This window comes from Dryobates pubescens, chromosome 29 (assembly GCF_014839835.1).
Source record: "Dryobates pubescens isolate bDryPub1 chromosome 29, bDryPub1.pri, whole genome shotgun sequence".
In the NCBI taxonomy this organism is placed as follows: Eukaryota; Metazoa; Chordata; class Aves; order Piciformes; family Picidae; genus Dryobates; species Dryobates pubescens.
Window position 1 is genome coordinate 1,019,938 of NC_071640.1, and position 108,429 is coordinate 1,128,366.

Here is a 108,429-nt window from a genome sequence, read left to right on the forward strand (position 1 = left end):
CTTTGCTGCCTGGCCACGAGGGGTCAATGCTGCTCTTTGCTCCTTCTGCTGGTGGTTTGCCAAGCCCAGAGCTCGGTGCTGCAGCAGGGCTCCAGCGAGGGCATCGCAGGCAGGTCCTGCAGCCCATCAAGCACAGCTTGGCCAGCCAGCAGCTGACAAGAGATGAGGTTGGCAAACTCGAGAGGGAGAAGCTTCCTGAGCCCTTCCAAAGGTGTCAGAGGGGCAGCAGCCAGCTGTTGAGTGGGGCTCAGTCCCTGGGACTTTTCACTCTCTTGACAAACGTTGAGGGCCACCAGTGCTCATCCATCTGGAAAGCAACTGGATGTGCTGCTGGGGTCAGGGGTTCCAGATGGAGAGCTTTCAAGTATCACTGTGCAGTCATGAGCCACAGTATGGCAAACAACTAAGGAGTCAGGCAGGGTCTGGGGGAGGCTCTGGCATTCTGGGGAGCTGGGGTCCCTTTTCCCATAGGCAAGTCTGAATAGCAGTGGGGGTGGGCTAAGTGAAAAATGCCTTTGAAGACTGCTTTGGGTGGGAAGGGACCTTTAAAGCTCATCCAGTCCAACCCCCTGCAGCCAGCAGGGACATCCCCAGCTGCAGCAGGCTGCTCAGAGCCCCAACCAACCTGCCCTGGGATGTTTCCAGGGATGAGGCATCTCCCACCTCTCTGGGCACCCTGGGCTGGTGTTTCACTACCCTCAGTGTAAAAAAATTCTTCCTTCCCTCCAGTCTAAATCTCCCTCTTTGAGTCTAACCCACCTCCCACTTGTCCTGGCCCAACAGACCCTGCTAAAAACATTGTCCCCACCTTTTCTGGGGGTGTAAGGAAGGACTCCAGCAAAGGCAGTCTCCTCTTGAAACAGCCTGTGGGGTTTTGCTAGGCCTCTTTTAAGCAGGAAGGGTGAAGGGGAAGGCACAGTGGCTTCTCTGGGGTAAGAACACCACCACAGCTGAAAAGCAGGGTGGGGGAAAAAAAACCCCTCAAACTAGTGTTAATTTTGATATGGGGAACTAAAATGCTCAGGTAGGCACTAAACCAGCTTAGGCCAGCCTGGGTTGGGGTGTGGTTTTGGTCAGCAGTGTCTGCCAGCATGGAGCCTGTTTGTTGCATGGTTTAGTTGATTAGGTGGTGGTGGATGATAGGTTGGACAGGATGATCTTGAAGGTCTCTTCCAACCTGGTCTGGTCTGGTCTGGTCTGGTCTATTCTGTTCTGTTCTGTTCTATTCTATTCTATCCCATCTGCAGCACCTGCCTGTGCTGCTTGCTGCAGGGTTCCCACACGGCACAGAGCCGCTGGAGAGCGCAGCTCCTCCTGGCTGGCGAGCAGAGGATCCCTCATCTGGAGGGAGAATTTCCCTCTTCCTCGGTGGCAGTGTTTGATTCATGGACTCCTAAGGAAGCGTGGCAAGCCCTCCCTTTGCTCCCAGCAATAAGCAGTGGGATTTTAAATCTGTGCTAATGGGTTATTAATCCAATTACTGCTGCTGCTCCTCGCTGCTGCTCGCTCCGCGCTCGCGCCGCGCACTTCGGGCAGGTTATTAATAGAGAGCTCTGGGCGGGCTCGGGAAGATGCTGAAAGCCCAGCGAGGCTGCAGGCAGGCCTGAAATGCTCCTCTCGGGTTCCTGAGGGCTGCTAATGGATGTGCTGAGGGTTATTGTTTGGTGAAGAGGTTGAAGCTTTAGTAGATCGTGAGGGAGGGAAACGTAGTATTGTAGTATCATAGAATCAGTCAGGGTTGGAAGGGGCCACAAGGATCAGCCAGTTCCAACCCCCCTGCCATGGGCAGGGACACCCCACACTAGATCAGCCTGGCCACAGCCTCATCCAGCCTGGGCTTAAACACACTATTTTACAGCATTGCATGGAAACTGCAGAGGCTTGGATAGGAGTTTTTGGTCTAGGTCTGTGGTGACAGGTTGGACTCGATGATCTTTGAGGTCTCTTTCAACCTTAGTGATACCCCCAGGCCTGGGGCCTCAACCACCTCCCTGGACAACCCATGCCAGGGCTTCACCACTCTCATGGGGAAGAACTTCCTCCCCACCTCCAGCTTCATTCCATTCCCCCTAGTCCTATCACTACCTGAGATCCTGAGAAGTCCCTCCCCAGCCTTCTTGTAGCCCCCTTCAGATACTGGAAGGCCACAATGAGGTCACCTCAGAGCCTTCTCTTCTCCAGACTGAAGAGCCCCAACATCACAGCAGCTTTTTCCTTGGGTGGAACAACCCACAGGGCATTGCAGAATGCCAGCTTGGAAGGGACCCCAAGGAGCAGCTGCTCCAAGCTGCTGCAATCCACTGGATTGAAGGCAAACAGCAACTCACTCTTGAAGTGTCTTTGAGGGCATGCATGGGATGGACCCAAGCGAAACAGTTTGTAGGGGGTTAACAATTCATTCTGCACTCACACCATCCTCTCCTTTCTGAGCTCACTGGGCAGCTTCAGTCTGTTAGCATGACACAGACAGGGGTAGGGGACAGAAAATACAACACCCTTCAGGAAGGAAAAGAGGGCAGAGACCTTGCCCTGATGTTTGGGAATGAGCAGCTGGCCCATCTGCCTCTGCACAGCCCCACAGGCACTGCTCTGGGAAACGCTTTGGAGCCGCTGCTGAGTGGAAGGAGGTGAGGCTGGGGGCTGCTGAGTGGAAGGAGGTGAGGCTGGGGGCTGCTGAGTGGAAGGAGGTGAGGCTGGGGGCTGCTGAGTGGAAGGAGGTGAGGCTGGGGGCTGCTGAGTGGAAGCAGGCTGGGGATGGCTGGCAAAGAACCTGCCCCACTTTGTTGCTTACACAGCAACAGAATTAACCACAGACTGGTTTGGGTTGGAAGGGGCCCCTACGGTCATCCAGCTCCAAGCCCCCCTGCCACAGACAGGGACCCCTCCTACCAGCCCAGGTTGCTCAAGGCCTCATCCAACCTGGCCTTGAACACCTCCAGGGAGGAGGCAGCCACAGCCTCCCTGGAAAACCTGTTCCAGCGTCTCCCCGCCCAGTACCTGCCTGCAGGAGCAGCCTGGCCCAGCAGCAGCGGAGGATCTCGTGGTGCTGCTGTTGGAAGATGAGCAGTGTGCATCTGCTGGGGACCTTGACTGTGGCACAGGAGCCGTGGAGCATGTTTGGATTTGCCACAAGGGAGGAGTCAGGACAAACAAGCTGCTCTGTGTCCAGATGGTTACCCTGAGCAGGAGGCTGCTGCACAGAATGGCATTTGTGTGTTCTCTGGTCCTGTGAGGGGGAGCAACCACAGACCTTTGACCAAAGCACCCTGACCTCAAGCTGCTGCCTCAAGCCTCTTCTATTCCCAAGGTGAACTGCAGAACCTACGAGAAACTGTCTCCAGAGTCGCTGTCTGTGCTCTTTAGCTCAGGGCACCACACTGCTGGCTGAAACCTTTCTGGGGGGTTGTTCATCTTTGTACCAAATGCTGCATGGAAGTAGCTCAATGAAATATTTACAGTGGCATCCACTGGCCTCTGTGGCTGGTTTGGGTCTCAAGCTTTGGCTATGCTCTGAGCACTCATGAGGATCCACAGTCCTTTGTGCCAGCAGGGTGACTGATGCCCGACGGTGGAGAAGCTGAAGGGCAGACCCAGAAAGGATCTCTCCTCCCTTGCCCAGGGTCTGGGGCTGGCCAGGGACACCATGTGTGGTGTCTCTAGCTGTCTTGAGGGCCAGCGAGCCCTTGTCTTCAGCTCAAGAGGGAACCAGCCTGGGTGGCCCTTGCACAGGTGTAAGGAGCCCCAAGCTGAGCTCTCTGGGCCCTTGGCTCGCTCTTGCCAGTGCTGCGACAGCAGCAAACCCCTCTTCCACCTGCCAGCTCCACCATCTCCCCTTCAGTTCCCCTCATCTTCCCTTCCCTGCTCTCTCCATCTCCTCTCCCCCCGGGCCCCTCCGTGCCCCCTCCCGGCTTGACCCCGCAACACCTCTGTGCCCCTCGGCCTCACGCTGCCCCCCAGCCCTGCTCGGTCCCTGCTCCCCCTCCCCGGAGGCCTAACCCCTGGGAGGCGCTCAGGGTCGCGGCTGCCCTCAGGGCGCCTTTGCCCCGGGCCGGTCCCCGTCATGGCGGCGGGCGCGGGGCCGGGGCGGGCAGCGGCGGGGCCGGGGCTGGCGGGGGCGGGGGCGGCGGAGGGGGAGGGGCCGGAAGGGGCTGTGCCGCCCGCCCCGCCGGCCGGGGACGGGGCCGTGCCGCGCCGGGGGTTCCGGGAGCTCGCTCGCCGCCCGCGGCCGCCCCCCGCCTCTCTCGCCGCGCAGCGCGGGTGCCCCCGGCGGCAGCCCCCGGGCTACCCCGCGGCCTGCGCTCCCGCCGGGGCTCTCCCGGGGCGTGCCCTGCCGCCCCAAGCCCGGCCCCCTGCGCGCGTCCTGCCGGGCCGGGCTCGGCCCCGCCGCCGCTCGCCCGGGCCTGCCCCGCGGGGATGCGGCCGCCCCGCTCCCCTCCTCCTCGCCTCTGCTGCCTGCCGTGCCGGAACCGGCCCCCCGGAGCGCGGCCCGGGCCTCGCACCCCAGCCCCGGCAGCGGGCTCCGCCTGAGGCGGGCGGCGGGACGGCCACCTGCGCCGGCACGGCGGCTCCAGCGTTGTGGCTTCGACGCCAGCATGGCTGCCCCGGCCCGGCCGGGCTGGCTCAGCGTGCGGCGGAGCTAGCGGCGGGGCGGCCGGCCCCGGGCTTGCGATGCAAGCGGGCGAGGCTTGAGGCCCCCCGGCCCCTTCCCTCGCCCCCGGCGGCGTGTGGAGCCTGCCCGGACCCCAGAGCCTCGCCTTCCGAGCTGCCATGGTTCCGCTGTGCTTCGTCCTGCTGGACCGCAGCCGTACTTGAAGCCAAATACGTGGCTCTTTGGCCTTTGCTAACCCAATGCTATGCAAAAGAAAAGGAGGAAAAAAAAGAGGAAACCTTGACCCTGGTCGCGGTGGGAATGGCTGTTCCCTGCCCGGGGTGAGCCCACGTGTGGTTTCTTGCAGGTGAGACGAACTAATTCTCCTTCACCCGGTGGAAGACAAACTGCGTGTGGCAGCCTGGGACTTGGGTAGCGCTTGGTCGTTACTGAGCGGTTGGGACTTTTACTCGTTTTGGGTTTATTTTATTGCCTAAAGTCACCCGAGGAGCCTCGTCGCCGTCGTCAGGAGTGTCGGAGGAACCTGTGCTTGTCTTAATTCTTCACCTCAAGTGACTTTATCTCGCAGCAGCCTTGCCCGCCTGAAGGACGTGCTCCTCCAAAGCTCCTGCTCAGCCTGGAAGATCAGGGACCACAGGCTTCATCCGACACTTCTCGTCCTGGGAAAGGCTGCCCAGAGTTGCTTTATGGGGCAGCAGCCTGGAAAAGTTCTTGGGGACCAAAGGAGGCCAAGTCTGCCTGCCCTGCACTTCATCAAGGGAGCAGGGAAGAAGGAGTCATCGAGGCATGGAGGCCCGCACTGCAATGTCTTCGTGGAGCACGGTAAGAGGTCTCTGTTGGCGCTTTTGGCGGGTGGGTGTGCTGAGCTGGACGCAGTGTGGGTTTGCTCAAGGGGTCGGCACGGGTATTGCTTCCTGGGAGTCCTCTTCCCCTCTTGCTGCTTAGCGCAGATCTGTGATTGTTGAAGAAGAAAATGGTTAGCTTGGGTCCAATCGCTTGGAGCCTGGGCAGAGGTTGTTGTACAACTGGATGCAAACTACGAGGAAGTGACTTCAATGTGGCACAAGTTTCTGATTTCACCTTTGGATGTGTGAAGTTTAAAGCCTTGGAAAGTGTTTCACCCGTTCTGAGTGGTCTTGTTTCACACCTGATGGTGATGCTCTGGTCAGGGACAAGTGTTCCTCAATTGTCTTTACCAAAGGGGCTCTGTGGAAAAAAACCTCAAGAGGCTTCATTTGGAGAGTTTGTGGATGCTGCTGTTGGGAAAAGTGGTTGGAATAAACCAGTTTCCTGTTAATTGGCTTAGTGCATTTACAGCACTTTTGGTTAGTGGTTTCTCCTGGCTGGTTAAACCTTCATCTCCTGCTGTGCTGGATTGAAGTGCTTGAGGCTAAAAGTGGCCAAGTCAGGGGTACAGCAGCCCTGTCACTTGCTGGTCGTCTGCAAATTAAGAGGGGACTGAGAATCCCAGGGAAGAAGGCAGATGAAAAGCTGAGCGGGACTCGGAGGTAGGGTTTGGAGCAGCTGAGCGGGACTCGGAGGTAGGCTTGGAGCAGCTGAGTGGGACTCGGAGGTAGGCTTGGAGCAGCTGAGCGGGACTCGGAGGTAGGCTTGGAGCAGCTGAGTGGGACTCGGAGGTAGGCTTGGAGCAGCTGAGCGGGACTCGGAGGTAGGGTTTGGAGCAGCTGAGCGGGACTCGGAGGTAGGCTTGGAGGCCGTTTCAAACGTTGTGGTTTCTTTCTTTCTCTGGAAGATAAAGCCCCAAGGAGCTGTGAACTGCAGACTGCAGCATTGCATTGTTTTTGCTGAAACTTTCTGGAGCAATCCTTGCTTTTGCTGAGTGCTTTGTGAGACTTCTGATCTTCCTGGAGAAGGCATCCTGCTGGCCACTGCCCGTGGCTGCAGAGTGGGGCTCTGAGGGAGCTGCCTCAACAGTTTTGTCCTCTCGAGGAAGTTTGTTTGTGAACAAAAGCTCCATCAGTGATTTCCCTGTAACTAGAAGCTGCAATGTTTGCTGCCTCTGAGGGCACAGAATAGCTGGTGGAGGAGTTTTGGTTCAGTTTCATTGGAGCTGGGCTGGCTTTCAGGCTTCCCCTCTGTTTCTAGCAGGGCCCAAGGAACTCTGTGCCGCGCTCAGCAGAGCCCCAGAGCCTGTGTGCCTGTTGCTGTGCTGCAGGAGTGTTTCGAGTTCCACCCATGTTACTTGTTTTCATTTCTCCCCTCTCTGTGTTTGTGCACTGAGGAAGCTGAAGGTGATAAAGGGAAGGTCAGAGACTGCAAAGGGCTCCCTTGGTCCTCTGCTGATAAACTTGCTGCTGGGTTTTTCCAATCCCTGCGTTGAGGCTCGCTGCGGCTGCTCCTCCACCCCCGGCTGGGTCGCTGCTGTTTCTACTTTGGCCAGGGTTTCAAGGTCAGCTGAGATACAATGAGAACATAAGTGTGAGCAGGGCAGCCTCCTGACTACCTTTGGTGTTGTGATGTAGCAGAAGAGGCAGGAATGCTGCTTTTTGATCATCTAACAGGCGCAGGCAGATGGCAACTTCTTGCTAGCACGACCTGGGGTCAGAAGATCCTAGCACTTCTGCAAAGAGAAATAGCATCTCTGATGTCCATAGCCCATCTGTCCACAGAGACCTGCCTGACTTGGCTTGGAAAAGGAGAAACTTGAAAGGGGACATGGAGGGCAGGACATCTGTGAAGAGAGCTGCAAAGGATCAGCCTCGCTTCCTCACACCAGGAAGAGTTTCTTCCCTTGAGTGTATGAGATGGGGCTTTGAAGGAGAGGCAGCAGAAGGCTGTACCACTGCTGGTACAGCTCTGCTTGCAGCTTGGGTTGCTCCTGCCCTGAGACACTGCAAAACCAGAGGGGACAGGGCTGGCTTGGGGAAGTTCCTGATTTCCCTCCTCTTTAGCTGACAGTTTGCCCATGCAGTACAGAGCCTCACATGCTTCAGTGGGCAGAACAGTACTGACTGTGTTGAGGCTTGGGTGTATTGATTGATGAGAAGCTCACCATGAGCTGGCAGTGTGCTCAGGCAGCCCAGAAGGCAACCATGACCTGGGCTGCAGCCAGAGGAGTGTGGGCAGCAGGGTAAGAGTGGGGATTCTGCCCCTTGCTGAGACCTCACCTCCAACACTGCCTCCAGTTCTGGTGTCCCCAGCAGGAGAAGGACACAGAGCTGCTGGAGAGAGGCCAGAGGAGACCACAAAGATGATCCAAGGGCTGGAGCAGCTCTGCAGGCTGAGGGAGCTGGGGGTGCTCAGCCTGGAGAGGAGAAGGTGCTGGGAGTGGGACATGATCAAACACACAAGTGTGCAGTTGGGGCAGTGTGGCTCTCCTGGTGTGGCTGTGTTTTGGTAAAGCTGTTTCATGACCCTGTTCCAGTGGCACCACTACCTGCTGAGCTCTCCTGAGGCTCATTCAGGTCTTCAGAGCACTGAGCACCTGGGTTGCCTCAGTGGTGTTGAGCCTTAGCTGAAGGGTTTAGTGCATGCCACCAGATGCTGCCAGGGTAAGGCAAAACAGCTTCCAAGGAAGTAATTCCACTTCTCAGGCCTGCACTCAGCAGCACTCAAAGCATCCAGAGGCTTCTGAAAAGCAAGGAGGCAACTGGCCAGGAATTGACTCTGCTGGTGGTCAGAGGGGCTGTGAGAATAATGCAGAAGGCTCTAAATTTGGTCCTGAGCTGACAATGGAGGAGTGCAGTCGGGGGGGGGGGGGGAATAATCTATGGGCAAGTTTTGGGTGGCTGTCTTTGTGCTGCTGCTTTCCCCACTAAGGGGGTTTGAGGGGCTGGAGTTCGTGCTGGGGTGGTTACCCTGGGCAGCAGAGGAGCCCTTGGTGGGACCTTAGAGATTTCATCCTGACACAGATGACTCCAAGCTCCTGCATTGTTTGCAAGCTTTAAATTGAGAGGCAGCATAAAGGCCACGTTTGCCTCTCCCCCTGTGCTGCTCTGGGCTGACAAATGGCTCTGTGGTTGCTGCCTTCTGGGAACATGCAGCTGAGAGGAAAGCTGCAATGGGCAAGACTGTGTCAGTCATGCTGGAGCTCACACCTTGTGCCTTCCCAGAGCATTAATCTCAGCAGAACTCCAACTTGTGAACAGAAAGCTCTGTTCCTGCAGGGCTCAGCTCTGAGCCCAGTGTTGGCAGCACTTCACTGGAGTGATCAGCAAGCCCCATGCCCTCTCCTGCTGCCTTGGGTAGGTGCTGCTGTGCTGAATGATGAGCAGGTTCCCTGGAGCACCTTAGGAGAGCAGCATCTCCATGCAGAAGCAGCCCCTGAAGGCTTAGGAGAAGTCAATTCCAATCAGCACACCCGGGGTGCTGAGGTGAAGGATTGATGCTGGGGTAGCTCTCAAGTGAGGTGGTGGAGTTGGTCCACAGCTTTGAGTTCCACTGACTGCTGTGGTGCTGCTGGCTCAGCAGCAGTGTTCTGAGGGGTGGAATCCTGAGCAGGGTCTCCAGCTGGGTGAGCTGAGGGGTTGAGAGTTACAGATCCTCTTTGCTGTGTAAATTGTGACTGGGAATGGGAACCATCCTCCCATGGCCACCTTGAGTGGGGGCTGGGTGTGACTTTTGATTTAACAATGCACAACCATGGTAAATAAATATCTTGAAATGGAAGTCTGTGAAATGATCCAGAGGAGTGTGGCCAGCAGGGCAAGAGAGGAGATGCTGCCTCTCTGCTCTGGGGAGACCCCACCTCCAATTCTGCTTCCAGTTCTGGTGTCCCCAGCATAAGGTATTTGAGGACAGCTCTAAGGGCCCCCTGGAGTCTTCTCTTCTCCAGGCTGAACCCCCCCCAGCTCCCCCAGCCTGTGCTTACAGCAGAGCTGCTCCAGCCCTTGGATCATCTCTGTTGCCTCCTCTGGCCTCACTTCACCAGCTCTGTGTCCTCCTCCTGCTGGAGACACCAGGACTGGAGGCAGCATTTGAGGTGGGGTCTCAGCAGAGCAGAGTGAGCACAAGAGATGTGCAGATTCATAGACAGGCTGGGGTTGGAAGGGACCTTAAAGGTCCACCTTGCCAGCCCCCTTGCAGCGTTGCTGGTGGAGCACCACCTCTGCTGGCAGCCTGCTGCTGCCCAGCAGCTCTGTGCAGTGCTGGCTGTCTGCATCCCAAGGAGGGAAAGACCCAGTTCCAGGAAGCTTTGTTGGTGTGTTTGTGCTGAGTGAAATGGTAGCCATCACCCTGTGGCTTTGGAATCTGCTCTGATCAGCTGGCTGGTCCAGAGCAGGTGGTGATCAAGCACTAGCAGAGGGTCTTGGGGTTGTTGTCCTTCCTCCTTCACCCACGCTGTGCAGTGCTCAGCTGCCCGGACCTGGGGATGACTGAAGTGAGATTCCCTCCATGTGAGAGCTGCTCCTGTAAGCCCAGGTGGTTACAGAGCCTTTCCCTTGGTCCTCAGGGCTTTCTTACTTCTCCATCTCTGCTTCACCAACTGCAAAACCTAAGAGCTGGAAGTGCTGTGCCACTCCTGATTCTGCTTCAGCCCTGGTTCGGTGTCGTTATCCTCGGCCTGATTGGAGTGGATTTCCTTCAGCAGCTCAGCTCTGCACTCTGGACTGAGGAAACTTCCTTCCTCCTCGGGCTGCAGATTTGGCAGCTCCCAAACTTTAATTTCCATCTCTATTAGGAGAGGCTTATCCCCAGCTTTTGAGATCATTGCTTATGTATCCAACTTCAATATGCTTTGCTATTAGCCTGGTTAATGCTGACATCTGCTGCACACCACATGCAGATCTGTGTTTATTGCCTCCTCCTGTAGCTCTTTTCATCACACAAAGCCTCTTGCTGTATTCTTTCCTGCTCCACTTACCAAGTACCAGTAGGTTTTGCTAAGAAGCTCCTCCACAAAACTCCCATCTAGGGTTGGAAGTTGTTAGGCAAGAGACCTAAGACTTGCTAAACTGCTTTTCAGTGTGCTGAGGTGGAAGGTGGTGATGCTGGGGAGAGGCTAATCCTTGTCCTGGGCACAAGCAGCTCTGTTTTGTGCACTAATCTCTGTGTTTAAGCAGTTCATCTCCTTCAGGATGAAGAGGTGGTGGCTGCTCGTGTGCCAGGCTTTCATTAATAGGTTGTGCTGGTTCTGCATTTTTATTTAGGGGTTTTAATAAGAAAGCTGTGTGAGAAGAGCAGGACAGGGAGGCCAGAGGAAGCTGCAGGGGATTAGAAGAGAGATCACCGCTCACAAGTGATCCTCTGAGCCAGCATTGCTTCGTTGCCCAGCAAACTCCCAGTGCTTTAAACTGAAGAGTTCCAATCTGAAGTTTGAAAGTGAGGAGCTGGCAGAGTCCCACTGCTGAGAGCTGGGAATCCTGAGGTTCATCCCATCCCTCTGATGGCCTCTGTGGCCCTGGGCAACTCATGAAGGTGCAGAAAGGTGCAAATGGCCTTGGGAACTCTTGCCCTGTTAGCTGTCATTTTAGGGTGAGGATGCTCATTGCTTTGGCACCCCCAGGTTTGGCTGCAGCTCCATCAGTGTGCTCCATCCACCTGCACTGCTGTGGGGGGTGGGCACTGGGGGTGTTGTCAGGTCTCATCTCTTCCTGTGGCACCAAGTGTTCTGGTGGTGTCCACCCAGGCTGGGGGCAGTGTTCAGAATCCCCCAGTCCTGCTGCAGTGATTGCTGCAGATGGGCTTTGCTTTCCTGTTCCATGGCAGGGGAGGGGGCTGCCTGCTGTCTGCAGTGTCTGTTGCTGGCTGGCTGAAGGGCACCAGTGCCCTCACTGCCACTGCAGACCTCCTGGGCCATTCTTGGGAGAAGCAGTGAAGTCTCCTTATGGAAAGCTCTGTTGTGGCCCTCAGAAGTCCATTGCTGCAGGAATGTGCAGAGCAGCTTCAGCAGAGGCCACAGTGACTCTTCTTGGTTCGCTTCTGTTGACTCTTGCCCTGCTCTGTGCTGACTGAAGACCACAGAACAGCTCAGGTTGGAAGGGACCTCAGAGCTCATCTCCTCCAGGGACACCTCTCCAGCAGCCCAGGCTGCCCAAGGCCTCATCCAGCCTGGCAGGAGGCAGCCACAGCCTCCCTGGGCAGCCTGTTCTGTTGGTGGTGTTGGGTGGAAGGTTGGACTCGACCTTGGGAGGCCCTTTCCAACCTCACTGACTGTGTGATTAGCTCCTCACTGTCACTGCAGGCTGTGCAGAGCCTGGGCCTGCTCTGCCAGGGGCTGAGGGCTGCTGATGCCTCCTGTGAGCGAGGAGCCTGCCTGATGGCTGTGGTGTCATCCCCACGCTCTGCTGTTACCTAATGAATAGCATTTCACAACAGATTATTAATCATTAAGGCTTTGGTTTCCTTGTGTGTAGTGAAGAATCAATACTGCCAGGTGCTGCCTGCCTTCAGAAGCCTCTCAGCCATTAGTGCCACTTCTCTGAGGCCTCCTGCTGCATTTATCTTCCAGACTGACTTCAGTCCCTACTTTATTCCTGCCACATCGACTCAGGACTGCTCCTGTGCCTTTCCAGGGCCTGAGCTGTGCCCAGGCTGCCTCTGCCTAAGCTCAGCCTTTGAAGTGCTGTCTGATCAGCAGCAAATCCTGTCTGCTCCAAGTCTCTCCTTTAAAGCTCATGAAGTACTGAAAGGCTGAATCTTGTTCTGCTCTGCTTTTCACTCCCTATTTGCATCACAGAGGGAGTGGTGGGCTTGGAAGCCAAGGAGAATGTGTAATGGAGGCTACAGGGAAGGAGATGCTCAGTGCCTGGCTTTAGGGTGGCAAAGCTTGCTGAGGGACAGGATTCCCCCTCTGCTGACCTGCTGTTTGCTCCCTGCCCATCTCTGCTGGAAGTGCAGGGGGACCTGGGCACACTCCCTGTGGTTTCCATCACACTGATGCTGGCTGGAGGGAAATTTCACTTAGTCTCCACATCCAGAACTTCCCAACACCTCCACTGGCCTCAGCAGGGTGTTGCAGAGAGCCCAAGGAGCTGCACACCTGGTGCAAGTGATGGCTTTTCCATGGCCTGCTTTCTTGTGGTGTGTTCCCAGGATGAACAATGCTGCTGGGCCCTGCCAGGGCTGCATGTGGCTGGGAGGGGACTGAGGAGATGGATGCTGTAAATGAGAAGTTGTTTGGGATTTCAGCTCTAGGGCCCCCAACACAAGAGGGACAGGGAGCTGCTGGAGTGGGTCAGAGGCTGCAGAACCTCTGCTGTGGGGACAGGCTGGGAGAGCTGGGGCTGTGCAGCCTGGAGAAGGCTCAGAGCTGCATTTCAGTTTCTGTAAGGGGAGCTGCAGGCAGGCTGGGCAGGGGCTGTTCAGAGGGGGCTGTGGGGATAGGATGAGGAGCAAAGGTTTGAAACTGGAGCAGGGCAGAGGTAGGTTGGACACCAGGAGGAGGCTCTGCACAGTGAGGCTGAGACACTGGCACAGGCTGCCCAGGGAGGTGGTTGAGGCTCTGTCCCTGGAGCCATCCAGGATCAGCCTGGCTGTGTCCCTGGGCAGCCTGCTGTGGCTGGAGCTGTCCCTGCTGCCTGCAGGGGCCTGGACAGGATGCCCTTGGAGGCTCCCTTGCAGCCCAGGGCACTCTGAGACCTTTGCAGTTGCATTTGTGTCCGAGCTGCCCCCTTTCAGAGGCCCTTTTCGGTGCTGTCTCGTTTAGGGTGACTCTGAGGGGCTCGTTCCTGAGCGCTGAGTTTGCTCAGTGCTGGCATGAGCGCTGGGTGATCCCCAGCCCCGGAGCTGTGCGCCGGCCTCTGGGCAGCGCTGATCTCGGCAGCAAGGCTGAGCGGCTCCCGGTGTCGTTGGCCGCAGCGGCCGCCAGGGGGCTGCTCAGAGCCCTCCCTGCAGCAGGAGGGGCTTGGGGACGGGCAGGAGCTCATGGCGGGGACCAGGGTCAGAAGTGACAGCCGTGGATGTCGGGAATAGAGGCTGTCGAGTCCTCTTAGTGGCTTTTGGAGGCTGCAGTCTCCCTGAGCTGGCTTGCTGATGGCAGCAGGAGGTTGGGAGGTGAGCTTTGCTTTTGCTGCTAATGGGAACCTCTTGCTCCCTGCCCTCCAGGCTCCATTTCAGACCATCCTTAATGCTCTAAAACAACAGAAGTAGCTCTCAGGGCTGTGTTCCTTTTCACTTAGTGCTGCCTTCTGCCTTTGAGCTTCTTCCTCTACCTCTTCTGTTATGCCACACTGACTTCTTAAGGTCCGGTTCTGGTGTCCCCATCACCAAAGGGACACAGAGCTGCTGGGTGAGGCCAGAGGAGGCTACAAAGATGAGCCAAGGGCTGGAGCAGCTCTGCTGTGAGCACAGGCTGAGGGAGCTGGGGGTGTTCAGCCTGGGGAAGGCCCCAGGGGGACCTCAGAGCTTCTGAGAGACCTCCCTTCTGAGAGCTGAAGGGATCCTGCAGGAAGGCTGCAGAGAGACTTCCTGAGGGCATCTGAGCCAGGCCAAGGGGCAATGGTTTGAAGCTGAGGCAGAGCAGGGTTAGAGGGGAGCTGGGGAAGAAGCTCTGCAGCAGGAGGGAGCTGAGCCTCTGGCACAGGCTGCCCAGGGAGGCTGTGGCTGCCTCTTGCCTGGGGGTGCTGAAGGCCAGGCTGGATGAGGCCCTGAGCAGCTGAGGTGTCCCTGGGCAGGGTTAGGGTTGGAGCAGAGGAGCTCTGAGCTCCTCCCAGCCTGAGCCATCCTGGGATTTTAATCCTTTTTAAATCTTAGGCTGTGTGGCCCTCTCAGTTTAGAAATGCAATGACTGCTTTGGGTTGGAAGGGACTTAACCCAAACTAATTGATGCTCTAAATCCCCACCCAGCATTTCTCAACAGGTTGAGGTCTTCCTGGTGAGGATGCTGAGGGAGGAGCTGTGCCCAGTATTCCTGTCTATCAATATCTGGAGGGTGGCTGCCAAGCAGAGGCTGCCAGGCTCTTTGCAGTGGTGCTCTGGGATAGGATAAGGGGCAACAAATGCAGGAGGCTCCACCTCACCGTGAGGAAAAACTTCTTGAGTCTGAGGCCCCTGGAGCAGGCTGCCCAGAGAGGTGGTGGAGCCTCCCCCCCTGGAGGCATCCCTGGGTGATCCTGCTTTGCTCTGGAGGTCCCTTCCACCCCCTAGCACTCTGTGCTGCAGCCTGTTGGAGTTCCTGAGGCAGCTGGTGTCTGACTGTCAGAATCGCTGCCAGGGAGCTCAGTGGGGAGTGAAGCTTCCATCGGGTCCTCCCAGCGCCCCCAAGGGCCGAGCTGGGATCCAGCACTGCTCTCTGGGAGCCAAACCTCTTTGGGGAGGGGGAGTTTTGCAGGGATGAGGATGATTTAGTGCACCTAGCAAAACAGTTTCAGCTCTGACTCCCCATGCCTGAGTGGATTTTTATTATTCTTTATTAGGTCTAAGCTCCCTTCACATCCTCTGTAAATCTGACAACACCTAATGTTCATTTCAGAGCAGCATTCTCCTCCAGCCAGAATTACTGCCACAGCTATTAGAGCCTTTGTTGTCTGCCTGCACCTCATGTTTGCAAATAACTCAGGGAAGCTTGAGTGAAAAACCTTGAATTAATGCCAGGCTGTTATTTCTTCTTTAAACATATCTGACTTGATGGCTGAGGAGATGCATTGTGAGTTCTGTGCAATCAAACCTTCTGTTAAGGCTGTTGATGGATTGCACTAAATGTGTTTGCTGTATACATTTGTTAGTTCTTTTCCTTCCCCCCCCTTGCAAAATGTGGCAGAGATTTAATACAGAATAGATGTCCTTTGCTGGAAATTCACTTGGAGGGAAGACAAAGCTGTTCCCATCCTGTGAGGCTGTTGAGCTCCATCTGGGAGCTGCAGAAGGCTTTGGGTTGTCTCTTGTGTCTCAGCAGAGCCTCCCAGGCTGAGGTTTGGGTGCCTGGGTGCTCCCCTGGGCCAGGTGTGAAGCAGGAATGGAGGTGATCACAGAAGGCAGTGTGAGTGGTGCTCAGCCCTTCACATTCCACATCACTGGGGGGGGGGGGAAAGAAAAAGTCCTGCTGGGGAAGCTGCAGTGTGATCAGAGCTGGCTGCCAGAGGTGCCTGGGGCAGGCTGGGCAGGCTGCAGTGCCGGGGCAGGCTGGGCAGGCTGTGGTACCTGGGGCAGGCTGTGGTGCCAGGGCAGGCTGTGGTGCCAGGGCAGGCTGTGGTACCTGGGGCAGGCTGTGGTGCCAGGGCAGGCTGGGCAGGCTGTGGTACCTGGGGCAGGCTGTGGTGCCAGGGTTGTTCTGCAGTGCTCACCAAGTACAGCTTGCTGAGGGCTTCTAGGAGCTCATCCCGGGGCTGCCAGGGTGATGGCTCTGGAGAGGGCCCAATCCTGACGGCTCCTACTGGTTAGCAAAACACACAGAGCTGAGCACACCTCCTTAGGTCACAGCATGGCTTGAGTGGGAGGGCAGCTCATGGAGTCCAACCCCCTGCAGCCAGCAGGGACGTCTGAACCCGGAGCAGGCTGCTCAGAGCCCCAGACAGTGTGACCTGGGCTGGGGCCTCTCTCACTTCTCTCTGGACAGCCTGTTCCAAGTGACTTCTGTCAGAGGGCTCACACAGCCAGGGCAGACAAGTCTCTTCCATCCTGTCTGTGCTTGTTACAGCTGAAGGTTTTCCCCAGCTCATTTGGACAGTTTTACTCCTTGTGAGAGAGGACAGGGACTGACTCCTTACAGCTTTGCTCTCCTGGATTTCTCCCTTTGGAAAGCCTGAGTGACACAAGGCTGCACCTCTGTTTCACACCAAAGCTGAAGATCCCTCACAGCTTCACAGCTTGCTTTGAGTTGGAAGGGAGCCTCAAAGGTCACCTTGTCCAACCCCCCTGCAGTCAGCAGGGACACCTCCACCTGGATCAGGCTGCCCAGGGCCACAGCAAGTTTGGCCTGAAATGTCTCCAGGGATGGAGCCTCAACCACATCCCTGGGGAGCCTGCAGCCCTCCAGCACCTCTTGGCTTACAGGCTCACAACGTTCTGAGCCCAGCACAGGGATGAATCAGAAGAGTACAGGTTGGGGGTTTGGAGGCAAGCACTTGAAATGCTCCTGCAGCTCTTGGGGGTGCTGCAGCTTTGCCTCTGCAAAGCCAAGGCCCTGCTTGACCTTGCACTGAAGCCCTGCTGCAGTGCTGAGAAGCCTGTCCTGAGGGTAACCTCCCTGAGCAGCAGCAGTGTGGCTTTGTAATCCTGGGCAAAACCAGAGGCTTTGGGGGGCTGGAGATGAAGAGAGTGATCAGGGCTGTGTTTAGCATCAGGTGAGGGTTCAGAGAGCCAGGAAATGTTAACATGAAGTGTTTGCCTTCCCCATGGGACCAGCAGCACAGAGCCAGGGAGGTGGTTTTGTTCTAATTGGATACCTTGGGCTGGCTTCTGCCCAGCCAAGTGAAGGTCTCAGTGTGCTGGCCAGGTCCCCAGTGCTCAGCCCTGCACAGCTACAGAGGCAGGAGGAGCCCCGAGGTGAAGGCTGCAGATTCCTCCCTGCTCTGCACTGCTTCCAAATTAGGCAGTGGTGGGCTTCAGCTGGACCTCAGAACCTGGTGATCTGCAGCCCCTGGTATGGAACACGTTGCTTGGCCAGCAGATAGCCCTGAATCACCCAGTGCTGGGGGTGCAGGCTGAGTCAGGGCAGTGAGGCTGGCTGATAGTGGGTGGATGTTGTGGCTGCAAGGGGGAGACTGCTGGTGAGCTGAGGCAGCTCTGCCTGCTGCTACCTGCAGTGCTCCGTTGGGCTGCAGCGTTTGGGCCATTTTACCTTCAAACGAGCCTGGAAAGCTCTGTGGCTGTCACTGGCTTTAAATTCCAGGGCTGGGAGGAGAGGAGCTCTGCTGTGGCTGGGAGGCTTTCATCTGCTGAAGCTGTGCCTCTGTGCTCGGGAAATGCTCCCCTAAGGCAACTGAGGGCCTTTGGGGAGGGGGACTGGGGGCTGGAGCCAATCAGGCAGGCAGCTGGGGCCTGAATTATTGAAGCAGTGCTGCTTGGGATGCTCAAAGTGGAATTGCTGGCAGCTGAATTTTAAAAATGTACCACTGGTGTAATTTTTAGAAGTCAAACTAACTGCATGGCAGTGAAGGTGCTCTGCTCCCCCCCGGAGACCTCCTCTCCACAGCCTTACACAATCGCCCTTGGCTCTGGGGCCTCTCTCCTGGCGTGGGGGTGTGCTGTGGCTGTGCCCATGGGCAGCTGCTGGGGGGGTGCTGGCCCCAGGTGGGCTCCTTGCCTCCATCAGTGATGCAGACTGAGACTGAGGGCACCCTCAGCAAACTTGCAGATGATAGCAAGCTGAGTGCTGGGGCTGGTGGATGGCGTCCAGAGGGCTCTGGGCAGGCTGCAGAGCTGGGCTGAGGACACTCTTGAGGTTCAGTAAGGCCAAGTGCAAGGTCCTGCACCTAGGTCAGGGCAATCCTAGATATCAATACAGGCTGAGGGTGATGAGACTGAGAGCAGCCCTGCAGGAGAGGACGTGGGGGTGCTGGAGGGGGAGAATCAGGAGTCATTAAGGCTGGAAAAGTCCTTTAAGATCCTGGAGTCCAACCATAACCCAGGTGCTAAGCTGTGCCCTGGAGCCCCTCAGCCATGTGTTTCTTGTAGAGAGCAATGAGCTCTCCCTTCAGCCTTCCCTTCTCCAGACAAAACACCCCCAGCCCCCTCCCCAGCCTCACTGCTCCTCTCTGGCCATGCTCCAGGACCTCAGTGTCCCTCCTATACTGTGGCACCCAGAACTGAACCCAGTACTCAAGCTGTGGCTTCAGCAGGGCCAAGTACAGGGGCACCATCACTGCCCTGCTCCTGCTGGGCACTGCTTTAGACACAGAGCCCCACCAGAGGCAGGGCTTGGTGCTGGCAGCTGCCTGTCTTCATCTCCTTGCACCGTGCGGCACCTTCAGCTCCTGCTGGGTACAGCTCGGCTGGCCTGGCTCCTGGTTCAGAGGCATCCCTGTGAGCTCCTGGCCTTGCTGCTGTTTTAATGCAGGAGCCTGGAACCTCTTCTGAAAGGGCTGGCTTGAGGAGCTGGCCTTGCCAGGGGCTGGCCTGGGGGTGTTTGCTGAGGTGCAGAAGGGAAGGCAGCTGAGGGAGGCAGTGGCAATGTGCTGGGGGCGGCTGGGAGCCAGCCTGGGCGGATCACAGAGCTCCTCTGGCTTTGCAGGGTAGTGTAGCACAGAGCAACTGTGACAAGGACCTTGGCTCCTGCTTTCCCTTCTGCCACCTACACTCTTCCTCCCACATCTGACTCCTGCAGAAATGAAGACTCTTGCTAACCAAAGCCAGACAAACCAGGGAGGAAAAGCAGCTCTTCCTTGGTGCCTGCTCTCAGCTCCTCTCATGGTGAGAATCACAGCCCTGCTTCAGCTGGAAAAGCCCTCTTAGATCACTGAGTCCAACCATCTGCCCAGCACCACCAAGGCCATATGGTTCTTGAACCCCTCCAGGGATGGTGACCTCCCTGGGCTGCCTGTTCCAATCTTCCCCTCTCCCACTTTTACCTCTTCCCTGAGCTGGAAGGTGCTGAGGCCACTTAAAAAGCCTCACAAATAAGCAGGTTCCTCCTTAGCTGTGAGCATTAACCCCAGCTGTCTGTTGCACCTCTCCCCAGAGCCATTATCTGAGCTATTATCTGGCACAGAGACCAGGAGGGGCAAAATATTCTGAGCATATTAGCAGCATTTCACATCTTGAAGTGATTTGTGCAGATTCCCCTCTGCTCAGACACTGCTGGTGGACAACAGAGGGAAGAATTTCAACCAGGACATTTGCATAGGTGCTGGGAAGCTTGGGGGGGGGGTGTGGGGGTGGTAAAATTAATTAAGTGTAATGAATTCTCCAGTGCAAGGATTTGCAACTGCAACCCAGCTCTCATTAGCTTCCACCTGCCAGAAAAGGCAAATTAAAACATCCATCAAATGTAGTGATCCAGGTAAAAAGTCTTGAGCTGCATTTTCAGTTCAGTAACAGCAATTACTGTGTCACCCTCCTCAGGTTGGGTTTGCTCCTCAAATGAGATCAGAAATGACTACAGCATGAACCCCTCCCTGTCCCCCCCAAACTCTCAGCAAAACTCTGAGCCCCAGCACCTGAGTGGCACCTGAGTCACTGACTGCAAGCCAGCTGCCAGGGAAAGGAAATGCAATGCAGGCTCTCAGCATTTCTGCTGCGAGAGGCAGGCCAGGAACATCCAAACAACAAATGCAGAGCTTGCCCTGGAGCAGAATTGTTCTGTGCTTCAAGTAGAAGTCAGGCTTTGAGAGGTGGGCAAACACATGGCAGGGCAGGGGGAAATCTTGGATGCTACTGAGACAAGGAGGTGCTGGCACTGGAAGTGCAGTGCTGGCTTTCAGCTGCTGAGCTCAGCTGGCACAGGAGCAGATTGGTGGAAGAGGTGGAAGAATCCTCAAATGGTTTGGGTTGGAAGGGAGCTCAGAGCTCCTCTGCTCCAACCTCCCACCCTGCCCAGGCACACCTCTCAACCAGCCTCAGCTGCTCAAGGCCTCATCCAGCCTGGCCTTCAGCACCCCCAGGCAGGAGGCAGCCACAGCCTCCCTGGGCAGCCTGTGCCAGAGTCTCAGCTCCCTCCTGCTGAACAACTTCTTCCTCAGCTCCAGTCTGACCCTGTGAGCACTTCTGCCTTGGAGGGGCTGGGCCAGGGCTAAGAGCTGAGCTGAGCTGCTGGCAGCCACACTGCAGTCTGTGGGGCTAGGGCTGGATTCTGTGAGCAGCTGAGACCTGTTAGCAGTAAGCAAATGACCTCCTCCTCCTCCTCCTCCTCCATGGGGCCTTAAGTTCTGCTTTAAGCAGGACTCGCTTGGCTGGCAGTCGGTGTGCGAGGGATCAGAGGCCAAACACCCGGAGATGCTCTTCTGATCTAGTTGAGGATGCTCCTGCTGACTGCAGGAGGGGTAGGATTGGATGACCTTTGGGGGTCCTGGATGACCTTTGGAGGTCCTGGATGACCTTTTGGAGGTCCTTCCAGCCCAGACCATTCTGTGATCCTCTTGGTCCAGGGCTGCCCAAGCAGGCAGCTTCTGGAGGGCGATGCTGGTGTACCTCAGTCGGGTTTGGGGGAATGAATGAGTTGAGCACACTGCTCTCTGCAGTGATGTGATTTGTTTGTGCTCCTGTTCATTTATTCCAAGCTGCTGCACCTTCCCTGGGAGAGGTTGTTAACTGCTCTGCTAATGGCCACCAGCACTCCTTTAATTCCTGCTAATGAAGGCAGCAGCGAGCGGCGGAAGCGTTACGGAGGCCCTCGGAAAGGGCAGGCAGGACTCCCCCCAAATTTATTGCCACAGGCTGCTGCTTGAAGAGAAAATTAATGGTAATTGCTTGGAACAGGCAAGAGAAGGATGATAAAATGTCCCCAGACATGGGGTGGAATAAACCCCTCCCCCAAGTGCTATGAACCAAAATCTCAAGGCTTGCAGGTGGCCTCCTCCTGGCTTTGAGCTTTTGTAAGCCTTCAGATGTTTTAAGCTTGAGGAGGGCAGGTTGAGACTGCAGGTGAGGAAGAAATCCTTGGCAGTGAGGCTGGGGAGACACTGGCACAGGTTGCCCAGGGAGGCTGAGGATGTCCTCTCCCTGGAGGTGTTCAAAGCCAGTTTGGACAGGAATCAGCCTGGTCTAGCAGAAGGTGTCCCTGCCCATGGCAGGGGCTTGGGACTAGATGGTCTTCAAGGACCCTTCCAACCCAAAACCAATCTGTAAGGAGAAACTTCTTTAGTGTGAGGCTGCTGGAGCCCTGGAGCAGGCTGCCCAGAGAGGTAGGTTGTGGAGTCTCCTCCTCTGGAGACTTTCAAGCCCCATCTGGATGTGTTCCTGGGTGCCCTGCCCTGGGTGACCCTGCTCTGGGAGTGGGGTTGGACTCCATCCCCAAAGGTCCTTTCCAACCCCCAGCATCCTGTGGTTATGTGATGTGCATGTCTGCTGCTGCCAGTGCCACCAGTGTTCCCAGTGCAGCATCAGCAGGCTCTAAGCAGCATCCTCCCAAGACACAGCAGGGAGGAGCAGCCAGGCAGAGAGGGTGGCAGAAGAGCAGAGTGAGTGGGCAGGGCCCCTCTTGCCCTTTACATGAAGGGGCAGGAGGAAGGCAGACAATTGCCAGGAGCAAGCTAATGCCTCTGGGAGCTGCAGAGCTGACCCATGAAGGCAAACAAGATTAAGTTTGCTCCTGGTTTCTTGTTTGCTGTTTGGGGCAGACAAAGCCCCTCTCAGAACACTACCATTTTTCATGCCAGCTTTGACCATCTTAAAACCAGTGAAAGAGAGGATCAAATCCAATTTCTGTCTTCTAAATCCCTGGCAGGGTCACCTGGCAAGTGCAGCCCAGCAGCTCTGCTAGCAAGGCACTAAAAAGTTATTATTTTCCTTTCTGAGCAAGGATTTGAGTCCCCTCAGCTCCACAGCAGGATCTCCCTAGTCCAGGGGAACACAAAGCAATCAGCCAGGCTGCAGCAGCATCCCATTTGGAGGTGGACAATTGCTTCTCCAAGAGAAAAAGCAACAATTTGGTAAAGACAAAAAGGCAGACAAAAACCAGGCAGATATTAAAGAAAAGGGGGGGGGGAGGAAATCAGCCTTAGCAGGCTGGAGGACAAAAGGTGATCAGCTGCAGGGTGAGAGTGGGGAGGCAGGGGATGCACTGCACAGAGGAGCAGTGGCTGCAGGTGGGCATCTCCCAGAGAGGGGCACACAAGAGGGGCTTCATCCTTCCCCACCCTCCTGGAAAATCAAAGCCAAATGAGCATGCTCAGCATTCTGCAAAGCACTGAGTCACAGGTTGGAAGGGACCTCTGGAGATCGTGGAGGCCAAGCCCCCTGCCCAGCCAGGGGCACCTAGGGAGGGCCACACAGGAAGACATCCAGGTGGGCTTGGGATCTCTCTCCAGAGATGGAGACTCCACCACCTCCCTGGGCAGCCTGCTCCAGGGCTCTGTCCCCCTTACATCCACGAAGTTCCTCCTCATGTTCAGATGGAACTTCTGCTGCTGTAGTTCGTGCCCAGGACCCCTTGTCCTGTCCCTGGGCACCACTGAACAAAGCCTGGCCCCATCCTGCTGCCACCCTCCCTTGCAGTATTGATCAGCATTGATGAGATCCCCCCCCTCAGGCTGCTCCCAAGTCCCTCCAGCCTTTCTTCACAAGGGAATTTCATGCAGTCCTGGTGATGAGCTCCTGTTCTGGGGTCACTTCCCTGCTGGCAAGCAGCAGCCTGGCTAATTCTTGCTGTTTTCCTGCCCCAGCTCCTGCGTGCAGCCAGTAAGGCATCAAACACAGCCAGCCAGCAGCCCTGCCTCCAGCTCCAGCCCTCCTGCTGCCCGCTGCCCCTTCCCTGCTGGGGTGAGCTGCTGGTGCTGGGGCAGATCTCTTCCCCTTTGAACCATGCTGGAGGCTTTTGTCCCAGGCTTGGGAGACTTCAGGGGGCTGCAGCTTGCAAATGGTTGCCCTTGTGCTAATGAAAGCTAAAAATTGTAATAATATCTTTATGGGTTTGAAACAACCTCCTGCTCTTGCCCTGCTCTCCAGTAATGCAAACCCATCCAGCCCCTGACATTTGATCAGGAGCTCAGGCAGCTTGCTAATGGCTTTCTGATTGTTCTCCTGGTCCATTCTCCCCCTGATGAATGGTGCAGAGTCGGCTCTGGCAGTCTGGGGAGCTGATAAAAGCACTTTGCCATCGTGTCATTGCCTTTCTCCCGGAGAGGGGAAGAGCAGATTTCCTCTGCTGTCCCAACGGCTTTGCTCTCCTGCTCAATTAGAGAGATATATAGAGGAGCATCCTCCCTATTTGAAGCTGAAATTAGTTTTGCAGCTTAGATGAGGTCGTTCCTGGGAGGTTGGTGGAATCCCTGCTTGCTCTGGGGAGGCTTGAGCAGGCAGGCAGTGGCATTACAGAGCTGGCTGATGCAGGCTTTCTGGTGGGGGGAGTTTCTCTGCCTCCAGGGCAAAACCACCTTCTCACGCCAGACCTCATTTCAGGCAAATGTAGCCACAGCTGCCTGGGGGCAGCACATAGAGTCCCCTCCAGAAGTGTCCTTAGTTCAGTGAGGCCACAGCTTGAGTTCTGGGTCCAGTTCTGGGTGTCAGGCAAGACCCTGAGGTGCTGGAGCATGTCCAAAGAAGAGCAACGAGGCTGGTGAGGAGTTTGAGGAGCTGCTGAGGGAGCTGGGGTTGGTTAGGCTGGAGAGGAGAAGGCTGAGGGGAGACCTCGCTGCTCTCTGCAGCTCCCTGGAAGGAGGTTGGAGTGAGGCTGGTGTGGGTCTCTTCTCCCATGTAACCAGCAATGGGGTGAGAGGAAATGAGCCTGAGCTGTGCCAGGGGAGGTTTAGGTTGGAGGTGAGGAAAGGTTTCTTTGCTGCAAGAGTGGTCAGGGGTTGGAAGAGGCTGCCCAGGGAGGTGGTGGAGCCCCCATGCCTGGAGGGGGTCAGGAAGCTGTAGATGTGGTGCTGCAGTGTCAGGGCAGCTGGGTTACACTTGGACTGGATGAGCTTAGAGGTCTTTGCCAGCCTTAGTGATTCTGCTGTGGAGGAGCTCTTCGTTGTGCTGCAGCTGTGGGGTTAGTAGCTGAGGTTGTGTGGGTTTGGGATGCCTGGTGGAGGACCTGTGGGTGCTAGTGGGGAAACTCAGGATGAGCTTTTGATTTCAGTTCCTTAGGGGCTGAGAAGCCCCTGGAAAGTAAAGCAGCAGCATAGAAACCTCCTTCATCTAAAGAATGATTCATTCAAATGTCTTTACTGACTTAGACCCAGCATCTGCAGCCCCTTTCCCAGCAGCTTCACCCAGCTCATTTCTCTCCCTTGAAGGATTGATTCCCTCCCTGCTACTCCTGGTGAGCTGAGAGAGTGAATTTGGGGCTTTGTAATTAAGACCTCTTGAGTTATTTCTGATTTGTCAACATAACTAATGCAAGGGGTTATGCATGGCAGCTCCTCTCACTGCCCCACTCCTGCATGTGGAGGCTTTCCGGGGGGGGGCTGGGGGTGTAAATCAGCAGTTTGCCAGCCTGCAGGCTTCGATTGGTGGAGTAATGAAGCAGCTTAGCCCAGCAAGATCCCCCTCGGGCTGTGCGGCAGCCTCTCTTGTTTCCTGAGCCACTCCGGGCTCGGCTAGGCTGGGGCTGGGAGCTTGTTGCAGATAGCTGGTGATAAACTGTGTCCTAACAGCCCTGCCTAATAAACATTAATAATGGCTTGCATTATGTTTTCTCCCCATTCATCCTTGAAGCACCTGCTGGGTGATTTAGCTGCTGTTCAGGAGATCCATCTTCTTCTCCTCCCAGTTTGAGGGGACACAAAAAAAACGGGGGGAAGAAAAGCCCTGATGAATTGTTGGCTCTCTGCTGGTTTGTGGCTTAGAAGTGGAGGCTCTGGAGTTTTCTTTCCATCACACTCATCATCGTGTCCCACAGCGTTCTGCTGGCTGGGTTCAGATGAATGCTGCTAGCTTGTGCTGCACTCGGCAGCTGCACCCAGGTGAGGTCAGAGAGTTGTCAGGGCTGGAAGGGACCTCAGGGCTCAGCCAGTTCCACCCCCCCTGCCGTGGGCAGGGACACCTCCCTCCAGAGCAGGTTGCCCAGAGCTGCATCCAGCCTGGCCTTAAAACCTTCCCCTCAGAAAGTCCTTCCCCTGCAGGCAGCTGCCTCTAGAGAGAGCTGGTGGGCAGCACAGCAGCGCCCTGTGCTGGGTGGGCTTTGGGCTCCTCCTCTGCTGAGCCTGCCCAGCACATGCTGGCTTTCGGTGGGGTTTGGAAACGCTGCTCCTGTAGCTGGAGCAAGCCTTGAAGTGAGATCTGCACACTGCAGCCTGGGAGGGGATTCTCCTGCTCTCTTCTGCCCGGCTGAGACCCCACCTGCAGTGCTGTGTCCAAGCCCTCAACACAAACAGGACAAGGAGTGGGTCCAGAGGAGGCCACACAGATGGTCAGAGGCTGGAGCAGCTCTGCTGTGAGCACAGGCTGAGGGAGCTGGGGGTGCTCAGCCTGGAGAGGAGAAGGCTCCAGGAAGACCTCAGAGCTGCCTGCCAGGGGCTGCAGGAGAGCTGGGGAGGGACTTCTTGGAGAGGCCTGGAGTGACAGGGTGAGAGGAGATGGCTTTGAACTGGAAGAAGCTGGGTTTGGATGAGCCATTAGGAAGAAATTCATTCCAGGGAGGATGGAGAAGCTGCCCAGGGACACTCTGGGGGCTCCAAGCCTGGAGGTGTTCCAGGCCAGGCTGGATGGGGCCTTGGGCAGCTGGATGGGGCTGGCAGCAGGTGTCCCTCCCATGGCAGGGGGCTGGGACTGGATGAGCCTTAAGGTCCCTTTCAAGCCCCCTTCTAGGATTCTATCTTCTTCCCTTGCTGCTCCTCACTATTTGGAGTGCTGTCCTCCCTGTTCCCAGGTTTCCTGTCTTCTGCTGGTGGGGCTTTAGCCAGCTCTCTGGGGGGGCTTTAGCCAGCTCTCTGGGGGGGCTTTAGCCAGCTCTCTGGGGGGGCTTTAGCCAGCTCTCTGGGGGGGCTTTAGCCAGCTCTCTGGGGGGGCTTTAGCCAGCTCTCTGGGGGGGCTTTAGCCAGCTCTCTGGGGGGGGCTTTAGCCAGCTCTCTGGGGGGGCTTTAGCCAGCTCTCTGGGGGGGCTTTAGCCAGCTCTCTGGGGGGGGCTTTAGCCAGCTCTCGGGGGGGGCTTTAGCCAGCTCTCGGGGGGGGGCTTTAGCCAGCTCTCGGGGGGGGGCTTTAGCCAGCTCTCGGGGGGGGCTTTAGCCAGCTCTCGGGGGGGGCTTTAGCCAGCTCTCTGGGGGGGCTTTAGCCAGCTCTCTGGGGGGGCTTTAGCCAGCTCTCTGGGGGGGCTTTAGCCTGCTCTCTGGGGGGGCTTTAGCCAGCTCTCGGGGGGGGGCTTTAGCCAGTTCTCTGGGGGGGCTTTAGCCTGCTCTCTGGGGGGGCTTTAGCCAGCTCTCTGGGGGGGCTTTAGCCAGCTCTCTGGGGGGGCTTTAGCCAGCTCTCTGGGGGGGGCTTTAGCCAGCTCTCTGGGGGGGGCTTTAGCCAGCTCTCTGGGGGGGGCTTTAGCCAGCTCTCTGGGGGGGCTTTAGCCAGCTCTCGGGGGGGGCTTTTGCCAGCTCTCTGGGGGGGGTTTTCATTACTCCTTGATTGAGGATGCAGAGAATGTGACTCAATGCCCAACTCTCTCCTGGGGGTCACAGCACTGAGGTTCAGTAGCTGCTCTGGGGCCTCCTTTGCTGTTTCAACCAGAGCCCTGTGGGGTTTGTCTGTCTTTGAGAGGCTGCCAGCCCAAGAGGGCACATTCAGATGCTTCCCAACTTTCTCCATCACCTAGAAAAGAGTCCCAGTGCCAGCCCCACGGGAATCATTCCTGTCAGAGATGCTCTTCTGCCTCTGATCCAGCCCTGCTGAAGGGCAAACGTTCCTCTTCGTGCTGCCTGGGCTGGCGCCGGGGCAGACCTGCAGCAGTCCTGGTTGTTCACCTGTGCCAGTGGCAGAGCTGGCACACAGCAGGTCCTTTTCTGCCTGTGTTCACTGCTAAGCAATTAGAAAGTAATGGATGGCTTTGTTGCTGCCTTGAACGCCTTCAGAAGCTGCTGGGATGTTCCGGAGCCAGGCAGCGCAGCCCTGAGAGCTCTGCAGCAGGGGGAGGCTGTTCCTCATCCACTGGGGCACTCTGCTGCTGATTTGGCCCTTTGGCTGTTACTTAAAATTAAATGAATAATGGATTTTCCCCACTCAGCCAGGGCTGGGGAGGTGGTAGCAGTGATCTACGTGCTAGATCCCTGCCTGGGAGCTGCTGTGTGCCTGAGAAATGGAATGGAGTGGAGGAGTGCTGGCTGGAGTGCAGCCCCTGTGAGGATGTGGCATTGGTAGGGCTGTGTCCGGTCCTGGGGTCCCCAGCGTGAGGAGGAGGAGACAGAGCTGGTGGAGTGAGGCCAGAGGAGGCCACAGAGGTGATCCAAGGGCTGGAGCAGCTCTGCCAGGCTGAGGCAGCTGGGGGTGCTCAGCCTGGAGCAAAGAAGGCTCCAGGAGGGACCTCAGAGCTGCCTTGCAATAGCTGAAGGGACCCTGCAGGAAGGCTGCAGAGGAACAGTTCCTGAGGGTGTCTGAGCCAGGCCCAGGGGCAATGGTTTGGAGCTGAGGCAGAGCAGGGTCAGACTGGAGCTGAGGAAGAAGTTGTTCAGCAGGAGGGAGCTGAGGCTCTGTCCCAGGCTGCCCAGGAGGCTGTGGCTGCCTCCTGCCTGGGGCTGCTCAAGGCCAGGGTGGGTGAAGCCTGGAGCAACCTGGGCTGGTGGGAGGTGTCCCTGCCCGTGGCAGAGGGGCTGGAACCAGATGATCTGTAAGGTCCTTTCCATTCTGTGTCTTCAGGGTTTCTCTGTCCCCTCCTGGCAGGTGGTTGCTGCTTGGAACAGGGGATTGAGTTTTTATCCTGACCCAGTAAAAGGTCCCTGCCTTGGGGCTGGAATTAGTGCCCAGCCTTATTGATCATCAGTAGTGGTCTTGGGCTCTTTAACCTGCTGTAGGTTAATTAAAAAAGGGAATGGCCAACACAGCAACCTTGTTGTTCATCTGAGGCTGGCTGGGCCGAGGGGAGAAGTGCTCTGTGTGCTGAAGTGGTTGATTAGCCTTCTCCAGATTGTCTTCCCTCCCCCCCTGCTCTGTGCCTGGCATTTTTCTCCCCAGCTTGACACAAACATTTGGCTAGGGCTGAAGGATGAACAGAATTTCCACCATCAGCAGAACCAGAGGGGAAGCAAAGTTCTTCTGCCAGTCACATCCTGTGCTGGGTAGGGCAAGGGCTTGACTTAATGCTTCTCATTGTGCCTGGCATGTGCTGAGCAGGATGCAGATGCAGTGGGTGAGGGTCATCGCCCACTGTGCGTTTCCCAGGCTGGGGAGAAGCCTCCTGCCAGGGGCTGCAGCAGCTTGTGGGGGTACCCTCGCTGCAGTCCGACCTCTGCTGCATTCCCCAGCCTCATTCCTGGCATAACTTGGCCTCTCCAGCCTCACATCCCCACCCCCAGCCCTGGATGGGTCATGGCCAGGCTGGAGAACCACGGTAACCCCAGCAGCATGGGAAGGGAAGCCTCTGGGGAGACCTCACAGCAGCCTTCTGTTACCTGAAGGGGGCTACAGGATGCTGAAGCCCTGGAGCAGGCTGCCCAGGGAGGTGGTGGAGTCTCCATCTCTGGAGAGATCCCAAACCCACCTGGATGTGTTCCTGTGTGGCCTTCCCTAGCTGCCCCTGGCTGGGCAGGGGGTTGGACTCCATGGTCTCCAGGGGTCCCTTCCAACCCCTTCCACTCTGGGATTCTGTGGCAGGAAGCAGCCAGCTGTGCCCTTGTGAGACCTGTGCAGCCTCACCACCTGGGGATGCTTCTCCTTGTTGAGGGCAGAGCCACCACTGCCACAGCAATTCAGAGAGCAGAAGGGGTCCCTAGTGCCAGGGTGAGTGCCAGATACTGGGCTGTGCATCCTCAAGCCTGACCTTGGATCCTGGCTGCATGTCTGCCAGGCAAGAAAGACCTCTGGCCTTGGGAGTTCCTCCAGGCTCTGCTCATCAGCCTGGGACACAGTTAAGGCTCCATTGGAGCTGCCCAGTCAGTAACACTGGGAGGAAGCAGAGGGAGTAAACTGGGAAGGCTTAAAAGAAGACAGTTTAGAGAAGAATAAAGTGAGAAGAGTAAGGAAGAATAAGAATCAAGTGAGAGATGGAAGCTGCTGTGGTGGAAGAACAAAGAAAGGGCTGAGGAGCCACAGGGCAGCAGAGGAGCTGAGCTGATGGATCAGACCTCAGACATGCAATTGCCTGAGGTACTCTGGGATGGAAGTGCAGGGGAGCTGGGGAACATCAGGGCATGAATTTGAAGGGGGCAGGAGTGGGGTTTGGATGGCAGAGGCATAGATGGAGGAGGGCAGGAGGCCTGCTGGGGTGCAGTGACAAGTGGGGAAGTGGCTTGCTGGAGGGCCCTGAGGCTGCTGCAGGATGTGGGGATGGCAGTGGCTGTGGAACTGCTGGCAAATGCCTTTGCTCCACAGTATCACTGCTGATCTATCTTGGTGTCAGGGCTGCCTCTCAGTGCAAGCTTCCAGCCCTTGCCTTTGTCAGGTTGGAGTTTCAGGAGGGTTTGTTTCTGTCAAGTGTGTTTGCAGTGGCACAGGGGAGGTGAATTGCTCTTCAAGTGGCACATGGCTGCGTGCCCCTGCTGCTGCTGCTGCTGCTCTGGGTGGAACAAACCCAAACCTCATAAATCAAACCCCTGCAGTTGGCCCCAAGGACCTGCTCAGCACAGCAGCTTGTCCTGGTGGGGCTGGAGAGGAGGGAGGAAGGCTGAGTGCCCACTCCTCATCTTCCTTGTGGCTCTGCAGAGGCATGGAGAAGTGTGATCTTAGAGTCACAGAATGGGTTGGGTTGGAAGGGACCTGAAAGCTCATCCAGTCCCAACCCCCTGCCATGGGCAGGGACAGCTCCCACCAGCCCAGGATGCTCAAGGCCTCATCCAGCCTGGCCTTGAACAGCTCCAGGGAGGAGGCAGCCACAGCCTCCCTGGGCAGCCTGTGCCAGTGTCTCCCCAGCCTCATGAGGGAGAATTTCTTCCTCATGTCTCCTCCAAATCCAGCTTCTTCAGTTTGAAGCCTTCACCTCTCATCCTTTCACTTCATGCTTTAGTAGAAAGCCTCTCTCCAGCTCTCCTGGAGCCCCTTCAGGTACTGGAAGGCTGCTCTGAGGTCTCCCTGGAGCCTTCTCTCCTCCAGGCTGAGCAGCCCCAGCTCTCCCAGCCTGACCCCACAGCAGAGGTGCTCCAGCCCTCAGACCTCTCCTTGGCCTTGTGAGTTCTCCAGACTGGGACAAACTGAAGGCTGCTGGCAGCTGTGGCTTGCTGTGGAGGCTCTGCCCTGTGCCTTGTAACCCAGAAGGCAATAGTTCCCTTCAACAAAGCATTCAGGCAGACTCCTTTCTTTTAACCCCCCCCGGGGGGATCTTGTCTGTTGAGTGCCAAATGAGGTCTGCAAATGCTGCTGTGGAAGTGCAGCAGCTCGGGTGAGCAGCTCCCCTGGGCTTTTCTAGGGGTGAGCAGGAGCATTCAGTGCCTTCAGGCTTTCATCCTGCCCTTTAGCAGGGCTGCTTCAAACTCCTCCTGGAGGGAGGTGCCTTTTCCTGAGGAGCTGGGGACCTTCTGAATCGGTGAGAGCAGACTGAGTGCCTTCAGAGAAGGTTGGCCTGGTGCTTGGAGCAAGGTCCTGCTTGCTGTGACAGTGCAGGGCCATTGCAGCAGCAGGGCCAACTGACTTCCCTCTCTCTGAGACCTCCAGCAAGTCCTCAGACCTCCTTGCAAATCATTCAGCCCAGCTGGAGAACCTAAGCAACCAGCAGGAGCCTTGCTGGGAGCCAGGAGCCTCAACTGCCTGAGTTACTCTGGGGAAATGAAGGAGCTCATGGGTTGGAGGCAGGTAAATAAGGTGCAGGTTGGGTTGTTTTAAAGAGAAAAGAGTTGTGGTGCAGAGTGGCCTCCTGCCTGCTGCCAGCAGCTCCAGGGGCTGCACTGTCCTGGCTGGGCAGGAGCTCACCAGACCCAGGTGGAGAGGCTGGGCCCTGAGCAGCCTCACTCCACACAGCCCAGGAGCCAACTGCATCGGAGTGCAGAGCTGACCAGCTTGGAAGAGACCTTGGGGATCATCCAGTCCAAGCCAGCACCATCTGATCAACTAAACCATGGCTCCAAGGGCCTCATCCAGGCTCCTCTTGAGCACCTCCAGGGATGGTGACTCCAGCACCTCCCTGGGCAGCACACCCCAAGGGCCAATCCCTCTTGCTGGGAAGAATTTCTTCACCTCCCCTGGCTCTAGTGTAGAGAAATGACAGAATGGGACCCCACAGCTGCCCCTGCCCTGGGCAGGCACACTCCTACCAGCCCAGCTTGCTCAAGGCTTCATCCACCCTGCCTTTGAACACCTGCACAGCTTCTCTGGGCAACCTGTTCCAGTGCCTCCCCACCCTGATGGGGAAGAATCTCCTCCTCCTCCTCCTCCTAATGGTGCCCCAAAGCAGCCAGCAGCAGTGCCTGCAGTCACCAATCATTTCCAGCAGGCTGCCTGCCTCTCAGCACAGCCCTCCCTGTGCCACAGCAAAGGGATCTGGAGGCTTTACAGCTCTGGGAGGAAATCTTGCATCAGGCCTGGAGACCTTTGGAAAAGCTCTGGCAGCAGAATGAATTCTTTACAGCACTCTTTGTGACAATGCAATCTCCATAAGTGAGACAAGATTGAAGGGTTTAAAAATGAGTGCTCATGGCACAGGGCCCAAGAATGTGTCCAACAGAAATATTGATTAGCTCCAGTGCACAGCCTCTGCAAACACTGCTCAGAGGGGCAGGCTGCAGCCAGCAGAGGCTCTCTGGACCTCTCAGCCATCCTGCACCCATTCAAATCCAGCCCACCTGAAGTGGGTTTGCTCTGGGGAGACCCCCACCCCGAATCCTGCCCCCAGCCCTGGTGTCCCCAGCAGGAGGAGGACACAGAGATGCTCCCAGGGCTGGAGCAGCTCTGCCCTGAGCACAGGCTGAGGGGCTGGGGCTGTGCAGCCTGGAGAGGGCTCCAGGGGCACCTCAGAGCTGCCTGCTGAGAGCTGAAGGGATCCTGCAGCAAGGCTGCACAGGAGCAGTTCCTGAGGGTGTCTGAGCCAGGCCCAGGGGCAATGGTTTGGAGCTGAGGAAGAAGTTGTTCAGCAGGAGGGAGCTGAGCCTCTGTCCCAGGCTGCCCAGGGAGGCTGTGGCTGCCTCCTGCCTGGGGGTGCTGAAGGCCAGGCTGGATAAGGCCCTGAGCAGCTGAGGCTGGTTGAGAGGTGTCCCTGGGCAGGGTTAGGGTTGGAGCAGCCTCAGCCTCAGCCCTGCTGGGATTCCAGTGGAGGCTCTCTTTGCTTTTGGCTCTAAACAAAGCCACATCCTGCCTTGTCCTCTCCTGGGTGCCTCTGCTTAGCCCCTGAGGTGGCTGCTCCATACCAAGCAGTGTTGGTTGACTTTGTTGTTAATGATTTTTGTGCTTCAAAGGCAAGGATCAGAAACCTTTGGAGCAAAAGAACAACCTCACAGTGTTTGAAGTTCCCTTCTGAGAGCTCTTTCTTTCCCCCCCTGGCTTATTTGGGTTTTGTTGCAGGATCTATCCTGACCTTCCCTCTGCTGTGCTGAGCTGCAGGGAGCACCTCTTGGAAGTGGATGGTGTTTCAGGTCTCTGAGGGGTGGGTGTCATGATGGAGGTGGCAGCTGCTTCTCAGTGGTGCCCAGGGCTAGGACAAGGAGCATGGGGTACGAGCTGGCCCCCAGGAGGTTCCACCTCAGCAGGAGGAGAAGCTTTGGTGTGAGGCTGCTGGAGCCCTGCAGCAGGCTGCCCAGAGGGGTTGTGGAGTCTCCTCTGGAGCCTTTCCAAACCCACCTGGATGTGTTCCTGGGGGCTCCTGCTCTGGCAGGGCTTGGACTGGGTGATCTCTGGAGACCCCTTCCAAGCTGTGGGGCTCTGGGTGGTTCTGTCTCCTTCCAACCCAGACCATCCTGAGTGTGACTGTGCCATCTCGGGCTGCTGGCCTCCTTGCTGTGTCTCTGCTGCTGTTGGTGGCTCTGCAGCCTGTCCCTGACCCCAGCCCTTCGTAGCTCTGCCACTTGGTGACAGCCTTTCAAAGTGCAACCATCCCCAGCAGGCCTGGACCTCACTGCCTGCTCCCTGTGCCTCCCACAGCACATCCTGGAGCAGAGATCTGCTGCTCTAGGAGAACCTCCGAGATCCCAGGGTGTGGGTGGTGGTGGATTAACCCTTGCTGAGCTGTGCCTGGTGGAGAAAGGTTTCTCCCTTAGCTGGCAGGTGAGCAGGAGGAGCCTGGGCTGCCTGCAGCAAGCCCCTTCTGTGTCCATCTTGCTCAGATCCAGACAAAAGGCCATTCCCACACAGACTCTGAGGGGCTCTGAGTGTTTTGCAAGCTGAGCTGCACCATCCTGGCCTTGTGTTCTGCTGGGCCCTGACCCTGCAGGACAGCAGCTCTGCCTCAGCTGCCTTCATGTCCCCAGCAGCAGCATTTCCTCTGGGCAAAGGACACTGCAGAGCTGCCTCAGGTGCTGCTCTCAGACTCTGTCAGCTCTCAGCCTGTGATTCCTGATGGTTTGGAGAGGACAGAAGGGGGAGGAAGGCAGAGGTCCCCATTCTGAGGGTGATGTAGGGTGGGCTCTATGCTGTCTGTTTCAGGCAGGGCTCAGCTCCCTGCTGTAAATGCAGAGAGCCATAGCTCAAGGCAGATCTTTACTCCTGAAGGTGCAGGGTGCTGTGGAGGGACCTTGCTGAGCTCAGGCTCCCAGCACAGTGAAGGATGCTCCTGAGGGCTGTGGGTTAGCAGCACCCAAGGGCACACTCTGGCCAGTTTCCAGTAGGCTGACACCTCCCTGGGCTTGTGCAGGTGATTAGTGTGGGCCACTTGGCACACAGCCACCCTGAGGACAGGATGTTGGGTTCTTTGGGTGACTCAGTCTGCCAGGGACATCGATTTTGACTCCATTCCTTGCAGCCTCACTCAGGCACTCCAGGAGCAGAGGAGCAACCTCCATAGCTCAGAGCTGGTCTGCTTCAGCTGACCCCAAAGCACTGCAGGCTCAGCCCTCTTGGAACCCAGCTTGTGGAGGCTAACTTGGATTCATGGAATGGGTTGGGTTGGAAGGGACCTTAAGGACCATCCAGTTCCAGCCCCCTGCCCTGGGCAGGGACACCTCCCTCCAGCCCAGCTTGCTCAAGGCCTCATCCAGCCTGGCCAGGGAGGAGGCATCCACAGCCTCCCTGGGCAATCTCTTCCAGTGTCTCCCCACCTCACTGTCAAGGATTTCTTCCTCCTCTCCAGTCTGAATCTCCTCTCTTCTAGCTCAGAGCCATTGTCCTCATCCTGGCACTCCCAGCTCTTGTCAGGAGTCCCTCCCCAGCTCTCCTGTAGCTCCTTCAGGTACTGGAAGGCTGCTCTGAGGTCTCCCTGGAGCCTTCTGCAGGCTGAACAGCCCCAACCCTCTCAGCCTGTCCCTTCAGGGGAGGTTCTGCAGCCCTCTGATTGTCTTTGTGGCCTCCTCTGGAGCCTCTCCAGCAGCTCCAGGTCCCTGTGCTGGGGGCACCAGGACTGGAGGCAGTGCTGCAGGTGGGGGCTGAGCAGAGCAGAGGGGCAGAATCCCCTCCCTGTGCTGCTGCTCTCCCTGCTCTGGCTGCAGCCCAGGACACAGCTGCCTGCTGGGCTGCCAGTGCCCCTGGTGCCCTTTGTGCAGTGCTCTCCCTGCTCTCTGCCCTTCCTGGGGTGTCCTGAGCCCCTCTGAAGCCGCTGCCCCGGGCCGTGCCGCGCCGGGGCTGGTCGGCAGCAGCGGCTGCCAGGTGAGTGAAAGTCGATCTGGAGCTGTGGGGTGAGTGGCAGTGCTGTGGCCTGGGCCATGTGTGTGTGATTTGCTCAGATGAGTCCAGGCAGAGCCATGGCAACTGGGATAAACAGAGCAACAGATACTGCAAACCCAGCAGCGGCTCGGCCTGGGCTCCGGGCGGCTCAGATGTTTACTGTGAGAGCTCCATCTTCACCCTGCCTGGCTCTGCCTGCCCACCCCCCATGGCTTCGAGTGCCCTGAGTCATGGGATCAGATGGCTCCTTGGGTGAAGCCCCACAGGCCACATCCCACCCCTTCTGCAGGAGCAAAAAGCCCTCATCCCTCTTAAATCCGGGCTGCAGGATGTGGATCACATCCCTGATCCAAAGGACCCTGATCCAAGTCACCCTGATCCAAGTCACCCTGATCCAAATCACCCTGATCCAAAGGACCCCCAGCAAGGACACAGAAGTGTTGGAGCAGGTCCAGAAGAGGGCCTTGAAGATGATCAGAGGCTGGAGAACCTCTGCTGTGGAAACAGGCTGAGAGAGAGTTGGGGCTGTTCAGCCTGGAGAAGAGAAGGCTTCAGGGAGACCTCAGAGCAGCCTTCCAGTGCCTGAAGGGCTCCAGGAGAGCTGGGGAAGGACTTGGGACAAGGGCTGGGAGTGCCAGGATGAGGATCAATGGCTTTGAGCTGGAGAGGGCAGATTGAGACTGGAGATGAGGAGGAAATTCTTGGCAGGGGACTCTGGAGCAGGTTGCCCAGGGGGGCTGTGGATGTCCTCTCCCTGGAGGTGTTCAAGGCCAGGCTGGATGAGGCCTGGAGCAAGCTGGAGGTGTCCCTGCCCGTGGCAGGGGGTTGGCACTGGGTGGTCTTTGAGGTCCCTTCCAACCCAAGCTGTTCTGTGAATCAAAACTGCTGTGGGTCAGAATGGGCTTGGTGAAAGCATTCTGGGTGGGCTGCTGGCCAGGGGTGGTGTCTGAGCTTGGGATCTGCCTTAGCCAGGGATGAAAGCCTTGGGCAAGGAGAAAATCTGTGCAGAGTGAAGGTCTGAAGTGAGGAGTGGAGCCAAGCACACCAGGGCTGCTCTTCCCCTGTGAGGCTCAGGTTGGCTAATCTGTGGCTGTTGAATAGCAAACAGCTCTGGAGGAGATCAAGTGCAGCCTCCATGCCAGGGCTCCATCACGTGCTTGGCAGCAGGGCCCTGCTGCTGTGTGGGCTTCTGGGCAACCAAAACCTCAAGCTGCAAGTGGAAACAGCCCAGCAAGAGCAGCAGATGCCTTCTGCTGTGCCATGGAGGGAGGGCTGGGAACCAGAACCCGAGCTCCCTCTCCAAGGGGATGCTGCTGGTGGCTGTGCTGCCTGCCCTGGGCTTGTGTGAGCTTGTGCAGGGCTGGAGTTGGCTGTGCTCATCCCAAAGCCCACCCCTCAGGAGAGCTGCTGGTGATTCACCAGCCTGATCAGAATTCCTGCTGCCTCCCTGAGGCCTGTCCTCAGTGTGTCCTTGCTGCACAGCCGGTCTGAGGGCAAGGAGCAGGCTTTCAGGCTGCTGAGAGGCTGCCCCCTTTCCTGCACCAGCACATGAGTCCTGCAGCACTGCTGTCCTGCTGGCTCCTTTCCCCCCCTGTTGCTTTCAGAGTGCAGCACAGAGCTTTAGAAGCAGCACTGCAGTTAGCTGTAGGACTGTGATCAATCTGCAGTGATTTGATGGTGAGGAGGCCATGCTGAGTGTGTGCAGCTTTCAGTTCCCCACTCTTCATAAAGCTGAATGGATTTATCTGCTCAGAAGAATCTGCTGCCTGGCAGGGACTGGCAGGGCTCTGTCATGTCAGTGCAAAGGGATTCTAACTGTCAATGAAGTTGTTGCACTGGAGGTGGGGCCCACTGCTCTCCTCTCCCTGGTTTCAGGTGAGGGGAGGAGAGGCCATGGCCTGGAGTTGTGCCAGGGGAGGATTAGGCTGGAGATGAGGAACCATTTCTTTGCTGCAGGAGTGGTCAGGGACTGGCAGAGGCTGCCCAGGGAGGTGGTGGAGTCCCCAGCCCTGGAGGGGCTCAGGAAACATCTGGGCATGGCACTTGGGGCCGTGGTGTAGTGGCCAGGGGGGTCTCAGGCTGGCTGTTGGACTTGATCTCAGAGGTCTCTTCCAAGCCAAACAGTTCTGTGGCTCAGGGTCACTGCAGAGCTCCCAGGGTCTGTGCAGGGGGTGCTGAGCTGGGGCTGTTTTGCTTGAGTGCCTGAAAGTCAGGATTGAAGCTCATTGTCCCAACAGCCTGCAGGGCATGGGGAGTAGGAAGGGAGCCAGGGCACTGCTTGCTGGGCTCTGCCTTAACGAGGAACCATCCTGCATGTCACAGCTCCAGCCCTCTGCTGCTCTCCTGGGGCCTCCAGGCTGGCTGCTGCATGCTCCTGGTCGCAGGCACTGATGGCTGTGGCCACAGACTGTGATGGGGGAAGGTGAGTGCTGGGTGCTGCTGGTGCTGCCCCTGCCAGCCTCGGTGCAGGGCTGGTGGTGCTGCCTCGGCTGTGACTGTGCTGAGCCTGCGAGGCAGGGCAGGACCCCAAGGTGTGCTGAGTGAGTGTGGAGAGCTCTGCCCTGGACACTGACCTTCCCTAGGCTGGCTTGGAGGGGCCTGGCAGGCTCTGCAGCAGGGAGGCCTCTTCACAGAGGCTGGAATAGACCTCTGAGGTGATCAAGTCCAGCCTCTTCCCCACCCCCGTGTGGGTGAGCAAACAAGACCCTCTCTCATCTTCCTCTCTGATGTCTTCCCCTCCGTGATGAAGGTTCACATTTCCCTGTCACTTCCACCTCTCTCATCACAGCCACATCTCTCAGAGTGAGGAGAGCTGAAGGCTCTGAGCACAAACCCAAATGTTTCAGCTGCCTTTGCTATCAAGCAGCAAACAGAAGTCAGAAGCTCGGTGTTTGTTTTGCTTTTGTTGCCATTCCTGTAGGGGAAAAATGTACATAAAAGGTCTGTTTGCTGAGCTGCAGTGGCTGGGGGAGCCCTGGGAGCTGAGCAAAGGGAGTCAGAAGGGAGAGAGGCAGAGCTCAGGCCTGGCTCCTGGCAGATGCCTTCCCTGAGCCACTGTTCCTTGCTTGTGTCTGTCCCCATGGTCCCTCCAGGGAGTCCACCCACAGCCACAGCTGCTTGGCCTGTTGGAGCCTTCCCTAAACCTTCCCTCCTGGAACAGATTCCTCTCCTTTACCTGCCTGCCCCTGCTGGCAGGGGGCACTGAGAAACTGGGGAGCAGTGTGGAGAGCTTGGAGGGATGTCAGCTTTGTGAGGTGTGTTGGAGAGGTGCAGCCGAGGAGCAGGGAGGTTGCACCAGCCCTCAGCAACTGAGCTGGGACCACCAAGCAGCATGGGAAGGGACTGAGCTGCCTGCCAGGACCTGAAGGGATCCTGCAGCAAGGCTGCAGAGAGACTTCTCCTGAGGGGGTCTGAGCCAGGCCCAGGGGCAATGGTTTGGAGCTGAGGCAGAGCAGGGTCAGACTGGAGCGGAGGAAGAAGTTCTTCAGCAGGAGGCTGCTGAGCCTCTGTCCCAGGCTGCCCAGGGAGGCTGTGGCTGCCTCCTGCCTGGGGCTGCTCAAGGCCAGGCTGGATGAGGCCCTGAGCAGCTGAGGTGTCCCTGGGCAGGGTGGGAGGTTGGAGCAGAGGAGCTCTGGGGTCCCTTCCAGCCTGAGCCCTGCTGGGTGAGGGGAGGTGGTGGGCCACACTTGTGGGTGTCCGGTCAGGAGCAAACTCTCTCCCTCAGGATTTCAGAGTGGAAACTGAAGGCTTCCTGGAAGTGTTCCTGAGGAGCAGCATGCCAGTGATCAATCCATTTCCAATCAGGACTGGAACCTCAGTTTGCTCCCTGCTTCCCAGGGGGGATGCCTGCCCAGGAAGAATGCCTGATGGATGGGGTGCTGTGGTGGCCAGATTCTGCCTGGAAGTGCTGGGAGGCCGTGCCGGGGCCGTGCCAAGGCCGTGCCGGGCTGTGCCGAGGCTGTGTCGAGCTGTGCCGAGGCTGTGCCGAGGCTGTGCAGAGGCTGTGCCAGGGCTGTGCCAGGGCTGTGCCGAGGCTGTGCAAGAGGCTGTGCCGAGGCTGTGCCGAGCTGTGCCGAGCTGTGCAAGAGGCTGTGCCGGGCTGTGCAGAGGCTGTGCAGAGGCTGTGCCGAGGCTGTGCCGAGGCTGTGCAAGAGGCTGTGCAAGGGGCTGTGCCAGGGCTGTGCCAGGGCTGTGCCGAGGCTGTGCCGAGGCTGTGCAAGAGGCTGTGCCGAGGCTGTGCCGAGCTGTGCAAGAGGCTGTGCCGGGCTGTGCCGAGGCTGTGCCGAGGCTGTGTCGAGCTGTGCCGAGGCTGTGCAAGAGGCTGTGCCGAGGCTGTGCAAGAGGCTGTGCCGAGGCTGTGCCGAGGCTGTGCAAGAGGCTGTGCAAGAGGCTGTGCAAGAGGCTGTGCAAGAGGCTGTGCCGAGGCTGTGCCGAGGCTGTGCCGAGGCTGTGCCGAGCTGTGCCGAGGCTGTGCAAGAGGCTGTGCCGAGGCTGTGCAAGAGGCTGTGCCGAGGCTGTGCAGGGCTGTGCCGAGGCTGTGCAAGAGGCTGTGCCGAGGCTGTGCCGAGGCTGTGCCGAGCTGTGCCGAGGCTGTGCAGAGGCTGTGCCGAGGCTGTGCAAGAGGCTGTGCAGAGGCTGTGCCGAGGCTGTGCAAGAGGCTGTGCAAGAGGCTGTGCAAGAGGCTGTGCCGAGCTGTGCAGAGGCTGTGCAAGAGGCTGTGCAAGAGGCTGTGCAAGAGGCTGTGCAAGAGGCTGTGCCGAGGCTGTGCCGAGGCTGTGCCGAGCTGTGCTTGCGTCATCCAGAGAATGCAGTGAGTCAGTGGAGTCCTGAGGGAGCTGTAACAGCTCAAACAGAAACTTGGACAGTGAGGTGGGGATGGATTTAAAGATGCAGCAGTTGTGGCTGCTGCTCTCCTCACAGAGGGTCTGCACTCCTGGAAGGCGCTGGGGAGGAAGGGGTTCGGGGAGGGCTCTGCTGCGAGCGGAGCCTCGGCACAGCCATCCACCCGGGGCAGGGTGTGGAGCTGGAGGAGGCTGTGGAGCTACTGCTGCTTGCCATGAGAGTCAGGATTCTGGTATTCAGGGAATCTCCATGAATTCCTCTCTGATATGTGTGTTTGGGTCTGGTGGTGAATAACTGCTTGGGAGGGACAGGAAGGAAGGCGGGGGGCAGCCTCTCGCCTTGGCCTCCACTCAGCCTTTCCTTCGACCTTCTCAGCTCCCTTCAGCCCTGGGCTGCTTTCTGCAGCATCTCAAAGCATGCTGGTGCTGCAGGGCAGCTGTGTGGGGCTTGCTCTTGGGCCAGCTCATCGGCCCAGGGAAGACAAGGTCCTGCTGAGGAGCTCCTGTGTGTGCCCAGCTGGTGCCACCACCATGGGCAGCTTTGCTGCTAGTGGAGGCTGTTCTCCAGGCTCAACCCAAACTGACTCTGAATAGGCTGAGGCAGAGCAGGCTTAGACTGGACCTTAGGAAGAAATTCTTCAGTGGGAGGGAGCTGTGGCTCTGGCACAGGCTGCCCAGGGAGGCTGTGGCTGCCTCCTGCCTGGGGGCCAGGTTGGATGAGGCCCTGAGCAGCTGAGCCTGATTGAGAGGTGTCCCTGGGCAGGGTGGGAGGTTGGAGCAGAGGAGCTCTGAGCTCCCTTCCAGCCTGAGCCATCCTGGGATTCTGTGAAATGAGTTCTCATTTTCCCTCCCATTGTCACCATCTGCTTGCTTTCCAAACCCAATGATTAATGACTCTTTGGCCTTTGCAGCTGCATTATTTGATTGCAGCCTGAATCACTGGTGAGGCACAGGGAAATACCTCTGCACTTAACTGGAGGGTGGCAGAGCCACAGCAGATGGCTTAGACCACGCTCTGAGGGCAAGTGTGAAGTCCTGCATGCTGGGAAGAGCAACCCCATGGATCAGTACAGGCTGGGGGCTGGAGAGCAGCTCTGGGGAGAAAAGTCCTGGTGGACAACCATGAGCCAGCAGTGAGCCCTTGTTGGGGTCTCAGGGCAGGTTCTCCTCCTTGGCACCTCTCCCATCTGTACCCTTAGCAAGATCCAGCCACAGGATCACAGAGTGCATTGGGTTGGAAGGGACCCTCTGAGGTCATGTTGTTGAACCCCCCTGCAGTCGGCAGGGACACCTCCAGCTGGAGCAGGTTGCTCAGGGCCACAGCAAGTTTGGCTTTGAATGGCTCCAGGGATGAGGCCTCAAGCACCTCCCTGGACAGCCTGTGCCAGTCTCTCCCCAGCCTCCCTGTGCAGAGCTTCCTCCTGGTGCCCAACCCAATCCTGCCCTGCTCCAGTTTCAACCCACTGCCCCTTGTCCTGTGCCCACAGCCCCTTCTGAACAGCCCCTGCCCAGCCTCCTGTGGGTCCCTGCAGACACTGAAATGCAGCTCTGAGGTCTCCCTGGAGCCTTCTCTTCCCCAGGCTGAACAGAACCATCTTCGAATCCCCCTGCATTCCAGCACTGGCTTCCCCTGCTGCAAAGGGTTAAGACTCAGCTTTGGGCTCTCTCTCACTTGCCTTTTTTTTCCTTTTTCTTTCCTTTCCTCCTTCCCTGAACCTCTTCTGTCACCTCTCTGTTGCCAGCAAGCCTTGTGAAAGCAGCCTCCCCTGCGGTTCCGCTCCGCTGTCTGGCACCCCGACGCCGTGCGCGGGAGGACACAGCCAGGGCCTGTTGCCTAACCCCCTGCACGGTGCTGAGGAGGAGGAGGATGGAGCAAAGCTTCCCCCCCTGCAGCAGGGAGCACCCAGAACAGCAGCAGTGTTTTCTTGGCACCACAGGCTCTGGAGCTGCAGAGGTAAATTCCTTGCTCCAGCCTGGTGCCACCTCCGTGCTGCTGATCGATCCTGGGGAAGGCAAAGCCCCGCAGGGACCCTGGGGCAGATCCTGCACATCCAGCCTCAGCTGGGGTTTGACCTCTTGTGCAGCTGCTTTCACTTAATGGATTGGGTTTAAACAATCCCTGTTCCTGGAAGTGGTTTCAGAGTGGGCTGGTCCTCATTGCTCTTGGTGTTTGCTTTTGTTTGTGATGTTAGGAGCTGGAAGAGAGCAGCTCCGGAGCAGGGCCCTGCTCACAGGCATCCCTGGAAGCCTTTCTGTTGCCCAGGGAAGGTACTGCAACCTCCCTGACTCCTCAGCAGCTTTCAAGCCCGAAGTGCTCTGGAGCAGCTTTGTTGTCAGGCTGTAGAGCTCACTGCACTCCTGCCTGTGTTAGAGACCCCGGGGGGGGCAGCATTCTCTGTCTCTCTCCCAGCTCAAGTCCCTCACCCCTTGTCCTGTCACTCCCAGCCCTTGTCCAAAGTCCCTCCCCAGCTCTCCTGGAGTCCCTTCAGGTACTGGAAGGTTGCTCAGAGGTCTCCCTGGAGCCTTCTCTTCTCCAGGCTGAGCACCCCCGACCCTCCCAGCCTGTTCTTCGGTACAGGGCTGATGGGACACTGGCACAGGCTGCCCAGGGAGGCTGTGGCTGCCTCCTCCCTGGAGGTGTTCAGGGCCAGGCTGGATGAGGCCCTGAGCAGCCTGTGCTGGTGGGAGGTGTCCCTGCCCGTGGCAGGGGGTTGGCACTGGGTGGGCTTTGAGGTCCCTTCCAACCCAAACCAGTCTCTGATTCTGTGAACTCTGAAGCAGTGTTGGGCTCAGACTGTGCTGTGTCTGTTCCTGGAGGGTGTGCTGAAGCTGAGCAGTTGAGTTCCCCTTGGTTTGCTTATTTCTTTTCCCCTAAAATCACTTTGGCTTTAATTTGAGGGGCTGACAGTGAAGGCAGAAGTGACCCAAGCTATGATCAGCCCTTCCCAAGCCCCTCACCTGCTGCTCCTGCAGTGGGGAGCTGAGATCCTTCAGGTTACCCTGCAGGTGCAGGTGAAAAAGGGAAAACCACCCAGGCTGGAGCCTTCCCCTGGGCCTTTCTCTCACCTTATAAATAGTACAGTCCATGGCTTCAAATCCTTTTGTCTTCCCTCCTCAGTATCCTCTCTTCCCTGTGAAACAAAGTGCTGCCTCAGCTCCACCCCCCCCTTGACTCCAGAGCTCTGCTGGAGCCTTCTGGTCCTGTTCCTTCCTCCAAACCTTCCTCTGCTTTGAGATTAATTGGAAAATAGGCTCTCCTGGCACCCTCCCTGCAGTGTGTGCTGGAGGCAGGGACTGGGGGAACACAGCAGCTCTTTCACCCTCTGAAAATCCTCTGGCCCCCTTCCAGGGGAGAGGCTTGCAAAGGCTGAGCTGAACCAAGAGCAGGGAGGAAGCTGGGACCTGTGGCCCAACCAAAACCACTTGGCTTTTGCTGTGGGTTTGCCCACTGCCTGCTGGTGCAGGCCACAGCCTGCCTGCTCCGGTGGTGGTTCATGTCCTAGGCTGCTCTGGGCACTTCCTCTGCAGGCTTTAGGCTTTATTCCTGCAGTTACTGAAGGGCAACAAAGGTGGTGAAGAGTCTGGAGAAGAGGGCTGGGGAGCAGCAGCTCAGGAGCTGGGGCTGTTGAGTCTGGAGAAGAGGAGGCTGAGGGGAGACCTCATTGCTCCCTGGAAGGTGGTGGGAGCTATGTAGGGGTTGGTGTCTTCTCCCTGGTCTCAGGTGATGGAAGGGGAGGGAATGGCCTGGAACTGTGCCAGGGGAGGCTTAGGTTGGAGAGGAGGAAAAATCTCTGTGCTGCAAGAGTGGTCAGGGACTGGCAGAGGCTGCCCAGGGAGGTGGTGGAGTCCCCAGCCCTGGAGGTGCTCAGGACACAGGTTGATGTGGCACTCTGGGGCATGGTCTCAGTGGTCCCGAGGGTGCTGGGTGGAAGGTTGGACTTGATCTTAGGCAGCCTCTGTGATCCCATGATCTGATCAGCCTCAAGGCACAGGGCCCGAGGTGCTCCTGGGTTTGATGGATTCTTTGTTTATTGATGGGTGATCATCTGTCCGCCGTGCAGGATGTTGCTTCCTTTGCTTTCCGAGTGCTTCGGTGGCTCCCGTGGCAGCAGCAGGTCACTGAGCTGTGCCCCAGGTTCAAGGCTCTGCTTGGGAGAGAACAGGCAGCACACTGCTGGGGGAGAGAGGAAGGAAGAGGCTCCAGCTGTGGCTGTTAACAGCACAAAGGGCTTCTCGCGTTGGCCAGAGTGGAGGTGCTGGGTCGGTGTTCCTGAGCCGTGAAGCAGCAGCTGTGGGTCAGAGCCGCGCTGGGTGTGCTCAGAGCCGGGGGACGGCGCCGGCCACCCCCTCCCTGCTCCATCATCCTCCCAGCCCCTGCTGGGTCCCAGGCAGCAGCGGCTCCCTAAGGCTTGTTTGCTTTTCTTCTTCTCCCCTTCCACCCCCTCCTCATCTGTAATTCGAGCTCTCAGGCCTGGTCTTCTGCTTTGGCAGATTTTTCAGCTCTGGAGTGGAAGAAGTTAACCACTTCGTGCCGGGACTGAGCCACCTGGAGCTGACCCTGCTCGGCTCTCCCTGCCGACCTGCTGAGGCTGACACAAGGTAGCCATGAAGTCAGCAGCTCCGAGCTCCCTCTGCCAACCTCTCCTGCTCAGCCTGGGATTTTTCATCTGCATCCCCTTGCCTCTTCATTTAAGAGAAATGCAGCAGTGCTCCCACTCAAGGTCTGAGTCAGAGCTTGGCAAAGGAACCTCTCTGAAATGCCTTTTCTGCTCCTTTCCAAGTATGTATCTCTGCTGATTGTGTCCTGGCTGGCTCTCAGCCCTCTGGCAGCAAACCCTGAGCTTCAGCAGGCTGCCTACAGTGATGGGACCCAGCCTATCACACAGACACCCTCAGTCCCTGCTCCCTCTTGCACAGCCCTGATAACCTGCCCAGAGGTGGCTGTGGGCAGTTCCTGTGACTTTGGGGTCTTTAAGGTAAGCTGCTGCCTTTCACAGAGCTGAGAAGTGCAAGAAGCCTTCTCTCTGTCTCTCTTTCTCCTTCTTTGCCTGCAGATGTTTCAAGAAAAACCTTTTTGATGGAAGAGGCCCAAAACCTTTTCAGTGATTTCTGAAGAGCACCTTTGGACTTGGGTTTAACCTTGCAGGCTTCAGATGTGGTTCCCTGTGGAGCTCCAAACCCATCTTGCCCTTCTTTTGGGCTTTTCTTGATGCAAGTGTGGGGAAGGCAGAGCACTGTGGCAGGAGTTCAGCAGTGCCCTCTGCCTCGCTGCTGCCTTCTCCAGCAGGACTCTGCCCTGGTGCTGGGAAGGAAGGAGTTCCAAAGAGGTGAAGATCCCCTCTCTGAAATCCTAGAATCAGAGAACTGTCAGGGTTGGAAGGGACCCCAAGGCTCAGCCAGCCCCAACCCCCTGCCATGGGCAGGGACAGCTCACACCACAGCAGGTTGCTCACAGCCACCTCCAGCCTGGCCTTCAAAACCTCCAGGGATGAGGCTGCCACCACCTTCCTGGGCAACCTGTGCCAGGCTCTCACCACCCTCCTGGGGAACAACTTCTTCCTAACATCCAATCTCAATCTCCCCACTTCTAGTTTTGCTCCATCCCCCCAGTCCTATCCCTCCCTGACACCCTCCAAAGTCCCTCCCCAGCTTTCTTGTAGCCCCCTGCAGATCCTGGAAGGCCACAATTAGGTCTCTTGGGAGCCTTCTCCTCTCCAGCCTGCACAACCCCAACTCCCTCAGTCTGTGCTCACAGCAGAGCAGCTCCAGCCCTCTGCTCCTCCTGGCCCTGCTCTGGACACCTTCCAGCACCTCCAGAACTGGACACTGCTCCAGGTGGGGTCTCAGCAGAGCAGAGGGGGAGAATCAAACCCCACAGCTCCCCAGCCTCCTCCTCCCCTCCTCAACAAGGCAAATAACAAACATCTGAGAAATCAGAGAGGGGAAAACACACAACCAACAACTGCAGAAGGCTGGCTTGCAAAACCTCTGCCTTGCTGTCTGCTGTGGACTTCTAACCTGGCTTTTTGTGTTCTGAAAGTTGCTTCCCCTGAGAGCGAGACTCTGCTAAGCCCAGGTGCCAGAAGTGTTCCCAGGGCACTGTGTGTGCAGATTGTCTCTGGGCCCTAGCTGAGCCTTTCCTGCTGGGCTGGACGGCTTCTGAAGGAAGGAAAACACTCCGTGCCCTCAGGTGTTCCCCAGCCCTCCTTCAGATCCCTGTGGGGCTCCTCGGGCTTTGTTTACAGCGCTGCTGAGGAGCTGGGAGGCTTTTGTTTGTAGCAGGCTGTGGGGAGCTTGTAAACAGCCAGCTGGGGGCTGGCAAGGTGGAGTGGTGGGCTCTGTGCAGATGTTGTGTTCATAGATTCATGGAATGGCCTTAAAGCTCATCCAGCTCCAGCCCCCTGCCATGGGCAGGGACCCCTCCTACCAGCACAGGCTGCTCAAGGCCTCATCCAGTCTGGCCTTGGGCATCTCCAGGGAGCAGCATCCACAGCCTCCCTGGGCAGCCTGTGCCAGAGCCTCACCACCCTCTAAAGAACTTCTTCCTCATCTCCACTCTAACTCTGCCCTCCTTAAGATTCAGTCCACCCCCTCCTCATCCTATCACCACAAGCCCTTCTCCAAAGTCCCTTCCCAGCTCTCCTGGAGCCCCTTCAGGTACTGGAAGGCTGCTCTCAGATCCCCCTGGAGCCTTTTCTTCCCCAGGCTGAACAGCCCCAGCTCTCCCAGCCTGTGCCCGCAGGGGAGGTTCTCCAGCCCCGTGGTCACCAAACAGGTAGGGGTCAGAGATCTGCAGTGTCTTGGCTGCTTGAGCTTTCTCCTTAGCCCTGTGAACACACCTGGAAGGTTTTGCTGATGCAGTCACTGTGTGCAGACACCAGCAAGGACTTTTCTCACCCTCTCCCCATTACGTGGCAGGGATCAGCCATAAATCACCGATGTCATCACCGCTCTGTGTGCTGCTGGCACTGCCAGGTGAGGGAAGCACTCGGCCTGAGTGTCCTGGGGACTTGTTTTCACTTGCTTGGAGCAGTTACAAGGTGTCAGTGAGCACTTAGTGAGACTAAGAGGTGACTGACTCCGGGGAGTTGCTTCAGCCTGTGGTGGCTTTTCCCGGGGTGGGTGTGGGATGCTCTCAGCTCTGACTCTGTGGCTCTGGGACTCCCATTCTGCCCTGCTTGCTTTGTCATTGCATGGGAAAGCTCTTGTGGCTTAACATCCACAGCCCAGTGGATCACAGAATGTTAGGGACCTCTGGAGATCACCCAGTCCAACCCCCTGCCAGAGCAGGAGCACCCAGGGCAGGTCAGACAGGAACACATCCAGGCAGGTTTTGAATGTCCCTACAGAAGGAGCCTCCACAACCTCCCTGGCCAACCTGTTCCAGTGTCTCACCACCCTCACTGTAAATGACTTCTTCCTAATCTCCAGTCCAGGTCTATTCCCTTCTCCCTTCCTTTCTCTACTGCTGGAGCAGGATTTCTCCCATGGCAGCACAGGTGTTCCAAGACACCTCAGTTGCTCTGCTTGTTCCCTGCCTGCCTTCGGATGGGGCTGCAGCAGAGAACTTGTGCTGAACTGCACCGGGGGGAGGAAAAGAGGAGCTGAAAGCAGATTTGGAGGAGCAAGGTTACATAAATCACAGGAGGAGCTCCACCAGCACGTGTCCAGGCCCAGTGTCATGGTTGGGGAGCTGGGATGAAGTAATCCTGCAGGAGCAGACCGAGCATCTTGCACGCAACAGCTTTTCCATGTGAGGAGCATCCCTATCCTGCTGCTCCTCCAACTGCAGCTGCAGGAATGTGGAATTCCCATAGCATTCCCACCCCCAGCACACACACTGCTCCCCAGGAGCACCACCCAGCCAGCCCAGCAAAGGTTACTGCAGTGAGGGCCAGCAGAGTGAGTGTGGAGCCCATTCCTGCTGAGCAACTGGGGCTCCTGCCTCATCTCCAATTGAATTACCCCACTGCAGAAGAACCTCACTGAGGAGAGAGGCATCCACTGGGGGGATTCAGCACAAAGAGCTGTCCTGGGAGAACTTCCTCTGTAGATAAATGAATGAACTCCCTTTGTGTTTCCATGCAGACAAGCTTGTGTGGTCCCTCTGCTCCAAACACCATCCTTCTGCCTTTCCTCTTTTGTCTCCTGGCAAAGCAGGCTGGAAAGGACTTGGAGCAAACCCTCTGCCATTCCTGCCAGCCATGAAATGATCTGGTGATGCTTGTTGGTAGTGTCACCCAGGCTCTGCTGCTCTTCTGGCTGACTTCATCCCTCTCCTGTCTGTCACATCCACATCCTGCAGCAAGCCCAGGCATGCAGAGCGTGCAGGCTCTTGGCCTGCGGTGAGACTGATGCTCCCTGATGCAGAATGGCAAAACCAAGCAGCCTCAGAAGGTCTCCAGCAGAACCTCCTGCTCACAGGGCAGCTCTCCCTCTGGATCAGCTTGTCCCAGGCTCTCTGCAGCTAACCTCTCCCAGGCCTGCTGGGCAGCATGGAGCTGTGCTCTGACATCTCCCCAGCTTTGCCTCGCTGCAGGTGGTAAGGGTTGAGTTTTCCTCCTGCTGTGCACCTCTGGGAGGAGTCTCTCTGGTCCCCAGGTAGGTGGTTACAACAGCACTGGGTCTCCTTCAGCCCTCCCATCCCCAGCTCCCTTGGCCCTGGGGAGCTGCCTGCAGAGCAAGACACCTGTGCCCATGGCACCTGGGGACAGTTTAATGGGCATGGCAGCGTGGGGTTGAGGGTTGGGCTGGGTGATCTTGGAGAGCTTTTCCAACCCAAACAACTCTGTGATTCTGTAACAACATCTGCTCCAGCCCCCAGCAGCTCAGCATCTGCCATGGGGGAAGGATGGACCTGGGGGGAAGGAGGGAGCTGGACTCATGGAGTGGGGGAAGGAGGGAGCTGGACTCATGGAGTGGAGGGAAGGAAGGAGCTGGACTCATGGAGTGGAGGGAAGGAGGGAGTTGGACTCATGGAGTGGAGGGAAGGAGGGAGTTGGACTCATGGAGTGGAGGGAAGGAGGGAGTTGGACTCATGGAGTGGAGGGAAGGAGGGAGCTGGACTCATGGAGTGGAGGGAAGGAGGGAGCTGGACTCACGGAGTGGAGGGAAGGAGGGAGCTGGACTCATGGAGTGGGGGAAGGAGGGAGCTGGATTCATGGAGTGGAGGGAAGGAAGGAGCTGGAGGCCCTACTCCAGATGTGGCTTCACAAGTGCCAAGAAGAGGGAAATAATCACTTCCTTCGACCTGCTGGCTCTGCTCTTGCTAATGCAATCCAGTATCCATTAGCCTTTATTGCTCATGCTCATACAAGAGCATAAACTTATTTACTAGCCAACTGCCTTCATGGCTGAGCTGCTTCTAGCAGCCAGCCCAGTTATTTACTTTCTTAGAGCTACCCAAAAGCTGAGGACAGGTTCTGCCAGAGGAGAATGGTCACACAGAGGCACCACAGCAGCAGGGAACGGACTGGGCTCCATGAGCAGAGAGTGAGGCTTGGCACAGCCCCACAGCCTGAGCAGCTGGAGTGAATTTTGCTGTGATACCATTAAAAACAGCTTGAGTGCTCCTCACCCTTTCAGCAGCAGAGCTTCATTTCAGCTTAAAATCCTGGTGAAGGTAACAGGAGTTTGGAGCCCCAAATGCTGGGCGTTGTTTTGGGGTGGAAAAGCTCATTTGAAACAAGCAAAGGAGAGAGGAACAAAGGGGGGGGTGTGGGGGTGTGGGTGTTGGAACTAGATGGTCTGTTAAGGTCCCTTCCAACCCAAACCAGTCCATGAATCCATGAACTGTTGTCTTGCAGGCTGCCAGGGGTGGGGGGATCAGGTCTGTGGCCTCTTCTCTGGAAGCTGAGGAAATGTTGTAGTTGTTTTGCTCTTTCCTGCTTGGGAACAGGAATCTCCAGTCAGAGCATGGCTTGGGTTGGAAAAGACCTTTAACATCATTGAGTCCAAGCTTGGCCTGACTCTAGCATCCACCCTCACCTCTCCTGAGAGGAAGCATGAAAGCTCTGTGACCATCACACTGTCCTCCTGGGATCGTTTCTCTGCTAGGAGTGAGGTCACTTGTGGTATTTCGACACAAGTCCAGCGCTGGCCGGGGGGAGGGAGCAAGGCTTCGGTTCCAAGCTGTGTCTCACGTGTCCAGCCCATGGGTCAGAAAGCTGAGGCAGAGCAGTGCTGTGAGGCAGTGTTTAGAGGCTGAGCAATGTTTGGTGTTTCAGGGGCGTGCTCCTCAGATGCTGGAAGCAGGCAGAGATCCCTCTGAAGTCCTCAGTGTTTGAAAACGTTGGAGGGCAAGAGAGCACTGAGCTAGTCAGCAAGCCTGCCAAAATAAACTGTCAGAGGGGAAGGGAAGTTTGCAGGGACAGAAAGGGAGATTTCCCCCACCCCCCCACCCCCTGCTTTGTTGATCCTGTGTGGGACACACCACGAGCTCCACATGTCAGGGTCACCTCCCTGTTTTGCACCCCTGATGAGGAGGGTACCCTTGAGCATCATTCTTCTCTGAGCAGCAACAGCACCCCAGGCTCTGAGAGATGGAAAGGGGGGGTTGGGAGTGGAGAAAAATACACAGTTTTTTCTCATTTGTATAAGCCTATGCTAAAAATATATATGAGATATATATATATTAAAAATTATAGGCACAGATATTTACTGTGGTGTGTGGGTGTTGGGTTGGTGGTTGGACTCCGTGACCTTAGAGATCCTTTCATACCAAAACAGCCCTGGGATTCTAGATATTAAAATAGACACCAAATAAGATTAAACCAGACACAGGTAGCTCTTGATACATTTCATGTGCTTCATATCTATTTGTAGACACCAAAATGTATGCCAAACCTCTCTGCTTTTGTTGCCTGCCCATCTATGCACTCAGGTGTAGATTGTGAGTGCATGTCACAGCAGGGGTGGTTGGTTTCAAAGGAGAGACACAATAATGCACTCCAAAAAGTGCCAAACTGGAGGCCAGCAACCAAGGTGTAGCCTTTGGGGACCTGGAGGATGAGGCAGAGTGTGGAGGTGAGGAGCTGGCAGTGGGAGAAGGAAGAACTTCTGGCCCCTCGAGCAGGAGGGGCAGCACCCCGAGCGTGGCTGCGTCGGGAGGGTTCTGAACGCCTCCAGGAATTAGCAAGGGGATGCCAAACCAGCACCTTTTGGGAAGCTCCCCACCAGCTCCCCTGCTGTGCTGGGCACCGGCGTTTGCCTCTCCCCAGGAGCAGCTTTCCAGCAGCGCTCTCTGCGCGCAGTCAGCTGAGGCTGCGCCCAGCGCCCGCAGCTCGCCCGCGCCGAGCCCCCCAGCAGCCTGCTTCCCCCATCCTGCCTCCCCTGCTTCCCAGGCCGAGGCAGGCGAGGGAAGACTTGTTGATTTTGGGAGCAGAGGCAAGGCAGGAGGAGGGTTAAGGAGCGAGGGCGTTGCTGGCTGCCTGATGTCATGGAGGCAGGCGGCTGAAGGGGCCCTTTGTTGGCAGCCGAGTCCCAAGCAGCTCTGCCTGCACCCAGCGCCGGCGGCATGCGGGCGGCAGCCGCCAAGCCCGGGCAGAAGTGAGCGCCCAGCTCGCTCGGATTTGCTGCTTTCCCTCCTTTCTTTTGGACTTCTTTTGGGCTTTTCTTTTTTTGCCTTTGCTTTCCGTAATCCCCCCCCTCTCCCGCCAAAAGAGTTGGGAAGGAGGGAAGATGGCTGGAGTGAAGTCCCCGGGAGGCGAGATGCGGGGCCCCAGGATTTTCCGCCGCTCGGGCTCGCCCTTGTAATGCTTTTCAGAGTGCTGGATCGCTTGGATTTTTCCTGGATATTTTCTTTTAAGACCTTGCCTGGATTGTTTTAGACTTTTTTGGGTGTTTTTTCCCCCCCCTCCCTGGATTTTCTCCCCCCTCCCCCCCCCCTTATTTTCTTCCCTTTCAAACTTTTCCTGGGTTTTTGCCTTTCCCTGGATTGTTTTTTAGCCTCTCCCCGGAGGAATCTTTTTAAGGACTTTTCCTGGATACATAAGAAAAAAAAAAGGACTTTTCTTGGAGATTTTGGGGGTTTGTTTAGACTTTCCCTGGATTTTATTATTTTTTTTTTAAAGACTTCTCTTGGATTCTTCTTCTCCTGGGATAATTCAACAGCTCCAGAAGCAGCTGAAGTCGGGAGGGGAGCAGGAGGGGGAGGAAGGGGAAAGCAGAGAGCCGAAGCCAAACTCTAACAAATGAAAATGTTGGAGATTTGCTTGAAATTGGTGGGTTGCAAATCCAAGAAAGGGCTGTCCTCCTCCTCCAGCTGCTACCTAGAAGGTGAGTACCCAAAGGGGTCGAGAGCAGGAGGTGCCCCCACCACGGGAGCCCAAGAGCCCGGCCGGGCAGTCTCCGGCTCTTGGGCTCCCGTGGTGGGGCACCTCCTGCCTCCCATCACCGTCCCAGACACTTTCCTCCCTTATTTCGAGGCTGGAGGCCTTTTTCCTGTGGAGCTTGATGGAGTTGAGCAGCCTGGAGGACACCCCAAGTGCCTCCCATTAGCTGCAGTGTGTACAAAGGGAGTGCAGCTCTACCATTTATGGTTGTAGAATGTCAAATGATCTCCTCGGCTGAGCCCATCACCAAAGCCTCATCTCCCAGCCTCAGCTATTTTGTTTTTAACCCTCCCATCTTCTTTGGAGGTGAGGAGAGGGTGGTGGAGCGGAGATGAGTCCATCAGTGGAATATTTTCAGCCTGTGGTCATCACTTTGGTTGTCCCCTTGTGAGTTTGCTTTGCAGAGGCGTTCCTGGGACTGAGTTTCCCTGGGTGTTTGCCTTGAAGAGGTGGTGTTGGGGGGGGCACACTCGTGGTGTTTGGAGCTGCTGAGATGTTGAACAGATGGATCCAGCTGGTTCAGAGTCAAAGCTGGGTGACAGGCACTGTGGTGGGCTGCGGGGGACTTTGGGTGAGGGTTTGCTCGGTGTGACCTAGAGTTTGGGGCTGAGGTTTTGCTTAGTTGGGACTTGAGCTTTGGGCTGAGGTCTTGGTTGGTGTGGCCTTGAGTTTGGGCTGAGGTTTTGCTTGGAGTGGCCTTGAGTTTTGGGCTGAGGTCTTGCTTGGAGTGGCCTTGAGTTTTGGGCTGAGGTCTTGCTTGGTGTGGCCTTGAGTTTTGGGCTGAGGTCTTGCTTGGTGTGGCCTTGAGTTTTGGGCTGAGGTCTTGCTTGGTGTGGCCTTGAGTTTGGGCTGAGGTTTTGCTTGATGTGGCCTTGAGTTTGGGCTGAGGTCGTGCTTGGCATGGCCTCAGGCTTTGGGCTGAAGTCTTGCTCGGTGTTGTCCCTTCCCTGGCAGTATTCAAGGCCAGGCTGGATGAGGCCTTGAGCAACTTGGGCAGGTGGGAGGTGTCCCTGCCCATGGCAGGGGGCTTGGAACTGGATGATCTCTAAGGTCCCTTCCAACCCAACCCATTCTGTGATTCTATGCCCTCTACCCATGGGCTGAGGTCTTGCTTGGCATGCCCTCAAGCAAATTCTTCACCCCAGTGTGGCTTCATGCCCCGTCTGTGGAGCACCATTGTGCCCCTTAGCTGCCCTCTTGGGGCCATGTCCACCCCACTGGGGCCATCCTGGCTCCTTCAGCCTCTTCTGTGCTGCTGGAGGTTGCTCTGGTGAGGGCAGCCTGCGTGCCAGCAGGGCTCTGCTCCCTGCTCAGCAGCTGCTTTCCTGGGGCCTGGGGAAGTGGCTGTTGCTCAACCCTGGAATATTCAGTGGAGAAAAAGGTCCTCGGAAGTTCAGAGCTGAGGAATCTGAACGCTGACAAACAGCTTCTGGTGGCAAACCCCTTCAAAGGGCTCTCAGATCAAGGGGCTGTGTTTATCAGAGGCATTGAGAGGCTCTGGAGAACTTTCTGCTGTCTGAAATCAAACAACAGTTTCCAGAGGATGACTTCTGCCCCTCCCCCCCCCCCCCCCCCCCCCATTTCAAGTTTCAGAAACCTCCCAGTTGGGTGGATGCACACAACCCATTTTGATCTGAGTTCCTGGGTGATCTCCTAGGGCTGGAGAGCCTCTCCCCTTGGCTCTGGCATTGCTGGGGCACAGCCAAGCCTTGAGCTCTGAGCCCTGCTGGACCTCTGCGTTCTGTGCCCTTGGATCTTTCAACACAGGCAGCCAGCATCTGGGGCCTCTCTTCCCTGCAGGAATGAAAGCTGAGGGATGATGTTACAAGGGTGGTACCCTGCGAGTCTTCTCTTTTGTGTGTGTGTGACAGCCACTCCCCCTCCCCAATGGCCCTGCAGTTGTGTAACAGGATTGGAGCAGGAGCTGGGCCCTGTGGGCAGCCTGGAGCTAAGGACCTGGTCACTGACCCAGGAAACGTGGGGAGGATTCCACCTTCTGCTTCCCCGAGCCCCGGGGGGAAGACTTGGGCTTTGGGATAGGGTTGGAAAGGAGCTTTGGAGCAACTTGGGAATGCTCTTCTCTCAAAGCAGCTTGGTCTCAGTTCTCAGCTCAGCAAAACCAAAGGCAGCATCCCAGGGATGTGGTGATCAGCCTCAGGGCTGGGGCTCTTTGAAGAGAGGCAGCCCAGGACCCACTGTGAGCAGCTGTGGGGCTCCTGGGGAGCAGGATGGGAGGTGGTTGGTTGAACACCTTCTGTTGGGGCTGGGTTTGTTCCAAGGCTGATTTGGAGGTGGGCACCCAGGTACTCAGAACTGCTGGCTCTCCATGGTGGTCCTCTTCTGAAGGCTTTTCTTGCTCTGCTGGGCTGCAGGAGTGAAGGTTGTCTGCAGAGCTGCTGCTGGTGGTGTGGGGGGATGGCAGGTGCCACATCCCATGGAGAAGTTGAGGCCTGCTCTTAACTTGGTCAACAAGAAGTTTGGGCTGGTTCTGAGGCTGCTGAGGCCTGACACTGATGTTGGAGCTGGCCAGTTGCTGTCCCCTCAGTTCTGTTCCCACCAGGAAATATCATTTTGAGGGGGAGAGATCTGAACTTCTGTTGCCTGCTTTCTCCCTTCTGCCCATGCCAAGCTGAGGAGCTGCTTGCCCACTTCACACCAAGAAAGGGTAAAGAGGAGGAGGGAGAGAGGCACAGCAGAGGCTGCTGCCAATCTGATCTGGATACAGAACGTGTCCCAAATAGGGGCTGGAATGGCCCTGCTGCCTTCCTGGGCTGCCTGAGGGGCAGAAGCTTTGTGTAAAACCTGTCAGAGTTCTCTGTGATGTTTAAAAACCATTCTGGGGGCACTAGGGAAGTCCTTTGCTGGCTGCCTGCAGTGGTTTCTCCCCTGCTGGCAGACTGGCTCTTTTCTTTTCCCCTCTTGTTTTGGACACCAGGTCTTGTCCCAGCTCCAGGAGCCAAGCCTGGGGAGGAGCAGCAGCCTGCAGCCATTGCCCTGTCCCTGGAGAGTTTCTCTTCATGTGCTTGGGCACACAGCTGAGCCAGAGCCAAACCTGCAGAGCCAATGGCTCCTCCTGTCCTGGCTCAGCAGACAGCCTTTGGTGCTAGCCCAGGCCATGGAGCTGCTCTGCTGGCCAAACCATCCCCAGGATTCATATTTATAGAGGGTCAGAGGAGAATTCTGCTCTCTGGGTGATTCCACAGCCTGGAGAGGTGGTGCTGTGTTGGGTGGGTTTCTGAGGCACCCTGATACACAATCATGCAATTGTTTGGGCTGGAAAAGACCTCTAAGATCATTGAGTCCAAGCATCAGCCCAGCCCCACCATGGCCCCAGGTGCCATGGCCACAGGTTTCTTGAACACCTGCAGGGATGGGACCTCCACCACCTCCCTGGACAGCCTGTGCCAGTCCCTGACCACTGCTGCAGCAAAGAAACTCTTTTAATCTCCAGCCTAAACCTCCCCTGGAGCAGCTTGAGGCCATTAGCTCTTGTTCTGTCATTGATTACTGGGGAGAAGAGGATCCCTCAGGAAGGGGAATTGCATTCAGGCAGCATTCCTGCCTGCCAGGGAAGAGCCTGCTGCTTGCTTCCTCTCTTCCTTGGCTGTGTTTTGCTGCTCACCTCCTGGCCTCTCCTCTCCCATCGCTCAGCAGTGTTCTCTCAGAGCTGTCTCTGCCTTTGTGTGCTGGTTATCTGCTGCTTCCAGGCCTTCTTACCTGCCTCAGCCTCATTAAAACTCTGCCTGCCCTTTCTCCTGGGCTGTGTGGAGGAAAGGCTCATTCTGACTGTCTTCAGACCCCAAACTGGTCATTCCCCAGACACATTCCTCCTCCCCTGGGCAGTCTGGGGGCTGCTTATTAAACCAGGGAGCTCAAACAGGAAATCTTGATGATTTGTTTGATTTTGCTTCTGCTTTCTCTCCCCACAGCTCAGAAATGGCCAAATTTCTCTCCTTGTGCTCCCTAGTGAGGCAGCCAAGGCCAGGGGGTACAGGTACATGGGGAGCCCAAGCTGCAGGAGGAGGGCCTCTCGCTGGAGGAGGTCTGGATGGGAGAGGCTGCATCTGTCTGGGCACTTCTTCAGAAATGCACAGTACTGAAAAGTGGTCATCTGGCCTCAGCTGGCTGTCACAGAGCCGTGGAATCAGAATATCCTGAGGTGGAAGGGACCCCTAAGGGGGATCAAGTTCGACCAGAGCAGGGGCAGCAGGCCCTGGCCCAGGGAGGTGGTGGAGTCCCCATCCCTGCAGGAAGCATCTGGATGTGGCAGCTGGGGCCATGGTTTGGTGGCCATGGTGGTGGTGGGTTGGAGGCTGGACTGGGTGGTCTTAGAGGGCTTTTCCAACCCAGACTATTCCATGAGCCCCTGGCAGCAGTGGCCTTGGCTGCTGGAGGTTGTGAGCCTGTGCTGTGGGTGGGTGACAGCAGAGGCTGAGCCTGGGTGAGCCCCAAACCCTTCTGCTGTTTGGAGAGATCTGCCCTGCAGGTTTTGATTTTCAATCCATCTTCCATCAGGCTGAGAGAATCCCTGAGGAGCACTGGGGACATCCTGGGGCAGGGGGCAGCTGCTCCCTGGTGTGTGCTCAGGGACACTGAGTTGGATGTTTTCAGTCTGTAGCTCTTCTGCCATTGAGCAGGGGAAAAGGAGAGCAGGGGGGATGCAGGGAAAGGAGCAGCTCTGGGCAGCACATGCTGTGCCCCCAGAGGGATGCCAGCCTGTGCCCTGTGCCCCCTCACTCTGGAGACCTCATGGCAAAGATGCCAGCAGAGTCTGCAAGCCCACAGGATGTTTGCTTTGTGGGGACACAGGAGGTCTCCTTCCCTGGGGACTGTGTAGGAGCTGAGCCTCTGCTGGGCCTCTGCTGCTTTTCCAGCCCTTCCCTTCTCTCACTGGAGGGAATTTGCTTCCCTTGGTCTGGAGCAGAACTGTTGATGCTGAGAGCTTCTGCCACGGTCCCTTGCAGTGGTTGGTGGCTTGGTGTAAGCAGCCAGGAGGTAGGGAGGCTGTGAAAGCTTTGCCTGTGCAAACACAAACAGCTCCTGGGGAGGACAGTGTGAGGGGGAATGAAGGAACTGCTGTGGCTCAGCATGGAAGCTGCTGGAGCCTGCTCCACTTCAGCCTGGGCTGGTGGGAGGTGTCCCTGCCCGTGGCAGGGGGGCTGCAGCTGGGGGATCTTCAGGTCCCTTCCAATGTAAACTGTTCTGTGGTTCCTTAAGGGTCACCAAGCAGCTGCTGGTGGTGAACTGGGTGCCAGCACTTCCCCAGGACTCCTCCCAAGAGCCCAGGTGCCACCTGGAGCACGGTGTGAGCAAAGTCCTGTGGTGCTGGGACATGGCACAGGACAAAGAGGATGCATGGCAGGAGTCAGAGCACAGAGATACCTTTGAACTGTGCTCTCTCCCTGCCCCACAGCTGAGCCAGGACAGCCTCCCGTGGCTCCTGCAGCCAGGCTGACTTACTGGGAGGACTCCAGGCTGCTGGAGAGCTCAGCAGGGCTGGAGACCTCAGCAGGGCTGCAGAGCTGGAGGTAGAGCCAGCAGCAGGAGGTGCAGAAGCTGCGGTGTGAGAGGGACTCTCATGAACAGCTCTGATCCCTGCTCTGGGGGACTGCAGCTGGGGGGGATGGGAGCTGCTGGCAGCTCTGCTCCCACATGGCCACATCCTGTCTGCTCCTCCAGCTTCAGAGCTCTGTGTCCAGGGCCTGGAGGCTGTCCTCCAGACCCTCAGCAGTGTGTTTTGTCATGGTCTGTCAAGCTTCTGCTGCACTCAGGTCACCACAGCTCTGCTCTCCCCTTTACTCTCTTCAGGGTTGATTCAGGGCCTCATCCTGCCTTTCCCACTGCCCTTCAAGCTTCATTTGGTTACCTCCTTCCCCACCCTGGGGTTCCAGCCTTCTGGAAGTGCCAGGATCTGGGTCTTGCATGTCTCCTGCCCAGCAGTGTTCACACATGGGTGCCCTTTTCACAAGGGCTGGTAGGGACAGGAGAGGAACAGGCTGGAGCTTGAGGAGGGCAGAGGCAGGCTGGAGGAAATTCTTGGCAGTGAGGCTGGGGAGGCTCTGGCACAGGCTGCCCAGAGAGGCTGTGGCTGTCCCCTCCCTGGAGGTGTTCAGGGCCAGGCTGGATGAGGCCCTGAGCAGCCTGGGCTGGTGGCAGGGGACCCTGCCCATGGCAGGGGGTTGGAGCTGGCTGGTCCCTTCCAACCCAAACCATTCTGAATCCATTGGGGTGCTGGTGGCTGAGCAGGGCAGGGGGAGTCAGCTTGGAGGATTCAGAGGACAGGAGCCCCTCTGTGTGCAGCATCTCTGGACTCACAGGGGAGGCTTGGGAGGTTCAGCAGCTTCTGATACCTGCCTTTCACATCCCTTGCTCCTGCTGGGCTCTGGGTTCCATAGAATTGTTAGGGTTGGAAGGGACCTCAAGGATCATCTAGTTCCAGGCCCCCTGTTTGCAGGGACCCAGCCCTCCCTGACTGTCACCACAGCTGCTGGGGGCTGCTGGGTTTGGAATGGTGATGTCTCCTGGTTCACACCAAAGCTCTGCTGCCTGCTCCAGGTGGGTCCTGAAGGTGGAACTCCTTGGAGTGTCTCCAGTCACTGCAGCACCCTCTTTGAGGAGGGAACTTAATGGGCTTGACAGCATCAAAGTGTTTTCCCGGGGAGATGATTACAGCTTCATTTGCTGTTCCTTTGGCTCATTGTTCCTCTCCAGGCAAACTCAGGCTGCTAAAAAATACATTCTCCTGCAGGAAGCAGGCTTGGAGTGGTGCCAGGAGAGGTTTGGGTTGGATAGTAGGAAGAATTTCTCCCCTGGAAGATTAGTCAGGGACTGGCACAGGCTGCCCAGGGAGGTGGTGGAGTCCTCATCCCTGGAGGTGTTCAAGAACCCTGTGGCCTTGGCTCTTGGGGCCATGGTTTGGTGGCCATGGTTTGGTTGGGTTGATGCTTGGACTCCATGATCTTAGAGGGCTTTTCCAACCCAAACAATTCTGTGATGCTCTGTCAGGGTGCTTTAGAAACCTGCAAGCACAAGGTTTCCACTGCTGCCTGTCCTGGGCTGGAGCAGCACAGCTGGAGGTGGCACCCTGGGGGCACAGCTCCCTGCAGGGTCACTGCCCCAGCTCTGGAGCCGTGCTCAGAGGGGAAGGTTTGTCATGAAGCCACAGAATGGTTTGGCTTGGAGAAGTCCTTTGAGCTCATTCAGTCCAAGCATGATCTGACTCTGGCAAGGCTGGGGCTGAGCCATGGCCCTCAGCACCACATCCCTGCCTCTTGGAAACCCCTCCAGGGCTGGGGACTCGAGCAGCTCCCTGGGCAGCCTGTTCCCATCTTTGAGAACCCTTAGGGTGAAGAAGTTTCTTCTAATGGCCAACCTGAACCTCCCCTGGGGCAACTTGAGGCCATTTCCTCTCTTGTCCTATCCTTTGTTACTAGGAAGAAGAGACCAACCCCACCTGGCTGCAAACTCCTCTCAGGGAGCCATAGAGAGCCAGAAGGTCTCCCCTGAACCTCCTCTTCTCCAGTTCCCTCAGCTGCTCCTCACCAGCCCTGCTCTCCAGGAGCTCCTCTTTGCAGCAGCCACTGCAATAAATATTCTCTGATGTGCTTGGAGCTGTTTGATGCTCCCTGAGTGTCACACACCTCACAGACTGCAGCCTGCAGAACCCTTTGGTGCTTGGTTTTGCCTCAGCTGTGAAGCTCAGTTTTGAGGAATCTGTTTAGCTGGAGGTGTCTCAGGGTTCCTGAAGGTTCCTTGTGTGAAGTGTGCTCAGCACTGGGCTCTGCTTTCCCGAGCAGCAGGCAGGAGAGAGGGCAACGAAACCAAGCACAGCTTTGTGCTCAGAACAAGAGGGGAAATGATTCAAAACGCTGTGAGGAAGCCGAGGGCAGAGCTGGCTCTTAAGTACCACCTCTTCCAAAGCCCCTCCTGCCTGCTGCTCTCTGCTGCACGTTGTGGCCATTCCATTTAGAGGCTAATTAAGGGATTTATCTCTGAAAGGTCTGGGGTTTGTTTTCAGATGTAACCACTCCAGCAGTTTGCCATGAGCCAGAGGATTTACAGGCAGCAAACAGCCGACGTGAGCAGCATTTATTTGGTGGAGGAAGGGAAGGAGGGAGGGAGGGAGAGGGCTTTCCCTCTCTTGCATGCCAGGGGAGGCAGGAGCTGAGGGACAGCTCTGGGACAAGGCTGCCCTGCCTATGTGGCAGGAGAGCTGCGTTAAAGAGCCGGCCTGAGCTGAGCTCTGAGACTTGAGGAGCAGCCATGTCGAGAAACACGTGTGTGGGTGAAGCAGATGGCTTTGAGCAGCAGAAGTGACCCTGCTTTTCCCTCTCTGCTCCTGCAGAAGCCCTTCAGAGACCTGTGGTGTCCGACTTCGAGCCCCAGGGTCTGAGCGAGGCAGCTCGCTGGAACTCCAAGGAGAACCTCCTGTCCTGCCCCAGTGAAAATGATCCCCACCTCTTTGTTGCACTCTATGACTTCGTGGCGAGTGGGGACAACACTCTCAGCATAACTAAAGGTAAGGCAGCTGGGCAGAGCGGCCCTGGCAGCGTGTGAGGAGGTGTGGAAGGAGAAGTCGCCCTGCGGTGACTCAGCTCCCCGCCAAAGCCTGTGGGCTTCCTTCTCTGGCCCATGCAAACGTCTCACAAAGCCCTCAGCCATCCAGGCCACCTGACCTTGTTGCACTGGGCAAGGAACTGGTTGCCAAAACTCTGTTAGGAGCATAAAATCCTCTGAGCTGGGCTGGGTTTGGATGCTGGCCTTGCTCCCTGTCAGCCAGCGCAGGGCCTGCATGCAAGAGAGCTGTGCAGCTGCTGTGCCCTCCCTCAGTCCTCTTCCTGAGCTGTTCTCCCGGTCACATCTGCTCACCTGGCTAACTGAAACGACTTGTCTAATTGCTTCTCCACTCCTGGTCTCTCCCAGCCCCACCAAGCCAGCTCAGTGCCGCTGGAATCTGCTGGGTTCCTTTCCCAAGCTCCAGCGGCCCAAGAGCTGCTGCGGGGCTGCAGGAGAGCCTGGCGGCACCCCGAGGCCTGCCCAGGGCTTGGCTTGGCTCTGAGGGGTGCCCTGGAGCTTAAAGCAAGCCTCACGCCGGCTGCTGGGCCGGATCCCCGCCGCTGGAGGCGCTGCCCGCCGCGTCAGCCGGCAGGAGGCTGGCAGCGCCGCGGCCGCGCCTGAGCGCCCCTTCTCGTGCCCAGGTGAGAAGCTGCGCGTGCTGGGCTACAACCACAACGGGGAGTGGTGCGAGGCCCAGACCAAGAACGGGCAGGGCTGGGTGCCCAGCAACTACATCACCCCTGTGAACAGCTTGGAGAAGCACTCCTGGTACCACGGCCCGGTGTCGCGGAACGCCGCCGAGTACCTGCTGAGCAGCGGCATCAACGGCAGCTTCCTGGTGCGCGAGAGCGAGAGCAGCCCCGGCCAGAGGTCCATCTCCCTGCGCTACGAGGGCAGGGTCTACCACTACAGGATCAACACTGCCTCTGATGGGAAGGTAGGCTGGGGGCCCTCCAGGCCTGGAGGGAAAATCTCACTGCTGTGCTTTGCCCGCCGGCTGCGCAGCGTCGAGCAGTAGGAGTGGAGCTGAGCAGCTCCTGGCAGTGAGGCTGGGGAGGCTCTGGCACAGGCTGCCCAGGGAGGCTGCGGCTGCCTCCTCCCTGGAGGTGTTCAAGGCCAGGCTGGATGAGGCCTGGAGCATCCTGGGCTGGTGGGAGGTGTCCCTGCTCATGGCAGGGGGTTGGAACCGAATGAGCTTGAAGGTCCCTTCCAAGCCAACCCATTCCATGAGCCTGTGACTCTCTGAGTTGTGACTCCTGGGCACTGTGTTTGTCCTCTGCAGTCACAGTAAGCTCTGAGATTCAGCATGGCTGTGACAAAAGAGCTTTACACCTTTCAGCTAACATCTGGTGGGCTCTGATACAGCTCAGCAGTGAAACACTTTGAGGTAGGAGATAGCAGAGCTGCATCAGAGCTGAATGCTACAGGCAACATTAAGGAGAGGTTCTGAGGATGAATTCTTGACCTGTGTCACAGAATGGTTTGAGTTGGAAGGGACCTTAAAGATCATCCAGTTCCAACCCCCTGCCCTAGACAGAGCCACCTCCCACCAGCCCAGGTTGTTCAAGGTCTTATCCAACATGGTCTTAAACACTTCCAGGGATGAGATGTCCACAGCCTCCCTGGACAACCTGTTCCAGTGTCTCCCCATCCTCACTGTCAAGAGTTTCTTCCTAAAGTCCAATATAAATCTCCCCTGCTGTAGTTTCAATCCATTCCCCCTCATCCCATCACCACATCCCCTTAGAGGAATTCCCTCTCCAGCTCTCCTGTAGCCCCCTGCAGGGATGGAATCTTCAGAAGGCAGTCTCTGCCCCTGCCAGAAGAGTCAGTGCCTGTTGCTAACAGTTCAGTAAATACTGGGGACAGAAAGCTTTTTTTTGAGCTCTTCTGCAGTATTTGTAACTCCTTTTGGTTTCTCTGCAGTATTCCTGTGTGAGCAGTGGAGGCTGGGAGGCTGCTTCCCTTCCCTTCCCTTCTCCATGGGCCCTGGCTGCAGTTCCTTCATTCATTTGCTGTGTGCCATGGCAGTGGTGCCAGGCCATGCTTTGGGGGTGCTGCAGAGAAATGTCTTGGCCAGGTTTTGGGTTGAGTTTCATGGAAACACTTCTGCTGGCACTGGATTGCAGAAAATCCCACCCCTGGCTTGTACCCAAGCTCCTGAGGTCCTGTGAACCATGGGGCTGGAGCGTGGCTGTGCTGAGGCTCTGCTTGCCAGCACCTAGCAGATAGAATCATGGAGTCACCTGGCTGGAAAAAACCCAAGTGATGGAGCCATGGAATCACAGGATGGCTTAGGCTGGAAGAGACCTTAGAGATCATCCAACCCAACCTCCCTGCCGTGGGCAGGAGGCCAACCAGAACCTAACATCTCCCTGCACGCAGCTCTTAGGCCCTCAGCACCTCATCCAAACATCATCTGAACACCTCCAGGGATGGGGACTCCACCACCTCCCTGGGCAGCCTGTGCCAGTGCTTGGTGACCCTTTCAGTGGAGAAATTGTTCCTAATATCCAGACTAAACCTCCCCTGGTGCAGCTCGGGGTGAGCACTTGGCCTTGATCTCAGAGGTCTCATCCAGCCTCAACAGTTCTGTGGCCTGCAGCTGATGGGGGTTGGAAAGACAACACTGAGAAGCTGCACTGACCAAGAGCTGTGGCTCCTGGGCTCTGGCTCTTCATGCAGGGATGAGCCAAGAGGCAGCCAGAGCCCTCCCCACCACCAGCACCCTTCAGCAGGGGCCATTTGCCAGGGGCATGCATCAGGTGCTGGAGCCTGCAGCCTGCTCCCTTCAACCCCCTGGGTGCTCAGTTTCCTGAGCAGGAAACTGTGACACCAGTGCTGCTGGGCTGGGGTTTCCCATGCTCTTCCCACCTCTAAAAGCTGAGGAGCTGGGGAGAGCAGAGCTAATGGCTTTCATTTTCCCTGTGTGGACTGGGGGCTGCTGCAGCAGGCCCCTGGCTCCGAGCCGCTCGTGTCACGCTCCATTAGCTGCGTCGCAGCGGAGCGTGGCTCTGCTGAAGGAGAGCTCTTACCTTCCCCTCCCTCAGCACCTGGGGCCTTCCCAGCCAGCTGGATCATTACTCAGCCTGTCCAGGGGATTTAATATCTGCTGGTGCTGCAGTGAGGATGAATGGTTTCTGTGGGATCATGTCCTGTAACTAGGAGAAGAGGCTGGCAGGAGAAAGAGGTGTTGGAGAAATGTGTGGAGCAAGTGCTGCTGGGCACAGAGGTGTGCTGTGGCCAGGCTGAGCTCCTGGGGAGCACTGAAGGCTCCAGGCTTCCTCCTGGGGAGCACTGAAGGCTCCAGGAAGAAGACCAGGGGTCTTTGTGTCTGCAGTCTTCATTTTAGCCTTCTGTTGGAGTGTTAAAAAGGCACCAGGGAGGAGGTTCTGTGCCTCACAGCAGGTTTGATTCACTGCTAATGATTTTACTGCTGGGTTATTGATCGGTGCCCATCACCAGGTGGAGCTGACCAGCTGCAGAAGGCTCTGCAGGAGCCTGGGCCAAGAGCCCCTGGTTTGCTAGTGACACTTAAAGGAGAATTCAGGCAGGTGGAAATGTCAGCACCCCGGCAGTGAGGATGGAATTGAGATACCAAGGGTGACAGCTCCCTGCTGCCCAGGGCTTCTAGGAAGGCATTTCCACCCTCCCACCAGTCTGATGCTCTTCACACTCTCCCCTGCCCTGGCTCCAGCCCCACGCATGGGTTTGCCCCTGGGTCCCTGCGCTCCCCACCCCAGCCACGCTCACTCTCGGCGCAGCGCTGCGGGGAGGGCGCCGGGGCGAGGGCAGGCTGCCTGGGCGCCGCCTGAAGGGAGCTCTCTCTGTCCCCTTGGTCCCCAGCTGTACGTCTCCTCGGAGAGCCGCTTCAACACCCTGGCAGAGCTGGTGCACCACCACTCCACGGTGGCCGACGGGCTGATCACCACCCTGCACTACCCCGCGCCCAAGCGCAACAAGCCGACCATCTACGGCGTCTCCCCCAACTACGACAAGTGGGAGATCGAGCGCACAGACATCACCATGAAGCACAAGCTGGGCGGGGGGCAGTACGGGGAGGTGTACGAAGGGGTCTGGAAGAAGTACAACCTCACCGTGGCCGTCAAGACTCTCAAGGTAGGGGCTGGAGGCTCTGCAGCCTTCCTCTCTCTGTGTCCCAGCGGCGAGCGAGGCCGGGCTGGCTGCTGGCCCGCAGGCCTGGTGAGGCACCGCGGCGCTTGGGTTGTGGCTTCATGGAGTGGGTCGGGTTGGAAGGGAAAGGAAGGGACAGGAAAGATCATCCAGTTCCAGCCCCCTGCCGTGGGCAGGGACACCTCCCACCTGACCAAGCTGCTTGAGGCCTCATCCAGCCTGGCCTCCAGCACTCCAGGGAGGAGGCTTCCACAGCTTCCCTGAGCAACCTGTTCCAGTGTCTCCCTACCCTCCCTGGAAAGGATTTCTTCAGAATAGAATAGGAATAGGAATAGAATAGGAATAGAATAGGAATGGAATAGGAATAGGAATGGAATAGGAATAGGAATAGGAATAGAATAGGAATGGAATAGGAATAGGAATGGAATAGGAATAGGAATAGGAATGGAATAGGAATAGGAATGGAATAGGAATAGGAATGGAATAGGAATAGGAATGGAATAGGAATAGGAATGGAATAGGAATAGGAATGGAATAGGAGTAGAATAGAATAGTATAGGAATAGGAATAGAATAGAATAGAATAGAACCGAACCAGGTTGGAAGAGACCTTCAAGATCATCACGTCCAACCCATCAACCAATCCAACTCACCTAATCAACTAACCCATGGTACCAAGCACCCCATCATGTCTCCAGTCTTCAGTCTCAATCTGCCCTCCTCAAGCTTCAATCCATTCCTTCTCATCCTGTCACTCCCATTGCCAAAAGTCCTTCCCCAGCTCCTTCAGGTGCTGGAATCATAGAACCAATAAGGTTGGAAAAGACCTCAGACATCACCAAGTCCAACCTGTCACCCAAGACCTCCTGACTACTAAACCATGGCACCAAGTGCCACGTCCAATCCCCTCTCTGAGGTCTCCCTGGAGCCTTCTCTTATCCAGGCTGAACAGCCCCAACTCTCCCAGCCTGTGCCCTGTTCCCTGTCTAGTGGGAGGTGTCCCTGCCCGTGGCAGGGGGTTTGGAACTGGATGATCTTTAAGGTCCCTTCCAACCCAACCCATTCTGTGATTCTCTGCCTCCTCTTTTCTGTGCTGTAGACCTGGGGCTGAGTGGTTTGGAAAGAGTTTGATCTTGTGGTTTGCTGTGGTGCCTGAGACACCTGAGGCCATCCCCAGTGCCAGGGAGGTAAAGCTGAGAGCAGTAGGCAGTGCCCTGCTGTGCAGGGGCTGGCAGGGGGGAGCTCTTCAGGGAGGAGCACACCACCCCCAGCTGGGGTTTGGAGGACAGCTGGGGACTGGGAAATTCAAAGGCTGTGCTTCAGGGAGGCTTCACATGGTTTGATCTTCTGCCTTCTGTGGGGTGTCTCCCAAAAGCCAACCTCCCTGGGTACCTGGGAGTCCTCAGCAGCTCTTCCCAGCTGCTCCTTAAGCAAAAGATCCAAGAGGAGGAAAAAGTGGAGGCAGGCTGAAAGCCATTAGAATTCATTAAGTGGCTTTAATGAGGAGCTGGATAATCAGCTGTGTTGCTGGCTCTGCTCCCTGCTTTGTGTCTCCTGCTTGCCTTGTCTCTGGGAATGCAAATAGTGCTCTGTGGGTTCAGGAGGTCACTGCTTAATTCATTTATGTTTATAGAAACGTCTCGAGATCTTCTGGCACCTTCCACACGCATCCCATTTGATTGCCTAACAGCAGCTTATGCTAACTTGACACCAGGCTCTCCCTCCTCCAGTGGGGATGTGGTTTGGGCTGGCAGAAACAAACAGAGCTGGGGGGGGTGTTGGGGGTGTTTGTTTCTTTCTCTTTCTTGCAATGGAAATGTTGAAGTGGAAGGAAGTGTGGAGAGGCTTCGCTGTCGGGGGAGGAGCAGGTCCTTGATTTGGGGGAAAAGATCTCCTCTTGTGCTCCCAGCAGCAGCTCCCTCGGTGCTTCTGGGTTGCTATGGTTGCAGAAAGTATTTTCATTTTGGCCTTTTTTGGACTCTGGAGGTTCCTGCTGCTGCTCCCCAGCGGAGGAGAGTCCAAGTGGCAGCTTGCACAGGGAGCCAGTGACACCTAGTGTTGTCCCTGCTTGGGGACTGCGGGGCGCGCTCTGGGGGCCGTCCCGGGGCTGGGATGGGACCAGGTTTAATGGCAAATGCCTGTTTACAGCAGAAGCAGACTCTGGCTCTTCCCTGGAACGCTGTTTGCTGTAGCATCCCCTCTCCTGCTGCTGCTTGCGGGGCGAGGGCTGATGCCTGCTGCCTCCTTCGGCTCCCAACTGTAGCTCGCTGCTTTCATTCCCTCCTCTCTGAACCCCCTCAACAGAAGCCAGTTGAGTGTTACCCCATCAAATCTGTTTGTGCACAAAGAGAAAGCTTAACACAGAGCATGACTGTTTCAAATATCTCCAATAAATATTTGATGCAACATGACTCCAAGTGGCTCAGAGCGTGCTGAGGAGCAGCCACGTTCCACCGGGGACCGCAGGAAGAACCAAGAGGAGGGCTGAGAAAGGCTTCAGCCCACAGTTATGCAGCCTTAAAAGCAAATTGCTAATCTGCCTTCCCTAAATGCATCAGTCTGCTGCCTGGCAGGTGGGATTAGAGCTTCCTTCAAAGTTTTGGGAAACACTTTTCAAATCCCATTTAGAGCCCAGGCCCCCAGGGGAAAACAAAGCCCTGGGCAGGCTCTGCGCAGCCCTGCGAATGACTCACTTTTGTTTTCCTCTGAGAGCATCATTTGCAAAACTTTCTGTGGCTCTTCTTGTTCCTTCCTCCTCTTCTTGTTCCTTCCCTCCTCCCCCCACCCCACCTCCACCTCTACTTCAGGTATTGCTACAAGGAAGATAAGAGGGAGGGAAGGAAAGAGGAGAACCGATGCTCGCTGCGGCTTCTCGGGGAGCAGCGCTGCTTGCGAACGCCCCTGCGCTGTTCAGTGTGCTGTCAAGTACCTAAATGGAGCTCCTGGCTGGCTCTCAGGGCTCTGGGTGGCACAAGGAGGCTCTCAGCACGGCACAGGCTGTTCCTCAGCTCTGGGAAGTGCAGGACAATGCTTTGCTGCTTAGATGCTCCCCATTAAAATCCATCCCTGGGAGCTCAGCGAGCCACACAGGGCACATCGGCTGTCATGAGGCTCTCGTCCCACAGCACAGCTCTGTAGGGTTGCAGCTGGTGCTGGTGGAAGGGGCATGAGCTGGGCAGTGGCTGCAGCAGCTGATGGTGGAGCTTTGAGACCTGCTGGACTAAGCAGAGCCTGCTGTGACCACGGCCAAAGGTTGCTCCCCGTGAGGGCCATTTAATGGCTGGGCTCTTGTGAGCTGGGCAGCTCAGCACTTTCTTAGTGCACACCTGGAGTCTGCAGGCAGCAGAGCTGCTGCCTCTTTCTTTTGCCCTCTTGTATTTGACATTTCCCCTCCCCACCCCCAGCAGAGAAGCTGGATTTGAAATCAGGCAGCTTGCAGCCCCGGTGTCCCTTAATGCCGTGGCTTGGTCCTGTGCTCTGCCAGGAGAACACTCTGCAGCCAGACTGGTTTGACTGCTTCCCTGGGTTTGTGCAGGGGAAGCTGGTTGAGCCTGGCCCTTTGCATGAGATCAGCTTCTCAGAGGGGTCACTGTTGGAGCTCTCTGTGTCCTCCCTGCTCCTCTGGGTACTGCTCAGACGGAGGAGCAGCGGTGCAGGGAGCAGCCTTCCAGGGCTCACGCAGCACCCAGGGCACCGATGTGTATTTAGGGTAATTTTGTCAACCTGGATTCATAACCTACTTCCCTTTGCCAAGGAAAACAGTTGGGGCTGTGCTCCCCAGGCCCTTCGGGTGCCTGGCTTGGAGGGGCTGTGCTCAGCACGTCACAGCTGCCAATCAAGCTAATTGGCGAGGAATGGGCAATGATTGAGCGAAGCCTTAGCCGCCTGCTCGCACCGCTAGCTGCAGAGCAGAGCTGGCTGAGCCTCCAGCAGCAGCCCACTGTTATCATTCTCACCAGCAGCAGTAAATCCTCTCCAATCCTGCCTTAAAACACTTCGTCCATGTAGCCTGTCAACATTAATCCATCAAGGAAAATAAGACAGGAGAATACAACATGGAGGTGGAAAGAAACCGCGCTGCAGGGAGAGCTCCGTGGGGTTTGCACCACTCTGAAATGACCTTCTGGCCATTTGGGGCTTTGTTTGCTTCAGACAGGATGGCTTTGGAGCAGGGTTGGCTCCTGCTTGGCTTTGTGTCGTGCCAGGCAGCTGTCTGGGGTTGAGCAAACAGGCAGTGACAGGTCTGCCCCGCACGGCTCCGGCAGCGGGGCAGCCTCTAAATGCCAGCAAGGAAGGCTCAGACCCCAGGCTCTCACTCCTGCAGTGGCTGCCTCTGCTCCTGCCTGCACTGGGAGACCTCTTACTCCCACCCAGTGAAGCTGGGCTGCCCACATTTCATCAGCTTCTGGGGCATTTGGCTGTGGTGTCCTTCCTTCCGTGCCCATTCTCGTTCCCTTGCTTTTCCTCTGCTTGTTTCATCTTCTCTCCCTGTTTTTATTTCCTGGTAGGGACAAGTCCATTTTTCCTTTTCAGCTCCTGAGTGGTCCTGTGAGAGGCCCTTCACAAAAGGGATATGGATTTTCCTGCCCTACAAAAAGCCTCCCTTAGAATAAGAATGATACCAGTATATGTTTTTCAGCTTCCACTGAGCCACAGCTCCTTGGCCATTGTGCTGGGGCTGCAGGGAGAGGTTGCTTTGAAAGAGCTGTGCTGGATGCTGTCAGTCTGCAGCTCCTTTTCTGTGTGTCCCCATCCAAAACTTCCCCCTCCCCTGTGCAGTGCCCTTGCCAAAGCTTTCCCCTTTGTGCTGCAGGAGGACACCATGGAGGTGGAAGAGTTCTTGAAGGAAGCTGCAGTAATGAAGGAGATCAAGCATCCCAACTTGGTGCAGTTATTAGGTAAGTGATAAATACCAAGCAGAGGGATTTGGACTAAACCCTTGTGCAGTGATAGGGATGTTAAGGAGCAGATAAGCTGCTTACCACAGCAAGGCTTTAAATACAGACACTCATTGTCTGGCAAAATTCACCATTTGTACCACTAAGCCATGAGTTTTAATGAGCTCGTCCCCATCCTGTTCAACTTGCCACAGCCTGGAGCAGGAAATTAAAGCCTTCTGTTAACCACTTCTGAGCAGGAGTCCTCCTCTCCTTCCCCAGCTCAGGAGGGACAGGGATCTGCTGCGGAGAGTCCAGCAGGGGCTAGGAGGGTGATGAAGGGAGTGGAAGGTCTCTGCTGTGAGGGAAGGCTGAGTGCCCTGGGGCTGTTTCACCTGGAGAGGAGAAGGCTGAGAGGGGATCTGATCAGTGCCTATGCATATCTGAGGGGTGGGTGCCAGGATGAAGGTGCCAGGATGAAGGTGCCAGGCTCCTCGTGGTGGTGCCTAGTGACAGGTCAAGGGACAGCAGGTACAAGCTGGAGCAAAGCAGGTTCCACCTCAGCATGAGGGCAAACTTCTTTGGTGTGAGGGAGCTGGAGCCCTGGAGCAGGCTGCCCAGAGAGGCTGTGAAGTCTCCTTCTCTGGAGGGATTCCAGCCCCCCCTGGCTGTGTTCCTGTGTGCCCTGCCCTGGGTGGTTCTGCTCTGTCAGCGGGGGTTGAACTCGATCCTCTCCAGAGATCCCTTCCAACCCCCCACCATTCTCTGTGAGCCCCATACCTTCTGGAGGTCGAACTTGCCCTAGAGAGCAAAAGCTGGAGGCTGTCTGGCATTCTGCAGCCCTCACTGTGAGCATTCTGCTGGTGCCCAGGGGTGTGCACCCGGGAGCCTCCCTTCTACATCATCACCGAGTTCATGACCTACGGGAACCTGCTGGACTACCTGCGGGAGTGCAACCGGCAGGAGGTGAACGCCGTGGTGCTGCTCTACATGGCCACACAGATCTCCTCAGCCATGGAGTACCTGGAGAAGAAGAACTTCATTCACAGGTAGGAAGGGTGGCCTAGCACCCCTGAACCTCAAAGCACGAAACACTCCTTGGGTTAGGGCTGCCAGGCGGGTCGGAGGGCCGGAGAACCTCTCCTACAAGGACAGGCTGAGAGGGTTGGGGCTGTGCTGCCTGGGGAAGGCTCCAGGGAGACCTCAGAGCTGCATTTCAGTATCTGCAGGGGACCTGCAGGAAGGCTGGGGAGGGCCTGTGGGGATGGGACAAGGGGCAGTGATCTGAATCTGGAGCAGGGCAGAGTTTGGTTGGACATCAGGAGGAAGCTCTGCCCAGTGAGGGTGAGACACTGGAACAGCTTGCCCAGGGAGGTGGTTGAGGCCCCATCCTTGGAGCCATTCAAGACTAAACTTGCTGTGGCCCTGGGCAGCCTGATCCAGTTGGAGGTGTCCCTGCCCATGGCAGGAGGGTTGGACAAGATGACCTTTGAGGGTCCCTTCCCATCTGATGCCCTCTGTGATTCTGTTTATTTCCCTGCCTTTCAGACTATCATGGCACTGGCTCAGCTGCACTTTGTCCTGTGTTTGACACACTTGGACATCAGCCTGGCTGCAGGATGCTCTCCTCATTCCTTTCCTTTCACCTCTGGAGCAGCTGCAGGGGAAAGCCCTATCAGTACTTCTGGATTTGGGGCAAGAGCCTTAAATGGAAACGCTTCCCAAAGTACCCAGAGCACGTCAGCCCAGCTCACCGCTGCTCTCCCTTGCTTCTGGCAGCCCTGAGCCCCTGCTGCAGGTGCTCACAGACCCTCTTAGTGCCTTCCCAGTCCCTGGTGCTCCTTGTTCCATCCTCTTTGCCCTCCCAGCTCGGTAGGGGTTGTCTCCCACCATTGTGCATTGACTTTACCAAGCGGCTCTGCGCTGGCTGAAGCCTCAGAGTCTCTGACCTTTAAGTGTGCAGCAATTATGGCAGCAGCTTTGCATTCTTCATCTTGTGCCAGTGGCCTCCTAGCAATGTAATGACAACGTTCTGCACCGAGCCTGGAGAGCCACTGAGCTTCCTACAAGCCTCTCTCTGTGCCAGAGCTTGACCTTTCCTGCCCAATTAGCGGCAGTAGGAAATTAGCAGCTGCTTCTTCATGGAGACCAACATGCAGCTCGTGTGGAAAGAGTTCTGGGTGTTCCTCTAAGCCAGGCCTCGTCCCTGCTGCCTGAAAGGGCTGTTGAAGTGCTTCTGTCAGTCAATAAAGTGAGGGCTGATGCTGCCAATTAAGATTCCCAGCCTTTGATTTGCTCTCTTCAAAGTGTTTCATCCCTGAGGCTTGTAGCAAGTGGACTTCCTGCGAGTCCCCTCCGCCTGCTCTCCTGCTCACTTGGTTTCTCCTTCCTCCTGCTGACCCATTTCTCTAAAATAAAAGACTTGCCATCTTCCCTCATCAGCCACCCCCCTCCCCCATTATTTTAGGAGTCACCATTCCCACCCCTGGATTCCAGAGGCCTGGATGTGACCCTGTTTAATGACTTGGGGAAGGAGGAGGGGCTTGCTCCTGGAGAGGAGCTTTTGTTTAGCCCCACAGTGTCGTAATCAGCATTGATAAGGAGGTGTCTTCAAACCCAGGGAAGCTTTAATGGGCATCCAGTGAGACAGACTTGGGGGGGTGGGGGGAAGGGTTTTAATTTATTCTGATTGTGCAGAACAAGGCAGCAGCAGCAGCAGCCTCTGCCTCCTATCTAAAGATCTCACTGGAGCTTGCTGTTGGAATCAATTTTGAGTCCAACCTGACATAATCTGGAAAAGTGTTTTTAATGAAACCTGTTATTAGGAGAGAGCTGCTTTGTGCTTCATGCTTTTTTATCCTCCTGAAGCATTTCCCAGGCTGCCAACAAGCCAAGGAAGTGGCAGAAGCAATGTTCACATCTTTCATCTGCCAGGCTCGGAGGCAGGTGATGAAACAGGGAGGAAAAGCTTAATTTGGACTTAATTTTAAGCTTAAAAGGGAAAAAGGGAGGGCTGGGAGCAGAGCCTGCAACAGGTTTGGAAAAGGCCAGGAAGGTGGCAGGAGAAAGTTGGGTGCTGAAGTGTGGTGTGCTCAGGGGGAGGGGGGAGCAGAGCTGGGAGCTAAACGTGGTGCTTGAGAAAGGACTGGAAAAGGAGTTCTGGGGAGCAAGTGGTGTTGCCTGGGGTGAGCAAGGTGTGAGAGAGGTGGGCAAGAAGTGAGACGCTGCGAGCTGGCTCCTTCCGCGCCCAGCCCCGGCTATTGATAACTCCAGCAGCTGACATTTCTTGGCAGTATTTTTATCCCGAGGGTGGCAGCTTTTATTGAAAGTGAGGGGGCTTCTGGAAGCTTTCCCTTCAGATTTCAAACCCCCAAAGTTTGGATGACAGTCCTGCAGAGCCAGGATGCAAAATAACTTTCCCTCTTCCCTCTGTGTGTGTGTGTGTGTGCATCACCACATCCTGGCTGGGGCAGGCTCTGATGAAGATCCATCACACCCTGGCCCAGCTCGCCTTGCCCTTGCTGAGCGTGAGCTGGGGAAGCCTCCTGCTCAAGGTTTTGTTGTTCTTTGCAGGGACCTTGCTGCCAGGAACTGCCTGGTGGGGGAGAACCACTTGGTGAAGGTGGCAGATTTTGGCCTGAGCAGGCTGATGACAGGGGACACCTACACTGCCCACGCCGGAGCCAAGTTCCCCATCAAGTGGACAGCACCAGAGAGCTTGGCCTACAACAAGTTCTCCATCAAATCTGATGTCTGGGGTAAGCCTCTGCTTGGAGCAGTGGAGCCTTCTCTGGCCTTCTTCTGCAGGGCTGTGAAGTGAGGATATTGTGGAGCAGTGCAGGAGGGGACTCAGCTGGAGCCATGCTGTTGAGAGAGCTTGGAACTAAGCTGTGCTAAACCAGGCTTTGGGCAGAGCACTGAGGATGCTGACTTCAGAGGTTTGAGTTGGGGCTGTTCAGCCTGGAGAAGAGAAGGATCCAGGGAGACCTTAGAGCAGCCTGCCAGTACCTGAAGGGGGCTGCAGGAGAGCTGGGGAGGGACTTGTGACAAGGGCTGGGAGTGATAGGATGAGAGGGAATGGATTGGAGCTTGGGGAGGGGAGATTTAGTCTGGAGATGAGGAGGAAATTCTTGACAGTGAGTGTGAGGAGGCACTGGAACAGGTTGCCCAGGGAGGTTGTGGAGGCTTCAAGCCTGGAAGTGTTGAAAGCCAGGTTGGATGAGGCCTTGAGTGACCTGGGCTGGTGGGAGGTGTCCCTGCCCGTGGCAGGGGGTTGGAATTGAGGTCCCTCCCAACCCAACCCGTTGTTTGAAGTGCTGGCAAGTGTGGAAATGAAGGAAGTTTTGGGGTTTAGAGAGCCTTTGGTGTTTAGAAATGCATCAAGTGGGGCTGGAGGGCAGCAGTGCCACTGCCCTGACAGAGCTGTGGCACAGCACTGAAGCCCCAGCTTGGTCCATGGGCAGGAGCTTCCTAATTACTTGAAGGAGGAAAGTGCAAATCTGCTTCATTTTGTGTTACAAGGGGGAAAAAAGCAGAATAATAATGTGTGTATCTGTCTGGTGATAGCTCCAAGCTCAGCTCTCTGCATTTTGAAATAATCATCTTTGGAATGAGATGAGGAGAAACAGAGGGAAAATTTGATGACAAATGGTTATTGAGGAGCCCTGAGGTGCTGGTGATAAGAGAAGGCTTAGTGAAATGGAGCTGCACTCCATCCAATCTGACCCCAGAAGAGCTCATTGAGCTTTTTATCAGCTTTTCTTGGGAGTTATATCTCTGTTGGTCACATCCTCTGAGGTGCCCAGTGACATGAGATAGAACTTTGTGGGCCATGGTCCCAGAGGCCCTTGCAAAACGTTATCCTGAGCTTGTTCTGGCTAGAACCCAGCAGGGAGGCAGAGTTTGGGGGAAGCTGTGCAGAGAAAGGCTGTGGCTGGAAGAAACTTTCAGGCAGTTGGCTGATGCTGTTTTATAGGCAGGAGGAAAACCCAAAAGAGCCTCCCAAGGAGTTTGCTCAAGGTGTTTCTTCTGCTTTGGCCTTGCCTGTGGTGGTGTTGGCTGCTGCCAGGCCTCTGCCACGCTCTCGAGGATGCTGCTGCGGTGCCTGCAGGATCCCTGCCTGGTGCAGACAGCAGAGAGCTCAGGGAGGACAGATCCCAAAGGAGTCCTGGGTGTCTTTAATCAGGGTTAGTGTAACCTTGCCTGGTGAGAGCTGGGGCAGTGGACTCTGGGACCTGATCAGAGCAAGCCAGCTGTCCCCTCAGGCCACGGCTGCTGCTGGGCACCCTGGGGTTTAGCTGCTTTCACCTCGCTGCCTCCAGACAGCAATCAAAGGAAATTGTGCACAGAAATGTCTGATGGAAATTGCCCTTGGTGGTGTCACCACATAATGGGATGTGATTTCCTTGCTTATGCAGAATTGTAATGGCTTTCTCTTCAGGTTAAGCAGAGAATGGGGTGACTGAACTCGTGCCATGGAGGCTGCTGAGCTGCTGCTGGGGCTGCTCTGCCCCTGCTCCTCGCCTGCATCCCCAGCCTCCGCCACCCGAGCGCCTCGCCTCCTTCCAAGGCCCTTTTTTGCTCTCACAAACATCTTGCTCTCCCCCTGTCGTGTTGGCAGCAGCTGCTGCACCTTCCCTCCCACCTCTGCCTCCCTGGTTTCCCCTCCAGCCCATGCTGCAGCTGAACAAGGGCACCCCAAACCCAGCGAGCTGTTCAGAGCGAGTCCCCCGGGAGAGGCTGCGGTGAGCGGAGCTGTCAGGGCTGCACTGCAGCAGGGACACGGCTCCAGCTAATCCACTCTGAAGTCTCTTAATTGTGCCTTTAATAGGACTTGAAGGATCTCAAGGAGTTCAGGTTTAAGACAACTGATACATTGAAAATTAGTCTAATTCTCCCCTGTCACATCGTGGGAGGCCGAGGGGTTCGTTACGCTGCTTGAACATCTAAGCTGCTGCTGAGCCGAGGCTCTGAGCCACCCAGAGCTGCTTCCAGCCTGCAGCACCCAGCAGGGACTGCTCCCACTGAACAGCCTCTCGAATTTAAGAGGAAAATAAAGCTTTATTGATCTTTTCTTTTGTTGTGTCTGTGTGTCCCTCCCCTCTGCTTCTCCTCTGCAGCCTTCGGTGTTCTGCTGTGGGAAATTGCCACCTATGGGATGTCTCCGTACCCTGGGATTGACCTGTCTCAAGTCTATGAGCTGCTGGAGAAAGACTACCGGATGGAGCGTCCTGAAGGCTGCCCAGAGAAGGTTTATGAGCTGATGAGAGCCTGTAAGTGTTCCTCAGCCCTGCAAATCACTGAATCACTGAGGGTGGAAAAGGCCTCTAGGGTCACCGAGTCCAACCCCTTGAGTAACCCAACTGCCGTGACCACTGAGCTGCATCCTGAAGCACCTACAGCTTGCTGAGCACCTCCAGGGATGGGGACTCCACCACCTCCCTGGGCAGCCTGTGCCAGTGCCTCTGCACTCCTTCAAGAAAGAAAATATTCCTAAGAGCCAACCTAAACCTCCCCTGGCACAGCTTGAGCCTCCTTTCCTCTCATCCTACCCTCTGCAGTAAGAGTGCCAGGGTCTGGCCTTGTCCTTGTCCCCCTGCCAGCTGTGCTGGGTGGAAGGGCACACTGTGAAACCAGCCCTTCTCTGCTGGGAGCACACAAGCCTGGGAGAGGGATTTGCTGTTCAGCTGAGGGTTTTCTTTGTCTTCCTAAAGAAAACCTTGGTCTCTGAGGGTGAGGCAGGAGCTCTTGAGGGAGCAACTGCTTGTCTTCCACTGTGGCCTTTTGGTACACGACTCAGAGACATCTTCATTCCAGCATTGCTTTGCCTCAGTGGTGGTCACAGATGCCCAGCACCCTCCAGATGAGGTTTCAGGTCGTTATGTTCTCTCACCCACATTGTAGAGAAGGAGCTGTGGTCAGCAGCTCCTCCTGGCTCAGTGCTGAGTGTCTGCTGCTGGGGCACAGTCCTGAGTGGTGATGTTTTTGCAGGCTGGCAGTGGAGCCCCTCTGACAGACCTTCCTTTGCTGAGATCCATCAGGCCTTTGAAACCATGTTTCAGGAGTCCAGCATTTCAGATGGTAGGTCTGGGTCCCCCTTGGGGTGGGAATTCCAGGGATGGGGAAAGGGCCAACTGCAGCCTTAACTCTGCAGGTGGTTCTGAGGCTGCTCTGCAGTGAAACTCAGTCCTGGGTTGTTCTGCCCACTGTAAGCAGCCTAGAGAGCAGAGACTCACTGGGGTTGGAGAAGACCTCTGAAATCACCAGTTCCAGCCTTCTGCCGTGTCACAGAGTACCACATCCCCTTTTCTGAACACCTCCAGGGGGGGTGACCCCCCCAGCTCCCTGGGCACCTGCTCACAGAGCAGAAGTGTCTTCAGCTGGGGCTTTTTCTGGGCACACCTCAGCTTTTAGGGGGCCGAAGGGCTGAACAGCCTCAAAGAGCCTCTGCTTGCTTCTGTTGGCTTTCTTCTGCGCTGGCAACTCTGAGCAGCACAACAGTTCTGTTGGGGGTTTTTTGTCTTCTGTTGATCTCAGTGATTGGTTTTGGTTGTTTGGTTTTTTTTTTCCTTCTGTGCATTGCAGAGGTGGAGAAGGAGCTGGGGAAGAAGGGCATGAGGAGTGTGATGAGCAATTTCCTGCAGGCCCCAGAGCTGCCAACCAAAACACGAACCACCAGGAGAGCTGCTGAGAGCAAAGACACCAACGAGGGCCTGGAGGCTGCACATGCTCGAGGCCAGGGGGAGTGTGGTAGGTTTTAATTAAAGTCATTATTCCTTCAGGAAATACAAGGGGAAGCCAAGATGCACAGCCAGCTCCAGGCCCTCACCCCGGCCAAGCTGTGCCTAGCCGCAGCTGCTGCCACCCTGCTGGACCACAGTTGTGTTTCTGGGTGACAGGCTGCTGACTTTGCTTTCCTGGGTTCAGAACCCCTTTTATTGTTCCTTCCAGAGCCTGGTTGTTAATCTTGGGGGCCAGAAACAGGCAGCAGCTGGGAGTGTGAATCCTTCTCTGGCTGAGGGATTGATGCTTTACCTGCCTGTGCTTGGAGGAGCCCCGGGAGTTCTTTCAGCTTAATGGCTGCAGCTCCCTGTAGACCAGAGCCTGAGCACAGAGCTCTCTGATCGCATCCTCTCCCCATTCCCTGGCAGGAGCTATCAGAGGGATCTCCCACTGCAGCTGAGTGCTGGGTAATCTGCTGTGTTCAAGCCACTTTACACCATCACACTGCATAATTTAAAGCAGGCCGGTTGCTGGGGTTTAGCAAGCCCCAGAAGGGAGCTTTCTGCACTCTTCCCTCCTGCCAGAGCTGTGCTTGCAGCACTGAAGGGGATTACTCTTGGCAGGTACCAAATATAATTTCAGCAAGGGACAAAGAGGTATTTACAGAATCTTCCATGAAATTAAGCTCTCAGGTTCCTCCAGAACTTCCCCTTCCACTCTGAGGCAACAGAAGCAGGGGGGAGCTGCTGCAGGGCTGCAGCTTGGTGTAAACCAAGGAAGGAAACCAAAATCCTGGGGGAGGGGGAGCTGCCTTGCCTGACCACTGCTGTCAGTGTCCTTCCCTGGGCAGTGTCAGCTTCTCCTGGCAGGGCAGGCTGCAGCAGCAGATGTGCACAGATCCAGACACAGGGGGGGAAGCCGGAGGAGATGTCAAATGCTGGGCAGAGGAGGTGGCAGAGCCTGAGGAAGGTTATTTACCACATACAGGAAATAGAATTGCCTGCCTGTTACAGGCTTTGAAGTAAAATCACTTCATTTAAATACTTAAGGGCTTTGAGAGCTTCAAGTGCAGCAGGGATAATATGAATTTAACATTATGCTGGGAGTCACTTTGCTCTTCCTTGTGGAGGGAAACCTTACCCATTGGAGCTGCACTTGCCAGGGCTTCTCTGGCAAGTCCAGCAGCTGGAGCCTGATCCTCAGTGCAAGCTGCTCATCCTCTCTGGAGCCTCCACAGCTCCCCTGTGTCTAGAGACAGAAAGGCCACAGCCTCCTGAACAGCTGAGAGAGCTCTGCTGGCTGTCCAGGTCCCCATAAGCCTTGTGGGAATGGTTTAACAGCACCTGGAATCTTGCTGCCCTCTCAGAGGGCACAGCTGGTTGCCTTCTGATTCTCTCTCCTCAACCCTTCCTCAGCCCAAGTGCTACCCACAGCATGGTGATCACCACCATCTGACTAAGAAGCATCTTCCTTTTCCTCTGTGACTGCTTCAGCTCCCTCCTTACTGCCTAGTGGAGCTGGCAATGCATCTGCTGCCCTGAGGGCATTCCTCCTTGGGATTAGAATGCCAGCTGAGTGCCTGGCCTGGGAATGAGCCCCCCTGTCAGTGAGACACAGGCACCTCCAGGACTCTCTCTGAATTCATGATGAACCTCTCTTCATTTTTAAAGAGGCAAAAGGTCAGCCCCTCATCTCCTCCTGGAGCAGGGCTGCTGGAGGAGGCTCTCACTACCACTTTCACACAATCACAGATTGCATCAGCTTGGAGGGGACCCTCGAAGGTCACCTTGTCCAACCCCCCTGCAGCCAGCAGGGACACCTCCAAGCAGAGCAGGCTGCTTCCCCCACGGTGGTACAGAGCTGGCAAAGGAAGACATCAGGAAGGCAGGTTTGGAGCAGCAGAATCTGAATGCAGGAGGAGGCAGGGGATGGAGGTGGGTTACAGAGATGTCTTATTAATTCAGAGGGTTGGCTGTTCACGTGGCAGCAGCAGCTCAGGGGCTCCAGCAAAGGCCTCTTCATATTTATCTTCCTCACAGTGTGAAGTGCAGACAGGTCTCCAGATGTGAGGGTGGCAGTCTGAACACAAACAGTTTGTGTTTGTGTGTCACTCTTGCAGCCAGCAGCCTGCAGGGAAGGTGGCTTGGCAGCAGAGTCCTGGAGAGGCCACCCCACAAATAAATGTGTGCAGGGCTGGGGACCAGGCTGGGCCTGGGCTGGAGCATTGGCTGTCCTTGCTTCACTCCTGCTCTGAAGCTCTCTCCACCTTCTGGAGGTGCTGCAGTGGTTTGATCCTGCAGCCACACGAGGAAGGGCTGAGAGAGCTGGGGCTGTTCAGCCTGGAGAAGAGAAGGCTTAGGGAGACCTTATTGCCATGGACCAGGACACACAGGGTGGATAGCAGGAGGGTGGAAACTCCCTTTTTGCAGGGAGTCCCTGGAGGTGGTGGTGGGGACAAGCTACTGCTGGAATCCGGAAGAGAATTGTTCCCCATGAGAGCAGCTGGACGCTGGGATCATCCCCCTGGGGGAGTGGTGGGGTCCCCTACATTGCTCAGCTTGGCAGGCTGCTGAGCCAGCTCATTTCAACTCCACCATCACCTGGAGGTGGTCCTTGGGGCCCCTTCCAAGCTGGCATTGTGACCCCGCCTGCGGCGCTGCTCAGCAGCCTCTCTTCTGTGCCTTGCAGACCCCCTGGACCCCGAGCCTGCCATCTCCCCCCTGCTGCCCCGGAAGGAGAGGGCGGCCCTGGAGAGCAGCTTGAACGAGGATGAGAGGCTGCTCCCCAAGGACAAGAAGCACAACCTCTTCAGTGCCCTCATCAAGAAGAAGAAGAAGACAGCCCCCACGCCCCCCAAGCGCAGCAGCTCCTTCAGGGAGATGGACGGGCACCCGGAGCGCCGGGCGGGCGCCGAGGAGGAGGGCAGGGAGCCCGGCCCCGGGGCCGGCCCCGCGCCCCCCGCCGACCCGGGGGACCCCTCCAAGTTCCAGAGCCCCAGCAACGGGGCCGGGGTGACCAACGGGGTGGTGCCGGGGGGCTCCGGGCTCCTGTCCCCCCACCTGCGGAAGAAGTCCAGCACCATGAGCGGCAGCCGAGGGGCGGCCGCCGAAGAGGAGCCCGGCTCCAACTCCAGCAAGCGCTTCCTGAGGTCCTGCTCGGCCTCCTGCGTGCCCCACGGGGCCAAGGACACCGAGTGGAAGTCGGTCACCCTGCCTCGGGACCTGCAGTCCACCGGGCGCCAGTTCGACTCCTCCACCTTCGGGGGGCACCGGAGCGAGAAGCCGGCGCTGCCGCGCAAGCGAGCCGGCGAGGCCAAGGCCGACCTGGCTGCCCGCGGCACGGTCACCCCTCCCCCGCGGCTGCTCAAGAGGGGCGAGGAGCCCACCGACGAGGTCTTCAAGGACGCCGAGTCCAGCCCCGGCTCCAGCCCTCCCACCCTGACGCCCAAACTGGGCCGCAGGCAGCCCGCGGCCCCCCCTCCCTCCGGCGCGCTCCACAAGGACGACGGAGTCAAAGCCAGTGCCTTAGGTACCGCCGTGCCGACGGAGCAAGGCTCTGCCGCCAAGCCCAGCCCCCCCGGCTTCGTGGGTGCCAGCAAGGCCACTGCTGAGGAGCCCAGGCTGAGGAGGCTGAAGCAGAGCTCGGAGCCGGCAGGGAAGGACAAAGGGAAGCTGTCGAAGCTGAAGCCGGCCCCCCCGCTCCCCCTGTCCTCATCCTCCACCGGCAAGCCCGGGAAGGTTTCCCACAGCCCCGGCCACGAAGCAGCGGCAGCAGATGTGGTGTCTGGGCCCAAGTCCAAACAGCCGACTCAGGTTGGAGAGGCTGCGAGCAGCGATGCCGTCAAGCCCAACCCCTCGGGGGAAGGTGTGAAGAAGCTGGGGGTCCCCTCTGCACCAAAGCCACAGGCCTCTGCCAAGCTGCTGCTCGGCACGGCCGCCCCAGCTGCCTCCTCCTCCTCCCTGCCCTCGGCCCCAGGCGGGGAGCAGCCGTCCTCCACAGCCTTCATCCCCCTCATCTCCACCAGAGTGTCCCTGCGGAAGACTCGGCAGCCCCCGGAGCGCATCGCCAGCGGCACCATCACCAAGGGAGTGGTGCTGGAGAGCACCGAGGCGCTGCGGGTCGCCATCAGCAAGAACTCGGAGCAAATGGCCAGCCACAGCGCCGTGCTGGAGGCTGGCAAGAACCTCTACACCTTCTGTGTCAGCTACGTGGACTCCATCCAGCAGATGAGGAACAAATTCGCCTTCCGGGAGGCCATCAACAAGCTGGAGAACAACCTGCGGGAGCTGCAGATCTGCCCGGCCAGCGCCGGCGCCGGCCCCGCCGCCACCCAGGACTTTAGCAAACTCCTCAGCTCGGTGAAAGAAATCAGCGACATTGTCCAGAGGTAGCAGAAGCCAGGCTGGGAAACAAAGGACGAGAAATCCGATCCCGACCGGCCGGAGCCAACTGTGGAGGGAGTGGACTGAGAGGAGCCCCCCGGGGGGGGACGTTCAGCCGAGGGCTGTGCGGAAGCCGCAGACTGCCAAGGGCCACCCCGGCTCCCAGGGGCAGGGGCTGGCTTCAAGAGGCGCTTCCCACCCTCCCGACTCAGCCTCCCTGTGTTTCGTACCCCCTGTAATCATCTTAATCTGTGGAGTCCTTTGCCTTGTGGACTACCGAGTCTGAGTGCTGATGCCACCCCCATGCCTTTTGATTCGTGTTGTGTGGTTCTGGGCAGAGCCTTAAGACTGAAGCCAGAGCGATGGACACGGAGATGCCATCCTCCTCGGGAGGACTCTGCTGCATTGTCACCCCCTCCCCCCCTCCCTCTGCCCCACTCTACCTGAGGATGAGCCTTGAATAGCAATACCCCAACCCCACCTGCCTTGGGAGGGCTGCAGCACAGCTCCCTGCCCCGAGGCTGGCACTTAGCTGACAGCAAAGCCACAGATTTGGTGCTTGGGAGGGGGAAATGTTCAGTTTCGTGCTGCTTGCCCAGGTTCTCCACCTGCTGCCCCTCAGCTCTGGCACTGTCCAGGAATTCCTTCACCTTGTTGAGCCCAAAGGAATCCCTCTGGGTTCAGAGCACTGCAGATGCAGTGGCAGAGGAGCCTGCTTGGGGACCTCCCTTGGTAGCAACTGGAGAAGGTCTGAAGGAGGACTTTGCTGTTTCCCTCCCATGATACCCAGCAGCAGTCAGGCTGGGGGGTGGGGGGTTGCAGAGGCTGGGGAGCAGGAGGCTGGTGCTGAGCAGGGCATCACTCCCTGAGAGCCAGGAGGGCTGCAGGCAGGGGGATAGCTTAGGATGGGTCCAGGGACAGCACTGTGCCTGCAGCAGATGGGTGCCCACTGCTGTTCCTCCAGCTCTGTGCTGTGGGGGCAGATGGGACCTGGCTTCTGCCCTCCCCATGAGACCTGAGCTGGGAGGTTCAGGGCTGCCTCCCCCCCCGTGCCAGGGCTGCCTCCCCATGGGCAGCTCGGGTTGCCAGTCCTGGGGGGTGGAGGCAGCACCACCAGCCTGGCTCCATCCGTGTGGGGTCTGCAGAGGCTTCTCCTGGGTGCATCTCCCAGGGAGAAACACCACAGAAAGGCTGACAGTAGGGCCCTGGGCTTCCTCTCCGAGGCCCTGGGACCTTCCCCACTAATGCAGCAGGACTGGGAACTAACTGTGACTCGTGACAATAGTGACAGCAGAAGGCTTAGGGCTATTAACAGTGCAATTTAACTCCTCTTAACAGTTCCAAACGGGAGACAAAGGCATTTCCCACCTCCCCTTCCCCTGGTGCCCCCTCTCCTCTAGCTCCAGACACTAACTGCCTTCCATTGTATTTCACCCTGCTCCCCTGGGGCCTGGGTCGTGTAATGATCTCCAGTAGCTCCCCCCTGTGCTCCCCCCTCCCGGCCCCGACCCCTGCCCTCCCAAGCAGCACCTGACAGAGGTGTTCAAAAGGAAACCCACAAGTGCCACAGGCTGCCTTGAGAAAACCCTGAGGAGGAGGGGGAGGCCCCGAGGCCCTTGGACTGTCTCTTTCCTGGAGGTACTGTTTTTATCTGATACCATTTTTGTGCCACTATATTACCCCTTTGTATCTTGGTATTACACTTTTGTAGCCTTGTCTTTTTTACAGGGTGTAAATAGCTCTGTCCTTCAGCTCTCTGATCCTTCAGGGGCTTGGGGTTCCCCCCACCCTTCCATTTGCTCCAGTACAGATTGGTTCTGTGCATGGCTTTGGATCCCTTCTCCTCTCCCTTTTCTCTCTCCTCTTTTGTTTTGTTGTTTTAGGGTTTTTTCCTCCTTCCCCCCCCCTTTTGTTTATTTTTTATTCCTCTCTCTCTTCTGTAGTGTATTTAAAAATAAATCAATGGTGAGGAAAAGCCTCTCTTTGTCTCTGGCAGAGCTGCTTCCATCCCTGTCACCTCCCCTTACACTCTGAGAGAGTCTTGCCCTGGCTGAGTGTCCCTGGTCGGAGCCAGGCAGCAGCCTCCACAGCCTGGCTCTGGAGGAGAGAGGAAGAAGATGCTCAGGATGAAGGCTCTGCCATCAGCTCTGCTGCAGCAGAGCCTTTGCTGCTGTCTTCACCCAGATGGAAAATAACCTTTCAAGCACAAGGTTTCCACTGCTGCCTGTCCTGGGCTGGAGCCAGCACAGCTGGAGGTGGCACCCTGGGGGCACAGCTCCCTGCAGGGTCACTGCCCCAGCTCTGGAGCTGTGCTCAGAGGGGAAGGTTTGTCATAAAGCCACAGAATGGTTTGGCTTGGAGAAGTCCTTTGAGCTCATTCAGTCCAAGCATGATCTGACTCTGGCAAGGCTGGGGCTGAGCCATGGCCCTCAGCACCACATCCCTGCCTCTTGGAAACCCCTCCAGGGCTGGGGACTGGAGCAGCTCCCTGGGCAGCCTGTTCCCATCTTTGAGAACCCTTAGGGTGAAGAAGTTTCTTCTAATGGCCAACCTGAACCTCCCCTGGGGCAAGTCGAGGCCATGAAACCAGAGATGACTTTGCCCCTGTCAGAGTCAGGTGGACTCTTCAAGGTCCTTTCCACTCCCTCTGTGTTCCAGCTCAGCTGCTGCTGTTCCCTCCTCTGGGAGGTGACCCATGAGCTCCTCTCCTCAGACAGTTCTGGCTGCTCCCTCCCCCATTCCTGGTTGTCCATCCTGATTTTTCTCTTTGCAGTCTCTCTTCAGCCTGCTCAGCAAATTGGGAGGGAGGGAGGAACCTACCCAGGTACTCAGCAGGCTCTGAAGTGAGGCTCTGCCTTGATTCATGAAGATGAAGCTGAGGAGCAAACAGGGAAGAGGAGGAGGCAGGGCAGGGGACAGTGGTGGTGTGCCCCAGGTCCTGCAGCTGCCTGGGCTTGTTCTAGGGCTGTGGCACAGCTCTTGCAGTGCCTAATCCCCTCCATAAGTCCCTGGTGAGGTCTCCAGTCCTGGCATGGGGACCTGCTCACCGGTGGGCACTGGGGACAAGGCTGAGCAGGAACCTTTCTTGTCCTGCAGCAGTTGCATGGAGCTGCTTCTGAATGAGCCTGGAGAAGAGGAAGCTGTGGGCAGCAGCAGTGCCATTAGTGGCCTGCACTTGGCAAGGCTCAGGCTGGAGCCAGGGCAGGTTGCTTGGGGCTCTGAGCAGCCTGCTCCAGTTGCAGATGTCCCTGCTGGCTGCAGAGGGCTTGGACTGGATGAGCTTCCAAGGTCCCTTCCCACCCAACCCAGTCTGGGATTGCTCCCTGCAGCAGTGGTGCTGTCTGGTGAAGGTATCCCAGGGCTGCAAGGGGTTCCTGGCTCTGTGCTGGTGACTCTTGGCAAAAGCCAGGGGCCAGGCTGCTCCTGGGCATGGTGAACAGCTGTGGGCTGAGCAGGGGTCACAGAATCACAGAGTGTTAGGGGCTGGAAGGGACCTTTGAAGCTCATCCAGTCCAAGCCCCTGCCAGAGCAGGGTCACCCAGGCCAGGTCACCCAGGAACAGATCCAGGTGGGTTCTGAAAGCCTCCAGAGAAGGACTCCACAACCTCTCTGGGCAGCCTGCTGCAGGGCTCCAGCAGCCTCACACCACAGAGGCTTCTCCTGCTGAGGTGGAACCTCCTGGGGTCCAGCTTCGACCCCTTGCTCCTTGCCCTGTCCCTGGGCACCACCACACAGAGCCTGTTGCTGGAGAGGCTGAAGCTGCCCCTGCCCCTCCTGGTCAGCTCCAGCTCTGCTTGCCTGGGGGGAGGCCCCCGGTGGGGTGGGATGGCAGAGCTCTGCTGACCTGGCTGGGGCAAGTCCCAGGATCTGCAGAGCTGGGAGAGGGGCTTGGAGGCTAAATTTAGCTGAGTGCAGTGGGAGTTGATTTAACAGATCGATGCATTTAACAGGTTGATTGCAACAATTTTCAAGGCTATTGAGCTTGCAGGTGAGAGTGCTCTGGGGGAAAAATCGCTGTGTTTGGGTTTTTGTTGTGGCTCCTGTGCCTCTGCAATTACCATCTTCCCTCTCCTGACTTTGCCTTCCCTGTCCTCCTGCCTTTGGCTGGGAAGCTGCTGCTCATCAGATGTAAAACGTGGTCAGCAGCTGGCACCCAGTGGAGGGGGAGCCTGGCTGGTGGGGGTGGGCTGGAGGGGGAGCCTGGCTGGTGGGGGTGGGCTGGAGGGGGAGCCTGGCTGGTGGGGGCAATGTCTGCTGGGGCTGTGGCTGCAGTGGTGATCTTGGCAGCAAGGCTCTGCAGTGCTCTGTGCTGCCTGGTCCCAGGGGTGCAGATGAATCCAGTGCCAGCCTGGTGTGCCCCTTGGTGGGCTGGGTTGTGTGGCAGGTGGTGGTGCCCATGCTCCAGGCAGCTTGTCCTGCCCTGTGCACACTGCACTCTGCTGCCTGCATGGCCATCCACAGCAGATCCAGCTCCTGCTGGGGCTGGGCTGTGAGCTCTCTGGGAGCTGGATGGGGAGCACCATGCCCAGCAGGCAGGGGGGGGCTTGCCAGCCTCCTAGGGGTCACTCCTGGTGTGTTCCCCACTCCTTCCTCCAGACAACTCCCCCAGACTCCAGGCAGTTATTTTCCAGTCACTTTTACCTCCCTCTCCAGGGAGCAGCTCCCAGGGGCCTGGAGCGCTGCCTGTCCCCAGCTGCATCAGCTGAGGCATGCTGCAGCCCCCTGCCAGCCCCACCACAGGCTCCCAGGACCTCTCTTGCTCCCTGCAGACAAGGAGGGGGATGGCTTCCTCCCCGTGGCACCGAGCTGCCCATCAGGAGCCCCCCAGGCGCAGGGGCTGAGCCCAGCTGTGTGCCCCCTGCCAGGTGAGTGCTGGGGGGGCTCTGCCTTCTGCTTCCAGATCAGGATTATTGAGCTGCAATCAAAGCCTCCTTAGATGTTGGCCTTTATCCTGCTGCTCTGACCTGAGAGCAGGAGCCCAGGTGTCCCCCCCCGGCCCCAGCAGGTTTCCTTTCCCTGCCCACAGCCCTCGGTGCCACTCTGCCCTGCAGCCATCCATCAGGGCAGAGCCAGCCCTGTGCCCAGACTCTTTCCCCTTCCTCCCTCCCCCCGACTCCAGTGCAGGGTAAAATTGATCAGGGCTTATTTATTGATAGGCTGAACACTCCAAAGGAAGGGGGGGGCAGGGGGGGGGAGGTTGCCATAGAAATATTGATAAAGCTTCCATCTCGCTGCCTGACACCAGCGCTGTGTCTGTGTCCCCCCAGCTGCTGCCCTTTGGGGTGGGGGGGACAGGAGAGGGCTTTGGGGGTGCTGGGGTAGGGGGCTGCCTGGGCTTAGCCACCCCAAGTGCCACCAGGTTTGCTGGTTGCTGCTGTGGGCCCTGTGGGGTGAGTTGCAGGGGGAAGGAAAACGCTCTCCCTCTCCTTGCCCTCACACCAGGGCCATCAGCAGAGCCTCTCCCACTCTGTGTGACCCACACGGAGCTCCTCGGAGCCTCCATCCCTCCTCCCTGGACCTGTTGCCCCACAGCTGGTCCTTTGCTGCAGGCTGCAGCTCTCCTCCCTTCTCCCACGGCTCCTGCTGTGCTCCCAGCTCCCCCCAGCCCGGCAGCAGGGTGTGCAGCGCTCTGCCTGCCTGATGGATTTCACAATGCAGCTCCTGGAGCTGGATTTCTCTCTTTTTTTTCCTCCCCCCTCCACCCCCTCCACCCCCAGCCAAGTCCTGCCACGGTCTTTGATTCTGAGAGTGCAATTTAGAGCTTGCAAATCATTGCTCTGCTTCATTTTTGTGCCTGCAATGAAATATTAGCAGTCGTTAGGTGTCTAACTCGCCCTCGGTGCCTACAAGCCAAGTAGTTGGACCTCTGATTACTGATGGCTCTGCCTGCAGTGGCAGGCACAAAGCAAGCCAGGAGGAGGAGGAGGAGGCAGAGGCTGAAGAGTGGGGCTTGTCCTTTGCAGCCATGGCTTTGGATGCCCCAAGCTGCAGCAGTGGCAGTGGAGGGGACTGGAGAGCAGGAAGATACCAAGCATGGCACTGGTGGCCTTGGGGGAGCTGCAGGGGTCCTTGTTCCAGCCCCTCTGCACCCAGGTTCCTCCAGCAGCTCCAGCTGGGGTGCTGTGGTGATGAGGCCAGGAGGGTGCTGGGCAGGGCCAGGCCTTCAGGCAGGAGCTGGGGTGCTGTGGCAAAGGATGCTGAAGGTTGGTCATCGTCATCTGATGCTGGTGAGAGCTCTGCTGGCACCTCAGGGTCGGGCTGTGAGCAGCATGGTGGTGCCAGGGCAGGTTCCTGTGCTCAGAGATTTCTAAGCACAAGACTTTCTCCAGCCCTGCTGCTCTGGCCTGGTTTGTGGGCAGGAGCTGGCTCTTGCAAGTGGCATCTTGGCACGAAGCAGAGTTTGCTGCCAGAGGGACTTCTTTAATAGGCAGCAGGGCAGCAGCTCTGTGGGGAGCTCTGAGGGACCTGCACTTCCCTGGCAGCCCTGCCCTGGCTGGCAGCTACAGACAGTCCCCAAGGGATTGTCACCACCAGGAGCATCCTGCTGTGACCCTCCGGCCTCAGCGCCTGGCTCTGCCCAGCCTGGTGCACAGCAGGGCCCTTGCCCTCTGCCCCAGCAGAGGCTGTGTGCGGCCAGGGAAGGGACACGGCGGCATCCTTGGAGGGCTGCTTCCATGGCAGCAGCTGGGAACGGGGAGAGGAGAGCTGGAGCGGGGCTGCAAGTGGAGCAGACGTGGTGACCTCCCTCCAGGGGCAAGCCCAGCAGCAGTGCCTGCTCCGTGCCCTTCTGTGCCAGGTGAGGTGGAAGGGGAGGATGGAGCAGGTGAGCTGCAGGACGGGGAGGGGGCGGCCCAGGCCCTCACCTCCCGAAGCGGAAGGTGAAGCCTCCTCTCCTCCTGTTGTAGCCATTGAGCTCCTCGGCCAGGCTGCCCAGGGCCCCGCTGCGCTTCTCCCCCGCCGCGGGCAGCAGCTCGGAGCCCCCCTGCCCGCCCAGCTGCCTCCTGGCCCCCTGCCTGCCCAGGCCCCGCAGCTCCCTGGCGATGCCCTGCAGCGAGCTCAGCTCCTGGCTTCGCCTGCGCTCCGCCGCTGCCCTCCGGCCGCCCCAGTCCTCGGCCGCCAGGCGCTGCCAGCTGGGCTCCAGCGAGCTCCCGTGCCCAGGGTGTGCCAGCTCCGGCCGCTCGCCGCGGGGCAGGCAGCTGCCCAGGCTCAGCAGGAAGAGGCAGGACAGGGAGTAAGGTGCTCGCATCTGGGGAAGCAGAGGGAGGGAAAGACACAGTGGTAAGACATGGAGCAGCCTTGGGCAGCAGCTGAAGCGCCTTGGTGCACCATGGAGCAGCCTTGGGCAGCAGCTGAAGCTCCTTGGTGCACCATGGAGCAGCCTTGGGCAGCAGCTGAAGCTCCTTGGTGCACCATGGAGCAGCCTCAGGCAGCAGCTGAAGCTCCTTGGTGCACCATGGAGCAGCCTTGGGCAGCAGCTGAAGCAGCAGCAAGGGCTGCCCTTGGCCAGCACCCATTCCCCAGCCCTGCTACCCCTGCACCCTGACAGGAAGCCCTCCCCACCCCGAGCAGCCACCACCTCTCCAGCAGCCTCCACACCAGGACCCAGCTGCAGCAGGGGTACTGGGGGGATGCCTGTGCTCACTCTGCCTCTCCCCTGCCTCCTTCAGCCCTGCTGCCCTTCATCTTCAGCAGCTCCATGCTCACAAATCACAGCCCTGCAGCCTCTCCCCTGGTTGCCAGCCAGGAGCTGGGCTCTGCTTGGCTGGGGCTGGCTGATGGACTCCTCTTAGAGGCACTGCAGGGAGGACTAAAGAGCATCCACCTGAGCCGGCCTCGTCTTGCCCTGCGCAGCTCCTGCCTGGCTGCTGAGGAAGGTCCTCCACACTCCTCTGCTTTATGGGGCTCAGAGGTGCCCTGCTGGCAGCAGGGTCTGCTGAGCAGAGCAGGGGGGGAGCAGGGTCCTGGGCTGTGGGCAGCAATGCTGCAGGCACCTGGGGTGACCTTGAGGCTCAGGAAGGGGAAATGGATTTGCATTGGTTTATCATTGTTGTCTTTCTCTGGAGGTGTTGCTTTGACAGCCTCTGCAGGTGCTGGGGGGCAGGGTGTCTGCCCACTGCTTCCAGCTTGGGGGGGTTGCTGTGGGTGCTCCTTGCTGCTCTGCTGCACCCAGCTATGCCCAGGTCCCCACCTGCCCTCCCCAGCACTTCCCCTGCCTGTGGGCTTCCCTTTGGGGTCCTCCCTGGCTCTTCACACCTTGCCACTCTCCTACTCTCTCCCCTTTTGCTCCCAGCTGCCCATCGTGGAGCCAGATCACTGGGATGCATCCAGAGCAGGGAGAACCTTCCCAGCACCAGCAACTGGTGCTGCCAACTCCCATGGCTGGGGTGCCAGTGGGTACCCAGCCCTGCCCCCTCTCCCCAGCAGCTGCCTCCCATCTCCTCGCTGCTCATCAAGGCAGGGTGCAAAGCTGGCACATGGAGACAGACAGACATGGACAGACAGACAGGTAGACAAGACAGACAGCTGCCAGCCACTCACCTCTCTGCCTTGGGCGATGCCCCAGTGCCGCCTGCCCTGGCCCTGCTCCGTGCCGCCCTGTGCCCAGGCTGAGCTGGCCAGTCCCCTTCACCCGCCCTTAAATAGCCACCAGCGCCAACTGCTGTCACCCCTGGGCTCGCAGGGCTGTGGCTGCCGGAGCAGAGGCTGGGAGGGGGCTGGAGAGGGGCTGGGGGCTGGCCGAGCTGCCACAATGGGAGCTCGGCATCGCCGCTAATTGAGGCACCTCCTTCGTTTGGCTCCGCGTTCGGAGGGGCTGGAGCTGGCCTTGAGGCAGCAGCCGCTGGTGGGGGTGCTGGTAGGAGGGAGGCTCTCATCCAGGGGCACAAATGCCCTCCCCACCAGCTTGGTGGCTGCAGGTTTGTGTGTGCTGCTTGGGGGTCGCAGGAGTGTGTGCCAGTGGGGGGGATATGTGTGTGCAGACCCCTGCACCCCCAAACCTGCTCAGACACTGGCCCCCCATACACAGCCTGAGTGCCTCCCTCCTCCTTGGCCACTGCACCAGTCCTAAGCGTGGCCCCCAACGCCTGGCACTCAGCTCTGCTCTCCTGGGTCTGTCCTAGGCTGGAGCAGAGCAGGGTGGAGGGTGGGCAGCAGCCTTCTGCTCTGCAGGAAGGGGCCAGGGGCATCCCTCCTGCTCTGAAGGGAGCAGGGAGCAGGTCCCCTGGGCACCGGGAGCTGCCACCACCCTCTCTCTGAGGTCCGGTACTGCCTGGGTTCGGGCTTCAGCCCCTGAGAAGCCTCTGCTGCCCCATCCGTGCCCTGCCAGGACTCCCCAGCCCTCCCTGGCAGATGTGCAGCGCCGTTTGGGCAGCCCAAGCCCACAGTGGGCTGCTTCCCGGGGATGCCATGAGCCTGGCGTGGGGAAGGAGCTGTCCCTCGCGTTCCCTTGGCTGTCACCTGTGGCAGGTCCTCCCACCAGCCCCCGGGCAGAGGCTCCATCCCCCGGGCAGAGGCTCCATCCCCCGGCCACAGGCTCCATCCCCCGGGCACAGGCTCCAGCCCCCGGGCACAGGCTCCAGCCCCCGGGCACAGGCTCCAGCCCCCGGGCACAGGCTCCATCCCCCGGGCACAGGCTCCAGCCGGCAGCGAACGATGAGTTCCTTTTATTGAGTGTCCAGAGGGAGGGCGCCGGACGCCACGCACACACCGCCGAGACCGCCGGGCACTGCCACCGCCACCAGCCAGCCCAGCAAGGTGGGTGGCCAGGTCCTGGACCCCCTTCCCTCCCCCCCCTTGCCCCTGCCCACCCCTCTCCGGGTCGGTGTCACCGGGGATGTGTTGCTCCCGCTGCAGGGCTGCGGAGCGCTGCATGCCCGCTCGGCAAGCGCCCCGGGCAGTGCCGCGTCCCGGCGGGGCTCAAATCCCCTCCTGCGAGTCAGAACAAAGTCATTAGGGAGTGCTGGGTGCCAGGGGCACTGGCACAAGGGGCTGCGTGTACAATGGCCCCTGCCCAGCATGGAGAGACACCGGCGGAGGGCTCCTGAGGGGGGCACAGGGCATGTGGCTCCGTCTGCCACCTCGCCCTATAGACAAGCACAAGACAGCCAGCTACAGCTAATCACTGAAATCAATTAATGAGGAGACAGGAAGGGCTCAGTGCTCCCTGCCTGTGAGGGACCCTTTCTGGAGGGGGGCAGTGGGGTGCAGGGAGCCCCACGGGAGCTGCTGGGGGGCTGCTGCTCTTGTGCTGGCTGGGAAATGGCATCGCTGAGCTCCCCGGGGTCCCAGCCTCAGACAAAGCCTGGGCACAGTGGGCACAGCCAGCGCCTGTGCTGGGGGCTTGTCCTCACCCAAGGGCTCCAAGGACTGCCCCTGGCAGAGGGGAGGGCTGGGTGCCCCTCAGTGTGTCACTTCTCCCTGTTTCCCGGGCAGGACAGAAGGACAGGGCTGTGCCCAGCACGGGAGCCGAGGTGGTGAAGGATCACAAGCCAGGGAAGGAGGCAGAGAAGCAGAAACCAGCCCCGGGCAGGATGCTGAGCCTTTGATCCCCCCTGGAAATGGGGCCGGTGGGAGCTCTCCTCCCCTCCTTGGGCAGTCTGTCTGTCTGTCCCATGGTGTTCCCTGGGACCAGGGTCCAGTGTGGGGCTCTGCTCCCCATGGCTGCTGCAGCACAGGTGTAAAGCAACTCAGAGGTTGGGCAGGATCCTGGCTGGCCCCCAGCCTGTTCCTACACAGCCCTCTCAGGCTTGGCTCTGGGGTTGGACAAAATCCCCCCCAGCTGAGTCCTTGCAGGCAGCCCCCCAGCCCCTGGCAGCTGCTGCCAGGCTCGGCTGGCACAAGGCAGTGCCTGCTGCCCACTTATCAGGGCCCTGCAGAAGCTAAGCCCCACTCAGGGCTGCTTTTTGCAAAACCTTAATGAGATTTGAAGCAAGGAAAAGCTTGGAGGCTCTGCAGGTGCTGAGCCAGAGCCTGGCTCACCCTGGCTGCAGACCAAGGAGGGTGCCCAGGCCGGGGGCGAGCCGAGGGGGCTCAGGGCAGGGGCGCACAGGTGAGATGCCCAAAGCCAAGGGCTGCAGGACAGGTCACAGCTTTTGGGTGCTGAAAGTCCAAGGTGAATCCAAGAAGGTCTGGTTGGGAGGGAGGAGCTGTGGAATGCAGGCAGAGCTGTGCTGGGAAGTGAGCCTTCCTCACTTCCTCCTCCTTCTCCTCTTCCTCTGCCTCCTCCTCCCTGCTCTGCTCCCTGTTTCCCCAGCACTGCCAGCCCAGCTCCCTGTCATGCTGGGTTCTGGGTGTGTGTCCTTGCAGCACCACACTGGCTTGCTCTGGGCTGCCCCAAGCTGCTGGGAGGCTCCAGGAGCCCCGGCAGGGACAGTGCGGACAGAGGAGTTTGCAGCTGTCCCTTCCCTGCTGCGCTGCCCTCGCAGGGCTGGGGGAGAGCAACCTGCAGGCCAGAGAGTCACTGGCACAGGCTGGGCTCTGCAACCAGCCAAGCCCTGTCCCCAGTAGCACCATGGGCTGAGCTGGAGCTGTGGAGCAGCAGCCTCATCCCTGTCCTGGGGGCTCTGTGGGGCTCCCCACAGCGAGGGTCTCCCAGTCTTGTGCCAGCTGGGTGAGGTCCCTGCTGGGTGTCTGTGTCTGAAGTAAAGAGGAGTTGGAGGTGCTCAGCCTGCCCAGGCTGCTGCAGCCCTTCCTTCCTCCCTCCAGGCAGCCTCTTCTCTTCCTTGCTGGACCCTGCTGGGCACTGCTCCCCAAATCCCTGCTGCAGCACCACCTGTGGGGCACGCTCTGGCCAGGAGACTCATTGTGGCAGCAGGAAGCCAAGGTCTGGTGATGTCCATAGGTGCCCAGGAGCCATGGCAGCAGGAAGCCAAGGTCTGGTGGTGTCCAAGGGTGCCCAGGAGCCATGGCAGCAGGAAGCCAAGGTCTGGTGGTGTCCAAGGGTGCCCAGGAGCCATGGCAGCAGGAAGCCAAGGTCTGGTGGTGTCCAAGGGTGCCCAGGAGCCATGGCAGCAGGAAGCCAAGGTCTGGTGGTGTCCAAGGGTGCCCAGGAGCCATGGCAGCAGGAAGCCAAGGTCTGGTGATGTCCAAGGGTGCCCAGGAGCCATGGCAGCAGGAAGCCAAGGTCTGGTGATGTCCAAGGGTGCCCAGGAGCCATGGCAGCAGGAAGCCAAGGTCTGGTGGTGTCCATGGGTGCCCAGGAGCCATGGCAGCAGGAAGCCAAGGTCTGGTGGTGTCCATGGGTGACTGTGAGCTAAATCACCCTCCCCAGGGCAGGTGCTCCCCAGGGGCCCCTCAACGATGGGCCAGCCCTCGGGGAGGAGGGCGAGGATGGCATCTGAGGGCTGTGGGGCGGCGGGGAAGGGCAGGGGGCTGGGCAGGGGGCGGGGGGCTGGTGCCACCCAGCTAATTCTCCTCGCGGGCAGGCCGGATCTTCATCTCGGTGAACTTGAGGGAGTATTGCCAGCCGGTCCAGGAGGACCACTCGATGCCGTCGGCGTAGGAGCTGTGGTGGCCCTTGAGGTACTGCCCGTTGAGGTTGGAGGTGTGGCAGTTGCGGTACCACCAGGCCCCGTGGTAGAAGGCTGCGCAGTTGTTCTCCGAGTGGTCGTTGTCCAGGTCCTTGGTGGTGAACTTCATCCCATTGTGCTTCAGGAAGGAGTCCCCTGCCCGGGGGGGAGCAGCCCGGCTGAGCCCTCCCCTGCCCGGGGGGGAGCAGCCCGGCTGAGCCCTCCCCTGCCCGGGGGGCAGCAGCCCGGCTGAGCCCTCCCCTGCCCCCGGGGGGCAGCAGCCCGGCTGAGCCCTCCCCTGCCCCCGGGGGGGAGCAGCCCGGCTGAGCCCTCCCCTGCCCGGGGGGGAGCAGCCCGGCTGAGCCCTCCCCTGCCCCCGGGGGGCAGCAGCCCGGCTGAGCCCTCCCCTGCCCCCGGGGGGCAGCAGCCCGGCTGAGCCCTCCCCTGCCCCCGGGGGGGAGCAGCCCGGCTGAGCCCTCCCCTGCCCCCGGGGGGGAGCAGCCCGGCTGAGCCCTCCCCTGCCCCTCACCCTGCCCTCAAGCTGTCTCCCACTCCCCTGGGCACCCCAGTGGGGCTCCTCTGGTGGTGCACAGGGCACTTGGCATCACCCACCCTGCAAACACCCAACCACAGCCTCTCTCCTGCCTCCAGCTCCCCAGGGCTGCATCCCTGTACCAGCAGCAGTGCTGGAGGATGCCACTGGCAGCCCAGGGAGAGGGTTTGGTGGCCGTGGGCTCCCCATCACAGAATCACTGAAAGGTTTGGGTTGGAAGGGACCTCAAAGACCACCCAGTACCAACCCCCTGCCATGGGCAGGGACACCTCCCACCAGCCCAGGTTGCTCAAGGCCTCATCCAGCCTGGCCTTGAACACCTCCAGGGATGAGGTATCCACAGCCTGGGCATCCTGTGCCAGGGTCTCTCCACCCTCACTGTCAAGAACTTCTTCCTGCTCTCCAGGCTGAATCTGCCCCTGCTGCCAGCCTACCTGCCGTGCCCGAGTAGTCAGCGATGGAGATGGGGTACCCATCCTCCTCGGGGTCCACGGAGAAGAGCCCCACGCCGAAGCTGCCGTAGTGGGCGAAGGCTGTGCCGTTGTCGAAGTCCTCCAGGTCGATGCGCAGCTCGTAGCTGCCCTGCACCGTCAGCAGGTGGATCCTCTTCAGCCCTGCGGCAGGGAGAGGGGAGGGGTCCGGGGATGGCTGGGGGGGCCCTGGGGAGGGGGTTCAGGGTGGGACAGGGAGCGGTTCCCACCCTCCAGCCCTCACTCCGCTGCTGCTGCGCCTGCAGGCAAACAGCTTCATCCCTTCCCTGCCCTTCTGCAGCCGCTGGGTCCCCTCCCTGCCCACCCAGGCCGCCGCTCCTAGGGCCTGGCGCCGGTCAAGGGGGGTCTCGGTGTCCCTTCCTTTGACAGGAAACCCCAGACCGCCCCGGGGGGTCCCCAGGCTTCGGCACCCCGCGGCACTGCTGGCCCCACGCACCTAACCAGTGCTCTCCCGTCAGCTTCCCGAAGCCATCCCGGTAAGCTTCCCAGCCTCGGAAAAAGTTCACAGTGCCGTCCTCCCGCCGCTGGAACACCTGGGGGCGCACGGGCAGGGGGTCAGCTGGGGGGCTGCTCCCAGCCTGAGCGCCCCGAGCAGCCCCCGGGATCCCCAGTGATGGAGGGAAGGGTGTGTGACACGACTTGAGGTGTGACCCACAGCACATTCTGCCCAGGTCAGTCCAAGCCGTCCTGCAGTTCCCAGGGTGCTCAGAGCTGTGCAAATCCACACAGCTGATTTCCCTCTCCTGGCTTCCCCCTGGGCAGCCAGCCCAGCACCCAGCACCATCCCTGGGATGCCTCTTTAGTGTCCAACAGCAATTACCTGTGGGGACCTGAGCCCCCCCAGCTGCAGCAGAGCCCCCGGGGCTCAGTGTGGCTTTTCTTCTCCTCTGAGCCTTTCCCTTTCCCTCTCCCACCTGCTCAGTGCCTTGTGGTGCCCTGCATGTTCCATCCCTGTTCTGTCTGTGGTTTGGGGGTTGATTTGTTGACAATGATCCAGAAAGTGCTGCTCCACCTCCCACCACCTGAGCTTAGTGAAGCCTCCAGCCCTGCTTTAGTGGCATCAAACCTGGCTGGGCCAGGCTGCCCGATTGCCACCAGGTGCCAGGGTGGGCACTGGGGTGCTGGGTGATTTAGGAGCAGCAAGGGGCTTGAGCACTCTGTCTTTGGGGCTGGGCTGTGCCACCAAGCCTGACCACCCCAACTCCAGCATCCCAAGCTCAGGCAGTCCCACCAAGTCCCCTCACACCAGTGGGGAAACTCCAAGCTTTGCTCCATCACAGGGCTGTTCCTTTGCAGCCTCCCTCCAGCTGCTCCTGCCTGTGCAGGATTTCATCCCTGCATGCAGAGGAGCCCCAGCTCCTGAGCCCCCCGGGAGGAGCCCCAGCTCCTGAGCCCCCCGGGAGGAGCCCCAGCTCCTGAGCTCCAGAGCAGTTTGCCCCTCACCAGATGGGCACTTCTTGGGATGGGGATGCCCAGCGCAGGCTCTGGAGCTCTGATCCTGCTGTACTTACCTTCTAGAATTAGAGCCTTGCTTTTTATCCCTGCATTGAGCCCTTGAGAAGCTGCTGTAAGCCCATTTCAAGGGGCTTTCTTTGGCCCTGCTGGGAGAGGGGGGTGGTGAGGCTGGCTGGGGGCCCGAAGCTGATTTTCCCTGGGCAGCGTCGGCTGCGGCGCTGCCGTGCGGGGAAGGGGCACCCATGGTCCCTCTTAATCGGCTTTGACCTGTGGTGGTAAATAGGCCAATTGCTGAGTGGTGCCCAGGGAGGCGTGTGGGACACATCTCCATGGCTCAGCAATCATCCAGGGCACCACAGGAGCCCTCAGTGCTCCAGTGCCCACCGGGCTCAGCACCGAGCGGCTCAAACCCAGCCGTGAGCAGCTGGGGGGTGCTGGAGGCTCTGTGTGCTCCTGGGGCTCCTGCTCTGTCCTCTCCTGGGCATGGTCCCTTGGCATGCTTCACTCTGTGTGCAGGTGGGTATGTGGCAGCTTCCTCCTCAGCCCCACACTGAGATGCTGCATGCCCCAGGATGCTGCATGCTCCAGGGTGCTCTGGGCACTGGGATGCTGCATGCCCTGGGGTGCTCTGGGCACTGGGATGCTGCATGCCCCAGGATGCTGCATGCCCTGGGGTGCTCTGGGCACTGGGATGCTGCATGCCCTGGGATGCTGCATGCCCTGGGATGCTGCATGCCCTGGGATGCTCTGGGCACTGGGATGCTCTGGGCACTGGGATGCTGCATGCCCTGGGATGCTGCATGCCTTGGGATGCTCTGGGCACTGGGATGCTGCATGCTCCAGGATGCTGCATGCCCTGGGGTGCTCTGGGCACTGGGATGCTGCATGCCCTGGGGTGCTCTGGGCACTGGGATGCTGCATGCCCTGGGATGCTGCATGCCCTGGGATGCTCTGGGCACTGGGATGCTGCATGCTCCAGGATGCTGCATGCCCCGGGGTGCTCTGGGCACTGGGATGCTGCAGGCACTGGTGACCTGCAGCCTCGCTGCCACGCTCCCAGCTTTGCCTCACTGCTTTTTTCCTCCTCATCAAAGATGCATCACCCCCTCTTAAGCAAAAAGGATTTTCTTCCCTTCTTTAAAGGCAAGGCTGAAATATTTATCTCCCCTGCTCTCTGCCTCCCTGGGTCGTGCTGAGCTCACAGGGCAGGGACAGGCTCTGTCTGAAGGCAGCAGGACAGGAAAATGGCTTAAAACCAGAGGAAATCAGGAGTGCCAGCCTGTGCCAGTGGTGAGCTCTTCTCCTCCCTGCAGACCCTTGATACCAGCACCCTGAAGCCCCCAGTGGGCTCCAGACCTCACAACGACCCCAGCCCGGGAGGTGCTCAACCACTGCTCTGCTGCCCCTGCTCAAGTTTTTGGCTGCCATGGCACAGCCCCTGGCCCCACAGCATTCCTCTGAGTGCCCATCACAAGTGGGCACAAACATCTTTGGGTTCAGCCATGGAGAAGACAAAGCTGGAGCATGGCAGGAGCCAGCCTGGGCCCAGGAAGTGCCAGCCCTGTGTGAGGGCTGCAGACCCCACAGCTGGCAGCGCTGCCTGGCTCCTCCTGCCTGTCCCCCCCAGCACGAGTGTCACATCCCTGTCCCTGCTGACACACAAATCACCCCCCTGGGAGGCAGCAAACATCTCCCCAGGCTCCACTGCCTTCAGCTCACCCCAGCCCAGCACTAAATGCATCAGTGTCTGCTCAGCCCACACCAGGACCCCTCTGGTGGGCGCTGAGGGGGCTGGGCAGAGCCGTGCCCGAGAGCATCCCTGGCACAGCAGGTGCCTGGGAAGCTGGAAGCTGTCACTTAACATCACCACAGTCCTCATCCTGCCTGCACAGCCTCTGCCTCTGCATCCTTCAGCCCTCCCAGCGCCTCCCCGTGCCTGCTGCACACGCAGTGATGCCGAGGTGGCCGCAGCCATGGTGACAACATCACTTATGGGGACAAGATGCTCCTGCCAGGAGGCTCAGGGGCACCAGGAGGAGCTTGCAGAGGCTTCCCAGGACAACAGCACGCCAAGAGGCAGCTTTGAGAGGCCTCCCCCAGCCTGTGCCAGGCTGTTACTGCTTTAATCAAGTGCTGGAGGTGAGTGTCAAAGGTGGGGTCAGGGTCAGGCTGGGCAATTACACAGCTGCAGCCTGGCGCTGCCGTGAGGTCAGCCCGGGGACACCACTGCTCTTAAAGCTGGTGCTGAGCACGGGGCATGGGCATTCCCATTGGCATTGGTGGGCACCAACCTGGACCTGTGCCCCAGCAGGCTGCAAATGTGGCCCTGCTGCTGGTGGGCATCACAAAGGGGGACAAAACAGACTGGGGGTGCCCTGGGGGCTCCCTGGGTCTTCCTTCACACTGTTTTCCCCCTCCCTGTCACCTCCCTCGCACAGGCACTGGTGCTGGCTGCCCCATCCACCAGAGTCCTGCTTTTGGAGATGCAAACCAGGCAGCAAACAGCCCCAGGGCTGCAGTGGCTCCCACAGAGCTGGGGGTGGGAGGGGGTTGGCTGCCCTGGGCTGGAGGTGGGAGTTTGGGGGAGGAGGAGGTTGGTCCAGTGAGAGCTGTGCCTTGCTCAGCCTCCCTGGGAGCCAGCAGGGATGCTGCCTGTGGCCAGGGCACAGGGTGACACTGCAGATCGTGCCATGGGGACAGCATGGTGCTGAGCAGCACCCAGTGAGTGAGCCCAGCTGGGTACCTCCCCGATGGGACACCGGGGAGGGTCTTCCTCTGCTGCCCCTGGCCCCTAAGCTCCATGCAGACCAAGGCTCTGCTCAGCAGCTCCCAGGCTCCCAACTCGGAATTGATTCAGCTGCTGCTGTGGCTTCCACCCACCTGCAGATCAGCCAAGTGCCAGGAGTGATGGCTCCAGAGGAGGGGAGGCACATTTCCCAGGCTCTGCACCACGGTGCCCACCTGTGCCATGGCTTACCTGGAGTGAGCCAGTGCCCCACAGCCCCCCTGGCATCCCCAGCCCCACGGGAGATGGCTGAGGCACCCTCTGCACCCCAAGGTATGTTTGGGACCCTCTGCTGCAGAGCAGCCCTGAGAAATGGGAGCTTGAGGTGAGCAGCCCTGGCCCTGCTCCGGATGCTGCCACCTCGGCGACCCCAGGGTCCGGCACCTGGTTTGGTTCCTCTACCCCCGGCTGAGGCAGGGCAGAGCTGTGCTGCTCCCGGGCCTGATGCCACGGGCACTGCCATGCCAGCCTCGCTGCCCAGCCCCACGGTGCTGCTGGCTGTCAGATCATTTGCTTTGCCCCCTCCCCAGCCCTGGCCGAGCCCCCCCCCGGCTGCAGCAGCTTTGAATAAGCCTCTGAGTGTCTGGCTAATCACCTTGGGCTGCTCTTCAGGCAGCGCTGGGGCTGGCAGAGGCTCTGCAGAGGCTTTGCAAGGACCCTCCCCACCCCGGGGAGCCCACTGAGGTTCCCTCTTTTCCCTCGCTGAGCCCCCCAGCAGCTGGGGCCCCCGGGGCTGGGCTGTGCCTCAGTTTCCCCATGGCAGCTGCTGGTACCAAGCTGTGCACCGCAGGTCGCTGGTGCCGGGGGTGGGCTCTGGGCAGCCCGAGGCCGAAGGCTCATCAGCCCCTCGGGGGCAGGGGGGCTAAGCTCCCTCCTGCTCAAAGCTGCTTAGGGGAAGCAGATCGTGGGGATTTGTTTCCTAGAGCACCCAGCTGGAGGGGTGCTGGCTGGCTCTGCTCACAGTGTCCTCAGGGGGAAGCTGCCTGCCCTCCCCTCCCTGCAAGCCCTCCCCCACCTCTCTGGAGCCCCCTTGCTGCCTGCCACATCCCAGGCAATGCCCAGCTGGGCAGGGGCTGCTCACACCGATGTGGAGCCCAGGTCAAGGGGGGCCTCCAGGCTTGGGGCTGCCAGCACCATGTCCCCCTGTGCCCCCTGCCCCCATTACTGTGATTACAGAGCTGCTGCCTCTGCCGTGGCAAAGCGAATTGGACAGAGCAGCTGGGGAGCCAGTGAGTCAGCCTGGCACCAGAGGTGCCCCTGGGCACCCCTGTGTTAGGCTAGGCAAAACGCATTGGGCTTGGGCTCCATCCTGAGCCCCAGCACCAGCTCACTGCTGGGCAGGAACTGGGTCCAGGGCAAAGCACAAAAGCACCTCATGGCACACCCACAGCTCCACCAGGCACCAGCTCTGCCAAGAAGGACAAACTCCAGCCCTGGCACCCACCCACCCACCCAGAACCACCCTCTAAGGTCCAGCCAAGCTCCCCAAGCCCTGCTCAGGGCTGCTGGGCCCTGGCTCAGGGCTCAGACTGGCAGCACTGGGCAGCTCTGCCAATGCTGCCAGCAGGGCTATGGCAGGCAAGCCTCTTCGCTTGCTTCCCTGTGCCCACCCAGACCCCCCCCACGAGCACTTCTCCCCCATCCCAACGGCACAGCCAAGGCCTGAGAGCGACCTCAGCCACCCGCAGCGTCCCGGCGCGGGGCCCCCCGCCGGCCAGCCGCTCACCGTCCAGCCCCCGCCGTCGGTCGTCATGTCGCAATAGACCTGGAAGCCCGCGGGGGAGTGCGTGGGGAAGATGGAGTAAATTCCATCCTCCTGCTGTCCGCTCGAGTAGATGTCAAAGCAGTCCCGGGGCCGGGAGCCTGCAGCGGGGCGTGGGGACGGGGTGGGGTGAGAGGGAAGCTAATTAATGAATGATCTAATTGAATGGGCTGCCATTTCTTTCAGGCTCTCTCAACCTTGCTGGCGGCTCCCTTGCTGCTTTGCTCTTTCCCTCCGATGCTCAAGGCAGGAGTTGGCCAGGGGGGACGCAGCCAGCGTGGGGACCCCAACCCCCCCAGCAGCCAGCAAAGCCCATGCCCGTGTCCCCGTGTGACAGCAAGGGCAGGCTGGGCCCCGGCTGGCAGCAGGGAGCCCATGCCCGGGGGCTGCAGCGGGCAGTGTGGGCTCACAGCCCCAGGACCCTCTTACTCAGCTTCATCTGAACCAAGTGCTGAGGAATTTGGCTCAGATTTAGTTAGGATGAAGCTGTTGAGCTGTGCCAAGGCTCTTTCTCCCCAGTCCCATGCAGCACTGCCAGCTGCACCCAAGTGCAGGCAGCGAAGACTTCTTGCTCTGCTTTGGGCTCCATCGGTGTGGGGGACAGGTGGGTGTGCAGGGCTGGGAAGTGGCTTCTGAGCTGCCTCTGTAGGCTGCTTGATGGATCATTTGGGGCTGAAACACCCCTTCTGGGACTCCATTTTCCATCCCCTGCCTGCCCCATCTGCCTGCCAGCCCACTCCCTTCTCCGGGCTGCTTTCTCCCACCTCGGGTGGTTTTCTCCCTTCCCTTTTCTTAGGCAGAGCCCTGCCGAGAGCAGCCCCAGGAGCATCCCTCCCTGCCTCCCGCCCGGGGACGTCTCTCACCGTTGGAGCAGCCGCGGGGCCGTGCTCCCCTGGCCGGTGCCCTCTGCAGGTCAGCCTTGAGCCGGGGCCGGGCACCACCGCGGTCCTTCTGCAGCGTGTCCAGGACGTCGCTGACGGAGCTCACCAGCCGAGCCATGTTGGTCTGGCTCTCCGAGAGCAGCTGTGAGCAGGGCAAAGGAGGTGGAGGGAGAAGGTATTGCGGTTGAATGTGATTGAGCCCCTTCCACACCTCGACCCCTCGACCCACCTCACCATGAGGATGCTCTGCACGCTCCCATGGCACCCCAAAGGGTGGGCAGCAGTGGCCCCTGCCAGCTTGTGGGCTGGTGGGGCCATGTGGGGGCATAAAACCCACAGCAGATCCCATACACCATCTCTGGTGCTTTTTGCCCCCACCCCGAGGGATAAGGAGCATCTCTGGGCAAGGGCTGGGATTGTGGAGGTGGCAGGAATAGCTGTGTCCTGAGACAGCCACCAGCTCTCTGCCATCCCCTGAGGTGACCCAAGCCAGGCAAGTGCCAGGAGGTGGCTGCAGCAGAGCAGCAGGATGGGGAGCGAGGCGAAGCAGAGGGATGGAGCAGCTCCAACCAGAGGGAGGTGAGCACCAGGAGGGGTGGCATGGAGCTGAGCATGGAGCTGTGCCCTGGGTCCTGCTATGGTGCTGGGCAGGAGCCCCACATAAGCTTCTGAGGCAGCTGGCTGGTGGAGGAATGTGGGGAATGGTGAATCAGTGGGGGGCTGATTGCTGCAGGAGCCACCCTTGGGATGGTCCTGTGCTGTGCTTGGCTCTGCTCAGAGCCCCCAGACTGGACCCAGAGCCAGGGGACCCACAACGGTGTGGGGCTGCACACCCAGCTCGCTGGCACTGGGGTGGTTTGGCAGCGAGAGGCAGGCAGCTGCTGAGCTGGAGCTGGAGTTGTGCTGCCTCAAACCTCAACTCCTTCTGTTGGAGGTCTCCTCTGGACACTGTGGGCAGGGGCTGCAAGCAGCCATGCCCCCAGGGACGTGGGGATGGGAGGGGAGGGAGGGTTCTCTCCACAGGAAGCACCACGGGGCACCCCCAGCTCACCTGGATGAGCCTGCCCTGCTCTCCCTGCAGGGTGCTGAGCTCCTGCCCCATGGCACTGCCACGGGGCACCCCCAGCTCACCTGGATGAGCCTGCCCTGCTCTCCCTGCAGGGTGCTGAGCTCCTGCCCCATGGCACTGCCACGGGGCACCCCCAGCTCACCTGGATGAGCCTGCCCTGCTCTCCCTGCAGGGTGCTGAGCTCCTGCCCCATGGCGCTGTGCCCCTTCTTGAGGCTGTCGCAGTCGCTGCGCAGCTGCAGGGCGTGTGCCAGCAGCTTGGCCACCTCGTCGGCCACCGTGACCAGCAGAGCCTTCTGCTGGCTCTTGGTGGCCTTGGCCTCGGTGTCGTGGTCGGTGAGGGTGTGCAGCAGGGAGGTCTGCAGCCCCTCCAGCCGCCCCAGGGTGCCAGCCGCGTCGGGGCAGTTGGGGTCGATGAAGATGTTGATGCGGGAGCTGTCGGCTCGCTCGATGGTCACCAGGGCGTTGGCTTCCTGGGGGTTGGTGCTGATGACCGGGGGCGGCTCGGTGCCGGGCGTGTGGTAGTGGTTCATGAAGAGGATGGCCCCGGTGACCGTCACCGCCAGGAGCACGGCCACCGAGAGCAGGACGGTGCACAGGATGTACCCGCAGCTCATCCTCTGCCGACAGACAGACAGACAGACGGCTGGGCACGTCCCGCTCCCCCTCCTCCCACAGGTGGGTACAAACCCTCCCGGGCTTTGGGAGGGTCCAGCAAGGAGGGAGGAGATGTTGGACGTGGGGAGGTGGTGGCAGAGGAGGGGCCGTGGGGGAGCCCTGTGGCCGTGCCAGGCACTCGAGGCCGCGGGCGAGCGCGGAGCGGGAAGCAGCTGAACCCCCCGGGAGCCAGGGCATGAAATAGTAAAGAGGGCAAACGCCTGGCAGCAGCCGGCTCCCGCTGGCAGCTTTTATTTAAGGCACTCAGTGGGAGCTGGGGGGGGGGTTCCCCACTGCCCTGGGCACAGGTCTGGGGAGGAGAAGGGAAAACAGCCCAGAGTGGGGACCGCGGGGAAGAAGGGAGCTGAGGGAGGGCAGCAGCAAGGGGGAACTGGGAGTCAGTGCTGGGGCTACTTCACCCTGAGCATCGTGGGGTCTGCTCTGCATGGGGCATCTCCCAGCTCGGGAGGGGGGCACACATCACAGTCCCCCTTGCACCCTCCCAGAGCTGCTCCCAAAGCCCTCGGACCTGTCCCTGAGCTTTCAACTGATGTGGGAAAGGTCTCGACCCCCCCTCCAGAGCCCTGGGGGCAGCAGGGATTCATGGGCTCAGCCCCTGGGAGCTGCTCTGTGCACTCCAAGAGCCTTTTCTCCTGGCAAAGCACGAGGTGACAACGCTGGAGCACGGAGGGAGGGAGCTGCCACCCCCCCCGCCCCAGCCCCCCGGGTCCCTCCCCCTGCCACCTCTCTTCTCATTACACCTGCAGGACAGAGGCTGCGATTTTCCCCTGACCCTGGCCAAGGCTGTCAGAAGGAATTGCTGGGCTGCCAGAAAACTGCAGATTCGTGGAGACAAAGACTACTTCCCCAGAAACGAGGGGAAAATTGCTGCATCTGCAAAGATCTCCCAGGCCCTGTCCCCTCCTGTGCACATCTATCTGGAGTGACACCTTCCTTCAAGCACCCTTCACTTCACTCCTGCTCCTGCAACCATTTGCATTAAGGTGATCCCTGCTGGGGGGGTGGGGCTGGCTGCCCGGGGTCCGGGGGCCCAGGGGTGCCCCATCAGCCAGGGGGGATGCCCGTGGAGGGAGGCTGGAGGGGCAGATGGCTCTGGGCTGAATTGAAAGCCACCCTGCTGGGACTTCCATGAGGAGGCAGCCCCAGGCTCGGCCCCTGGGTGTGCATTTAGAGATGTCAGAGACAGGCAGGGGAGCTCTGGGCAAGCAGGGGGTGAGGAGTTTGCCCTCTGCTTGGAGCTCTGGCTCGGGGGGCAGCTGGGAGCAGCAGGATGGTGGCAGATGGAGGTGGGAGATGCCCATTGCTGACACCTTCATGTGGACACCTGGGAGCTGGACTCATCCCAACCCCTTGGCACCCTGTGAGTGCAGAAGGGACAGGAGGGGCAGCTGCTGGGCAGAGACCAACATCCAGTGATTTGTGATCTGTAGGCTGAGCAGGGATCTGTTGGATGAGCAGGGACCCTGTGCCTGCAGCTGCCCTGACTGTGACAGCACCTTCAGCTCCCCAGCTCTGCACCCTCCTGCCCCACGCTGGCATCCCCAGCCTGAAGCATGCCTGCTGGGACACACAGACAAGCTGGGACACACAGACAAGCTGGGACAGCCAAGGGATCCCTCTGAGCACTAAGGGCTTGGAGGATCAGAGCCTGTGCCTGGCCACTGCTCCGTTCCCTGCAGCCACACCAATCCCAGCTGGGCTTTAACACCAAAATCCTGCAGCTCTGCCCAGCAGCTGCATCCAGCTTTTTTTCCCAGTCTTCAAGCCCTTCAGCACTGGGAAGTGGGGCAGGAACTGGGGGCTGACCCCCTCTGCACTGAACCAAACCCTGCCTGTGACCTGCCAGATCCCCAGCAAAGATCCCAAGCCGAGCTCGGGAGCAGCGGCAGCCTTACGAGTCCCACGGCATTTCGCTGGCAGGTTGTGTTACCTGGCAACCTGCATTGGGGAGAGGAGGGAAACACTGCCAGCAGCACCAGCAACACTCCAAACTGGGGTGGGGGTCCCCCCAGACCCTCCCAGCACAGCAGCCCTGCAGCTGCGTGCCCGGCTCCTGGCACAAAGCCATCGAATACCTCTGCCCACGCTCCTGCCCCCACCACGGTCACGGCTCTCCCGGCTCCAGGGGGCTCTGCCCTTCCTTGCACGTCCTCAGGCTCCTGGATCTTCCTGCCAAGGCTTCCAGGCAGCTGCAGGACATCCCCCTGCCCTGGGTATTGATGTCCCCCTGGGGACATCCATCAGGCTGGAGGTGCCCATGTGCCCTCCTTCCTATGGAGAGCAGAAGCTGTGAGGCTGGGAGGTGCTCAGGACGAGCTTCACTTGCAATCCTGCTCTGGAGCTGGGGCTGGAGCTCAGGAGGGAGGAACCAAGGCACTGCTGTGGCACACAAAGCTGACCTGGACTCTCCATGCCCTGTGCTGGCTCAGGCAGTGTCTCTAAGCTTGGCCACTGTGCCCCCTGGGGTCTGGGTCCTTGGTGCCCCAACCGCTCTGCAGGAGCAGCCTGTGAGCTATCCTCCACTCTGGGACCTGTGTGTCCCTGCAGCTCCAGTGCCTGTCACCCCCACCCTAGGTGTCCCTCAGCCTCCTCAGCCAGCTGGCCAGGTGAGTGGCTGTGCTGGGTACAGGAGAGCAGCTCTGGCACACTGCAAGGAGGGAAGGACAGAAGCTGGCTTGTCCCCAGGGCAGCTGGAGGTGGGCTGACCCCCCCGAGGGAGCACAGATGAAGAGTGGTGGCAAGAGAAGCTGAGCTGTGCCCTGGGAGGTGCTCTTGGAGGAGGAGATGTCCTTTGCTCCTGCTTTTTGGCAGCTCCTCAGGCAAGTTCTGCGCTGCGGGGCGGTGGGCAGCGGTCGTGGGCAGCCCTGGGTGCTCTACCCCTGCACCATGTCCCCAGCCAGGGACAAACCAGGACCCCACTCGTGATTCTGAGGGAGGTGGGCACTGTGCTTTGCATCACCCAGGCTCAGCAGCTGGGGCAAACTTTAGTCCGGGTACCCTCCCCCCGTTACTGCTGGGGTCCACCAGCCCCGGCCAGGGCAGCAGGGGCCAGTCCCTCACCCCCTCGAGCCTCTGCCTTCTCCAGAGCTGCTCCAGCAGCTCCTCTTGCATCGCCCTGCACAGCCCCTGTCCCTCTCCACCCTCCCTGCCTGTCGAGCTCTGCTCCTGCTCAGCTCTGCACAGGGCTGCAGCCCCCAGCCCTGCTCACTGCGGGGCAAGGGCTGCACCCCAGCCACCCCCTGCACCCTGCTGCTCCCCACAGGCATGGCGGCAGATGGGCTGAATCCCACTCTCATTGCCTCTGTCCTCCTCCTGCAGCATGGCTCTGGGGCTCGGGGGGCAGAGAGGAGGGGGCTGGTGGCCACACCAGAGCAGGCTGGGTGGGGAAGCAGGCAGGAGGGCTGGGCTGGGCTCCCACCGGAGCTCCGGGAGCTGGGAGCCCTTCATGGGCTGCGCAGCAAACTCTGTGCCTCCTTTGCAACCCCCTGCGTGCCCCCACCAGGGATCCCCACGGGGCTGGAGCCCTCCTGCTCAGCTCATCCTTGGATCCGTGGTGGGCACAAAGCTGGGTGGAGAGTGGATTCAGCTGCATGGCACCACTCGGCCCCCTGCGTGGAGGGGCTGTGTGCCAGGCAGCCAGCCCTGCTGGGAAGGGGAGAGGAGAGAGAGGTCTGTCTCTGGGGGGTGGGTTTCGGAGCCTCCCGTGCCTCTGGGGTGGGCAGCGGGGCGAGGGAGCCGCTGGGCATGGATGGGCTGAGCCGTGGGGCAGAGGAGAGCTCAGAGAAGGCTGTGCAGGAGGAGAAGTGTGGCAGAAGTCCCTTCCCTGCATCGCTGCGGATGGAAAGGGGACAGGGAAGTGGCAGACCTGGGGGCGAGCCTGTCTCACGGCTGCCCCCCACCCTATCCTTGCCCAGGGCACTGCCAGCTCTTGGCTGCTCTTGGCTCACAGGCTCCATGGCAGACTCGCGTCCCCGCCGGGCTCTTGCCAGAGCTGCCTGTCCGCGCTCCGCACCCCTTCTCCCCCAGCACCCGGCATGCCCCGGCCGCCACACATGCTCACCCCTCCCTGCCTGCCCCCTGGCACCGGGGGACGGGAGGCACTGGCACACGTGTGGCAGGGTGGCTCAGTAGGCTCCGGCATGTCCCCGACCCCCGCACCTCGCCACTGCTTCACCGCACCTCTGACTGCTCCCCATAAAACAAGGGGTGAGGGGTGGGTGGGAGGGGGTCCTGGGGGTCAGGTCAGGGGGGCCCGGGGGTGCCCATCCAAGAGGGGTGGCTCTGGCTGCAGCAGGACCTGAGGTGCCACATCCCCTTCCTGAGGGTTATTTAAGCAGTAAGGCGAGTGTGGCAGCCCGGGGCATCGCCCGCTGCCCGGCTGGGGGGCAGCCCGGGCTAGGGGCTGGGGGGTTGGGGGTTACTGACTGCAAATAAATCACCCCAACAATTCAGGGGAGGGGGTGATGAGAGGAGGCAGCCTGGAGGGCTCCACGCTGCGGGGACAGCT

General features: G+C 58.6%; 3 protein-coding genes across 4 annotated transcripts in view; 1 reads left to right on the top strand and 2 right to left on the bottom strand.

Moving 5' to 3' along the window:
* The first annotated feature begins 4,214 nt into the window (after positions 1-4,214).
* ABL1 (ABL proto-oncogene 1, non-receptor tyrosine kinase) lies at positions 4,215-82,311 on the top strand. 2 transcript variants are annotated; one of them, XM_054174207.1, is made up of 11 exons: positions 4,215-5,431; positions 60,418-60,591; positions 61,271-61,566; positions 64,476-64,748; positions 69,576-69,660; positions 70,511-70,688; positions 73,213-73,397; positions 75,759-75,911; positions 76,630-76,719; positions 77,224-77,388; positions 80,050-82,311. In XM_054174207.1, exons 1-11 carry the CDS (start codon positions 5,296-5,298, stop codon positions 81,750-81,752), a joined length of 3,438 nt encoding a protein of 1,145 aa, XP_054030182.1. In that variant the 5' UTR covers positions 4,215-5,295; the 3' UTR covers positions 81,753-82,311. The 2 variants fall into 2 exon arrangements, with proteins under 2 accessions (XP_054030182.1, XP_054030183.1); XM_054174208.1 differs by lacking the exon at positions 4,215-5,431 and adding an exon at positions 51,904-52,017.
* Positions 82,312-88,602: 6,291 nt separating this feature from the next.
* QRFP (pyroglutamylated RFamide peptide) lies at positions 88,603-88,989 on the bottom strand. The gene has a single exon (XM_054174251.1). It carries the CDS (start codon positions 88,987-88,989, stop codon positions 88,603-88,605), a length of 387 nt encoding a protein of 128 aa, XP_054030226.1.
* A 4,242-nt stretch (positions 88,990-93,231) lies between these two features.
* Positions 93,232-108,429, bottom strand: part of FIBCD1 (fibrinogen C domain containing 1) — a 15,592-nt gene continuing 394 nt past the window's right edge. Inside the window, exons 2-7 of the mRNA XM_054174475.1 lie at positions 103,388-103,864; positions 102,159-102,318; positions 101,260-101,396; positions 95,730-95,826; positions 95,237-95,416; positions 93,232-94,405 (exon numbers count right to left, since the gene is read on the bottom strand). Coding sequence (XP_054030450.1) covers positions 94,146-94,405; positions 95,237-95,416; positions 95,730-95,826; positions 101,260-101,396; positions 102,159-102,318; positions 103,388-103,864 — 1,311 coding nt within the window. The 3' untranslated portion in view covers positions 93,232-94,145. The remainder of the gene's footprint in view (positions 94,406-95,236; positions 95,417-95,729; positions 95,827-101,259; positions 101,397-102,158; positions 102,319-103,387; positions 103,865-108,429) is intronic.

Coding starts and splice junctions, on each gene's coding strand:
- ABL1 (XM_054174207.1), top strand. CDS start 5,296: ATGGGGCAGCAGCCTGGAAAAGTTCTTGGGGACCAAAGGAGGCCAAGT. Junction 69,661..70,510: donor CAACTTGGTGCAGTTATTAG/GTAAGTGATAAA, acceptor GCTGGTGCCCAG/GGGTGTGCACCCGGGAGCCT. Junction 77,389..80,049: donor TCGAGGCCAGGGGGAGTGTG/GTAGGTTTTAAT, acceptor TGTGCCTTGCAG/ACCCCCTGGACCCCGAGCCT.
- QRFP (XM_054174251.1), bottom strand. CDS start 88,989: ATGCGAGCACCTTACTCCCTGTCCTGCCTCTTCCTGCTGAGCCTGGGC.